The following is a 136,378-nucleotide window of genomic DNA, read 5'->3' on the forward strand; positions in this document are numbered from 1 at the left end:
CAAAACAAAACAAAACAAAACAACTGCTTGGAGTAATAGTACAGTGGTATGCCTTAAACTTAGGGGATTTGAGTTTTCCAGCATCCCACAGGGTCCCCTGAACACCGCTAGGTGTTATTCCTGACTGCAGAGCCAGGAGTAAGCCGGGTACATTACCAGGTGTGACCAAATAACAAAAAGCAAACAAAAAAAAAACCCTGTTTGCTTGGGCCTTGCTCTTTTCCTCTCTGAGGTGAAACAAAGCTACCCCCACTTTTCTCATTGGTGCTTAGAGAATGCTCGGTAGACTCTGTCAACCGTCCCTGCGACTCCCATAAATATTACCCAGAATACAGTCCAGCCTCTGCCCTTCCTTTAAGCACATACCTTAAGTCTCTGAAATTAGTCTGGTAAATTCTATAGCCCTCATTGTTTATCTTCTCCTTTGCTTTGGGCTGTTTCCAAACAAGATCTGGAGCCAAGAGTCCCAGTATCCTGGGTAAACACCTTTCTTCCTTCCTTTTCTTAGGTTTCTCAAACCCTCTTGAACCTAACTAAAGCCCTGGGGATTTCCCACCAACTGCCTTCTATCTCCTTTCTTAATAAACTCTGTAGCCAAATTAACCAGGCCACAGCCACCTTCCTGAGGAATAAGAAGGCTAGTTTTTTGGCCACAGGGGCAGTGTTTTATGCAAAAGAGAACAGTTGCTCTTTCATTCTCTCTGCCTCCTAACTTATGGGGCCACAAAATTATGGGAAACTGTTAACAGAGTGAGGACAGAACAACTTCCCAAAGAACACTACTATTCCAAGGAACACACTATCACTGCTGATATTGTACCAAGGGGAAAGAGACCAGATCATTCCATCTCTGCCCACCCTTAGAACTCACTTTCCAACTAGACAGCAAGACAGAAAGCATAACTGAAAAAGTAAATCCAAATAAGAATAAAAACTCTTAAGAAATCAAAACACAGGGACTAGAATGATAGTACAGTGGGTAGACTGCTGGCCTTGCACAGGGCAAACCCGGTTCAATCCCTGGTACCCTATATGGTCCTGAGCCCGACAAGGAGTGATCCCCTGAGCACAGAACCATAAGTAAGCCCTGAGTACCAGCAAATGTGGCCCAAAATCCAAGGGAAAAAATGAAATCAGAGTCCAGAGGGATAGTACAAGCAGGTAGAGCATTTGCCTTGCATGTAGCCAACGTGAGTTCAATCCCTGACATCCCATATGGTCCCTTGAGCACCACCAGGAGTTATTCCTGAGTGCAGTCAGGAGTAACCCCTGAGCATCACCGGGTGTAGCACAAAACAGAGAGAGCGAGAGCGAGAGCGAGAGAGAGAGAGAGAGAGTGAGAGAGAGTGAGAGAGAGTGAGAGAGAGTGAGAGAGAAGGGAAGGAGGGAGGGAAGGAGGTGGGGAAAGGAGGGAGGGAGGGAGGGAGCAGAGGGGAAGCAAAGTACAAAAATACATTGGGAGGTAGGGAGGCAGAAAGGAGGGGAGGCCCAAGTGCCGGAGAACAGACCTACCACTGGATAAAGAAACTATGGTACACCTACATAATGGAAGACATGCAGCTGTTAGGAAAAATGAAATTTGCTTATAAATGGATGGACATGGAGAGTATCATAATGAGTGAAATGAGCCAGAAGGAGAGGGACAGATAAAGAATAACTGCATTTATTTGTGGGATATAAAAAATAGTTTGAGACTAATATTCAAGGCTAGAAAAAAAAACAGAGGCCAGGAGGGGACTGGTCAATGGTTGTAAGCTTGCCACAAGTGTATAGAGGTTTAGTAAAGGGCACTTAGGATTGAGAAAGAATCAGTATAACAGTAAGTGTTAGAAATTATCACCCTGGACAAGAACTGATAATTGAAAGTAGGTAAAGGGATATACCTTTTAGAATCTGTAGTTCAAACCATAACGCCCAAAAGGAAACAGAGAGAGGGAGAGAGGGAAAGGAGGAGAGAGAGAGAGAGAGAGAGAGAGAGAGAGAGAGAAAGAGAGAGAAGTGCCTGCCACAGAGGCAGGGGTCAGGAGGGAAACTGGGGACACTGTAAGTGAGAAATGTACACTGGCGAAGGGACAGGTGTTAGAACATTATACAACCAAAATCCAATCATGACCAAACTTGTAACTGTGTATCTCACTGTGACTCAATTTTAAAAAAAATTTTTTTAGTTCGCATCACAAGGAAAAAGAAAAAAGGAGGGGAGGAAACAAGTATTCCTGCCAAGTTATCAGTCACCTTCTTATGTTCTTAAGATTGCTTTTTTTCTTTTGTTTGACCATATTTACTTCCCAGATTCCAGTAAAACACGTGACTCAACCTGCTCCCTCACTAGGCCAGCGTCACTTAGCTCGTCTTGCCCTCTAAGAGGAACACTGGCCTGAGATTAAAGCACAGCCTCCAAGCACCACAACCAGAGCCCTCTCAGGCAGGAGGGAGTCTCCACACGATCTTCAAGGGGCTGATAGGAGCACCACCAGTCACAATGAAAGTTCTCATCACTTCCTTTCTTCTGCTGCTGCCACTAATGCTGACGTCCATAGTCTCCGGCCGCCCAAATTCAGGTAAAAAAAAAAAAAATATATATATATATACATTTATTTTCTATGAAGAAGGGGAAGAGAGAAGAAAATGTGGCCCCAAAGAGCATTAAAGCATAGCTTCCTTCAGCTACATGAATTTGGAGCATTGGCTATCTCAGTGCCCATTTCTTAACTTATAAAAAGAAGAGTTATATGAAAATATTCAAAACTATAAGGTAAAAAGGTAAAGGCCCTCCCGTTGATCGTCGATTTGCTCGAGCGGGCCCAGTAACGTCTCCATTGGAGACTTTGTTGTTACTGTGTTTGGCATATCGAATACTCTCGGTAGCTTGCCGGGCTCTCGAGAGGGGCAGAGGAATCGAACTCGGGTCGGCCATGTTGGCCGCTTGTAAGGCGAACGCCCATTAAAAACTGGCTCAATCAAGATTTGCTGATATATTTTCTCCCCAATCTTTTTTTCTGACTAGAATTTCTCTATCTTGGTGGCAGTGGAAGGAATGTATTACAGACAACTATAGATCTGTAGACAAGGAAGTATTGCTTCTTTATAATAATGCAACAATTTTTACTGCTATTTAATAATGAATAAAACAGAAAATTCTTATCACCAGATAGTATCCAAACTTGAAGCTTTAGCCATACTCAGTTCTATTTTAAAAGTTTATCTTTTACCAGCCTAATCAATGGCTGAATAAACAGCAATACTCCTACATTAAAAAAAATATATTTTACAAGCAGTCCTTTTTCTTTTTTCCATTTTTAATTTTTGGGCCACACCCAGAGGTGCTCAATTTATTCCTGTCTCTTTGCTCAAGGATCAATTCTGGAGGGCTTGGGGGACCACATGGAGTGCCAGATATTGAGCCCCAGTCCACGGCATGCAAAGAAAGTGCCCTACCTGCTATACTATCACTCTGGCCCTAGAAAACAGATCTTTACTAGGGGTTCTGAATCTGCTCCAGTTTTCTTTATAGCTGAAGTAATCTAGTCCTTACCAAAACCATGCAGAAAAGAATTCATCTCCACCTTTATTTCTACCCAGAAAATCAATCATCTCTCCATAAGGACTATTTTAAAGTATTGCCAGAGCAAGAGTACAGTGGTTAGGACATTTGCCTTGTATAAATTTTATTATAGGATGGACACATTATAGAATATTTAATATTCTCAAAAGTCCAATATCAATAAGTGGTATTTTCTTCCTAAGACAATAAAACAGTCTATAAAAGTCTACAACTTATTTATTGTTGGAAAGTGGTGGTAGCTTCAGGATCTGAATCTAGGTTTTCCTGAATTCAAGACTGGGTCTAAAAGTTCAGCTGAATCTAAATGTTGGTCAGGAGAGATAGTACAGTGGTAAGGCACTTGCTTTGCACCACTGACCCAGGTTCGATTCCTGGCATCCCAAACGGTTCCCTGAGCCCCACCAGGAATAATTCCTGAGTGCAGAGCCAGGAGGAAACCCTGAGTATAACCAAGTATGACACCAAAAGCAAAGAAAAAAAAAAAAAAGGTAAGACAACTTTGTTATCTACTTGGTCCTAACATCAGCATTTCACTCTACTCCACCCCAATTCCAAACTTTCCCTCCTTATACAAAGAACTCTCTGGAAGCTGCGGGGTCTCACAGCCCTAGGGCCTAGATTACCATCCTACCATGGAAGGCTTTTTCACTTCTAGACAGCCATCAAGACTAGAGTCTTCAGTTTGGATTCAAAGTTCTAGCCTCAACCTGCCTTTCCAGTCCAACCACCTCCACTCACTTCATGCTTTATGATCCACTTTAGACATTGGCTGGTCCCTCAATTGCTTTTATGCGCCCCCACCAGCTCTACTTTGCTCATACACCCAGCTTAAAACCCATCTCTTCACAGGATCCTTCAATTACTACCACCACCAGATATGAGCACTCCCTCCAGTGAAATGCTGAGTCCCTGAGGCACTTTTTACATGAAGCCCTCTGTAGAAGGTGTTGGTATACTTGTCCTACTTCCACCCATGCCTTTCTACACTGTAACTTCCTTGCTAGCACAATTTTATATAGTTTCCAAATCCCTTATATTTTCCAACAGTCTTCTTAGTAAGTGAAAGAATAATCCCTCAAGCTTCTAAGTTCAAACTGTTGCCCTTTGGGGGCCGGAGTGATAGTACGGCGGGAAGGGTGTTTGCCTTACACGTGGCCGACCCAGGTTCAATTCCCCAGCATTCCATATGGTTCCCTGAGCACCACCAGGAGTAATTCCTGAGTGCAGAGCCAGGAGTAACCCCTGAGCATTGCTCAGGTGTGAACCAAAAAGCCAAAAACAAACAAACAAACAAAAAAACCAAATTGCTGCCCTTTGCAAACTCCAAGGTGATACGGTTTAACAGCAGTCCTGTTGGCTTTCAAGACTATAATTAGCTAACTCTGTTGTAGGAGAGCTATCCTGGGTGTTTTTGGACCACAGCCATCAATGCTCAGGGGCCATATGCAATGCCAGGGATGGAATCCAAGTCCAGCTGCATACAAGGCAAGTGCCTTACCTGCTGCATTATCTCTCTAGTCCCTGGTTACACTTTTTTTGATTGGGGAGAGTTAGGGTCACCCCCCCAGTGGTGCTTAGGGCTTACTCCTGGCTCTGTGTTCGGGGATCACTCTGGCAAGGCTCTAGGGACCTTATGAGGTGCCGGGGATCAAACCCAGGTCAGTCACGTGCAAAGCAAGTGCCTTACCATTGTACTGTCTCTCCGGACTAAAATTTAGATTCAGTTGAACTTTTAGACCCAGTCTTGAATTCAGGAAAACCAAGATTCAGATCCTGAAGCCACCACCACTTTCCAACAATAAACAAGTTGTAGATTTTTATAGACTGTTTTATTGTCTTAGGTTAAAAATTATCTACCACTGTTACTGTGTTTGGCATATCGAATACATCATGGGGAGCTTGACAGGCTCTGCCATGAGGGCGAGATACTCTCGGTAGCTTGCCGGGCTCTCTGAGAGGGGCGGAGGAATCGAACTCGGGTTGGCCATATTGGCTGCGTGCAGGGCAAATGCCCTACCCGCTGTGCTATCGTTCCAGCCCACGCAGCCAATATGGCCGACCCAAGTTCGATTCCTCCGCCCCTCTTCGAGAGCCCGGCAAGCTACCGAGAGTATCTCGCCCGCACGGCAGAGCCTGGCAAGCTACCCGTGATGTATTTAATATGCCAACCATAGTAACAACAAAGTCTCCAATGGAGATGTTACTGGGCCCGCTCGAGCAAATCGATGAACAACGGGAGGACAGTGACCCAGTGACCCAGATTAAAAATACAACTTATTATATGGGACTTTTGAGAATATTAAATATTCTATAATGTGTCCCTCCTAAGGCTCAATAAATAATAAAATTTCTGAAGTAGCTCTTAAAGCACAGATGATAAACTGCAGAAAGTGCACTGTGCCACCAGGTGGCGCTATAAAAACCATCTCCACGGTGGCTGCCACTAGTTTTAATTCCCTGCCAGATTTAGTTTTGAAATCTTAGAAGTACAGCTAGAGAAAATACACCCCCAACCCTGCTCCCAATCTCAAAATTTTCTAAATAAAACATGATCTTAATTTCTTAAAATCTCTCTTAAAAATAATGCATTACCACATACTATGCTCAATGTTTCATGGGGGAAAATAGATGAGAAAATCAGGAAATTATATATATATGATTAATTATAAGAGTACATATAATACTCATATGTATGTATAAAGTACCCCTATGTGCAGTTTTAAGCAATACACATATTCTCTCGTATCCTTTTAGAATTCTAATTTTTTTAATTTTTCAAACTTTAAAAAATGCTATAAAAATATCAGTGTAAAATTATCAGTGTTCCATTATCTCCTTCATCCAGGTATTTTCAAATACCATCTTGTATAACCACAATGTAATTATTAAAAACATAAAATTAGGGGGCCAGAGCAATAGGACAGCAGGTAAGGTACTTGCCTTGATCCAGATTCCATCCCTGGCACCCCAGATGGCCCCCCAGGCACCACCAGGAGTGATCCCTGAGCATCACCAGATGTGTCTCAAAATCCAAAGCAAAGATAGGCTCTCTAAGCTACTCCTCTATTTCTTCAGGTCGTTTAGCTCTGCTTTACAAATTAAGTAACTAAGGTGAAGAAAAGTTAAATAATTTGTCCTAAAATTCATAAGAAACATGTAGTGGAAATAGGGGATCAAAATCATGATTCTAACAATGTTTAACAAATAGAAATAACTTCTTTACACACACAAGTCTGCATAAAATAATAACCTTCATATTCCAGTATGGATTTTCTCTGGGAAACTAGTAGAAGTCTGTAGTAGCAGCCTCAATAGCAACCAGCATGTACTTACCAACTGCTCAGGCACCAAGCGCCCACTCTAGATCGTTTATTGAGGCTAATCAGTCTCCTAGTGGGACTGCAAAATGGATGTTATTGTCCTCATCTTATAAATCAAAGAACCAAGAAGTAAAAAGTCAACAGACTTTCCAATACTTCATATATGTAAGAACAGGTAGTTTACTCCAGGACTAACTGCTCTTAACCAATTGTTTGCAAGTTTGTTACATCATGTTAGAAAAAACACATACATTGATGGAACCCATAATCTTAGAGTTGAGGTTGCATAGGGTGAGGTGACTTTGTGAATTAAATTTATTTTTAAAAAGGCTTCAAGTAAATCATAGTACAAGCTATAACAAAAGTCAAAGGCGGTACCTTGATCTTTTTTGTGATGCATCATAAATAAATATACACATATACATATATCATGACATAGAAAACTGCCTCACTTTCAGTTTCTTTCTTTTTTCACTCCACATTTTATTTATTTTTTTTTATTTACTGAATCACCATGAGAGCAGTTACAAAGCTTTCGGGTTTAAGACTCTGTCATACAATAATGAAACATCCGTCCCTTCACCAGTACACATTTCCCACCAACAACAACCCCAGTATACCTCCCATTCCACACCCTCCCCCTACCTGTATGGCAGATGATGTCCACATTACTCTCTCTCTTCTTTGATTACATTCTCTATTTCGACACCAGCCCCACCATTGTTATTTGAGATTTTTTCCCAACACTCAAGACTGATGAAAAGGCAACATAAGATATTTTGTTTCCTATTGCGAATTATGAATAGAATACGATTTTGGAATTCTGGAATTTTAATAATTAAATCTGAAGGGGTTTCTGCCAAAAGCCACTGGGTTTCGAGATTTGTTTCTGAGTCTCTGGGATCATAGCCGTTCAGCAACTCAATCAGAAGGCAGAGAGGCTCACTTTCAGTTTCAACACAAGTAAGGACATGGTAAAGAAAGAACAGACTAAGAATCCTGAACCTGGAGGCCAGAGCAATAGTACAGTTGGTAGGACGTTTGTTTTGCATACGGTCAACCCAGGTTCAATCCCTGGCATCTCTTATGGTCTCCTGAGTATCACCAGAAGTAATTACTGAGTACACAGCCAGGCATAACCCCGAGCATTCCCTGATGTGACCAAAAGAGGCTTAAAAAAAAAAAAAGGAAAAAAGAAATCCTGAACCTGGATTCTAGCTCTAGATGTGTCACCATGTCACCATTAACATTGTGAATTTGGCCATTTCACTCACTCACTCTGGATCCTCACTCTGGATCTCAGTGTATCATCAGAAGAAAAAAAAAATAGTGGTTAAGTTCATTAGTACAACCCTTTGTAAAAACAATTTGGTAAGAACAGAAGAGATAGCTCAAAGGACTAAAGGAAGAGATAGCTCAAAGGACTAAAGGTATGCTCAGGGCCCCAAATTCAATCCCTAGCACTTCATGGCCACGTGTAGCCCTGCTAGCCCTCAAGAGGGGCTGGAGAGATACTATAATGGATAAGACACTTGTCTTGCACCCAGGCTCAACCCCTGGCACACTATCTGATTCCCCCCAAGCCCACCAGGAGTCATCCCTGAACACAGAGCCAGCAGTGAGCCTTGAGAACTGTTGGGTGAGGCTTAAAAACAAACAAAAAAATAAAAAACTGGTGCCTCCAGCACCACTGCGTGTAAGCATTAAACTGCCTGACTAAGATGGTCAAGTGTTACTGGGGAGTGACCCTGAACATTGTTTGGGAATCCCTCAAAAAACAATTTGGTAATAATATCAAAAAACAAAAACTGTTCTCAACTTTTGACCCAGTATTTCCACTTTGAGAAATCTTGTCTAAGAATAGTTAAAATATAAAAAAAAAAGTTGCAAGCACAAGGAAACTTGCCAATATCCGAAAATAAAACAATCTAAATATTCAAAGTTAATTTTGAGCTTACATACTTTTTAAAAGTTATACAATTATTAAAAATATCTCACTTCAAAGATGACATAGCAATATGTTTATAAAGTGGAAGAACCGGTATTCATATATATAGTTATCACTCTAAAGAAAATTATATGCAGAAAATACACCAACATGTCAAAATTGGTAGTAGTAGATAGTATTTCTATCATCCAATTTTTCTATGTTTCTTTTACATTTAGGAGAGGGGAAAAACCTCCAATAAAGAGTTTTGACTAATAATCACCAAGGAGTCTCCTGACTCTAATATTTTGTGGCTTTTCTTTAGAACTAGGAGAAGAGGTCAGATGAGAGTAAAACATTTAAAAAGTTCAGAGGGCAGGAGATATGCCTTTAAAATTATTTTAACAGCACCCAAAACAGCACATGAGAACATTTGGAAACCAGTTCTTGGGAAAATGATGCAACACCTTCCATCATGTGGCAGAAAGGGCAGGAATCGGGAAGGAGGAGATATGAACTAAATCATATGATTTGTAGAGGGTCTCAATAAATAACTTGCCCATCCACTTATTATTTCTGTGTGTGTGTAAGGATCAAAACTCTAAGCCTCTTAACTGTGAAGCATGTAGCTTATCACCAGCCACATCTTCAGCCCAAACTACTTATTGGACTGTGTCTGCCACGTGTCAGTAACAATCTAGTTGAATGACCATTGAGCCATTGGTTCAGAGTCTAGTGAAGGAGAAAGGTGTTTTGTTTCCTAGGGCTACTATAAATAAATACCATAAGATTCTGTGGCTTAAACATCAGGAATGTATTTTCTCCCAGTTCAAGAAACTAGAAGTCCAAAATCAAGATGGCCACAAATGTAGTTTCTTCTGAGGTCTCTCTCCCTAGTTGCAAATGGTCTCGTTCTCATTCAAACATCATGCCTCCATGCATGTACAGTCCTGGTATGTTCAAATTTCTTATAAGTATTCCTGAGGGATTGAATTAGAGCCTACCATAATGACCCAATTTTATCTCGATTTCTTCTTTAGAGACCCTAACTTGGGGCCAGAGCAATAGTACACTGGGTAGGATGCTTGCCTTGTATGTGGCCAACCCAGGTTCCATCCCCGGCATCCCATAAGGTCCCCAGAGCCCTGTCAGGCATGATCCCTGAGTGCAGAGCCAGGAGTAAGCCCTGAACACCACTGGGTGTGACCCCAAAACAAAACAAAAACCAAAAGACCCTATCTCTAAATATAGCCATTCTGAGGTACTTGAAGTTAGAACTTTAACATATATTTGTGGGAACACACAGTTCAGTTCCCAACAGATATTAAGCCACTATGAATTTAGCCATGTGGTAACAGAGGTGCATTCAAACATAATAAGGGATCATGTGAAGGCAAAGTAATTCTGACAAGAAGCATCAGAGACATTCCTTCCCTGGAAATATTATTCCTCTCAAATAAAACTTCCTCTAGCAACTACAGTTAAAACTCTAGACTCAGTGGGCTAGAGATATAGTATACCAGGTTGGGCATTTGCCCTGCATGCATCAATCTGAGTTTTGTTTTGTTTTGTTTTTTTACCAATCTGATTTTGAACCCCGGTACCACATATGGTCCCCTGAGCCCCACCAGGAAGATCTCTGAACACAGAACCCAAAGGAAGTCCTGAGCACCCCCAGTTATGATCCCCAAAACAAAACAAAACTCTAAACTCAAGTCTTTAAGCTACCATCGTTGATTGTTTTACAATACATATTATCATAAAATGAGAATGAAAAATCATCAGAGGATGAAACAGACTTGTATAGAGGGGAAAGAATAATTAATTTTTCTCCAGGGTAAATATCCTCATAGTTGAACTGGGGTTACGGAATTAAATACAGCAAACTTGAAGGTCAAGTTAATATCCTGACTGCTTTATGGATAATCTGTTTCTGTCCCTCATTCTTAAGTCAGGAGGATTTTAAAGTGTGTGGGGGGGGGGGGGAGGATAAGGCCTTGATTAACATCCACATTGTATTCTCACTTACATCCAAGAATCCATTTTTTTCTTCACCTGCTTCTAGCTAAGGACTCCCCAAGACTGGACTTTAACTCTCAATTCCTTATTCATCTAAATATTCCCCTCTTGAGGGGAGAATGAAAAATAAATTAACTAAATAAATGTTAACTCTCTTAAAGCTCCCTAGATCCCTAGACAAAAACAGAAGAGTAACAAAATTACACTGATCTATGTAGCACAATGCCAGGGACCATTTTTGTTGGCCCCTTGCATTTCCAGCAGTTGGAAGTAATGTTTCCTTCCAACAGGGGTCGCCAGAGGTTATAAGGACCAACGCCAGCGATCTGGGAGGTGGCTCCAGGAAGGTGGCCAAGAATGTGAGTGCAAAGGTCAGTAATTCAATATCAACAACAGTAATGTACCATCACAACCCCACTTCTTCCCCTTGGAGTCCCTATGAGACCAGTGCAGATGTTATCTGAGCTGACCTCACCCATTTCCCTTTCCACCAACACACCACATAAGCACCAACATTTGCTTGCTTTCTGGGTGGGACTCTTCGAGTTCCAGAGGAGAACTGGCTAAATCTCTGTCTGTGCCACACACACTGGCCTTTACTATTGATGCCCAAGAACCAAAGGCTGCCTGTAAAATGCTTCCTGAAAGGCCAGAGTGATAGTTCAAACAGCTGGAGTACTTACTCTGCATGCAGAAGTCCCAAGTTTGATCCCTGACACTCCATCCCGGATCCAATCTCCAGGCACCCAGCTGGAAATAAGCCCCCAGTACCATTGATTGTGGCCCCTAAAAATAAAATATGCTAGGGGCTGGGGATATAGTTCAGTAGTAAAGTGCATGTCTTGCACTCAGAAGACCTGGGTTCAATCCCCAGCACCTATAAAAGGAAAAAGGAAAAAGTTTCCTGATTCTTACACTCAATCTTAGTTTACTCTCAAGAAATATTTTTTAAAAGGTAAACTGATTTGCATGAGGTAAATCACACTAAAAAACAGACACCCAGAGTCTAGTCCTCATTTTTAGTCTTCCTTAAGATATTCTGATGATCCCTCCTGCCACCAAAGGCTTCCCTGTACACATGGGACAAAACTCAAAAGTCCGGGTGTTTGTATAACTAGATGCCCGTCGTTCTATGTCAACCCTTTCTCCCACTCTTACTGAAGTGTGAAAAAAAGAACTGAGAGTCAGAAAGATGGTAAGTAAGCCCTGTCCTGCTCCCTACTTTCAAATATACTGCATCTCAGAAGCAATCTCATTTTCAGATTGGTTCGAGAGAGCTTCCAAAAGGAAACTCATGGCAGTGACTGCGCTGCCAAAGAAGCAATGTCCCTGTGATCATTTCAAGAGCAACATGAAGAAAACCCGTAAGTTTCTAAAGAATGACCTTCCTTAAGCCAGATCACTCTGTAGAATCAACTTGGTGCAATCAAAGATTGAGAACAGATGAAAAATGTAAAATGAGGACCCGGATAAACATATATCTCAGCTCTTTCTAGCCAAGTTCAACTTGTGGGGAAAAGGGAAAGAAGGATGTGGTGCTCCTGATACTAGAACAGTATAACCAAACTGTTAGATTTTAGAACCCCACTGCTTATCAAAGTGGAAGGAGATAGGGCTGCTGGGGGGACCTGATTATTGAACTGACACCAGTGTCAACCAAAGGTTGATTCCTGATTCCTAGTCCGCAGTTTTTAAGTGTCACTGAAAAAGTAAATCGGCAAATGTCAAGCTAATGTTTTCAAAAATGAGATAAAGGAGACAGTATAGCAGGTAAGGCACATGCCTTGTACACAATCAACACAGGTTCAATCCTCAGCTCCCCATGTGGTCCCCTAAGCAACACTAGGAATAAACCTAAGCACAGGACCAGGAGTAAGCCCTGAGCACTATAGGGTATGGCTTAAAAGCAAAACAAAAAAGAATGAGATAAAGCAGGATTTTCATCCTTGTTGACAGACATAAAATATGATTTGCCAATAACTATCAAAAGTCTATATGTGAGAAATTTTTAACTCAATTTCAATAAATTTCAATAAATTTCTAAGTGGGCAAGGGGATTAACTCAGAGCTCTGGGTTTAGTCCCTTATGCCAGGGACTAAACCCTCTAGCACCTCCTGGAGTGGCCCCTGAGCACCACCAGGTATGAACCCCACACCAAAACAAGTGTCTAGATACTCAAAGATATACAAGAGTATCAATTATTTGTATTTGTATTGACAAAATGGATATTTAAATATTCACGTTAACTAGAGATTATTTTTCAATAAATACAAGTGGCAAATCATTATGGTCTAGTTAATGTTATATGTCAATTACACCTCAGTTACAATACTTTATCAAAAGCAAATTGGGCAGTTGTCAAAAATACTGAGGTAGAAAAAATTGGAGCAATAGTACAGTGTGCAGGGTGCTTGTCTCGCAAGCAGCCATCCTAGGACTGATCTCTGGAGCCCTTTATGGTCCCCTGAATCTACCAAAAGTGATTCCCGAGTGCAGAGCCAGGAGTAAGTCCTGAGCACAGCAGTGCCCACCAACCCACCCCTCAAAAAAAGAAAAAACTAAGTAAATGTTTTCTATCTTCTCTACCTCAATCTCAGAAGTCTTTTGGGAGGCCAAAGCAGTACAGCGGGTAGAGTGTTTGCCTTGCACACAGATGACCTGAGTTCTATTCCTGGCATCCCATATAGTCCCCCAAGCACCACCAGGAGTAATTCCTGAGTGCAGAGCTAGGAGTAACCCCTGAGAATTTCCACGTGTGACTCAAAAAGAAAAAAAAAGTCTTTTTTTAACTCAGTTTTCTTGCTGCTTTTCTGTCAGCTTATATTCCCTCACAGGACAGCATGCTGACTTTATATTAAAGTTCTCTCAAATGTGAACTCCCTGGCTGCTGAACTCTTTTACTTTGTGGGTTGCTTTTTTTGTTTGTTCAATGTAACTAAATCCTATATGTCATCCAAATATTTATCGCCAATGAATTTTATTCAGTCCCTGAAGAGTTCTTTCCAAGTTGCTAAAATTATTAAAATGATGGGACCAGAGTAATAGTACAGCAGGTAGGATACTTGCCTTGCACACAGCCGACCAAGGTTCTCTCCCTGTTATCCCACAGGGTCCACTGAGCCTGCCAGGAGTAATTTCTGAGCACAGAGCCAGGTGTAACCCCTAAGCATTGTTGGGCATGGCCTCAAAACCAAAATATATATATTAAAATTATTTATGTTTATAACTTATTATATTTAGAGTGACTTAGAACTCTAATGCTATTTTTAAATTTTATTATAGTTTAGATTGTGTGTTTATAATACTTCTTAGAGATAACTACTATTGTTTGCTATGTAATTGTCATGTCTGTACGTATATAAACACAATGGTTATTTTTTAAAAATGAAATTATAGGGTTCTGAAGAGGTAGTACAGCAGGTAAGGCACTTGCCATGCATGCAGCCAACCTGGGTTTGATTCCTGGTACCCCATATGGTTTCCCCCAAGCACTGCCAGGAGTAATTTCTGAGTGCAGAGGCAGGAATCACCCCTGAGCATCACCAGGTGTGACCCAAAAACTAAAAAGAAAAAAATCATACTGGATCTAGAATGAGAGTGGAGCAAACAGTGTGCTTGCCTTGCATGTAGCTGACCCAGGTTTAATCCCTGGCTCCCTATACAGTCCCCTGAACCCTGCCAGGAGTAAGCTCTGAGCACAGTCAAGAGTAAGCCCTGGGCATCACTAGATGTGCGCCCCCCGCAAAAAAAGAAAAATAGAAAAGAAAAATGCTATTATACTACATGTATTGCTTTTCTCTTTTCTCTTTTCTCCTTTTAACAAGTCTTGTATTAATGAAAAATATTACATATTTATAGATATTCATTAAAATTTACATGTGCACCTCAATATTTATAATTTAGATATATATATGACTACTACCAATACCTAGCAATACCATATTGTCAACAACCCCCCTTTCTGATTACCATCCCTCTCTCCCAACCCCCAGAGATAAACTAACTTTCTTCTTTTGCTTTTTGTTGTTGATTTGTTTTCGGGTCTCAAGCAACTGTGCTCAGGGCTTTTTCTAGCTCTGCACTTACACTCCTGGTGAGGCTTCGGGAACACCAATTGGTGCCAGGGATTGAACCCAAGTGAGCTTCATGCAAGCCAAGCTTCATGCACGGCCCACTGCTGTGTCTCTAAAACTCTAGCATTAAACCGTGGCCCAGATGGTTGAGTATTGCTGAAGTAGGTCTCAGACCTTTAGGAGACCCCTTCAAATATTCCATTTTGACAGGCCAGGGAGATAATTCAAAAGGCTGGAGCACTGAAAGCCAGGATTCAGTTCCTGGCCCTCCCAACAATGGCCAGGAGTGATCCCCAAACACCAACCTGAGAGTAGCCCCTAAGCACCACCAGATATGACCTAAAAACAAACAAAAATCAATTCTGAAATTATTTTTAACACTAATCTCTCTCCTTTATTTCCACTCTAGGACACCAAAGGCACCACAGGAAGTCAAACAAGCGCTCCAGGGACTGTCAGCAATTTCTCAAAAAATGTCAGCTAGCAAGCCTCTCTTTGCCTTTATAAGAGTTCTGAGACTTCACTCTCCCAATTATATATTCTCATTCAAGAAGGCCATGGGGGCACCTAGCAAATGTTCTCCCCTCTAAAGCTCCCGTTCCGTCTCTACTCCCAAAATCATTTCAATCTGCTCAAAGCATTTTCCCACAAATCACTGCTCCTTCAATCACCTCCTGTGAGTCTTCTGCGGAGCTCCCCCTTTTACCGGTTTAAGCTTAATGACCAGAAAACAGTGAGGAAATTCCCCTTGACCTTACATATAAACCAAATAAGTAGCAAATAGAATAATCGTTTTCAAGTGTAGTAAGTTAAAATCATTCTTTCAAGTGGGGTGTAGCAACTTACATTGGATCCAGATGATCTCCTTTACTTTACCCCCTTCAAACTAAAGCCAGACTTCACACTTACATTTCTCACAGCCATCTCTCATGTGAACCCACAGCCCCTCACACCTTCTCTCTTCCTCTCCTTCTCTCTCCCATGACCAAATTTTTATTCTTTTTCTCATTCAACCAGCTAAAAGCAAGATGGGGAAAAAGAAAGCAGTTACAGGAATCAGGAAATGACTCAAAAAGCTGAAGTGCAAGTTTTGTGCACAGGGGCCACAGGTTTTGTTGTTGTTGTTTTATCTTTGGGGGCCACATCCGGCTGTGCTCAGGGCTTAACTTGCAGTGCTCAGGGGACCATTTAGTTGCTGTACTATCTCTTCCGCCCCAGGAGCCACAGCTTTGGTTCTGGTACTGCATGTTTTCCCCAGGCACCACCAGAAGAGACCCCAAGCACTGCTGGGTGTGGTCCCTCCCCTGCAAAAAAGCAATTGCAGGGGTTAAGGATATATCTCACAGGACTGGAGTGCATGTCTTGCATGCAGAAAATCCCAATAAGAGTCCTCTTACTTCATGCCCTTCCCCAGGTACTACTAGTTGTGGCCCTGGTGTGCACCCACACAACCAGGGCCCAGCACAGCACCAAAATTGGGATGAGCACTAAGGTATCCAATTCATTTGACTGAGTGCCACCAGGAGTGGCCCTGGACCATTAAACATTAGTTGGTAACTCTCCCCACTATGCCCCTTCAAAAAATAGAGAAGGTGACAGCTGGAGTGATAGTAAAGCAGGGAGGGCATTTGTCTTGCATGTGGCTGTCTGGGGTTCGATCCCCAGCACCCCATATTGTCTCAAGCCCTACTAGGAGTAATCCCTGAGTGCAATACCAGAAATAAGCTTTGAGCACATCCCAGTGTGGCAAAAAGAAAGAGAACGAAAGAGAAAGAAAGAAAGAAAGAAAGAAAGAAAGAAAGAAAGAGAGAGAGAGAGAGAGAGGAAGGAAGGAAGGAAGGAAGGAAGGAAGGAAGGAAGGAAGGAAGGAAGGAAGGAAGGAAGGAAGGGAGGGAGGGAGGAAGAAAGGAGGGAAGGAAGGAAGGAAGGAAGGAAGAGGAGGGAGGGAGAGGAAGGAGGAGGAGGGAGGAAGGGAAAGAAAGAAGGCAGTTACAATAATTAATCGGCATGATCTTATTAAAGACAACTTTTTAAAAAAAAATCTGGCACCTGGGAGCCAAGGAGAAAGCTCAAAGAGTGGAGCAGATGCCTAGCGTGTATGAGGCCTGAGTTTGATCTCTGGTACTACATGCCCCAACCCCCTACACCATGAGGGTGGCCCTGGTGTCTCCTGAGCATCACTAACCTAAGTACCAAGCTGCCAGGCCTGCACTACAAGACAAGTTATCACCAGGGGTGGTCCCCTAAGCGGACACATACAAAAAAGAAAGAAAATCTGGCACATAACATACTTTAAATATTTTATTGTTATTGTTATCATTTACAATCTACTCCAGAAGACATCTATGTAGAACCATAGTGAAGGGTTAGAAAGATGCAAAAAATATCAAACACCACAGAAAATTACTTCCAGAAAAAATGGGAGGATATATTTTTCTTTTAAAATGGGCATGAGAGGGGTTGGAGCGATAGCACAGCAGGTAGGGTGTTTGCCTTGCAAGCGGCCAACCCGGGTTCGATTCCCAGCATCCCATATGGTCCCCCGAGCACTGCCAGGAGTAGTTCCTGAGTGCATGAGCCAGGAGTAACCCCTGTGCATCGCCGGGTGTGGCCCAAAAAGCCAAAAAATAAATAAATAAAAATAAATAAAATGGGCATGAGAGAGATGTTTCCAGACCCTGAGCCAGGCTAAGTCTCTGGGGGCTCCCTGGAGGGGGAAGGGTGAGCCTACCACCTGCTGAAATAGAGTCCTAAGCACAGGATCAGGAGCAAGTCCTGAGCACTGTAGGGTATGGCTCAAAAACAAAACAAAAAAGAATGAGATAAAGTAGGATATTCATCACTGTTGATAGACATAAAATATAATTTGCCAATAACTATCAAAAGTCTAATTTAACTCCAGCTGTATCACCCCATTCAAAATTTTTAATTCCTGGAGCAAATGAGGCCATGCAATGGTACTGATGAACCAGGAGTAGTACACCACATTCAAATGGGATGTAAAGTAGAATACAACCAGTTTTGATTAAAAAAATTTAAACACACAAGACTTAACTGGTAACAGCATGTCAGTAAGCTCTTCTATAAGGACTTAATGGCTCCATGGTGAGATAGAACCATATTCACACACCTTCTTCTAAGGAAATATTTGATGATCATTTTTAGTGAATTATAACAAGCAATATAAAATAAATGATTCAGGGCCTGCTATAAGGGTAGGCTTGAAGGATGATTGGTAAAATTGGAAATAATGGTGGTGGTATTGGTGTTGGAACACTGAATGTAATGAAATGTGAACAACTAATAAAAATAAATAAACAAGTAATAATTTTTAAAAGTTTAAAATGGGATGAAATGATCTGAGAGATATGACAAAATTAAGCTGACAATCATTTGAAAGAATAAAGAGGAAACACGTTTCCAAATCTAAAATACAGATCCTACCTGCCTCTCAGATCCTTTCCTTAAATATAAGAAGGGAAAGGAAAAGAAACACTCCGGTGTGTCTTCCCAGGTGAAACAAGAAGCTGGGTTGCTTGATTCTTGAGAAGAAACAGTTAAACTGAGTAGTGACTGGGTAGCACCTATTTATGACACAAGAGGCCAAGCCCCTCCCCTCAGAGACAGAGTGTTGGGCACTCAGCTCCCAGCTGGTCCTAATCCTTGCTCCCCAGCAGGAAGCCGAGAAGTGCATCACGTGCACAGGAGTGGGGGCCAGCAGTGGAGGATCCACTTGTCAACTGCTGTTAAAGGGGGAAGACCAGGTATGCCAGGACCAAAGACTGAAACCAAAGTGAGGTGCCATCATGAGGAATCTGTGACAAAGGACACCTGGGGCAGGGTGAGCCCAGAAGAATGAAACCTGGGAGATCACCGTCTCTTGGGAGGGAAAAAACAGAGGAGACAGAGACTAAGTCAATACCTAGCGCAACCTGGGAACCTGAGTCGCATCAGACACCTATCACGCAGCCTCAGCTTGAGCCAAAAAAGATACCTGAAACCAGCCTAGCATGTGAGACTCAGCAGGGACCTGAAATCAAACAGGAGCCTGCATCTCTGCAAAGAGCCCTCCCTCCCCAGGAATATGAATCTCAACAGGAACCCAGTACCCAATCAAATTCAGTTGGGCACCAGAAGTGTCTTGCCCCAGAAGAGCCTGTGCTGCAGCAATCACCTTCCGTGGGAAGGGCGGCCCCCGCCCAACAGGATGCTGCCTCCCAGCAGGTACCCAGGCCGGAAAAGGAATCTCAGAGTCAGCCAGAATCAGGATTAAGAGAAGATTCTGTCTCCCAGCCAGGATCCTTCCCAGGAGGGCTGCCTGCAAATCAACAAGAACCTTCATCCACATCTCCAGCCTCGTCTGGCCCCCAAATAGGACCACCTGACTCAACCAAATCGACATCCCCAGAGATGCCAGGACCCTCAAACTCTCTGGGTCAGGAAGCCCCAGCCCAGGAGCAATCTGAACTTGGGGGGAGTTTTACATCCACACAGCAGGAATTGCCCCTCCTTCAGTCAGCTCAGGAGTGGAAGACTTTATTTGAGTGGGTCAAGACCTCTGAGTCAGAACCAGATTTGGAGTCCCAGTTGGAAACCACTTTGCCAGGCAAGTGGCACTTGGGGGCCCAGGGGCAGAAGGGGAAAGCTAGTTATGAAGTGAGGTCGGGATTTGGTGGGTCACCAGACCTCAGGAAGAAATTCAGAGGCCTAAATCACAGACTCTACCAGGATACAGGTGAGTGTAAACCTGGAGTGAGGCCTGAAAGGGAGTCACTGATCCCATCAAGGACAAGGAATCGCCCTGAGCGATAGTACAGCAGGTAGCGTGTTTGCCTGCATGTGACCCACGTAGGTTCAATCCCCAGCATCCTATATGTTCCGCCCTAAGACCCGCTGAGTGATCTCTGAGTGCACAGTCAGGAGTAATCCCTGAGCACAGGCCGGTGTGACCCTAAAACAAACCCCAAAAGACGACAAGGGGACTTAGAGGAGGGCAGGCAGAGCAGGGGATCTCTCCACAATCCCGCCAAAGCTCCCGTCAGCCCCTATTACTGGGGAGGGAAACTGAGGCAAAGAGGGAAAGGACCTGGCAGCCGCTGGGGAGGCCAGGCCCTGGCCTGGAAAACCAACAGTTTGGTTTTCTCCATTTGAAGAAAATCAAACAGAAGGGGGGAGGAGGATAGGGGACAGTGTGCGGGGCTGCTGCCCAAGCCAGGGTCCATTCATCCACCGCCAGCCCCAAACTCCTGGCAGCCACTGCCTGTGCCCCAGCAACATAATACTTTACCCGCTAGTCTAGCCGAGGGAGCAGCCCATGAGGCAGGGGACCTGGCTAGTGTCATTCTGGGGCTCCCCGGGCCCCTTGGCAGGCATGAGGCGCAGGGCAAAGGGTCGTTGGTGCCTTGGTGCTGTGGCTGGTGGTCTGTTGTGAGCAGGGCCAGGATGGAAAGCAGCACTTTGGGAAGAAGCGCTGGTTCTCGAAGTCTCCACACCCTCTCAGGGATGCGCTCCACTAATCCGGGTGGCCGACCGCGAAGCCTCAAGCGCGAGGCAGCTGACTGTGTGCGCGTGCGCGGGGAGGCCCCCCGCGCCGAGGCGGTTGCGTGTGTGCGCATGCCTGAGCCTCGCGCCGCTACTGCGGCTTCCCGCCTTCTCCCAAGCACGTGCCCCTGCCTCCGCAGCTGCTCCTCCCTGAGGGCAACCCCGCGCCAGCGACTTAGTGCGCAGCACTGAGCGTTCCCCGCTCGCCTCTTCGCAGGCGCGGGCGGGAGAAGGCAGAGAAACGAAATCGAGAAGGAAAAACAAAAACCTAGAGACCGAGGATGGGGCGAGCGGGGGCGGGCCAGGAGCGGGGCTTGTTGGCAGAGCCACGCCCTCGGCGCTGGCGTCCCGCCCCTACCTTGAATTGCCCCTGAACCTAACCTGCCCCCTCTCCCCACGCCGCCGCACCGGACGGAAGCCAAGCGGTTGGCTGGTTCTCCCCGTGTTGCCGCGGGCGGGACGGCTCGCGTTCTAGGGGATTCCTTCGTGGGAAGGTGAGTGGAAAGGCCTGACTGAGCGCCAGTGCTTGAAAAGTTCGCGGTTTCTTCGCTGAGGTGACCCATTCCTCCAACCCCGGGGCACTCGCTACTCGCCCAGCCCCAAGGACGCTTTCCGCCGCCTCTGGGGCTGCATTTCTGTGGGTCACGGGCCCTTTAACGCGCGCAACGGGGCGGGGCCAGGCCTGGCCCGGGGGCCTAGGGGCGGAGTCCAGCCCTGGAGTCCGGCTTGGATTGTTAGGGGGCGGGACCCGAACCGAAGCGGGCCCGTGATTGGACCGGATGGGGGCCCGGAGGCGGTGTGTTGGCTGGCCGGCCGCCTGTTGCCTGGAATTGGCTCCCGCCCCGGGATCGCGGAGAATTGATGGAGTTCCCTGGGGAAATGGGGCCCGGCGAGGCCGCCCGGGTCCCAGCCGTGAAGAGGGCCAAAAAAGGCTCCAAGAGCCACAGCCCCCGGCAGTGGCGTAAAGGCAAGGTCAAAGGTGAGCTCATGGGGTTAGGGGGGGCTGGGGGGGGGGGGGAGCATTGGAGCCCGAAGGGGACTAAGGGGACTGCAGACCCACAGGCAGGTTTCGACAGCCTCAGAGCCCAGTCGGGGACCCAAGATCATTGTCACCAGACAGCTGACAGGCACCCCCTCTCTGGAGGAAGGTTGAGGGCGGGGGTGCCTGACCCATGGCCCCTACAAGGGGTGGAGCCTTGGAGCCCTTTGCCTCATTTGGGGAGCAGAGAGGGGGAATGCTGGGATGAGCCACAGTGAGATGGGGGTGATGTGAGAGCAGAATATTCCCCGCCAGGCATAGAGACTGCTGGAGGAATGCGAGTCTCCTGAACCAGGGTGTCAGCTCAGGCACGAATTCTGGCTCCGGTGTGACCCAGGGCTCGGCACTTGCTGAGTGACCATGGAACTCTGCTGCCCTTGGTATGTCCCACATGGGAAAATGACTCAAGTGTCACTTTTCTGACCTTCCCACAATCTTGGGAGGACAATGAAGAGCATTAGAAGCTGTTGCCCAAAAAAGAGGAGTTGAGGGATAAGTCAGGGCAAAGTAGGAAGAAGTGGAAGCCGATGGGCGGGGGGGGGGGGGGGGGGGGGGGGGGGGGGGGGGGGGGGGGGGGGGGGGTACGCACCAGGCTCTTCACTCCTCACAGCAGCCCCAACCGCCTCTCCTGGTTGCCTCGTGAGTTCATCCTCTTATTTCAGCCCAGCTTCACCAAGGCAGACCCTTAAGGAAGACCCCTATGGTTGCAATGAAGAGCCATACCCCCTCTCTGGAGAAGGTTGAGGGCGGGGGTGCCTGTCAGTTAGGTTCCACAGGATGTCACACTACTTACTGATCTCTGCAGGCTGGAGACAGACAAAGCCTGTGCTAGCTTTGCACTCCAATTGCATTTGTCAGTTTACTAACAGCAGAAATTCCTGTGTTGGAAAGAAACTGACAGAGCCCCCCCCCCCCCCCCCAGCAATCCCAGGATAAAACTGGAATTGTAAGTGGCTGCAGACCCACAGGCAGGTTTCGACAGCCTCAGAGCCCAGTCGGGGACCCAAGATCATTGTCACCAGACAGCTGCACTGCAGAGCAGACCAGAGTTTAGGATGTGGGTGTGGAAGACCTGTCCCTCAGGCAATGGGCTGTGGGCATTGGGCAGCAGGCTTTCTCTTGCTGTCCTTGGCTGCACTTTAGCTCTAGAGGGTAATGATGGGTGACCTGACTTGTTAGGGCTACTGTGAGCATGGAGTGAGTGTAGTGTTTGGCACTAGCACACAGTAAGCCCTCAGAAAAGGTGGAGGTTATTATTATAGTCCTCCTTAAGAGACAGTGGTTTGGGGCCATGACTGTCTTGTTTACCCTGCATTTCCGGAGCCTGGCATGCCAAGCACATTGGCACTCAAATATTTGTTGGGTTCATTTGTCAAGGAATGTATCAGCTGTCACACAGAGATGCTGCCCTTAGGGTTCTCTTGAGGAGTCCAAATCTCTTCCAACCCAGGGCTGAGCCAGGCCGACTCACAAGCCAATGGGCCCACCTACTCACAAAGTCTCATTCCCCCAAGCTCCAAGATCTGCCTGTCATTTCCTGAGGTCCTGCCCTGGTGCCAGGCCTCAACTGAGTGAATCAGCCAGTGCCGTGCTGCCCCAAGGGCATGCAGGCTGTGTGGAGCAATCCAAGGCATCGGTTTGATCTTGCCAGTAACTGGATGACGTTAGCCTCATTATGCTTACCCCATTTTCCAGATGACAACAACTGGGCCTTTGAGGAAACAATGCGTCATCTCAGTCTCCTTAACCTCACCAGAGAGGGCAGAGACAGCCACACAGCCTCCCGGGGAGCAGGGAGTAGACGATCTGCAAACTGCTATTCCCCTCCTTGGTTCTGGACCCTAAAGGCCCAGTCTCACTCATTCATTCCTGAGACACCCAGTCTGGGGATGGGCCTGCTCATAGTTGAGCTCAGTACACAGGCATAACATAAATAATCCCACAAGTCAGACATGAGTATAAACTGAGAAATTCAAGAAGGGAATCCTGAGAAAGTATCTGAGGGAGACTTCCCAACCAGGTGACATTGGGTCCAAGGATGAGCATGTGCTGATGTCTGGGCAAGGGGGAAGGGACAGATGGGAGACAGAATGAGCAGAGACCTCGAGGCCCATGGGAGAAAACCACTGCAGGGCAGAGAGAGATCAACAGGGGACAGGAGGAGAGAGGTGGCTGAGAGGCCAAGGGACCACTGCCAGGGTTTGTGGCTTTATCCTGGCAAGATGAGGGAGACAGGAATGTGGAAGGGTTAGGAGTGTGTAACCAGATTTAAGTCTGCAGAAGATCCCCTGGGGGTCAGAGAGGTAGTACAGGGATTATGGCGCTTGCCTTACATGTGACTCACCTGAGTTTTATCTCTGGCCCCACATAAAGTCCACCAAGCCCCACCAAGACTGAGCCCTGAGCACCTCCAGGTATGACCCAAACCACCTACCTCCAAAAAATTAAATAAATAAATAGACCCTAGGCTGCTCTGGGGTTAGGGAAGAGGCTGAGGGGACATAACCAGTCACAGTGTTATAATCATCTGAGTGAAGCAATGAAGGTGGGAAGGAGAGCCCAGTTCCAAAGATTTCTAGAGGTTGGAAGAGACAGGACGGAAGATAGGTTGGAGGGGGGCAGATGTCACCAGGGTGCTGCTCTGGATCCTGGCAGATGGAAAAACACACCACACACATACCCATGCACACAGACTGGGACCAGACACATACACACCCAGTCTCCCAGGCTGGACAGAACAGACACTCAGACTCAGCAGACATATGGATATTGGCAGCACCCACCAGCCTGCCTGCAGACACGCAAAGAGACAATCCCAAGGCGTGGCTGGAGACAGTCCAGCAGTTAAAACACAAGCCAAGCATCCATCAGACACAAGGTTCGATTCCCAGCACATTGTCCCCAGAACATCACCAGGAGCAGACCTGGAGGCCCCTGAGCACTGGTGGCTATGGCCTTGGAAGTCCCCAGAACTATCTGTGACCCGTGTATCTCTGGCACCACATGGTACATGTGTGAATCACTGGCCCAGTTGGCGAAGATTTGCTAGAAGGGCCCCTGGGCCTCCTGAGAACTGCTTGGAAGACCCCTCTCCCGCCACCCCTGCGCGTGCACACACACACACACTCACACAAAACAACATAAATGAAGAAAAGTGCTGAAATACCCACCCACAAAGAGGAAACAGCTGGCGTCATCCACAGGAGCCCTGTGGACACGGCCTCAGTGACCAGCCTACAGCTCACACAAGACAGGTAGACATGTAGCTACGCAGACACCTCAAGGAGATAAGCAGCACCCCCTTTGCTGCCCAGTCATCCTAGGTGGTCCCTTCACCTCTCTTAGTTGCAGTTTTCTCATCTTCCAGAAGGGATGAGAATGGTCCCCACAATGTGGGTGGATGAACTGAGTTATTTCACAAAAGGCACCTAAATAGAACAGTGCCCGGCCCTCAGCCAACCCATTTCCTCCAGCCACCCCCTGCTTCCTTCCTCATGGACTTTCCCACCCTGCCCCCTCTCCAGAGACCTAAGTCCAGGCTGGGTCTGACTGACCAGTGGCTCTTTAGGACATAGGGCCCAGGCAGCAGGACCCTGCTGCCCTACCTCTGCCCCAGTCCTTGTCTTGGCTGCAGCGGTCCTGCCCCTGCCCCAGTGCCCTCTGCATAGGATTTTTGGGATACTCCTGGCAGTCTCGACGCCTCTTCCCAGTATAGCCCCTGGGGAACTGCCTGGAACAGGGCAAAGGGCAAGGCCCTAAAGGCAGGAGGCTGTGCCCCATGGCTTTGGGCAAACACCATCCTGGCCTTTCTCTAGCTCGCTAGCCTACAGGTGGGGGTGGATAAGAGTAGCTTAGGAAATAGGAAACCGCAGAATTGCGGTCCAACGTGCAGTGACTAGCAAACACTGGCCACGTGCCAGGCAATGTGGCAGGGCTGGGATATCACAGGTCATAAAGAAAGGTTCTGACCCTCGGGGAGCTGCCGTCTACTGCAGGAACAGAGGAAACGGCGCACGTGGTCACCTGGACCAGATGCTAGTGAAGTGCCACCAAGAAAGGGGCTCCCACACCCTTGGCAGCAAGGCCATCTGTGGATGTGGCCCCAGACCGCACCAGGCACCTTTTTGCTTGGGCACATGTGCTCAGCGAGTGCCCAGGCACCAATTCACAGCTGCCCCAGCCTCTGCATATCCATCACACTGCTGAGGTTCTTCCTCTCCCAGGCTCCTGTCCATCCCCCGATAAACTCTTAGGCCATGTCTGTCCCCTCTGCAGGGGACATTTTCTAAGAATATTACCCCAAGCTGTCTCTGGAGCAGAGAGGTCTCACCTGCAGACCAGACAGCCGCCACTGAGGCCTCGTGCCTAACCTGTATTTGTGATTCTCCATTCTGGTTCCTCCACACCAGGAAGCAAGGCAGCTCCAGGAAGCCTGGGTCTGCTGCTGGGGAGCAAGAAGCGATTCTGTAATAGCGCATGGGGGGCATTCCTAGGAAGGACAGCTCCGCCTGACAGCCGAGAGCCTGGAGAGGCTCGCTCTCCACTGAGCTGCCCCTCAGTTAGGGATAAAGTAACAGAAGAGCAGGCCAACAGACTGTGGAGAAGCAGGTGCTCTTGAAGCCCCCTTGAAGTTTCCCCTACTTTCAAGGCACCTACCCTGCACGGGAGCACCACACAGTAGGGCCTCTGGCTCAGGGCCCTGCTGATCTTGGCCCATCCTTAATTGACTTTTGTTCTCCCAGAAGAGATAAGCGGGGCTGGCTCCAGTCTTCCCCCCAATAGCTGGGGCTGACTGTTGCCAGGGCTGCCAGCAGGTGGATGCTGAGGAAAAGAAGGGCAGCCTGGGTGGGGAAGCACAGCTTGTTTGTGATGGGTGGGGGCAGGACTCAAGACTCAGGAGAACGCTGGGGCCAAGACTCCCAAGTGAAAGAGGAGGGGCTGGGGGCTTCACATTCTGGATAGTTGAGGGAGCTGGGTCTGGGAGCTTATGCTCCTGGGTCTGAGAAAGGAGGGGCCTAGGGGCTTTTGCTTCTGGGTCTGAGGGAGGAAGGTGCTGGGGGTTTACACTGCTGGGTCTGAGGGAGGAGGTGCTGCAGGCCTAGGCTCCTAGTTTCCAGGAACCAGGGCTGGGATCTGCCAGTGAACTGGGCTGAGTGGGGGCAGGGAGCTGGACTCCGAGCTGTTTACAGCACGTGGTGCTCAGTGTCCTTTCTGGGTGGGAGGTGGAGCGTGGCCACACCCTGGGCAGGCCTGGCCCCTCCCCTGGTTTATCGCCCCAGGCAGCTGCTGACACTAGCCATAGTCCAGCTGTCCAGCCTTCCAGGCAGACCCGGCCGGGAGCTCAGAAGAGGCCTGGAAGGGGTGAGTGCACGGTCCACCACACACTGGGACAGGAATGGCCGCTGCTGGACCCCAGGGCATGTCAGGGACAGGAAACTCCTAAGGATCAGGGGGCCATATCCCCCCAAGCCAGGCAAGGGCTGGGTGAATGTCAGGAGTCACAGTCTTTGCAGCAGAGGGCTGCGACCCCATCAAGTGGGACTAGCTGGGTGACAGGCCGAGGATGCAGGAGTGGTATCACCAGGGACCTAAAGCGCAGGAGGTCAGGCACAGTCCAAGGTAGGGCAGGAGGCCCCAACTCCAGAGCCCTGAGACTGGGGTTTGGATTTTGCAGTGCCAGTTGCAGTGCTGCATTTGACTCCCAAGTTACACCTCTGAGCCTCAGTCTTCTCAACTATAAAATAGGGATGATGCTGTTATAATAGCCGAAACTTGAACCAAGACAGTCAAGGTCTCGAGGTTACCCAGGGCCACGTGAGCAAATCCAGAAGGCTCTTAACACAGGCCTGGCACTGAGTAAGCGCATGGTCACGGGCAGCAATGAGGACTGTGGTTCAGACAGAGGACAGGGCAACATAGGCTGCTAGAAGATCAGGACCCTGAGTGGAACTAGTTTTGGGGTCCCATAGTGGAACCTGGAGCTGAAATTTGCAGAGAGTTCAAAGGCACCTTAGAGGGGCCAGAAGGGTGGGGGTGGGGGGCAAGCAGGAGAGCCTTGTCTAGTTTCCGACCTAGAATTAGGATTTCGTACTTCGACACCAAGCAGGTGGGAAAAGGGTGGGAAGGGCTGAGCTCTCCCAACTTCTGGCGACACCTGCAGCCTGCAGGCTGCGATCATCTCAGGGATGCAGACTCCTCAAGCCTCAGAGGGGGCTGGATCCTGGGAGGCTCGGTGGGGAGAGAAGCCTCAACTCTCAGGGTCTCGGCAGGACGAAGGGGCAGGGATAGAAGTGCTGGAGCTACTAAGATCTTGGTCAATCAACCACATGATTGACCAAGATCTCAGACCCCTGGATCCAAAAAGGAGGAGAGGGAGGGGAGGTATGGGTCTGAGGAAGAGGGGTGTGAAGCAGGACTCCTGAGTCCAAAGAAGGTAGGGGCTGAGGGTCGGAAGTCCAGCTCCTGAGAGAGACCTGCATCCCTAGACTCGTGTGTCCCTGGACTTGTGGCTCCCTGGGGGCAGGGATGGGACCATAGACTAGGAAGCTGGCGATAAGATGATTCCTGATAATGAGGAGAAGCTCAAGGTCTTGAACCTCCTAGGTCTTGAAAGAGGAGACTGGGTCCTGGACCAGTGAGTCTGAGGGAGGAGAGGCTGGGGGCCTGAGCAGCTGGAACAGAGGGAGGAAGTTGGGGAAGCCCCTATTCCTGGTCCTGTCCGAACAGGAGGCGCTCCAGCCCTGCCTAACAGACCTCCCTACCTGCCTGCAGCCTCGCGGGTCGCACGCAGCATGGACCTCCACACCATGACACAGTCGCTGGTGACTCTGGCAGAGGACAACATGGCCTTCTTCTCGAGCCAGGGCCCTGGGGAGACAGCCCGCCGGTTATCGGCTGTGTTTGCAGGTATTCGGGAGCAGGCGCTGGGGCTGCAGACCCCACTGGCCAGCCTGCTGGGCACAGCGCACCTCTTTGACCTGGACGCTGAGACCCCAGCCAACGGGTACCGCAGCCTGGTGCACACGGCCCGCTGCTGCCTGGCCCACCTGCTGCACAAGTCGCGCTATGTGGCCTCCAACCGCCGCAGCATCTTCTTCCGCACCCACCACAACCTGGCCGAGCTCGAGGCCTACCTGGCCGCCGCCATCCAGCTCCGCGCCCTGGCCTACTACGCACAGCAGTTGCTGACCACCAACCAGACTGGGGGGCTCTTCTTCGAGGGTGAAGAGGAGGTCCTGTCCACGTTCCTGCGCGAGTATGTCAGGCTCTACAAGGGTTGCTTCTACGGCCGCTGCCTGGGCTTCCAGGTGAGCCCCCAGGGCTGCGGGGGCCCCACACGACCACTGCCTGCCTGTGCTTTGAGATCAGGACACAGACAGGTATCCAGAAGAGAGGTCATCTGGCACCCAGACAGGGCGGTCCCAAAGGTCTCAAACCCACCCCTGGAGGCCCTTGGCATTGGAGCCCGAAGCAGGTCCTTAGCATTGCACTCTAAGGTCACATAGAAATCCTTACCTCCTATAGTCAGGCCCCTAACGGGCAGAGGGGTGTGAGCCCACTTTACAGAGATTCCAGGGGAGGGCTGCAGCCGCTGCTGATGGGAGGTGTAGAGTACAGGGGTAGAGACTTTGGACTTTGAGGGACCCACACCTGGCAGGGCTACCCCTGGCTTTGTATTCAGGGGTCACTTCTGGCTTGGGGGAACCGTAGGTCGTACTGGGAATCATACCAGGGTTGGCTGTGTGCAAGACAAGCTCCTTGCTCTCTGTACTTTCTCTCCAGGCATAGAATCACAGGCTTATTTCATTTTGTTTTGGGGCCACAACCAGCAATGCTCAGGGGGTACACCAGTCTCTGCACTCAGAAAACGAGGATCATATGGGGTGCGAGGGATCGAACCCAGGTTGGCTGTATGCATGGCAGATGCCCTGTCCACCATATTGTCTGCCTTGCCCCAGAATCTCAGGCTCTAAGCCCTCAGAGGCTCCCCCAGCCCTGACCTGGAAGCAGACCTGGTCCTCTCTGTCCATCCCAAACCACCCACTACCATGACTCAGCCCTAAGGTCCTTGGAGTCAAAGGAAAAGTAATTTGGAAGGCCAGAGAGATACTACAAGGGTTAAGGCACTTGCTTCGTATGCTGTTCACCCCTCTTCCATCCCCCGTACCCCGTATGTTCCCATGAACACCAGGAGTGAGCCCTGAACACCACTGAGTGGGAGCCCAATTCCCCACACCCAAAAAGAAGCTGGGGGACTCAGCAAATTGGCTGTCCTTGGGTCCCCAAGGTCATCCCTGGTCCCCCAGGCCCCAGCAGCATCGGGGAACCCCAGCAGCAGGCGTGTGTAGCTATTCAGGCTCTCTGAGCCTCCCCCAGCCCCAGAAATAGCCGGGCTTGGCAGTCCCAACCCCCATGCTACCTGCCCTTTCCGCGCTTCCCTTCAATCTAGTCATCCTCCTAGACCCAGCCCAGTGCCCTTCCTCTAACCCTTGAGGATCAATCAGCCCAGCTGGGCCTGTGGCACCTCCTCCATGTCCATGTCACGACCTTGGAGTGTGGCGAGAGACCCTGGGGCTGCCTGAGCCAGTCTCCCGGCCACAATGCCAGACACCCCTGCGATCTCTGGCCTTCTGGGCCCCCAGCCAAGGACAAGGCCGTGCCAGACAGCTGCAGCTCCAGCAGAACAGGCAGCTGCCGTGCAGGCCCCACTCAGACCCTGCTCCGCTCCTTGTCCCCCACCCCTCAGCACTGGTTAAATGAACAGGAGCTGGCTGGCTCGTGGCCTTCCCATCCTGTGACCTGTGTCCCATCTGACCCCTCTGGCAGCTCTGGCCTCTCTAAGCCTCAGGCAGGCTCCCTGTGTGGCTGGATTGGGAGGGGTGGGGGAGGGGACACTCCCAGAAGTGCTGGGTGCCCATGTGGTGCCAGGGCTAGAACCCAAGGCTCCTGCTTGCAGAGCCTGCCCTGTCTCTGAAGTCTGGCCCATAACCAGGTCCCTCATCTGCCCGTCATTGTCAGTGTCCTCTCTGATTGTCAGGAAATCCCTGCTTACTCCCAGCCCACAGCCCTTCCCCTAGAGCCCAAACCTCGACCCCAAATCTGCAGTAAACTCCAACAGCTGGAGCCACACCCCTGTACCTGACTTGCCTTTTCCAGGCAGGGCACAGTCTCACTCTCCCCAGGCCGTCCCTCCCTCGCCAGTCCTGACAGCTGGTTAGCTCTCACCATCACTCTGTCTCCTGCCTCGGGCCTGCTGGGATTCCAGTGTCTTTATTCGTTTCATCTTTTGGACCATGTAGGGGCCTGGAGCAGGGCCTGGCATATAGTAAGGCCTCACTAAATGGCTATGGGCCACCCCGTCCTACCCAGGTCCCCTAGACCCTGTCCTTGCTCCTGCTGCCCTCATCCTGGGCAGCGGGTGACGCGGCCATCTCTCTCGGCAGTTCACGCCGGCCATCCGGCCCTTCCTGCAGACCATCTCCATCGGGCTGGTGTCTTTTGGGGAGCACTACAGACGCAATGAGACGGGCCTCGGTGAGTCCCTGCAGCCCCTCACGGCCCCCTTCCAGCCCTCCCAGCCCACCAGGCTCCCTGACATGCCTCATGACCTCCAGGTGTGACAGCCAGCTCCCTTTTCACCAGCGGCCGCTTCGTCATTGACCCAGAGCTGCGGGGGGCGGAATTCGAGCGGATCACACAGAACCTGGACGTGCACTTCTGGAAAGCCTTCTGGAACATCACTGAAATCGAGGTGCTGTCGGTGAGCAGCCGCCTACAAGGGCCCCAGCCTCGGACCTGGGGCCATCGAGGCCCAAGACCATTCAGAGCCACATCTGGCCTCTGCAGACTACTGGCGCAGGGAGGACACTGAAAGGGCTGGGGGTCAGAGGGAAGATCTGGGGTAACCCCCAAATGCAACCTCTCCCCAGCACCTTTTCTCCCCCGCCACCCCCCAGTCTCTGGCAAACATGGCCTCGGTCACCGTGAAGGTAAGCCGCCTCATCAGCTTGCCGCCCGAAGCCTTTGAAATGCCGATGACCGCTGACCCCAAGCGCATGGTGACCATCTCACCCCCCTTGGCCCACACAGGCCCGGGGCCTGTTCTTGTTAGGCTCATCTCCTACGAACTGCGAGAAGGACAGGTAGGGCCCCAGCTCGGCCAGCCCCAGGATGCCTGGGCAACCTCCCCTGCTCCCTGCCCCTCACCCTCCTCCCCCATTGCTCATTCCCGCCCTCTCCTGGGTCCCCAAGCTTGTCGCCTTGGCAGGGTAAGGCCCAGGCTGGCCAGCCCAGCCTCCCCCCATCCCCACCACAACCTCCTTCCTCCCACCCCCCCCCCCCCCAGGACAGCAAAGAGCTCAACGACCTGGTGAAGCCCGAGGGGCCCTGGATCCTGGACCGGTGGCCCCGCCCCATGAAGGTGGCCCGCTCCAGGGCCCTGGTCGTGCACATCCATGGGGGAGGCTTCGTGGCGCAAACCTCCAAATCGCATGAGCCCTACCTCAAGAGCTGGGCGCAGGAGCTGGGCGCCCCCATCGTGTCCATTGACTACTCACTGGCCCCTGAGGCACCCTTCCCCCGCGCGCTGGAGGAGTGCTTCTACGCCTACTGCTGGGCCGTGAAGAACTGCACCCTGCTGGGTCAGCCTACCCCACGCAGCCCCCCCACAGTCTCCCATCTCCCCCGCTGGCTGCCTACTCGGACCTGCATGAACCCTGACCTCCGCTGGGGATAGAGGCCCCGAGGCCACCATTCCCTACCCTCTTACCTCTCAGTTTCCCTGGAGGGGCCTGCTATCAGGGTGTCTCCACGCCCCAACATGTGCCAGTCCCCCAACCACTGCCCCCCCCGGGAGATAAAGCCTGCCTCAGTCTCCCCATCTCTCCACTAGTTAACTAGAGCTTGGGGTGGGAGCCCCCTCGAGAGGCCAGAGCTCACGTGCCTCCCCCTGACCATCCTCTCTCCAAACCAGGCTCCACAGGTGAGCGGATATGCCTGGCAGGGGACAGCGCTGGCGGAAATCTCTGCCTTACCGTGTCCCTCCGGGCAGCATCCTACGGGGTGCGGGTACCCGATGGCATCATGGCCGCCTACCCAGCCACAATGCTACAGACCACTGCCTCCCCCTCCCGCCTGCTGAGCCTCATAGACCCGCTACTGCCCATCAGCGTACTCTCCAAGTGTGCCAGTGCCTACGCTGGTAAGGGCCACATGCCCCGGGGACATGGGGCAGGGAGACAGAGGAGCTGGTAGGGAAGAGGGACTCCTGGCATGGTCAATCCTTAGAGGCACCCGGGCCTGGTGTTCCAGAGGGTGGAGCGGACCCCAGAGAGCAACTCGGTCCCACTCCGGTTGCTCGGCAGGTGGGGAGGCTGAGAAGCAGTCCACCTCCGAGGAGGCGCTGGACATGCTGGGGCTGGTGCGCCGGGACACAGCCCTGTTCATCCGAGACCTCCGCCTGAGTGCCTCCTCATGGCTCAACTCCTTCCTGGAACTCAGTGGACAGAAGGTCCCAAAGACTGAGGACAGCAAAGCAGGCAAGTGGTACCCTCCCCACAGACCCAGGGATGGGAAACTGGCACCCCAGAAGTACTGGGGAGAGGAAGCAGAGATCATCTACCCAAAAGCCTAATCCCATCCTGGCCCCTACACAAAGCCTGGAGTTTTCCACCACTGGTCACATCCTAGAAATTCCCAGATTCCTGGCCCCTCAGCCTTCAGGGTCTCGGCAACAGCCTGTGCTCCCAGACAGCCCGTCTCAGACAGACAGCCTGGGCGCTCCCACTGCATTGGTCCCCAAACGTACAAATCCCCCTGGGTCCTTCTCAGTTCTCCCAGAAGCCACAAGGGACTTCGGAGTGTGGTGTGCGCCCCCTCTCTTTGCCCCCCTCTCCCGCTCCCCCTTGCAGGCCTTGGGAAGGGGAAGCCTGAGATTCCCAGCCTTGGGCAATGAATGGCAGGGCCATTTTGGATCACTTTGCTCCCACCTTTTCAGCTCAGGCAAATGAATGGGTGCTCTTCTGAGTAATGGGAATTGCCTGTGGAAAAGCAGATGCAATTCCTATTTAGAAAAACTTTCCTGGGGCAAAAGTAATAGGGTGTTTGCCTTGCACACAGCCAGCCTGGGTTCAACCCCTGGCATCCCATATGATCCCCCAAGCACCGCCAGGAGTAATCCCTGAGCATTGCTGGGTGTGACCAAAAAAGAAAAAAAAAGAAAAGCTTTCCTATTGACTATGATTCACTTTGAGTTTTAAACTTTAGGATATTCTAATGGCAACAAACAGGCGTAAAACCAATTCAAAGGGAATTGAATTTTAGCACATAAACCACTGGCATTAGGTTTTTCCTTGAAGGATAAAAGTGAGAGGGGTCAGGCCAGAGTGATAGTACAGCAGGTAGAGTGCTCGCCTTCCACATAGGCAACCTGGGTTTGATCCCATATAGGGTCCCCTGAGCACTGCCAGGAGTAAGTCCTGAGTGCAGAGCCAGGAGTAAACCCTGAGCATCACTGGGTGTAGCCCAAAAAACAAACCCAAGAAAAAGGGATAAGGTTTTCCCTAAAGACAGACACACACTGCAGTCTACCTCCATACTATATCTGGCTCTGGTCCTGGGCATTCCTGAGCCCCAGGTGTCTGGCTTGCCACCTTGGTGAAATGACAGTAACAGCACCTGCTTCAGGAAGTTGTGGCCAGGGCTACTCATTCCTGCTGGTGTCTGTGCCCTGGAGAGTTCTGGGAGGTGACCCTCTGGGTCACAGAGTATTATGCAGCCTTCCTTCCCACAGTGCAAGCAGAAATACACACACACACACACAATCACCACCAGTCTGGACACCTGAGTGCTTGGTCTGGAGAAGATCAGAACATGGGCCCCAGGACTCTCAAGCCACCCCCCCCACCAACAAGCCTTGCATGCCTGGCAGGCATGAACATGTTCACTAGCCCCCTTTGCTTTGTGCATCCAGGGGTGCAGCCCAGAACCTCCCATGTGGTAAATAGGCTGTCCCTCAGCACAGTCCCCAGCCCCGCCTGTTCCACCTGTACCCCATCACAACCCCTGAGTCGGGTGACCGTCTACTGAGGCCAGGGGGCAGCTGGACAGGCTATCAGACCCAAATAAAACCTCAGTGCCTCCCAGGCCACAGCACCCAATTCTCCGTTTTTGCTGCCTCCCAGGAGAGCAGGGCTTGAGGGGAGAGGGTCCCCCCAGGGTGGTGCTCAGGTTTCCTGGGGCCCCTCTTGGCAGTGGTTCTGTGTCAGAGCCTGAAGATGAGGTGCTGCTCCAGCCCTGTGGTACTGAGGGTACCTGAGCCACCGGTGGGGCTCGGGATCACCTGGTGCTGGGGATCAGACTAGGGTTATCTGAATGCCTCACCCCTATCTGAGTTCTCTGGCCCCAAGTCACAAATGTCTATCCCCATTGTACAGAGGAGGAAACTGAGGTATCCAGAGGCAAACCAGCCTGCCATGGCTAGGCACCACCTCCAAGATGACATGATTCCCAGCCTTTCCCTTGGCCATTAAAGCTTGGGACTCTTTCCCCAAGGAGAGTGTTGGGAGTGAGAGGGGACGCTATCACCCTAAGATATAGCTCGAGAGGCACTGCCCTGGGGCTGGAGCAATAGCACAGAGGGTAAGGCATTTGTCTTGCACGTGGCTGACCCAGGGTACAATTCCCAGCATCCCATATGGTCCCCTAGCACCGCCAGGAGTAATTCCTGAATGCAGAGCCAGGAGTAACCCCTGTACATCGCTGGGTGTGACCCAAAAAGTAAAAAAAAAAAAAATGCACTGCCCTGCGGTGACCCCGCACCCAGAGGCCAGAACCCAGCCTGCGCGCAGGATGCAACACTGACCACTAATGGCACGCGTATCCCATACTGTCCACAGAGCCCATGCGCCGCAGCGTGTCTGAAGCGGCGCTGGCACAGCAGCACGACCCGCTGGGCACCGACTCTCTCAAGAATCTGACGCTGCACGACTTGAGCCACAAGGGCAGCTCTGAAACATCGGACACCTCGGAGTTGTCGCTGTCGGCGGAGACTCTCGGCCCCTCCAAGCCCTCAGAGGTCAACTTCCTGCTTGGCTCTGAGGATGCGTCCCTGGATGCCAAAGACGCCAAAGAAGGGCCGCAGCTGATGGATAGACCCAAGGGCGTGAACTCCGCCTTCCCCCCGGGGTTCCAGCCCAGGTTCTCCAGCCAGGGCACCCCGCAGATGCCCCTCGACTCGTCCCCCATCGCCAAGAACCCCTTCATGTCCCCGCTGCTGGCGCCCGACAGCATGCTGCAGATGCTGCCTCCCGTGCACATCGTGGTGAGTGGCTGGGGGGGGGCGGTGCTGGTGGAGGCATGGGGCAGGGAGGGGGCGCTCACCGCCTGGCCCCCTTCCCCCCACCCCGTGCAGGCGTGTGCGCTCGACCCCATCCTGGATGACTCGGTGATGCTGGCACGGCGGCTGCGGGGTCTGAACCGGCCGGTGACGCTGCGCGTGGTGGAGGACCTGCCACATGGCTTCCTGAGCCTGGGCGCGCTGTGCAAGGAGACGCGGCAGGCGGCGGCGCTGTGCGTGGAGCGCATCCGTCGCATCATCACACCGCCCGCGTCCTCTGCGCCCCTCTGCAGGTCCGAGGGCCCGGCCACGCCGGCCGTGTGAGGCGAACATCGGGGAGGGGGACGCGGCACTAAAGTCTCTGGCTCCTATCCGCACCGGCCTCCATAGTGAATGCGCTCCCGGAGGGGCTGACGGTCCCCCAGGAAGGGGGCTCATGGTGAGGGTCCCACCCCATGACCCGCCTTCCGGCCCGTACTGGAGGTGAGCGGTGCCTTAAACTGGGGAGGGGAGGGAGGCGGTGCCCAAAAGCTCAGACCCTGGCCTTGGGGTGGTGACACCCAGAAACCCAGGCTTGAGACCCCCGGACCTGCACTCACTGTCTGCTGCTGCTGCTGCGACCGCCCGCCTAGCAGGGCGGTTCTTTTGTTTGTAAATAAAAGTATTTCATTAGTTGGGCCTCGCGCCAGTCGTCTGGGATGCGCCCACCAGGGGGCAGCACCGCGCAGGTTGTGAGAACCCTGGAACTGGACGTCCCGAGGTAGGAACCAGACCGGGATTCAGACCTAGCCCTGGGGAGGGAGCCCTGGGCTATTCGCACCTCCCAGTTTAGTTCCGGCCCCAGGGCCCTCTGGCGGAAGGGACCACCGCAGGTCCCAGGGACTCAGCAACAGAAACTCCGTGAACAGGTGCAAAACAGACAAACCAGCAACAAAACCGGACGCCTAGAAACGGCGAGCCGATTCTAGGCTCAGGCATGTGCTTTTCAGGCAAGAGGCCCAAAGCCACTAATGGGGAAATTCACCCTTGAACACTGCAGTCCCGGCCCAAAACTTCAAGCTAATCATATTAGATAACCAAACTTCACCCTGAGGCTCAGAAGGCCAAGTTCTACCCAACTGGGGCAGCCAGGTACCTTAACAGGCCTGGCCTGGGGCCAGCCCAATAGTACAGTGGGTAGTATGTTTGCCTTTCACGCCCTGTATCGATCCCCAGCATCCCATATGGTCCTGGGAGCACCGCCAGGAGTAATTTCCTGTTTGCAGAGCCAGGAATAACCCCCTGCAGGGTGCAACACCCTTCCCCCCCCCCCAAAAAAAAAGGCCTGTCCTTGGAATGCCCTGGGTTTGGGCAAAGCTTACTTTTTTTTTTCTTTGGTTTTTGGGTCACACTCGGCGATGCACAGGGGTTACTCCTGGCTCTGTACTCAGGAATTACTCCTGGAGGTGCTCGAGGGACCGTATGGATGCTGGGAATCGAACCAGGGTTGACTGCATGCAAAGCAAATGCCCTACCCGCTGTACTATCACTCCAGCCCCCAGAGCTTACTTCTGTGGTGCATCACTTCCCTTATCCTGGACTCAGTGTGTGGGGGTGAAGCCCAGGCCTCTCAGGTTTCAACTAGAAGGACTTCATAGAGATGGTGCTCTGAGCACAAAAGCAGAAGACATGCAGAGTCATGCATGTGCTCAGATCCAGGTCTGTGCCCCGCACAGCTGAGGCGCATTTGTACACTAAGTGGAAATGGAGGCAGCAGGAGCCTCTAAGGGCTGGATGGGGGTGGAAGGGGGGGGCGGGGAGGGATACACTAGGGCCAGAGATGAACAAAGGGACAAGACTGACACCTGGCAGCTGAAGGAAGCTGGTGACAAAAAGGGCCTGGTGGCACAGAGGAGCATGGAGGGAGGGGTAAAGGAGCCCCAGAGACCTACGGGGGGGAGTAAGCAGGACTGAGCATGGGGTGACAGTTATCACCCCATTCTCAGAAGGAAGAGTCTGGCCAGGGGAGGTAGACAACGAGGCCTCTTACTGGGAGAGGCTCAGGGTTGGACAAAGAGAGGGGGGAGGGTACTATTGGCCAAAGGTCAAAAGGCTTGGGGAGACAAGAGTGGGGAACAAGTGAACTACAAGACCGAGGGGGAGTAGCACTCACTCCTGGAGTTGAGGGACACAAAGCTTCCTAAGAGTGGTTGCATGACATGGGCGGGCAGCTGGGACAGACGGTTCTGCACCCCTAATCCCGGTGGCCAATGAGCAAAGGACCAGGACGCTGAAAGAAGGCCCTGCAGCGGAGAGCTGACAGCAAAGGCTGTGAAGCTATGGGAATGTCCTGGCAGGAGTGGTCTCCAGCAGCCCCTGTCGTCTGGGGCGCAAACATACCCCACCTCCACTCTCTCCACCTTTGCTCCGTACCTCCAGCTCTTCCGAAGTCCAGCTCTAATAATGCCCCTGCCCTGAAAACCCCTTACTGGTCACGCCAACCTCCCCCCGACCCATCCCGCACAAAGGCTAAACCTGTAAAAGGGTAAACCCTGCCAGTCACTGTAAGGGTCGTCCTCTCTCTGACCCCGCTCCATGAGGGCGGGTCCCTGGACTGACTCAGCGCGGTCAGCACCAGGGCCAGCGCAAAGCCTGGCGGACCGGAAACCTCCAGAAACTTTCAGGTTCCGGGTGGGTGAGTGTGTGTGAGCCATGCGGGAGAGGGCGAGGAAGTCGGTGGGTGAGGTAATTCATGAGTCAGGAAGGACGGAAAGGACGGGTGTGCGGGACAGGTCGGAGCAGACAGGAGTCAGGGCTGGGGCGGGAGGAATGGATGCAGGGATGAGTCTCGCAAGACGGGGCATCCCGGACTATTTCTCTAACCAAATGAACGGGCGCCCGGGCTAGGCTCCCACATCCGCCCTCCAGCTCACCAGGCTTCCTCCCCATTCCCATCCGGGCTACGTCCTTCCGAGCTAGACCGGGCACGGAAAGGGCTTACCGTCCACACCCGCAGAACCTGTTCCCGCACCGGCCGGTTCTAGCCTCCTAGGTGCGGGTGCCCAGCTTATTGGTCAACTGGAGGGACTTCCAAAGATTGGCGTCTTTGAGGACCTATCGCCGCCCGAGTTGGGCCGTGAGCCCCGCCTACTCGGGAAATGCGCCCCGAATGGCCCAAAGGGAAGAAAGCCGAGTGCCTATTGGCTGGAGTATAGTGATTGACATCCTGGGAGCTTATCACGAACCGGATAAGCTCCAAGGGGCGGGCTGAGAACTAAGTGGCCAGCCGGCCCTTGAATGGGGAATTCTGGCGCCTGGCAACGGCTCTTCTTCGCCTGCCTTAACCTGGTCTGAAGGAGGAAGTCCTTGGTCCTGAAAAAGGAAGGGGCTGGGTGACCAGGGGACAGTAGAGCTTAGAGAAGAGGAGCGGGGATCTTGACTTCAGGGTCTGAAGGAGGAGGCCGAGGTCCTGGCTGCGTGACCCTGAGGGTTAGGGTTCTGAATCTTATGTGACTATGGGGTAGGAGTCAGGACTTGGTCCCAGATTTGCCTGAGTGGGGCTTGGACAAGAGAGGAAGGAAGAGGCTAAGGCGAGCTCTGACCAGGAATTGCCCTTCCTCATCCTGGAAGGGAAGCCGAAGGTGGGGCGCTCCCTTCTACTGGAACCCAGGGCGGGAGGAGCCTTGAGACTCTGGAGGAGACAAAGAGGAAAACTCAGAAACCAAAAGCACATTAGAATATTGAAAAATGAGCCAGAAGGCTTGATGGGCTGGGGAGCAGGCTTTGCACATAGGAGACCCGAATTTCCCCGCAACTCACAGCCCCCCCCAAAAAAAAACTACTAGGAGTAGCCCCTAAGCACTGCCAGATATGATCCATTTAAAAAAAATTAAATTAGGGGCCAAAGCAATAATATAGCAGGTAGGCCACCTGACTTATCTGTGTCTGATCTGGGTTCAATCCCTGGCATCCCATATGGTCCCCCAAGCCCGCCAGGAGTGATCCTTGAGTGCAGAGCCAGGAGAAACCCCTGAGCATTGCTGGGTGTGGCCAAAAAAAACAAAATTCATTAATCTATTGAGGAGCCATAAGAATAGTACAGAGGCAGTAAGGTGCTTGCTTTGCACGTGGCAGACCCAAGCTTAATCATCCACCACCACATATGGACATGGAGCCTCAGTAGGAGTGATCCCTGAACAGAGCCAAAAGTAAGCCCTGAGCATCACTGGATATGGCCCAAACACCCCTCCCCAAATAAAATATTAAAATCAATATAGTAATTACAGTTTTCTTGTGTGGAGTTTGCTGTGGCCAGCTACTGTGCAAAGCATTTGCATGTATAACAATCTCTGGTTTACTTGTAGCACCTCTAAGAGATCATATTATTAGTATTATCGTCTCCATTTTACAAGTGAGATGATGGAGGTCCAGCAAGGGAGGCTAAGGGAGGCTGGAGTTCCCAACAGGAGAGATATGACCCAGAGATGGAGACAGATAAGGGAGACGGGTCAGATAAATGAAAATTTTTAAATGAACAAAGGAGGATAGGGGAACTGAAGACAACAGGGGTTCAGGGAGTTAGGTGTTTGCCCACGCAACTGTCCCTGAACTGCACCCTCAGGAGTGATACCTGAGCACAGAGCCAGGAGTAAGTCCTAGGGGTGATTCAAAAAACAAAAAAAACAAAAAAAAGAGAGAAAGAGAGAGGCTAAGAGGGCAGGAGCTATGGTACAGTGGCAGGGCATTTGCCTTGCACACGGTCAACTCGGGTTCAATCTCTGGCACCTCATAGGGTCCCCTAAGCACCGCCAGGAGTAATTCCTGATCCTGAGTGCAGAGTCAGGAGTAACCCCTGAGCATTGCCAGGTGTGTGTGACCCAAAGAGAGAGAGAGAAAGAGAAGAGAGAGAGGCTGAGAATGGGGGCTCCTGAGGGTAGGAGTTCGAGGTTCTGGCCCAGGACTCCTGCCCCCCAGGGGAGGTGCCTCCCCAGTATTTCCAGCCCTGACCTCCAGGCTTCTCCAACCCTCTCTGCTGTGGGCCTGGAGCCTGCCTGGTTAAAACCAAAAACAGTGATTAGGAGGGGACGGATATGTCATTATTTGATGAAGAGATGACAAAACATGATTCACGGGGTGCCCATGGCCTGGGAGGGCCTTGCCCCACTGCCCGTCAGGTCTGTCCCTCCCCTGCTCGGCCTCTCCGACCCTGGGCACCATCCCTGAGGTCCTGTGCAGTATACGGGCCTTTCTCGCTCTAGGTCAGTTTCCTGTGTCCACCAAACACCCCAGCACAGTTCTGGGTCTTAGGCAGTGGAGGAACCACATCCTCCTCCCACACCCAGCCCGACCCATCTCCCTTTCACCCTCAACTGCTCCCAATGCCCCTGAACCCATCAAGGAGAAACTGAGGCTCACTGGAGTTGGAGCAATAGTACAGCGGGTAGGGCATTTGCCCTGCACGCGGCTGACCTGGGTCCAATCCCTGGCATCCCATATGGTCCCCCAAGCACTGCCAGAAGTGATTTCTGGGTGCAGAGACCCGAGTATCGCTGGGTATGACCCCAAAAAGCCAAAATAATAAGAAAAAGAAACTGAGGCTCATTTGGGTAGAGTCACCCTCCCCCGGGACACCTGTGGGATATGGAAAGGGGGAGCTGAGGAAGGGGGTCTCAAGACACCCCCCCACACACATACCAAATGCTCCCCTGGAGCCCCAGGCCCATTCTTCCTCCACCCTGGCGTGATATCGCACCCACACAAGCAGAGAATCCCACGCACAGCACTGTCACTCGTGAGCCCAAACAGAAGCAGAAGCAGAGTCATAGGATGGCCTGTGGTGACCAGGCACAGAAAGGACCCACCACACCCTTCAAACCCACTCAACAGTGATGTGGGTTCGCGAGCAAGACCATGAGCAAGACCTGGTCATGCCCACAGCTACATGCCCACATTCACTGCACCTGTCGCCCAGTCAGGCACCATCTAGATCCTTTACCCCATCAACTCCAGTCAGCTCGGAGATGCCCCTTCGCGAGTCTATTCACAACGCCCCATTCTGCTGATGCAAAAATAGAGGTTCAGGGCTGGAGCCATAGTACAGCGGGTAGGGCACTTGCCTTGCACACGGCAGACCTAGCTTTGATCCCCAGCATCCCATAGGGTCACCCGAGCACCACCAGGAGTAATTCCTGAGTACAGAGTCAGAAGTAACACCTGAGTATTACTGGGTGTGACCCAAAAAGAACAAGCCCAGGAGAAGCTTCCAGGACTTCTTGGCTTACAGCCCTTGTTCCTACTTTATTTCATTTTATTTTATTAGGGGGGGGAAGGATATGAAGCAATAGAACAGACAGTGGGTAGTGCGTTGCATGCAGCAGACCTGTCTTCGATTCTTAGCATGCCAAATGGTCCCCTGAGCACTGCCAGAAGTAATTCCTGAGTGTAGAGTCAGGAATTACTTGACTTTGTTTTTGGTTGGGGGGCACACCAAACAGCGCTCAGGGCTTAGTCATGGCTCTGGGCTCAGGAATCTCTCCTGGAGGCACTTAGGGAACCATGTGCTGTGCTGGGGAACAAACCAGGGTCAGCTGCATGCAAGGCCAGTGCCACACCCCTGTGCTATGTCTCCAGCCCCGCTGTGTTCCCACTTGAACCATCCAGAACCCCCTAGAAAGGTCACTGAAGACACACACACACACACACACACACACACACACACACAAAAGGCCCCACCTGTGTCACACCCACCGCCCAGGAGCACGCAGAGCCATGCATGGTGACAGTCCCACATATGACACACAAGACACATGACATGATGACACCCAAACCAGGCTTGGAGAGTCCTCCATAGGACTGGCCCTGGCGGAAGCAGCAGTCTAGGATGGGAAGGGGGTGCCGCTTCACTGGTCCACTTAGCCCAACTGGTTTCACCGGGACTGTGGACGGCACCACCCGCCTTATGAATGCCACGTTGTGCAACTGGACCCAAACCCGCCTGGCTGCCAGCCTGGAGGAATGGGCCCGGCCAGTCACCTGACTCCTCCCCTTGTTAGTTTTTGTTGATGTTCTTTGTTTTGGGTTTGGGGGCCACACCCAGTGGTGCTTCTGGCTCTGTGTCAGGGATCACTCCTGGAGATGTTGGGGAAAGGGGCCCTATGGGGCGCTGGGGATTGGCAAGGACCAGTCCATAAGCACCTTCCCCTCTATACTCTCTCTCCTGGGGCTCCCAGAGGTGTCCTGGGTGCAGGGGTCATTGCTGCAGAAGGAGCCTTCCAGACCAGTGTTAGGACACTAAGGGGCTCAAGGACCACCAGGACTACCTCCAGCGGTCTGGGGCTGTGCAGTACCAGCAGTCAAATGCACCCACAGAGGATTCACTGCTCCCCTGCAAGGCACTGGACCCCTGTGCTTTTTTCCTTTTCTTTTTATTTTTTTTATTTGTTGGGGGCCACACCCAGCGGTTTTCAGGGATTTCTTCTGGCTCTACACTCAGGGATCACTCTTGGCAGGGCTCCGTGGAACCCATATAGGATGCCAGGTCAGCTGTGTACAAGGCAAGCACCCCACCTGCTGCACTATAAATTCTGGCCCTGGAGTCCTCTTTGAGCCAATGTTAAATAGGATGCTCAAATAAATCTGGATCTCAGAGAAACGAATCCTTTTTTGGAAAAGGATATCCCAACTATTGCTTGCAACATAAGTTTTGGGGGCAGGAGTGATAGTAGAGAGCAGTCAGGGCACTTGGCCCGCACACGGCTGACCCAGGTGCAATCCCCAGCACCCCATAGTCCCCTGTGAACCTCCAGGAATGATCCCAGAGCACAGAGCCAGGAGTAACAAGAAGAAGAAAGAAGAAGAAGAAGAAGAAGAAGAAGAAGAAGAAGAAGAAGAAGAAGAAGAAGAAGAAGAAGGAGAAGAAGGAGGAGGTGGAGGAGGAGGAGGAGGAGGAGGTGGAGGAGGAGGAGGAGGAGGAGGAGGAGGAGGAGGAGGAGGAATATGTCATGGGTAGCTTGCCAGGCTTTGCCGTGAATAAATAAGTACATAAATAAAAATATGTTTCAGTCTGGGAGGTAGCACAAAACACTGAGTGCAGGCTTTGTATGCAGGTGTCCCGGGATTCCATCCCTGGTTCCCTGAGACCTCCAGCAGAGACCCCTGGTACTGAGCTGGGAGTAGTCCCTGATCACCACCAGATTTGACCTCAAAATAATAATAATAATAATAATAATAATAATAATAATAATAAAAGGTAGGAAGGATAGTATAGTGGGTAGGGCATTTATCTTGCACATGGTTGACCCAGGTTTTATTCTAGCATCCCATATGATCCCCTGAGCACTGCCAGGAGTAATTCCTGAGTGCACAGCCAGGAGTAAGAGATCATATTATTATATTTTCATTTAGTTTTACAAGCAAGATGATCGAGGTCCAGCAAGAGAGGCTGAAGTTTGCAACAGAAAAACTACAGCTCAGAGAGCACCACTGGATATGACCCAAAACCAAAAACAAATAATTAATTTGAAACACAATAAAATGCTAAATAACAATATTTTAATAAATAATACTATTATTTATTATATTTAAATAACAATATTTGCCAGGTTTGTCTGTTTGTATCATTTAAGCAGATGCCTTGTATTTTAGCTAACACCCTGTTTGAGGGGGGAGCTGTCAGATGCATGGAGGCAGATGGTCACCCCTCAGCCCCTCACTTTCCTCTTCCTGCGAGCTGCCTCCTCTCCCCACAGCTGGCCACCTCACAGCGTCCACAGTCTCGATTTCCTCATCTCCCTGAGACTCGCTGTATCTAATTGGGGGCCCCAGGATGTGTCAGTGAGAGGAGCGGAGACTCAGGGCAGAGCTGACCAGCACCTGGAAATCCTCCTCCTCCTCCTGCTCCTGCTCCTGCTCCTCCTCCTCCTCCTCCTCTTCTTCCTCCTCCTCATCCTAGGCCATGACTGGCACTGACTCCCTGCAGTATGGGGTTGGGAAACTAGGGGGTGGGAACAGAGGCAGAGACCCCAGGACAAGGAGGAGAGATGCAGAGTTTGGGAGGAGGTTGGGAGGTGGGGAGAGAGAGTACAGGGGAATTTTGGAGAGAGATTTACAGAAGAGCCCCTCAGAGTGAGGAAGGGGCATGGCTGGGGGGGCAGGGGCCCCAGGACAGAAATGGAAAGGGGTCCCCAGATATTCAGACTCCACCCAGCAATGGCCCCACGGGGATAGACATTGATGCTATCAGATGACCTAGGGACAGGGACAGGGAGCCATGGGATGGTGCAGAGAGGCCACGAGGTGAAGAACAGGTCTTGGGGTTGGGAGGCAAAGGGTGTGGAGGTGGGGGGGCCTGGGATCCCAGGCCAGCAGGGTGAACCACCTGCCTCCGCCATGCCCATACTCACCCCACTCAGTAAAGTGACGGCACCACCTTCTTTGTAGGTGACACCCCAATTTTCCGGTGCCTCCTACATTTTTGGGGTAACACCCATGCCAGGATCCCCACCCGGCTCTAACGCTGCTTCCCTCACTGAGTCACTTCCAAGCCTGCCAGGCCTGTTGGGGGGAGACTCGGTGACTCAGGCCCCCAACTCTCTCCCTCAGGAGCCCTGGACCCCCAGCCCCTTCCTTCCTCTGAGCAGCCAGTGGGCCAAGCCCTGCTCCTGCAGCACCTGGAGCCCCCTCCTGCTGTGTCAGACCCCATGAGTCCTGGGGGGAGTCTGCCCTCCCCCACCCTCAGCCGCCTCCTCCTCAATCTGGTGGTGGTTTCCTGCCTTAGGTGCCAATATGAGTGCCCCAAGCACAGTAAGCCCCACACCTCCCGGATGGGAGCGCAGAGCCTCTCCCCAGGGAAGTGAGGGCCTCCCAGAGGCAGATGGGAGAAGACACCAGCACTCACTGTTGCCTTTCTTCGCTGCAGACTTGAACCCCCACTTTTTGATGTTGTTGTTGTTGTTATTTTGGGCTTTTTGGGTCACACCCGGTGATGCTCAGGGGTAACTTCTGGCTTTCCACTCAGGAATCACTCCTGGCGGTGCTTGGAGGACCATATGGGATGCTGGGAATCGAACCCAGGTCGGCTGTGTGCAAGGCAAACGCCCTCCCCACTGTGCTATCGCTCCAACCTCACGAGCCCCCACTTTCCATGACTTCTGGACCCCTCCTTCCCTTCCTTAACTTCTCCCCAGATCTCGACTCCACTGGCTCTCCCCATCTCTTCCACCTCTGGTCTCTGCCCACTTGCCTCTCCTCATGCCTGGCCCCTGCCCCCCACCCATTGTGCCCCAGGCAAGCCAGGAGGCCACTGTAGGGGGGCTGGGGAAGGAGGAAGAGGGGGAGGCCCAGTAGGGCCAGAGGGTCAGCCAGACCGGCTTGGCTCCACATGCTCCATCAGAGCCCCGCCCAGGCCCATGGGGCGGCCCCAATATAAACTGGTCCTGTCCCGAGCCTGAGAACTCAGAGTGCCGTGTCGCCTGTGTGTCTGCCCTGTCATCTCCGTGGTTGTCACCATCCAAACCTGCAGGTAGGAGCCCCACTTCTGCTCCCTGCTTCCCTGCATGGCTGACCCCAGCTCTGGGTGCCCCCCACAACTGCCTCCTCCACCAGGACAGAACTGGGTAGTGGAGTTTGGAAGCTCTGGGGCCAGCACCCCTCGTCTGGGCCATCCCAAAGGGGCTTCTCTTGGGCTCTGGGGCCTCAATGATCTGTCTGGGAAATGGGCTGGCAGTGCCATCCCCGTGCCGGGAGATGGGAGGCACCTGCTCTTCTGACTCACTCTCTCGGCTCTGCCTCTGGTCTGAGGGGGTCCGCTGGGGTCTGTGGGACAGCTGGACAGAGATCCGCGAGTTTCTCCCGGCACCCCTCCCCCTCTCCTAGCTGGCAGGCTCACCTGGCCTCTTTCTCCTCCCCCTCAACCTGTCCCCCAGTCCCGCCCCCGGTGCCCCTTGCCCAAGCCCCCATCTCCAGCGCCCCTGGCACAGATCCAGCCGGCTGTCACTATCACCGCTGCGGTCCCCCGCGCCGCCTCCACAGGGCCAGCAAGATGCAGTTCGAGATGCAGGAGTGCCGCGTGAAAGGCAAAGGTGGGCCTGCGGGCGCCCTCGGATGACAGCCGGCTCCTGCTGGCACCCCAGACCCCCGACATCCCCGGCTGGAGGCAGCAGCGACGCTTCTCCCTCGTCCCGCCCACTATGCCCCCAGTGCAGGACCCCACCCACCTGATGAGCGGGAGCCGTAGGGAAGGGGGAGGCATAGTGGGGTCCCCTCTGGGACCCCGCCCGGCAGAGGGAGAGGCAGCCGGAGGGAAAGTGTGAGGCTGCCCCATGACCCGTGTCCCCTCCACAGCCATGTCCTACCCAGTGACCAGCCAGCCCCAGTGTGCCAACACTTGCTACCAGACACAGGCCAGTGACTGGCACACGGGGCTCACGGACTGCTGCAACGACATGCCCGTCTGTGAGTGTAACCCTACCTCCAGCGCCCCCTCCCTGGGCCCTGAACCCCTTTCGCCTTCACCCCATCCTCGGACTCCCCACCCTCCCCCACCCTCCCGGATCTCAGCCCTTCCCAACCCCCAACCCCGCCCAGTGCATCCTCCACGTTCCTCCTGGTGGCCCCAACTCCCGCTTCAAACGCTGGTTCCCCACCTCTGAGCACCCCATCCTGGACCACCAGCTCCCCGCCCCCCGTCCCCCCTCTCCCGGGGAGCCTGGTCTCGGCCCCTGACCACGCCCACACCCGGCCCAGGTCTTTGCGGCACGTTTGCGCCCATGTGCCTGGCCTGTCGCATCTCCGACGACTTCGGCGAGTGCTGCTGCGCGCCCTACCTGCCCGGCGGCCTGCACTCGCTCCGCACCGGCATGCGCGAGCGCTACTGCATCCAGGTGAGCGCAGGCCCGGGGGCGCGCGCGGGGACGGGGGCGCGCGCGGAGACGGGGCCGCGCTGGCGCTCACCCACGCGCTCTGACCTCTTTCCCCCACCCACCAGGGATCCATCGGGCACGATTGGGCGGCGCTCACGTTTTGTCTTCCCTGCGCGCTGTGTCAGATGGCGCGGGAACTGAAGATCCGAGAATAAAGGGGCTCCCCCTTCCCCACTTTTCTTTTGGTCCTCTGGCCTCCGCTGCGCCCTCCCGGGAGGGCCCGCCCTTCCAGCTCTCTCCCAGCTGTCCCATGTACACCCACAATAAAAAAAAAAAAAAAACCTGAAAACCAACCCCGCCCACGTTTTTGTCCCTTGGGAGGAATCTGGGCGGGGAAGGGCCAGCCAGGAGATGGGGACTCAGGGATGGGCCTGCCGGGGTGCAAAGGGGAATTGCCTCATTGTGAAATCTTTCCATTTCCATTTTGGTGGGTGTTTTGTTTTGTGGGAACCAAGGAACCACACTGGCGGTGGGTGCTCTGTGGGTGCTCAGGGACTGTGGGGCACCCTGCTGGAATTGGAGCCTCCCACATGCACTCCTTGAACTATCCCCCTGACAGGATCTTTTGGGAGTGTGTTTGTGTGTGTGTGTGTGTGTATTTCGGGGGGGTGGAGGGGGTGGGAAACAGCAGGAGGCACTCAGGACCCCAAAAATCCCCAGGTCTCAGCAAGATGTTTGTGACATTGGCAAGTGCTCCCCACTCTCCCCCAGGGTCCCCTCTAATGAAGACCCCCTAAGGCTCTGCCCAGATCCTGAAAATCAAAAAATCTATCTTGGTAGAGAAGCCAAGTTACACAAATTCTTATATTGCAGGGGTGGGCGGTGGTGCACCACCTGTAATGCTCAGGGGCTATATCTGGCTCTGTGCTCTTCCAGCAGTGCTCAGGGGACCATGTCGTGCTGGGGATTGAACTCAGGTGGGCTGCATGCCAGACAAGAGCCTTAACTCTGGCTGCCTCGAGATCTAAGGACAAACTAGGGAGCGCTGCATGGTTCACCAGAAGCTGAGCCTTGAACACCGTTCACAGGCCGAGCACTGCTCCCTGAAGCCAAAGCAACCGTTAAGGAGCCCGAGTTCAATCCACTCTCTGTGGCAAAAATCATCTATTCAGTCCCCAGATCTAACAGGCCTGGGGTCCACCTTGACTTTTGCTGAATTCACAGCTTCCCGCCCTGAGTCTAACCCCAAACAGATTCAACGGCAGACATGGGAGGCTCAGCTGGGATGTGAAGACCCGAAAGTGAATCCAATCAGCAGTCATTGCTGCTAATGGCATAATTAATATATAATTAAGTAATTTTACCATCATGGCTCCTCTCACCGGTGCTTTTCTCTTCTCTTCCACTCTCTGATCCGTACAGCCAACCATCAGTGACACCTTCACTTGCAATAGCAAACTGGCATCTCAAATTTCACCTGCAATGCCAAATCCCCCCCCAAGCCCCCCATATCTGCTCTTCACCTTCACCCACCTCCACTCTGTCATCAAAGCTTCATCCTGCCCCAGCTCCTGCATCTCCTGCTCTGCAGAGTTGAATCCTTACCAAACCCAACACCTTCCCTTCTCCGACCTTGTCTCCTATTCTTACCCTTCCAACTACGTTTTAAAAATCCCCTCCTTGGGGCTGGAGCGATAGCACAGTGGGTAGGGCGTTTGCTTTGCACGCAGCCAACATGGCCGACACAGGTTCGATTCCCAGCACCCCATATGGTCCCCTGAGCACCGCCAGGAGCAATTCCTGAGTGCATGAGCCAGGAGTAAGCCCTGAGCAGCGCCGGGTGTGACCCAAAAAGAAAAAAAAAATCCCCTCCTTCCGTCTTCCCTTTCAATGCTGTTTTGGGGCTCAGGGTCATGCCTGGTGGTGCTCCAGGAAGCATGCCATGCTGGGTTCAAACTTGGGGCTTTCACATACCAAGTGTGGCTCCCAGACCTTGTAATTGTCACTCACACTGTGGAAACCAGTGATTGCTCACAACAGCCAGTGGCCAGGAATGTGACTTATGGGTAAAGTTCCTGCCGTGTGTGTGTGTGTGTGTGTGTGTGTGTGTGTGTGTGTGTGTGTCCCTGGGTCCTATCCCCTGTGGCATCAGAAACAAAATCCCAAACCAGTCCCCAGCACAGTACCAGGCGCCCAAAGCCCTTGGTGGCACCTATCCTCTTTACTTGAAGATTCTGGGGTCTTGGGGGCCACACAAGGGCAGGGCAGCTGCCCACAAGGCTGCTGGGAAGTCAATGGAACTGCAGCAATGACATGCAGGCGAAGTGCCCACACGCGGCTCCTAGGTCTCGCCGGCCATGGGCACTGGGAGGAAACAGGGCCGATGGCAAACATGCACGTGGTGGGCTGACCCCCAGGAAGCCCTTTAACTGCCCAGGGTATGGAAAGGCTGTGAGATTCGTGGACCCTGGGAGAGAGGCCGCCCTGCACCCCTCACGTCTACTTCCTGCTGTGCCCCTCAGCAATACTGCATATGTGGGGTCTGGGGTGGTGATGCCCAGAGGCCCACAGAGGTCCATCACATGCCTTGTGTGTGCTGGCGTTAGCCTGGGCCATGCCAGAACCTGTGAGCACAGCCTGGCCATCTCCCCTCCTGAGAAACAGGGTTCCCCGAGATGGGGTCAGGGGTCAAAGACCCCGCTGCCCTATTCTCTCTTAGGATACCACCTGGACACCACCTAGCAGGTCACCCCACCTTCCATACACAGATAGCCCCAGACACAGAGTCTCCCACACTCCACTCTTTATTGTTGACCCAAGTACACCCCTCTCCACTTTCAAGACTGAGGCCCCCTGCCAAGGGTAAGGTGCAGGTAGGACCAGCTCCCCAGGGGTCCCAAAAGGCAACTGGGGTTCAAGTCTTGGGAAAGGAGAATACCAAGTTCAAAAGGGGAGAAGGGCTTAGAAGTCAAAGGTGGGACTGGCTGGGGACAGCCCCTGCAGGGACCCCGATTTCATCTCCAGGTGAGCTGAAGGCTGAGGATTTCACCCTTCTCCTGACCTCTCCTGCCTGGGCGGGTGGCTCTGCCACCTCCAGTGGCAGGGTCCTGTCCTGGCCCTGTGCTTCTGTGGGCCAGCCTCTGCTCAGGAACCCCACACACACCCAGAGCACAGGCAGCATGGCTCCTGAGGAACCTCGTCTCTGGGGGTACCCCAGGGCCGAGACTGGGCTCATCTTCCACTGGGCCCCCATCTCCATCTCAACCAACCAGCTGCCACTGACACACAGAGGGTGCCACAGGTGCGGATGATGCTGGACTCCTCTCCCCTGCCACCAGGGCACCCAATCCCATCCCACTCTCTGTCCCACTCTCATCTCCCGAGTCCCTGCGGGTGCCCCCACCCCAGTTCACAGACCCCGTCCAACCGCTCCAAGTCCCATCCTTCCTCCAGAAACTGCCCAGTGGCTTCCCACTGCCCTGAGAATAAGACCCCAAACCCACTTGGGGCCCACTGGCCCCTCTGGCCGCTGGTGCTTCCCACAAAACCAGCCCGGGGCTTTGCCATGAAGGCCTCAACCTTGACCTTGAGTGACCGTAAGTGCCCTCTGCCTGGAACCTCCTCCGGCTGTGCTTCCTTCTCCCAGACTGAGCAAGATGCTGCCCCAAAGGCCTTGTCCCGCCAGCATGTGCGGGATCAGTGTCCACGCTGACTGTCCCCCTTCACTAGAACAAAGTCCCAGGCATCAGGGAACACCGCCTGGCTTGGTCGCCCGCCTGGGGCCTCAGCAGTGCCTGGCACACAGCAGGTTTCAATAAATAATGGTTGAAAGTAGGGCAGAGTCGGCCCTGCCAGGGGACGGGGAGGGGACCAGAGGCCCCTGGAGACACTAGCATTGGACATGCGGTGGGTCAGAGTGACATGCTGGTGAGATTGTCCTGGCTCAGCAGTCCCTTGCGGCCGGCGCCCGGCCCATGCCCACCACCCCCAGCGCCCCCACCACCCCCGCAGTAGTCGTGGAGCCTGTGCCTCAGGGTGACCAGGGCCGAGCCCAGGCAGGCGCCGTTGGGTGCGTGGGGCCCTCCGGGCAGCCGCAGTAGCAGCGTGGCCACCCCTGCCATGCCATCCTCGGTGGGCTCCAGCGTGATGGGCCCTGCGCGCAGGCCGGCCGGGCTGGCGGGGAGGGCGGGCGAGCAGCAGCCCCCTCCCCCGGGGCCCCAGGGCCCGCCGGCCCCTGTCAGCAGCAGGGGGGCCAGGAAGGGCTCAGAGCGACGAAAGGCGGGTGGTGGGAGGCCCGTGGGTTTCCAGGTGGGTGCCGGGGCGGCAGGGTCGGGTGGGAAGCAGACGGTGACCTTGGCAAAGGGGCGGCTGGCCATCTTGGTCATCTCCTGCAGGTGGCGGCGCTGCTCCTGCCGCTGGTCCAGGGCCTGCTTGGCCTTCCAGAGGAGCACGCAGAGCGAGAGGAAGAGGAAGAAGCAGGAGAAGAAGACTGAGAAGAAGACGAACAGGTCGATGTGGGCCTGGTCCTGCCGGAAGAAGAGCAGGCCCTGCGAGTCGGCTGAGCCGTTGGCACCCGGCCCGCTCGGGTCCCCCACGCCCAGCAGCAGCAGGTACACGCGGCTGGACTTGAGGGCGTGGTGCTCGTGCGGGTATGTGATGACCAGCCGGTCCCGCACCCCTCGCACCACCAGAACCGTCGAAGGCTCCGTCACTGTCACGTAGGTGATCAGGCCCCGGGGCCACACCTCCCGCACCCTGGGCTCTGCCGGGGCCCCTGGCCCACTCCCGGCCCCAGCCCCCCCAGGATCCCCCGCTGCCCGGGGACCCCCCTCGGCCGGGGGTGGTGGGGGTGGCGGCGGTGGCGGTGGCTGGATGTGCACGGTGTGGACACCCGTGTCGGGAGCCACGCGGACCACGAAAGTGTCATAGGAGGTGGAGACATAGAGGTCCACGGCGCCAAAGGTGACGTCCAGGGTCAGGCGGATGTCCACGTTTGTGAACTTGGGCTGCACACCGAAGAGGACGGTGCGGCCGGGGCCCAGGGCGCGGCGCTTGGGCTCGTGGAAGCAGTTGGTCTGAGAGAGCGGGTCGAGGCAGCACTCCTGCTCCACCGAGATGAGCCGGTAGCACTGCTGCCCACCCAGTGGGCTCCCGTGGAATGACTCCCGGCACTTGGCGCACTGCAGGCAGAGTGGGGACAGCTTCTGGAGCTGTGGCACTTCTGTGGCACTTCTGGCACCCCCCACCTCCCTCCTGGCGCAGAGGCCCCCAGTCCACCCTTGACCCTGGCATGGGGGCACCCAGGCTCAGAGCAAGCCAGTCACCACTTCTCCACAGCCTTGACGGTGGCAATGGGGCTGCCAGAGCTGTGCCCACCAGGTGGCCCCCACTCGCTGAGGCACGTGCCCCACTCATCTCCACCATGTCAAAATCCAGGGCAGCTTCGCACGAAGTCCCCCATGTCCCAGGTCTTCCATCCCCACCTCTCTGTCCTTCCCCCTTGTCCTGGTCCTTCTAGCCGGGACCCACACTCAGGATGTGTCCCTCAGATGCCTGCTCCTCTCAACCCTCCACCTCCTGCGGGACAGTGCATCTGACCCATCTGGTCCCCTCCGGCACCCCAACACCCTAGCAAGACAGGTACTCTGCCCCCTGGTGCTCACATGCTCCATGCCACTCAAGGCCGAAGCTGCCTGTGGCACCCGGAGGTAGGAGGGGCTCAGAATCAGGCCAGCTGCGTGGATGGGCTGGGGGAGACCACTCAGGCTCTGGGTGCCAAGCAGGGCTAATCGCAACTCCAGACCCAGCCCAGGCAGGCAAGATACTGGGGCGACGCCTCACTTTCCTACGATGTCCACAGCCGGATAAAGCACCGGCAGCATGACCCTGAGGGGTCTCCCAATCTGTCCTGGCCCTGGTGTCCCCGCTGTACCACCCATGGCAGGACACCCCTTCACTTTCACTCTGGACACTAGAGAAACTCAGTTCAGACTTGAACCCTCTCTGGGCACAGGCCAGCCCCTTTGGATGGTATCAGACACACAAGCACAGGGGCTGGGCCTGTTGCTCGAGGGGTTATACAGAGTGGAGCACTGGGTGCCCCCTCAGCACCACCCACCAGGGGCAGCCCAAACCCCTTCTCCTGAACTTTTTTTAGAATGAAAAACAAGAGAATAAAAACTCCGGTTGAGGGCAGAGCATCAGGGAGGCACGAAAGTTCCACCCCGCACACCTCGACAGAGAGGAGGCTTCCAGAGAGCAGAAGAGAGACTGAGGCGAGCAAAGGGAGGTGTGACCCGAGCTGTCCTCCCAGCAGGAAACGCTTGGCCCAGACCTGTGTTGCCGAGTCCCCACTTCCCTGTCCTATGGGCTGTGAGCCCCTGCCCCCTGCCCCCTCCGGGCTGTGCGCCCCTGCCCCCTACCCCCTCTGGGCTGTGAGTCGCTGCCCTCCATCCCCTCTGGGCTGTGAGTCGCTGCCCTCCCCCCCTCTGGCTGTTTGCCCCTGCCCGCCGCACCTGGTACTTGTAGCAGTCTCGGCGGTCACTCGGGGAGCCACCCTGGCATGTGCCCGTCTCCGTGTTGTTCTGACACGGGCAGCCCGTCCCGTCCTGCTCGTTGCACGTGTCTGCGTGGCCATTACACTGGCATCTGAGGGGCAGGAAGAAGACAGGATCACAGAGGCCCTGAGCAGATGCTGGCCCTGTGAGCCGAGCCCCAGCAGCAGCCAGAAGGAGACACCGGGTAGCAACCCGGAGGAAGGGGACACCTGGCCTCTGGCCCATCTCCAGCACCAGGAAACTGGTGGAGCCCAGGGGTCCATACCTCCCCAGCTCTCCCCCTGAGAGTTCATCCTCCCCGGGGTGAGAGCAGAGGGCGGGGGTGGGGGGTCCAGACTCGGGGGCCCTTCCTGGTGCTCATGGCCCTGCCACCCCCGCTGCTTACTTGGTGCATTTCCCATCCAGGAGGAAGTAGCCGTGCAGGCAGCTCTCGCATCTGTCCCCGTAGCTGTTGTTCTGACAGTTCACACACACAGCCTCATCCTCACTAGGACCTTCTGTAACCCAGTTCTCGATCTGGCCAAGGAAGAAGTAGGGATCACAGAAAGAACTGGGCCTGGCCCCTGCCTCTGACTAGAAATCCCAGTCCCTCCTCCCTCAGACCTGGGGTCCAGGCTTCCACTCCTCCTCCCTCAGACCCGGGCTCCAGACCCCCAACCTCTTCCCTCAGACCTGGGCTCCAGGCCCCCAAGCCTCCTCCCTCAGATCCAGGTTCTAGGACACCAGCCTCCTCCCTCAGACCCAGGTTCCAGGCTCCCAGCCTCCTCCCTCAGACCCAAGCTCCAGGCCTCAGCCTCTTTCACCTCCTCTGGGTCCAGGGAGTACTTCTCCGGCTCCCTCCTGGCCATCTCGAGCTCCTTCCTGGAGACGCAGACGTGGCTGTTGCCGCGACAGAAGGCATGGCAGGGCCGGCATGTGCCACCCCCCACGGCCGAGCCCACAAAGAGCGGGAGGCACTGCTCACAGTGGCTGCCCTGGGAATGGCGGTGACGGGGCAGTGAGCAGAGCTGGAGAGTGACAGGGGTGGACACTCTCCCACCTGTGCCCCAAGGTGCCACAGCCCTCGCTAGGTGGGCTTCCCCCTGGCCCAGCTGCCCAGTCTCCAAGAGCACGTGCCCGCCCGCCCTCCATGCCCTCCTGTCCCCTTCCGTGTCACCGCCCAGCTGCACTCTGGTTCTGCCCACGGAAGGGTAGGGGGCAGGAGGTGGCGCACCTTGGTGTGGTTGCGGCACAGCAGGCAGTGGTCGCGCGCCCCCACGCCGGCACACTCGCTGTGGCGGTTACAGCGACACTCCGTGGAGCAGTTGCGGCCAACAAAACCGAAGTGACAGCGGCAGTAGTCGGGCTCCACGCATGATCCGTTGACGCAGCCCTGGGCACACACGGGGCGGCACAGCCCCGTCACGCTGCAGGATGAGGAGGGTGAGAGTCGAGCTGGGGCTGCAGCCCACCACCCCCGCCCTGCCTGCCTCACCCCTGTGCTGCTCCCTCCCACTGCCGGGCGAGGGAGCAGCCCCCCTGACTGCCCCTTCAGTTGCAACCCACAAACTTTCCCCTCCCAGGGTGCCCCTGCCACACTCGCCCACCAGACCCGCTTTGACACTTCTTAGAGGAACACCACCTGTACCCTTCAACCATGCCCCCACTGTTGCCCACCCCAACCCACCCCCACCAGTCCATGAGCTGCCCACTTCCCGCCTGGCCGCCAGGGGGCGCAGACTCACTTGTCCATGGTGTAGCCCGTTTTGCAGCTGCACTCATAGCCGTGGGGCCGGTCGTGGCAGTTTTGCGTCTCGTTGCAGTCGTGGTGCCCGTTAGCACATTCATCCTCAGGGGGGCAGGACAGGAAGGCCCACGAAGCCTCATCACGCTCACACGTCAGCCCTGGCACACAGATGGAGGGTTTCACCTGGGGGAGCTTCTGTGCCACCCAGACACCATTCCCCAGGGCACCCCCCTTCCCCTCATCCCCAAATCCACCTCACCTTCGCGGGGGCCGCTGAGGCCACCCTCCAGGCAGCGGCCTCCCCCATCCTGGCCACCCCAGGCGCACCAGCCACAGTGCGGGCGCCGCAGGCACACAGCACACTGGGTTGCCTGGGCACAGCCCAGGGAGCAGCTCTCGGGGCCCCGGAGCAGCCGCCCGCAGCCCCCCGCCATGCAGCGGAGGGGCAGGTAGGATGGGCTAAGGCACTGTGGGTGAGAGAGGAGCACAGGTCACTTGGGGGCTCTTCCCTCATCCCACCCTCTTCTCAGGGAGCAGCAGACTGGGGCACTCCCCGCAGGCTCTGCAGAACCATCTGGCCTCTCCCTCCCGCATCCATAACTTAGCCATTACGCCAGCCTGGGGCAATGGGAGGAGGGAATGACAGTAAATGACAGAAGAAAGGGACAAGAGGGCCAGGTAATACAGCAGGGAGGGCGTTCCATGTGGTCCCTGAGCACTGCCAAGACTAATTCCTGCGTGCAGAACTGGGAGATAAGCCCTGAGTATCAAGTACCAAGAACCACAAAAAAGAGAAGAAGGAAGAAGAAAGGGAGGAGGAGGACACGGGCATAGGAAGGGAGGAAAGGGAGATGGAAAGGGAGGAGGAGGAGGAAGAGGAGGAGGAAGAATCTACCCCGGGCTGCACATGCCTGGTGTGGGGGTCAGGAGTCCCCTTCACACACTGGCATGGGGCACAGTGGCTGCAGCAGGGGCCCCCAGTGGAGAAACAAGACGGACAGATTACAAGTCAGACACTGGGCAAAAACGGAGACTTGGCAGCCAGAGTATAAGGATCTGCCTCTGTAGGCTGGGAAGCTGAGGGGCTGCTCAAGGGACCCAGAGACAGGGTGCAACACGGTCTGGAGGCTCAGTTGCACCCCTTGGACCACATCTCAGACACAGGGGAACCAGGTGAGGCCGGCCGTGCGGGCAGGGCAGGGCAACCCGTGATCTGGATTAGAAGGGGCTGCCCAAGCCCCAAGTCGCTGGCTCAAGGTCCCACCCCACTCAACAGCCCCGCCAGCCTGGGCTCGAATCAAAGTATAACATCATGCTGGGGAACCCTGGCACCACACAATCCTGTGTCCAAGCACTGCTGAGAGTGACCCCTGATCACAGAGTGAGAATATCCTCTGAGTACCACTGGGCATGACTCAAACATCCCTCTTCACCTCATAAAAAAAATCAAAAAACAACAACAGAACCCGTGGACACAATGGGGCTTGGTCACATGCAAGGCCAGCCCGCACCCCGTTCTCTCAGCTCCAAGGTGCTACTTGTGTTTTGGGGGGAGGGGGGAATCCCAATAGGTGCTCCCCCAGTGATACTCAGCCAGGCCTGGGTCTGGCAGTTCTGGGGGCCTCTTGGCAATCTCAGGAGACATGCGGTGCCAGGACTTGAACCAGTTCGGGGCCACAGTTTGGCTGTAACATCTCCCGGTTGTGTTTTATAGAAATCCAGGCATGGGGCTGGGGAGAGAGCTCTGAGGTCCGTGGTGCAAACAAGTCACGCACAGTGACCCAAGTATGATCCTGGCACCTCATGACTGCCCCCGCCTCCACAGTGCTGCCAGGCTGGCCCTGGTGGGCACACACGTGGATGCATGTGTGTGCGAAGGCATGTGTGCGTCCACTCGTGGGTGACAGAGCCGAACGATGCCAGAGGATGAAGTGGAATGGGGAGGAGCGGAGCTGAGCTCACCAGGGCTGGGGACGCCCGAGCAGCCCTGCTCCCCACGGCCCCGCAGTGACCCAGGTGGCCCTTCACCCCCAAAGCTCCCAGAACAGCACGACCAGGGATGAGAGGCCAGTGGGGAATGGGGGGGGGGGGGGGGGATGGAGAGAGGGAGCTGGGGGAGCCTTAGCAAGAGCTGCAGGCTCAGGGGTCCCGGGAAGAGGCAAGGAGGGTCGGAGGCATGTGGGGGCAGGGGAGGGGTGGGCAGGGTCTGGGTACCTGCTGGAGGCTGCTGCTCCACACACAGTGCTGCCAGCCGCCGTCAGCACCCTTGGAGTCCAGGCAGGCAGAGCAGTTGGGCAGCAGGTGGCAGGGGGTGGGGCAGGGCAGGGGGGGCGATGACTCCACTGGCATGGGGGACACGTTCAGCAACGAGTGGCTGAAGCATGTCCAGTCGTAGGTGGGCTGCACCGAGAGGATGCGGCGGGTCTCCCCTGGGGGATTGGGAGGCGCCAGGGTGAGCGAGGGTGTCGGGGGTCCTGTGGTGCAAACAAGGACCGTCCCCCCAGGGCAGGACCCTCTCTAGGCCCACCTGTGCGCTTGAACTGTCGCGTCCACATGCATTTGCCCTCCCGAGTGCAGTGACCACAGTCGGCCGCACCGCACGCTGCCTCTGAGCAATTCCCGGCCCAGAAGACCTCGCGCTGGTTGATGCGACAGTCATTCTCCGACGTGCAGGAGCCATTGCGGCCGATGCAAGCACCCTCGGGGCAGTTGGTGCACCACTTGCAGCGGGGGGCGGACGCCTGGGGAGGGGTGATGTGTGGTGGGCTCAGCAGGACCCTACCTGTCTCTTCCAGGACCCGAGGCCAGGCTTCCCCCACTCACCTCTCCATCTCCAGGCTGCAGGGTGCGGGGGTGGCGGGCCAGGCACTCACTGCAGGTCCGCAAGCGGCGGCACTCCTCTGGGGAGCGAGGCATCGGGGAGCAAGGGGGACCCCCGCAGCCCAGCCTGGGGAGGTAGGAGGTGCGGCTCACACACATGCATACCCTGCCGCTTCACAGGGGCTTCCCCAAATGACCCCAAACTAGATTACAACAAGCATCCCCAGCACGCTTCTCCTGCATCCACCCACGCCCCCACACACCCATCTCCTGAGCTGGAGACACAGCATCCTGCCTTCTGCTACCCCTTGCCCCCAGGGCTCCTGAAGATCCAGCCTGCCCCCAGCCAGGCATCCTCCCTCCCCACCACCCCAGGCATTTCCTGCGCAGTGGCCTCTGTCCCCACTGTTCCTGTCAGTTGAAACCTTGGGAGGTACCCCAACACCAGGGTTTGGGGTAACTGCCAATCCTGGCCCCCAAATCCTGAAGTGCGTGCTTCACGACTTCCCAGGCCACTGTTGCTATATACTCCCCCCGGAACTGGGGGAGCACCCCCCAACCAGATCCATTTAAGTGTCTGTGGACACTGGGGGGAACACTGATACACTGACTGAGCACAAGAGCCTGACTTGCAGCACCCCAAGAGTCCCAAGCCATGGTACCAGGGGACCAGTGCCCAGCCGGGGAGGGCTGTGCAGTGGACGCACCCCCCCACGGCCCTTTCTGAGTTCAGGCCCCATTTCCCGTCTCAACTCCCCACCTGCATGGACTGGGGCAGCCCCACGGCTGAACCCCTGTTCCCCACATCCTGTGATGAGGGCCCAGCACAAAGCCCCCACATCACCCAGAGCACATGAGGACACGGTCCCAGTCCCAAGCAGGGGTGTATGCTTGGAGTTCCCCCACCCCAGCCGAAGCTGATCCCTCATTTTCCCAGCACCACTCCCCTGTGAAGGACCCCATGTGGTCAGTCACCAGCGTTACCTGTGGGCCTGGTCTCCGGACAAGCAGGCCCCGTGGCACCAGGTACAGGCCCCAGACTGGTTACAAGCCTCAGGGGAGGGCAGCAGGCGGCAAGGGTCAGGGGGTAGGGTAAGGGCCAGCAGGCGGCCCAGGGCCACTCCCCCGAAGCCCCCTGAGATGTACAGGCGGCCTCCCACTGCTGCCACGGCATGGGCCACAGACTCCTCCATCGGGGGTCCCACGGAGGCTGGGCCTGGGGAAAGATGGGGTCTTCAGAGACTCAGAGAGACAGTGAGGGACGGACCAGGGCAGACGCAGATACTGGAGAGACAGAGCAGGGACAGAGGCACAGGAGAGGAGACACAGGAACTGAACCCACAAGACACCATGAGGAGGTTTGGGCGCCTGGGGCACTGAGTCCAGTGAGTCCCATCACATTTCTTTCCCCACTATTCAACAACCGAAACAGACAATGCGGTCGAGCAAAACCCCCCAAAGGATGCTGAGTGTGGGGCCAGAGCCATAGCAGAGGATAAGGCATTTACCTGGAACACGGTCAACCTGGATTCCATCCCTGGCACCACATGGTACCCCGAGCCCCTCCAGGAGTGATTCCTGAGCACAGAGCCAGGAGCCAGCCCTGACCATCGCCAAGTGCCCAAACACACACACACACACACACACACACACACACACGCACGCACGCACCACACACGCACACATAGACACTGAGTTTAATTCCCGCAGCTGCGCCAGGAGATCTGCAAGGCCCTGCCACCGCTCAGTTTCCAGGACTGGCCCAGCTCGCTGTCCCAGGACAGGTTCACTCATTCTATATAGAGGATGGAATCTGGGCACCTCACCCAACCTCCTGACTAGCTCTCAACACAGGAGTTCACTCCCATCCTGTCCCACATCTCCTGCTCACCCACCTTCCAGAACCAGTCAGTCTCCAAGAGCAGAAACTTGCCAATGAAACAGTCCAGAGACATACAAAGACTCCCAAGACTGTGTGAAGCGGGTCTCTGACAAGTGAACATTTCTTTATAAACTCTTTGCTCTGACCCTACCAACCCACTCTGGGTAAATTCTTTCTATTATTATTTTGCTTTATGAGTCACACCTGGCGATATTCAGGGGTTACAGTTACTCTTGGCTCTATTCCTCCTGGCATTGCTTGGGGGACCATATGGGATCCCAGAAATTGAACCCTTATCGGATACATGCAAAGCAAAAGCCTACTACTGTACCATTGCTCTGGCTCCCAGGTAAATTCTTTTACCACCCCACGGTTTGGACCCCGCGGGCCTAGGTACAAGTTCCTCCTTCAATACGTCATGGCAGAAAAGGAGAAAGGACAGACAGAAACAGACAAGATTGAGACCGGAGCTGGGTGACAGATGGGAAAAGCAAGGGGAAAAGAGAAGGCATAACAGATGCACAAGGCAACTCCCAGACCCATCCGTGCCCATTGACAGGGTGGGGAGGAAGCACCGTGACAAGTATTCACAGCTTTCGTAAGATGAGTGACTTTGTTGCTTTTATTTTGCTTGTTTTTATTTCAAATCTCGGTTCTACACTCAGGAATCACTCCTGATGGGCTCAGGGGACCCTACAGGGTGCCAGGGACTGAACCCTGGTCAGCCACATGCAAATGTCCTACGCACTGTACTATATTGCTCAGGCTCAGTGATTTTTTTTTTTAATTTTGAACCATATCTGGTGGTGCTCAGGGATATTTGATTTTTGTTGTTGTTTTGCTTGTTTGGGGGTTGACACCTGGCAATGCTTAGGGGCTACTCCTGACTCTACACTCAGGAATCATTCCTGGCAATGTCCAAGGGACCCTATGGGATGCTGGGGATTGAACCTGGGTCAGACAGGCACAAAACAAATGTCCTCCCCACTGTACTATTGCTCTGGCACACAATGAAAAAGAAAATTTCCTAAGAGAAAGTCTCTTAGGAAATGGCTGAGACAGTGGGGTAGGAACAGCTATTGCCAGGGTTGTGATGGGAGCCCAGTGACTGGATCGCAGGGGTTCTGGGTAGTAAGGGACAAGGAGGGACTCACGTGTGAGGTCAGGCAGGAGCCAGGAGTTGCAGTTGACCTGATAGAGCAGGACGTCACTGCTGAACTCGTCCGGGTCCGAGCGCCCCCCAAGGATCACCATGGTGTCCCCTAGCAGAGCTGCCGCATGGAAAAGCCGGGGCCGGGGCTGGGGGACAGGGATGACCAGTAAGAGCTCACAGACCCTGCGCCTCACACACAGTCCTGACCTGCCCTTCTGCCACCCTCATTCCTCAGAGCAGCACGAGCCCTCTCCTGCTCCCAACTCCCAGGCATCACCACACCCCATACGGCTGGAGAGGGACCCCTGTTTCTCCATAATCTTGTGTCCTGGGCAGAGGTTGGACCCCAGGAGGGGCCAGGAAAGGGAGGAGGGGTGCCAGATGGCAACTGTCTCAAGGTCTCTAGCCAGCACTTTCAGGGGTCACATCCCCATGTGCTGGCTTCTGGGGCCTTGGAGGCAGGAAGCACAAGGCACCCCAGTCCCCATTTGATGCTTGGGGAGATCCAGAAGGGGTCTCCCAGGGCTATATCCAGAGAGCACAGAACTGAGGCAGAACCAGCCTCTAAACTCCCAATCCAGGGCCCTTTTCTCCAATTTAAGGATTCAAAACAGGGTTCCCTGGGGGAGCCTCAGGTCGGTTTAGGGGGGCTGGTAGCAGAGGGAGCAGAAACAAGAAGTGAATTCATCCCTGGGACAGTGGGAAAGGGGAGGGGCCCACCGTCCAGCCACTCCACCCATCTTGCCTGGGCCACTGGTCCTGACCTTTGCCCCCTGAGAAGGGGCCAGCAGGCTCCAGGTGCGGTCCGGGCAGTGCAGAGAGTAGAGCTCCGGGGACGGGGCCGCCAGCTCCACGTGGAAGCGGAAACCCCCAAACACATAGAGCGAGTCCGTGGCCTCATGGTAGACTGCAGAATGGCCATAGAGACCTGGGGGGGAGGGGTAGAGGCGTGGTCAGGAACACCCCGCACTTTCCCAGGTTCCTCTTCTCAGGACTGCACCTCTAGTTGGCACTAAAGGACACACAAGTGACTGGGGTGCAGTGGGGTGAGGGGGAGAGGTGTGGCAAGAGCAACAGGTGCAGTGAATGGGGTCTGGGGCAGGGAGACAAGACCCCCGACACTGACTGGGGGTGGGCAGCTTATCTGGGAGGGGTAATGGAGACATGGTACACTAAGAACCAGAATGGGGTGGAGGAAAATAGGCCTCAGCAGGATCCCCGAGGGTGGCAGCTGCCCAGAGGTCCGCCTCTAGCCCCACCTGTCGGGGGTGTCCCACTCTGGGCTCCCAACACCCAGGTGCCGCTGGCCAGCTGGTACTCGAGCAGCTGCTGGTTGAAGCCATTTTCGGGAGAATAGCCTCCCACCAGGATCAGGGACAGGCCTCGACGGGCAGTCAGGGTGTGGCCGGCCACTGCAGGCAGCTCCACAGTCTGAGGGGCCTGCGGGATGAGGGGTATTAACCAGCATGAGGTCAGGTCTGCCCAACGGATAGGAAGGAGACTCAGTGCCCCCAACTCTCCCCTTAAAACACAAAGGTCAGCCCTGGGCCTCCCGTCCTGCCAGGTCCCCGCATGGGCGGGCTCGTGCTGCAGCTCAATGTACAGAGTGGCAGGTGCCAGGGACCGAACCTGGGGCCTCCTACAAGCCAGGCGTGAGCCACTAGAGCCTCAGCGTCCTGTATCCTCCCTGTCTGTGGCAAAGGAGCTGACTGTACCCACAGGGGGCGTGGCCCAGCCTGACCAACCAGAGTGGCTCATCAACAGGGACACATGACCCTGGTGGGCCACTGAGTGTCACCCCATTCTGGGTGGGGGCGGAGTTAGCGGGCCTGGTTCACTGGGTCACTCACCTTCTCCTGCCGCCACTGCAGGGTGGTGAGGTTGAGGACCCAGAAGTCCCGGGCAACGCCCACCGCTGTGAGCCCTCCCAGCAGGTACATGGCACCACGGCCGGCGGGCACATAGGCAGCTGCGTGGAAGGAGCGGGGTGAGGGGCCTGGGCTCCCGTCCTCAGCGCCAGCCAGCATCTGTGTCCACCGCCGCTCGCTCACAGAGTACCTGGGGCCAACATGTACAGCAACTTCGTTGTCTAGTCCCCCAGGGACCCCCTGGGGTGATCCCCAGGGGTATGCCAGCATCACCTGGGGTCACACTACCTGGGGAACCTCAGGATCCCCTGGAAGAACTCCCATAATATCCCAGTCACCCCTGGAGTGACCCCCTACAGTATCCCACAGCCCCCCAGGGTGACTCATCTGTAACAGTCATTCTATCAACCCCAGATAGTCCCATCCAAACAAGTGTCCCAGGCCCTGAGCTAGCCTCTGTGACAAGTATCCACATCCTTTGGGGTATTCACCTGTAGAGGCTTGCATAACACCCAACAGTGAGAAAATGCTTTTTTGTGTTTTTGTTTATTTTCACTTTTGGGCCACACCTGGTTCTGTACTTAGTGGTCACTCCTGAAGGGGCTCAGGGGATTGGGTGCCAGGGAATCAAACCGAGGCCACTTGCTCGCAAGCTAAGAGTCGTACCCACTGTACTATCTCCCTGGCCCAACAACCAACTGTACAACCAACACCTAAGGGTCACCTAAGAGGGCCTTCCCTCTATGGGGGATCCCAGCTCTCATGGCTCCTCACCTGTACAGGTTTCCCAGCAGCCCCTGGGGCAGGCCGAGACCCCCGAACATCCACAGAGTGGCCTCAGGTCCCTCCACCATGGTGTGTCCCAGGCGGTGCAGGAAGCGGCTGGCCGTGTCCTGGGGTAGGCGGGGAGTGGGGGGGGGGGGGTTGGCAAGAGAAGCTGCGCTAAGGCTATGACCCAGCGGCCGGTGAGGTGTGGAGGGGGTCCAGGAGGGGAGGGGTCCCACTCACGGCTGACAGGCGGCTGTCCATGAGGGTCTCCCAGACCAGCTGCCCGCCGTCCAACTTCGTGGCACAGTCAGGACCCCCGAAGCCCTCTGCGCAGATGCACACGCCCAGGCTCTGGGAGGCAGGAGGCAGCTGAGGAAGGGGCCCAGGCCACCCAAACCCCGCCCCCTGGATGGACCCGCCCTTTTACCTGGTTACAAGTGCCCGCCCCATCGTGAGCATGGCAGTTCTCAGGGCACAGAGGCATGCGGCAGTGGGGGCCAGCCCAGCCCTGGGGACAGCGGCACAGTCCAGCGCCCTCAGCCCCGTCCTGGGGTACGCACTCCTGTGGGACAGGGCAGCTTCCGGGGCCCCCGGAGCCGCAGCGAGCGGAGCCCACTGAGGCGTTGAAGCCCCAGGATGAGGAGCCATTGGCCTCCCAGTGCAGCACGAGGAGCCCTGTGGGGAGACGTGGGGCCTGTAGCGATGCGATGTGGCATCAGAGACAGCACCAGGCTGCACCCCAACCTTAAAGACGGTTGCACAGAAGTGGGCGGGGAAGCAAGGCACCTGGACTGTGCCCACCCATCACCTCTCTTCCTCCTCCAGCCCCCACATCCTCCTGGCTGGATAGCCAAAGCTCTCTCCTGGGCCCCACTGCTGGGCAGCTCTGCAGCTGGCTGGACACACCAGAACTGCTCTCCCCACTGGTCTTCCTGGCAGCCCTACCTGCAACCCCCAAACGAGCCTTTATAAATATATCTCCTGGGGCCAGAGAGACAGGACAGGGGTTAAGTCACTTGCCACATACACTGCTGACCCAGGTTCAATTACAGGAGATGCTCAGAGGGCTAAGGCACATGCTTTGCACACGGAAGGTATGGGTTCACCGCCCCCCTGAGGGTCACCTATGCACCACTGAGACCTATTCCTGAGCAATGTGCTGGGCCTACCCTTGAGCAAAAGCAAATAAGAAACAAAACATGGGCCGGAGGGACAGTACAGTGGGTAGGGAGCTTGCCTGACACATGGCCAACACAGGTTCAATCTTTGGCATTCCATATGGTCCTATGGACCCACCAGGAGTGATCCCTGAGTACAGAGTCAGAAGTAACCCTAAGCACCACTGGGTGTGGCCCCAAAACAAAAACAACCCAAAAATCACCAAAATGTGACTCCTGGGCCAGGGAAAGGGCTCAGGGGGATAGAACACATGCCTGGCATGCACACAGTTCCAAGTTCCATCCCTGAGGATGCATGAGGCCCCAAGCATCCCAGGGCATAACCAGATCCAAGTAGCACTGCATCACTGAACCTGTACATCTTGGCAAGGCCAGGCCAAAAATCACCTGAGTGGCTCCCCAGTCCCTCCTGTTCCCCGTCCCTCCCCCTGCCAGCACTGCAAAAACAACAGACCTCAAATGGAATTCCACCTCTGCAAAGAAATCACCACACAGTTCCTCTTAGAAGTTAAGCTCCCTTTCAACTGCTGCTTGTCCCCAGAAGGTGAGAGGTGAGATGGTCTTATCTTGGTTTGGTGGGAGACGGGGCACACCGGCAGTGCTCAGGGCTTACTCTTGGCTCTGCACTCAGGGGCCATTCCTGACAGAGCTCAGGGGACCATGTGTGGTGCCAAGGATCTAACTTGGGTTGACTGCCTGCGAGGCAAATGTCCTACCCACTGCGCTACCTCTCATCTTTTTGTTTTCGGTGCCTTATTTTCAGTTTTGGGCTTATGGGCCATACCCAGCAATACTCAGGGGTTGCTACTGGCAATGCTGAGAGACCATGAGGCACTGGGGATAGAAGCCATGCTCTTGCATGCAAAAATACATTGAGCTCTCTCCCTAGCCCTATTTTTTGTTTTGGCTTATTTGGGACCACATCTGGCAGGGCTCAAGGATTACTTTGGATGCTGTGTTGGCGACTAGGAGGCACTCCTGGGGTGACGCAGAGCCTGGGGCTTCTGCAGACAAAGCTTTAGCTCTAACCCTTTGGGCCTAGCCCATGCCTCCAAATGCAAGTCGGTTCTGGGCCTCGTGGCAATGCTGCACCCCAGCACCTATCTCAGGCATATGATCAATTCTTAGGGTGAGGAACTCACCAGGAGGGTGGCAGCAAGTGAACCCTCTACCCTCTGGGAGTCCAAACACATTTCCTCCTCCTTCTCCTCCAGGTCCTCACCCTCATCTTCCTCCTCGTCTACCTCCTCTTCATCTTCTTCCTCCCCTTCCTCCCCTATCCTCTTCCTCCACCTCCTCGTTCTGACCTACAATACAGAATCTGTGCCCAACTCTGGCCCATAAATAGCCATGGATGACCATGACTTTAGCCCATCTAAAGTCACCAGGCTGGGTTTCTCCACTTCCAACACTGCTGACATGGGGGACCACTGTCTTGTGCACTCAAGAATGCAGATCGTGGGGCTGGAGCAATAGTACAGCGGATAGGGTGTTTGCCTTGCATGCGGCCAACCTGGGTTCGATTCCTATCATCCCATACGGACCCCTGAGCACCACAGGGGTAATTCCTGAGTAAATAGCCAGGAGTAACCCCTGTGCATCACCAGGTGTGACACCAAAAAGGAAAAAAAAATGCGGATTGGTCTCTATGGTTCCACCGGGAAACATGACTGCCACCACCACCTGAAAGTGTCTCCTGATATTTGTCATAACAACCCCCAACAGAGATGCTTGGGCAGGAGTTCCCAGCCCAGCTGCCAGGCCACTAGGCCTTCTCTCCAGAAAGGCAGCCTGTGGAGTGCATCTGTCTCTTGGCGGCAGAAACTGAGGCCCAGGGATGGCACAGGCCACAGTTCCCGGCGAGGCTGCTGCAGAGGGGCTGAAACCAATCAGGCCATGAGTGGAACCCAGCTCAGGCAGCCAGGAACAAGGGCGGGGATGCAGAGGTGCCCTTCCCCAGCCCCCGTACCAGACAGGGCCTGTACAGTGAGTGGCCTGTCCCGCCGCTGGCCACAGAAGGCAGCAATGAGGCTCCGATCTGACTGGACGACCCCGGTGTCCAGGAAGCGCGGGAATCCATCGAAGGCCAGCACGTAGCTCAGCTGCAGTGGTGCAGGGTAGAGGATGAGAATGAGAAAGGAGGCGACTGTGGTTCTCAGGGAGGAGGAGCTTGAGAAGACAGGTCAGCTAAGGCTGGGGACGGGGCCACCGAGTACCCTAGCAGCCAATGGGCCAAGGCCAGGGAGGCTGCACTTCCCTCCCACACTCACGGCAGCCATACTTCACTAGCAGCCTTGTTCACACGCGGTGCCCAACCCACCCTCGAGAGCCTTCAGAGCTCACACCGAGGATGGGGGAAGGGGTGTTTGAGGGCCTGGAGAAGAGGGAATCAGAGTCGAGCAAGAGATGATGTCAAAAATGAGGAGTAGTAGGGGGTGGGCCCTGTCACCTTAGGAACCAAGAGCTGGGAGAGTCTAAAGGACTAAAACACAAGACTGACAGGAGTCAGGTTCAGACTGGGTGGGGCACCCTGGCCCGGTCCCTGGGCTTCCATGCTCACCGTACAGGGGGTGCTGCTGTCTGGCGAGAAGGTGAGGGTGAGTGGGGGGCAGAGGGTCCCGGGTGTGCAAGGCTGCAGCTCCTCAGTGGCTGAGACGACCCACACACAGTAGGAAAGGCCTGGCCCGGCTCTGGCTGCCCCACTCCCTGGGGGCAGCAGCCCCCCAACCCGGCGGGAGCCCAAGGCCACCGAGGACACGTTGGTGAGAAGGGCGCGACCCCCACACTCCCGGAAGCAGGAGCCACCAGCCCTGGAGGAGAGAGGTGTGTCAGAGCAGCCACCGAATCACTGTTCCCCACCTCACCCCACCTGCTGGCCCCCCGGGCTCACCGGGGGTCCCCATAGTAGCCAGGAGAGCAGAGCTGGCAGTGGGCGCCCTCGGTGTGGTCCTGGCAGAAGCAGCGCCCGCTGAGGTTGTCACAGTGGCCGCGTCTCGGGTCCCCGTGCCCGTTGCACTGGCAGGGCCGGCAGCCGCCTGAGCCCGTGGCATTGCCAAAGCTGCCAGGCCGGCACCGCTCGCAATGGTCCCCCCATGTCCAGTCTGCGGAGGCCCCAGTAGACAGGACACAGGGTAAGGGCAAAAAGAGGCCCCCCCAAGCCTGCCACTCACTCACCCTGGCCCCTCCCAGCTGCCCCGCAGGAGGCCCAGGTCAGGGGTGGGTCCCCAAAGCCTGGGGTCGGGAGAAGGGAGACACCCAGCCAGGGCAAAGGAATTGGAGCCCTGACAGTACCCCGAGGCCCATGGGGGCACTCACCCTGGCACTCGTCGCAGAAGCCAGGCCCCCGCTGGCGGCAGTGGCTGTGCAGGTTGCAGCCACAGTCCCGGGAGCAGCGGGGGGCTGGGGGCCCCGGTGCTGGTGTGGGCGGGGGCAGGTCAGATGTCCACCCCAGGTCACACACGCAGACGAAATCAGGGGGGCCGCTACACACCCCATGACCACAGTCATCCAGGCATCTGGAGGAGGGTCAGGGTGGGGACGGGGTCAGCAACCTCTCCCCCAGTGCCCCATCAGCAGCTCAGGCCCATCTGGAAAGGTGTGAGGGTGGCTGGGCTCCTGTCTCCATGGCAACCCCATCCCACTGGTGACCCCTTCTCTGTGGAAACGCCCTTTCAGCTGCTGTCTCCATGGCAACACCAGTGTCCATGGCTCAGTCCCAAAGCAGCCCACGGTGCTATGCAGGGACCCCATCCGGCCAGTCAGGCACAGCCTGTGGGGTCAAGCCCCAAGTCCACTAAGAAAGCCCCGCTGCAGTAAGACCCCCCCCCCAGCACAGGTCAGCCCACCCTGGGTGACCCTCAGGAAAGCAGGGCCGCGCTCACGTGCGGTTGCAGTAGGTGACACCATCACCCTGGTACCCTCGCTGGCAGTGGCACTCGTAGCTCAGGGGTGTGTTGAGGCAGGTCGCCCGCGCATGACACCGTGCCAGGCCCAGGCGACACTCATCCACGTCGGGACAGCGGGCATACGCCCAGCGGGCAGGGAGGGCCACCGACAGCCCCAGGCCCTCCCCCACCCACAGCGAGCAGTTGCCCCCACCAAGGGGTCCGGAGAAGTCCCCCTGCAGGCACCTGGGGTCAGAAGACAGACACACAAGAGACGCGAGAGGAGCAGAGAACAAAGGAGGAAAAGAGGAAAAACCAAAGGAGACGAGAAAGGGTGACAGTGAAGAGTGGAAGGACACAAGAAGCGGGACATGGGAGTGGAGGACAGGGGGAACAGACGTGAGGGGTGAGATGCGGGGAGTGGGACACGGGAGCGGGAGGGAACCAGGCAGTCAGAGGTGAGGAAGGGGAAGCACAGGGCGGAGAGAGGCTGTTAGTTGGGGCTGTGAGAGGCAACCCTGTGCCCTCAGCACCTCTGCCCCTGCCCCCGCGTGCCTCACTGCCCACCACCCCGTCCCCCTCACAGGACCCCTCCCCCTCCCCCTCCTCCATCCCCGCCCTCACCGGCCCAGGGTAGGGTTGTCCTCGTTGCCACACCAGCCGCACTCATGGCTCTCCAGACACTCGTGGCAGGTGAGGAAACGTTCACAGCTGCGGCACCGGGGCTCTGAATGCACACTGCAGGGTGCCAGACGAGGGGCAGGTCAGGATCGGGCAGGGTCAGGTAAGTGCCCCCCACACACACACTCCCCCGCGGTCCCGCACCTATCGTCCCAGCCTCGGCAGCCGCCATGTGGGTAGCGTGCCAGGTAGGCAGCGAACAGGAAGCAGGTGTGCGTGGACTGGCACCAGGCGCACTGGCTGGAGTTGGCCAGGCAGTCATCGCAGCTCCGACGTCTGTGGTGGAAAGGCAGGGTCACCCCCACCAGCCCCCTGCACCCTCCCTCGGTCCCCCCCAACCCCACCCTCGGCCTCCTGGCCCGGCCCAGCTCACTGGCTGCAAAGTGGGGGGCATTCCTCCGGGCTCTTCAGGGCCCCCCGACCCCGGCCACGCCGGCTGCACGCAGCATCCCCTTTGCGGCTGGTGCTCTGATGCCATTCACAGTAGGGGTCCTGGCGGGGCGGAGGGGGTAGCATCCGGCACCAGGGTGAGCACACCATGCACCCACCAACCCCATGCATCATCCCTCCAAGCCCACCCTCATGCCCCTCTGGATTGCCTGCTTAGGTTCATGACAACCAGGGGCTCCACCTGCACAGTTCCCATCCAATTCTCTGGGTAGGGGGCCCCTGGGCGGAGTCGGAGGCAGCTCCAAATTACTCAATCCAGGAACCAGAGGTGGGAGGGGCCCTCCCCCAAGCCTCACTGGTTGGTCCTGGAGGGTGGGTGGGCACAGAAAGGGATTCTGTCCTGGGAGTGTGAAATTCTGGAGCCCTCTCCAAGGAATGAACTTCTGGGGGAAAGAAGACGTCCAATGCCAGAGGATAGAGCTGACCATGCTGACCACAGCTGGAATGCTCTTGAATTGGGTAACAGCTCAGAGGAGCAAGATACCTGCCTTGCATGCTTAAGCATACAAATGCCCCCTGGCTAAGTGCGGAGTGGGATTTTCTGGTCCCCAAACAGGGACAGTGCTGACTGCTGGGGACACACTGCCCAGCCCTGTCCCCTGTGCCCCACCTGGCTCTCTCCTGCAGTTCCAGGGCTGGGGGAGGATGAAGTTCAGGGGCTGGTGTACACACACTGCATGTGATGGCCCTGTGGCGCTCCTGGTTTAATCCAACCCCAGCCCAGGCACCACTCTGGTTCCCCAAGTACTGCCGGGAGCCACCCCAAAACCTCTGAGTATGGCCCCCAAACAAAACAATTCAAGAAAGACCAACAGACCCTGGCTCTCCCCCTCATGATCAATCTCCCACTGCATTCCCACAGGTGAGCTCTGGGACCACTCCGCCTCCAGCCTCCCCACACCCCCAGGGTCTAGTGGGTACCTGGGTACAGGCGTGGCAGTCACGATGCTCTTCGCAGAGTGGGCAGAGGGTGGGCACCAGCACCAGCAGGGCCCCGCCGGCCCCAGCGGCAGCCCCGCAGTGTGCCCCGCTCTGGCGCAAGTGGCAGGTGGAGCTGCTCAGGCACCAGCCGCAGCCCTGGTCGGCCAGGCAGCCGAGGCAGGAGGAGTAGGAGGCACAGGCTGACGAGCGGTAGGGCTCCAGAAAGAAGAAGGAGATCTCCTGGGGGTGAGGCGAGGGGCAGAGTGCAGATAAGCCCCAGGTTTGGGCGCCACCGTGGACACGGCAGGCACAAAACAAGCCAGGACCGAGAACACGGGCAGTCAAAGGGGACTGGGGAAGATCCAGAAAAGCAGAGGTCAAAGGTAAGGGATGGTTTGGGAGGGAGCATGAACAACAGTGGAGGGGGATGACACGCCAACGTAGGGTGTGGGGGTGTTGGGAGTGCTGTGTGCATGGAACCGGCCATAAGCAATTTTATAAAGCACGGTGCCTCAAATACAAATTTTTTTCAAAAAGCAAGAATGGCAAGGCCAGATAGATTGCTTGAAGGACTACTGTGCATGTCCCAGAACAAGAAACAAAATAGCACTGTAGCACTGTCCTCCCATCGTTCATCAATTTGCTCGAGCAGGCACCAGTAATGTCTCCATTGTGAGACTTGTTGTTACTGTTTTTGGCATATCGAATATGCCATGGGGAGCTTGCCAGGCTTTGCCGTGCAGGCGAGATAATCTCAGTAGCTTGCCAGGCTCTCCGAGAGGCGCGGAGGAATCGAACCTGGGTCGGCTGCATGCAAGGCAAACACCCTACCCACTGTGCTCTAAGGGCTGGGTCAAAGAAACAAAATAAAGAGCAGATTTTGAGGCAGGGCAGGGGCGGACAAGGGTGAGAACGGGGGCTCAGGGGCCTGAGAGACAGTGCAGAAAGCAGAGAGGCAGGACTGCAGGCGCAAAGCCCGGAGTTTGAACCATGGCACTGCATGACCCAGCACCCTTGGGTACAGCACTGGGGTTCTTTCTCCCACATCCCTGGGCCTGAACACCAAGCCCTCAGGCCCTGTCAGGCCCAGAGCTGCCACGAGCGGCCCCGGGCTCCCTCGGAGGAGGAGCAGGTCAGCCCTGGGGGTCTCAGAGGCAGAGGCTGAGTTCAGTTACCCAGAGCGCAGGGGCACGAGGTCGGGGTGAGGGAGCCAAGTGCGGGGGCCTGGGGACTTACGCTGCCACCTGGCACGCCGGTGCGGTCCCAGAGCAGGGTGAGCTCGCTGTGCCCAGGGCCTGCAGAGCCATTGAGCTGCCCCCGGATCTCTACTGCGTACTTATGGCCGCGGCCGGGCAGTGGGAAGAGGCGTGCGGAGCCGGGTCGCTGCAGCCGCCTCGTCTCCTTCTCCTGCTGCGCCACCCAGCGCCCCACCTCCTCCTGGGCACGAGGTACAGGCAGGGCTTCAGTACAGGGCACCCAATGCACCCTCTGCACCCCTGCTGAAGCTTCCAAGAAGCTTCAAGCCTCTGAGCACCCACCTCCGGGGTATGAGAGGGCCAAAGGGGAGCTTAGACTCCAAGTGCCCCCTGAAGCCTCCCAGGGGACTGTCATTCGACAGCGAGTACTTTTCTCAGAATCACTCCCAAATCTTTTCACACTGGAAGACCTCGGGTCTTTCTCCAGGTAGGAGGCATCCCTCTAGCATTCCACCCATGCACCAAACACCCCCCCCCCCATGCTGATCACATGACAGACCCCCTCACCATGTTCTCTGTGTCGGGGCCACGGGCCATGCGGGCCAGGACATGTAGGCGCTGGGCCCGGGCCCACACGGCCACGTCGTCCGCCCCCGGCCCGCCAGGCCCCCCGGGCAGCAGCGGGTGGATGAAGCCATGGTACACCAGCGACACGTCTGTCTCAGGGCTGGGTGTCAGGGTGATAGTCGTACTGCGGACGATCAAGACCTGCACCAGTCAGGAAAAGGGGGCTTGTGGGAGGGCTTCTCTGCCCCATGGGCTGGAGATGGTGAGGTGACTCAGTCGGGCGGAAAGAAGCGGTCCCGCCTCCCTTTCAGACAACAGGGGACCAGCCCCAGGTCTGCACCGTTTCTCAGCATCAGGGCCTCCCCACTGGGCCCCACGCCTTCAACCTAACCCTTAAGAGTCCAGATTCAACTCACACACGGTCAGGGACTAGGGATTTGCTGACATGGGTCTTTGTCACTGCAAAAGAACAGAGTCACCCACATATTCACCAGAGACAGACTAAAGTATCATCCCGTGGAGTTCAAACTTGAAAGGAGTATTACACAGCTTTGAACAGAAAAAGAGGGCCAGAGAACTAGTGCAGCAGGTAAGATGCTTGCTTTGCACACAGCTGACCTGGGTTTGAGTCCCTGCAACCACATATGGTCCCCCAAGACCTATAAGGAGTGATCTCTGAGCACAGAGCCAGGAGTAAGCCCTGGATACTACAGAGTGTAACCCAAAAAAGGAAGGGAGAAAGAAAAGGAAGAAGGGATGATGAGAGGGGAAAAGGGAGAAAAAAAATATAAATGAGGGCTCTCTTGCCAGGATGTGTTAAGAAAAAGATAGCATCAACACACGGGGCCTCACAGGATGGAGGTGGAGCTGGCCCTTTCCTCCCCATCCCAACAAGACCCTGAGTCGCCGTTCACGAACGGCCTCTCTGGCTCCTGATCAAGTCGTTTAATGGCCATAATTCCAGAGACTCAGAAACAAATCTCGAAACCCAGCAGCTTTTGGCAGAAATGTGTCCCGTCCCTGCAATAGGATACCGGTGCTGGGCCAACCCAGGTGGGAATAGGTTTCGTGCCTTGGCCTGTTCCCCCTGGTGGCCTGGTGGCCTCCATCCTCCAGACACCACTAGACAATCAGGTTTGGGCCCACAGTGACGAGACACGCGGGGCTTCACGGGATGGGGGTGGAGCCGGTCCTTTCCTCCACACCCCAATGAGACCCCAAGTCGCTGCCCACGAACAGCCTCTCTGGCTCCTGATCAAGCTGCTTAATGGCCATGATCCCAGACTCAGAAACAAATCTTGGAACCCAGTGGCTTTTGGCAGAAATGCATCTGGACCCTGCAGTAGGTTATTGGCAGCGGGCCACCCCAGGGGGGAAAGAGTGCTGTCCCTCCACCCGCTCCCCCTAGGTGGCTTGGTGGCCACCATCTGCCAGAGGTCACTGGACAGTCAGGTTTGGGCCTGCAGTGATGAGACACGCGGGGCCTCACCAGATGGGGGAGTCCTTTCCTCCCCACCCCAACCAGACACTGAGTCGCTGCCCACGAATGGCCTCTCTGGCACCTGATCAAGCTGCTTAACGGCCATGATCCCAGAGACTCAAAAACAAATCTCAAAACCCAGCAACTTTTGCAGAAACACATCCGGATCCCGCAGTAGGTTACTGGCACCGAGCCACCCCGGGGGGGAAGGGATTTTTCCCTCCGCCTGCTCCCCCTAGGCAGCTGAGAGGCCACTGGACAGTCAGGGTTGGGCCCTCAGTGACGAGACATGCAGGGCCTCACAGGATGCGGGTGGCACCAGCCCTTTCCTCCCTATCCCAACGAGAGCTCAAGTCGCCACCCATAAATGGCCTTTCTGTCTCCTGATCAAGCTGCTTAACGGCCATGATCCCAGAGACTCAGGAACAAATCTCAGAACCCAGCAGGTTTTGGTAGAAATCCCTCCAGATTTAATTGTTAAAATTTTGGAATTTCAAACTCGCGTGGCCACTACTGCAGCCACGCAACATCATATGTTATTCTTAACCAGCAATAGAAAACAAATGGTCTATCTACTGTTGCCTTTTCAGCAGATGTGAGTGTGGGGGTAAAATCCCAAATAATAATGGTGGGTTTGTTGTCAAATTATTGAATGTGATCAAAGTAGAGAGAGTAATGTAGAAATCATCTGCCCCATAGGTAGGGGGAGGTGTGGGATGGGGTATACTGGGGTTTTGGTGGTGAAAAATGGGCACTGGTGAAGGTACAGGTGTTTCATTGTATGACCGAGACTTAAACCCGAAAGCTTTGTAACTGCTCTCACGGTGATTCAATAAGTAAAATTATAAAAAATGAAAAAAAAAAATAAAGAAAAAGATACCATCAGGCCAGACCAAGGGTATAGCAGGTAGGACATTTGTCTTGCACACTGCTGATCCGGGTTCAATCCCAGCACCCCACAGGGTCCCCCGAGCCCCACCAGGAGTGATCCCTGAGCTCAGAGTCAGGAGTAACCTCTACGCATCGTCAGGTATGGCCCTCCCCCAACACCACCCAAAAAAGAAGTCAACAACAGGGAAAACCTGACCCTGGAAAATGATGATTTCAAGGTCAACCCCCAAGTGACCCATTTGGCATGTCAACCCCCTCCCCACTGTGGGCCCTTCCCGTGCCCCACCTTGTCGGGCTGTGAGGCGTTGGGCGGCTGCTGGAAGGTGAGCAGGTGCAGGCCAGGCAGGAAGCTCTGGGTGACACACGCCTCCAGGGCTGTGACGAAGACTGGCATGGGCCCCCACCAGCCCACGGTGCCAGAGATCTGCTCCCCGCGGCAGCGAGCTTGCTCTGCAAGGCCAGGGTGGGGTCAGAGGGGGTACAGCCCGCCCCTGCCCACACCACCACTGCCAGAAGCCACTCACCAGGCCGCGGGAGGCAGCTCTCATTGTGCACACACCAGCCCAGGGCACCAGGGCCCCGAGGCGGAGCAGCGGCACTGCTAAAGGCCAGGCAGGCCTGACAGTCCCCCAGCAGGCGGCCCAGGCCCAGACAGCTGGCTGCTGGACACTGCGGGGAGATGGGGGACAGGGGCTCAAGGGATCATGGCAGGGCTGGGGGTGAGGAAGGCTTGGCCAAAGGAGTTTGGACACAGGAGAACTGAAAGCGGGTTTGGGACAAGGACGCTGACAAGGCTTGGGGGCACTGGAGCATCCTAGGATAGGATGAGAATATCAAGGGGATCCCCAAGGTGCCCAAGCAGCAGGGTATGGTGTCAGGAGTGAGGACTACCTCCCCAGTGCGCCATGACAGACAAATATGCCGTGGGTGGTACTTCACCCCCACCCTCCACCCTGGGCCTGGACGGTCACTCACAGCGCCCGACGGGGTCCCAGGAGGTGGGGCGGCTTGGCAAGACCCCTCACACCAGCTACATTCTGGGTCTCGTGAGCATACGCTGTGGTCCGTGTACATGGAGCAATAGTCCAGGTGGTACTGAGGGGAGACAGGGCACACAGAGGCCCCTCAGACCTGGTGCCTGCTCCTGTGCCCACTCCTGCAAGTCATGTCAGGGGACCCCAACTCCTCCTCCAGACCCCAGGGGCTTCCCAACTCCTCCAGAGACCTGAGGACCAGCTGCTCTCACAGCCAGAGGAACCACCCCCTGCCAGCCCCCCTCTCTCAGACTTCCCCATGCTCACATCTGGGGCAGGTGCCTGGAACACGAAGGGGGGCACCTTGTAGGCCATCAAGTCCCCCCGGGGTCGGCCACTGTATCCACCAGCCACCAACAGGACACTGCCGCCAAGCACAGCCGCTACGTGTGAGTACCGGCCACTGGGGGGCGCTGCTCGGCCTAGGAGAGTGCAGACCCCCCCCCCCCCCACCAACTCAGACTGCGGCACCTTGTCACCCGGCCCCCCAAGAGGCTCCCCAACTGAGAGACCTGCCAAGATTCCTATGCCTCATCTCGGTCTCCTGGTTCTCTCTTCAATCCATCCCCAGCCTGCCTGCTGCCAGCACCCTCTCCAACTCTCACTTCTCAGTGCTCACACACCCCAGGTCCACTCATCTTGTGGACAGAGCAGATCTTTTCTTTTTTGAAGGGTCACCCCAGAAGCACTCAGGAGTTACTCCTGGCTCTGTGTTCAGGGATCACAACTGGTAGGACCACACGGGATGCCAGGGATTGAACCCAGGTTGGCTGCGTGCAAGTCAAGTGTCCAACCCACTGTACTATCACTCCAGCTCCGGAGCAGATCCTTGGGGTCAGAAATACAAATTAAAATCCTGGGTCTACCACTCACCTGGTCCAATCACACACTAACTGGTTGTATAGCCCTGGGCCAAAGGCTCGACTTCTCTGAGTCTTAGTTTCCTCCTGCCCTGGGCAAGTTCCAGGCAGGCTGCCTGGCTCTTCCCTTCGCTTGCCTCCCAGCTGGTAACAGCCTCTCATTTCTGAGACCCCATTTTCTCCATGACCAGTCGCCCCTACAATGCTGCACTGTCCCTTCAAGTGGCAACCTGGCTTCTCAGGGTTGGTGACTAGCTCAGGGATGGCACCCCAATTCTAACAAGTCATGGGGAATAGACAATCTTTCCTTTGGGAAATCTAAAAAAATAAAAGACATGCTCCATGGGTTGCTGAGGACCACCGAGAAAATGCAACACTGGGGCTGAAGCGATAGCACAGGGGGTAGGGTGTTTTCCTTGCATGCAGCTGACCCGGGTTTGATTCCCAGCATCCCATATGGTCCCCTGAGCACTACCAGGAGTGATTCCTGAGTGCAAAGTCAGGATAACCCCTGAATATCATTAAGTGTGACCCCCCCCCAAAAAAAGAAAGAAAAAGAAGGAAAACGCAATCCTGCTAGAAGCTGAAGAGCAAGTCAAGCTGGAGAAAAAAATGGCTGATGCCATCCTGTGAGCACCTGGATCCAGCCAGACCTGAAGCCCAAAAACATTCACTCAAGTGAGCCAAGAAATTTTCCTTTCCACTGCAGCTGGATTAGTTGGACTCCTACCTCACTCAAACAGGAGATCTGAGTGGTCTATGGCCAGTGGCTTGTGACTCCCACACCCTCTTTCTGACCATCTGCTCTGTCAGCATAGGCCCCTGGCCCGAGGACTCAAACTGCAAAGGAGGCTCTGGTCTGCCCAATGGAGGAAACTAAAGGAGGGAGAAAAGGGAAAGGGGGCCCTGGCACCACACCTGGGCTTCAATCTTGAGAGCTGCAGATTTCCTGGGGGCCCTCTTCTCCTCCCACCCTTAGACGCTGACCCTTCCTTCCTCCTGTCCACTCTCCTTAATCTATCTGAGCTCAGGTTCCCTGTGACCCTCAGGAGCCCCTCCAGGAAGCGAAGGGGTCTCTCACCCTCAGGAGTCCCGGGGGGCGCCAGCTCGGCCCCCGACACCCACTGGTGGCAGCCAAGGTGGTAGAAGAAGATGCCGTCCTCATAGCACTTCTCCTCCTGGTAATGCGTGTGCACGTTGCCACCTGGGGAAGAAGAGGGGCACGGCTGGCAGGTTCAGGGGAGGCCCGAGCACAGGGCTGGCATGGGGGCATGGGCAGCCTCCTCACCGTACACCACCATGTAGTTGCCCAGCACGCTGGCCGTGTGGAAGGCACGCTCCCGGGGGCCCTGCAGCCCATCCCTGCCCTTCAAGGTGGTCCACACCCGCCGGTCCACGTGGAAGAGCTCAGTGGCGTTCACCCTCACGGAAAAGCTGTGGTGGGGGCGGGGGGGAGGCAGAGGAGGGCTCAGGGCAGGAGGGGGAAGGGGCTCTGGGTCCACTCAATGCCCTGGGCTGGTGGGGACTAGGTGTCTGTCCCCTTACAAGTGGAAGCACCCCAGGTCTGACTGAGCTCTGTGATCCCAGGGGGTGGTACATGCAGGGGATGGGGTGCCTGTCCTTCCTGGGCACCAGGAAGCTGTCTCCTGGGCTCCTCCCAAGTGTCTCTCTGAGGAAGGCTGGGAGGGCACGGGGCTAAGCAGTGGGCAGACTGGAGAAGAAACGAATGGCTAAGTGGGTGAATGCATGGACGCTTGGACAGGGTCACAGGAACCCAGATTAAAGGCTGAAGTCCAGGGAGGGCACCCCAGAATAAGCACAGGCATTGTGTGCAAGAGCATCTCATGGTCCCCCCAAGGACCTCCAGGACTGACCCTGGCACACAAAGCTACGGGCAGTCACCAGCCCCTCTAGCTGTGGCCCCCCCAAAAAAAAAAAAAAAACAGAAAACAAAGACTACATGTATGGGGGGTGGCAAATCACTCACCGAGCAGTGGAGGGCCTGTGTCCTCCATGAACCAGCAGGGCCCGGGAGGGTGCATGAAACACCATGGAGTGGCCGGTGGCGGCGGGAGGCCGCCCGCCCGCTGGAATCACCTGCTCCCAGTAGCCCCTGTGGGGACTGCTGAGGCGGAAACGGAAGAGGCCAGAAGAGAAGAGGTCGTGCTGGGTGCGGCCCCCTGACACGTAGAGCCAGACGTCATCCACCAGGGCCGCCGCGTGCCCTGCCAGGCCTGGCGGCCCGGAGGAGCCAGAAGTGGGAGGTGCCAAGAGTTCCCAGTGGCCCCCAGCAAGCGGGCTGAAGGCCCAGACGTCGCTGGTGAGGGAGCCGTCAGCCAGCTCACCCCCCATCAGCACCAGGGAGCCATCCCAGGCCACAGCCACATGGGAGTGACGGGCAGCCTGTGAGGAAGAGACCAGGAGACGGGGGACAGAAAGAGAAGTGGACAGGGTGAGACAGAGGCAAAGGGAAGGGGCAGCGGAGACAGTAACACCGAGAGAGGAGCCGAGAGATGGAGCCCGGAGCAGGGAAGTACAGGAAGAGAGAGACAGACAGACAGGGGGAGGGAGGGAGGGAGAAGGTGAGGGGAGGAAGGGAGAGATGGAGGGGGAGAGAGAGAGGGAGGGAAAGGGTTGCTCGGAGGTAGAGAGAACCCAGAGAGGCAAGCATCATGGAAGGAGATACAGAAAGGGGGAGAGAGAAATAAAAACAATCAGTGCTGGGAAAACTGAACAGGTCTGGAGGTCACAGGGGCAGGGAGGCAGCTGGTAGGTCCTGTGGTTCTGCATACCCGGGGTCACCCATGCAACTCCGCATCTAACAGAAAGTGAGGGGCTGGAGAGGAAGCTCAAAGGGCTGATGCGGGGACTGGAGCAATAGTACAGCAGCTAGGGCATTTGCCTTGCATGCAGCCAACCCGGGTTTGATTCCCAGCATCCCATATGATCCCCCGAGCACTGCCAGGAGTAATTCCTGAGTGCAAAGCCAGGAGTAACCCCTGTGCATCCCTGGGTGTGACCCAAAAAGCAAAAAAAAAAAAAAAAAAAACCAAAGGGCTGATGCAGTGTGATTGCATGCACAGTGCTGAGTCTGATTCCCCAGCACTGTGTGGCCCCAAGAACAGTGATCTGGGAGTATCCCCCAAGCACCATGGGGTGCTCCCCGAAAAAATTAAGAAAACAAAAAATGTGACCAGAGTGATAGTGAGTGATAGTGGGGAGGGTGTTTGCCTTGCCCAAGGCCAACCCAGGTTTGACCTCTGGCTTCCCATAGGGTCCCCTGAGCACCACCAGGAGTGTTTCCTGAGTGCAGAGCCAGGAGTAACCCCAGAGCATTGCCAGGTTGGCCCAAAGATCAAAAAAGAAAAATATCAAGGAGAAGAGTCAGACAGATAGCACAGAGGTTAAGACCCTTGTCCTGCACACGACTGACCTGGGTTCAGTCGCTGGCTATTATAGGTTCCCCATAGAACCACCAGGAGCGATCCCTGAGCACAAAGCCAGGAGTGAGCCCTGAGAACAGCCTGGTGTGGCCCCCAAGAAATAAAACAAAAAGAGGGGAAGAAAGTGCAAGTAGGAAGAGTATGCTCCGTGCCATGCAGGGGGCCTAACAGAACAGTGTGTCAGACAGAGTCTGGGGTCTGCTGGGGGCGATGGGAGCAAGGACACATACCGGGGCGGGACTCAGGTGCCAACGTTCCCAGGTGTTGGCAGAGAAGTTGTAAAGGACGAGGTCCCCCAGGGCGCGGTTGAGGTCCTGACCTGCAGAAGGAGGACAGTCAGCCCTGGCACCACGGCCAGGCTCCCAGACCCTGGACAAACACTCACCTCCAAAGATGGCCAGTAACCCAGGTGGGGACAGGAAAGCACCAGCCGCCCCGACACGGGCCGAGAAGGCAGGGTCCCCGGCGCTCACGTTGTGCCACCAGCCAGCCCCCTGGTTCTCCCACAGGTGCAGATCACAGGCGCGTCCCAGGAAGCCAGGCTCACAGTGGCATGGCCCCAGGGGCTGGGGACAGGACACAGGTGACGGGAGCCAGAGTGAGACATCACGGCAGAAAGCGGAGAGGGGACAAAGCAAGAGACAGAGGGGGCAGCGGAGAAGGTGCCGGGCAGGAGACAGACACAGGGACCCAACCCAGAGGAAGCAAGGAGGAGAGAAGAGAAAAAGAAAGACCCGGGGCAGGAGAGGGCACCAGAGGCCTGGGTCTGATCCCCGGCACTGGAGCACCACCAGGATGACCCCCAAAACACAGACAGACACACACACACAGACACACACACACACACACACACACACACACACACACACATACACAGAAAGATCTAGAGAGAAAAAAATCAAGGAAAGGCAGCGAGAAGGCAGTGGGGAAGTGATGGGTAGCGGTCAGTGTCGGCCTGGGGGTGGGGAGGTCAAGGTGAGCAGGGACAAATTGTGACCAAGACACCAAGCTAATAGACCTGGCTAAAACCATGCGGCCAAGGCTGGGCAGGAGACGGCCCTGGGAGTGGGACTGGCACGAGAAGAAAGGATGTGCCAAATCAGAGGTGGGGCACAGACCTGGGTCAAAGGGGAGAGGTCCCAGGAAAGGGGTGCAGAGGGAGCAGAGGGAGCAGCAGGTCGGGGTGTGATCAACAAGGAGAGGGGTACAGTGAGTGGTCAGAGTGAGGCCCTGAGACAGGGTAGAGCAGGGCAGGGGAGAGTCAGGCCCGGGAGGTCAGAGTAGGGGCAGTGTTCAGAGACGAGGTCCCAGGGGACCAGCTCACCGAGGCGCAGGTGCCATGGCTGCCGCAGTAGGCCTGGCACTCCTGCTGGTCACAGGCAGGGCCCCCCCAGCCCGGCTCGCATACACACATGCCCGTGGGCTGGCAGTGCCCATGGCCGTGGCAGCCGCCGGGGCACAGGGAGAAGCGGAAGGAGGCGTTGAAGCCCAGCAGGTTGTAGTTGGCATCGCTGAAGAGGTGCAGCAGCATCTGGGGGCACAGGATGGGCAGCTCTGGGGACCAGGGAGTGAGGTGAGGCTGTTTCTGCCCCATCTCTCAAGGGGGTCCCACCTCTTCCTCTGTCCCTGTGCCCACCTGACCTTTGTTTGGGGTTTTTGTTTTGTTTCGCTTTTGGGGGGGTCACACCTACCAATGCTCAGGGGCTACTACTGCCTCTGCACTCAGGAATTACTAGTGGCAGTGCTCGGGAGACCGTATGGGATGCCAGGGTTTGGACCCAAGTTGGCTGCTTGCAAGGCAAACGCCCTCCCCACTGTGCTATCGTTCCAGCCCATGCCCGCCTGTCTGATGCCAGGTCCCTCTCGCTGTATCTCTCCTGTGTCCCCCAGGCCATCCACCCTGGTTCTCCCGCCTAGCCATAGCCCCAACCCTAGCCTGAAGCACTGACCTTGCCTGAGGCAGCCTCGATGGGCGGTGGTCGTGTACTCCCACTCAGGCTGGCCAGCAGGGGCCCCCGGGGGGAGTCGCCGTCATACACGAACAGGTAGTCATATGTGCACTCCGTGTCCAGGAAGAGAAACTCCAGCAGGATCCGGTGCTTTGAGCTGGGGGCTGGGCATGAGGACAAAGGTGGGTAGTCAGCTGGGGCCATCTCGCCTCCTCCAGGAAACCCTCTCACTGTCAGCACACCCCACTGCTTACTCTGGGAGCAGCTGAGAGAGGGCAAGAGGGCAGCCCTGGGAAAGAGGGCTCAACACCCGGCATGGTTCAGGCAGAGACAGGAACCCCAGTCCAGGGGTGACCTGGAGAAGTGCCTATGAGGATAGTAGGGGGTATGTAGGGAAGGGGTGAGAGTCTCAGGCCTGCCCAAATCCCCAGGTCAGACAGGGCATCAATGATACTAGAATCCCAAAGGAAGAGGCCCCCAGGACAAAGACCAAACAAGGGGCTCCCCTCCTTGGGGCCAGAGGGACAGCACAACGGGAAGGGCATTGGCTTTACACACAGTCAACCCCAATTCCATCCCAGCAACCCTATGACCCCCCCCCCAACTCCGAGCCCATTGGGAGTGATCCCTGAACACAGCACCAGGAGTCAGTGGTAAGCACCACCAAGAATGACCCCCAAACAAATAAGAGGGCTCCCCTTCAGCCCCACATGGACTCCCCTCTCTGTTCACCATGTGGCTGAGCGCACAGCCCTGCAGTCCTGCACACAAATGCCTCTTTCCAGCCACTGGCTGTGTGACCGCGGGCCCGCATTCTGGCCTCTCTCAGTCTGTTGCTTCTGCCAGAGCCCGGATAGAAATGCTCCCACTGGATCCAAACTTCACCTACTTGGGGACAGCCTCAAAAGTGCCAGCACCCATGGTCAGACCCGAAGGCTCTAACAGCTGCCAGGCTGGGAAGGTCAGCACTGCAGGCAGTCAGCGCTAACTCGCAGCTTAGAGAAGGTGCCTATGGGTCACAGGTCATGAGAGGTGCCAATGCGTGCAGAGCGTGTCTGGCAGCGACTGGTCCCCACGCTCTTCTGCTGCCAGGTTTCTGCCTAGTTCCAGGGGGGTCTCTCTCATGTTACAGCTGACCCTGGGAGCTCAGACCAGCCTGTGCACCCACCCTGAGGACACTCTGCCGGACACAACCACTTGAGGGTTGTGTGACACTGGACTTGCCAAGCCTCAGTTTCCAGCATGTCAACCAGGGCAAATTCTTCCCATCCCTTCAGCTACCATTCCATGAGACGATTCTAATCGGCCAGTCCAGGCCCCTCACCCAGCCCCCTTCCAGGCACTATCCCCGGACAGTGGCGGTGGGTGGAGGGAAGGGAAGCAAGGAGGGTGTCCTCCAAATCAAGCTCTGCTCCTTTCTTGCTCAAGAACTTTCTGGAGCGCCCCCCATCCCCACCCCCAAACAAAGGCCAGCTCCCTACCCTAGGGTTTGATGTCGGAGCTTCCAAGCAGCCTAGTGGACCGACAAACGTGGAGCCTCCGCTCAAACTTCTGCTGCCTGGAGCAGTATTCCTCCCCATCAGCACCTCAGTGTTCTCTCCTGCAGATCAGCATGCCAGGCGCCAGCCTGCCCTGCCCTACCCTGCGTGGGAGTCGTGCCAGCTCCCACACTAGAGCCTCCCATCAACCCCACGGAAAAGCAGCTAAGGGGGCTGGAGCGATAGTACAGCGGTTAGGGCATTTGCCTTGCACACAGCAGACCCGGGTTCGATTCCTAGCATCCCATATGATCCCCCAAGTACTGCCAGGAGTAATTCCTGAGTGCAGAGCCAGGAGTAACCCCTGTGTATAGCCAGATGTGACCCAGAAAGGAAAAAAAAATGCTGCTAAGCGGGGGCTGGCGCACTAGTACAGGAGGGAGGGCGCTTCCTTTACAACCTTCCTGGGTTCAAGCTCTGGCATCCCATATGGTCCTCAGCACAGCCAGGAGCAATTTCTGAGTGCAGAGCCTGGAGTAACCCCTAAACATTGCCAAGTATGACCTATGACCCAAAAGTCAAAAGAAAGAAAGAAAAAAAAAAAGGCAGCTAAACTAAACTGCATGGGGTAGCATTCGAGCATGCCTACCCCTGCTCCCCTCCCAGTCAACAGACCTGCCAGACCAGACAAACCTCAACAAAGCTCCTGAAATACAGTAGCCTCTCTTGTGTTCACAGAGGCTGTTCCATTGTCTCACCAAGCAAACTCCTATATATACCACAGAACACTACTCCTGCGCCAAGAGCTATGGTACAGCAGGGAGGGCACTTAGCTTGCATGTGGCCAACTCAGATTTGATCCCCAGCACCCCATATGGTCTCCCAAGCACACCAGGAGTGATCCCTGAGCCCACCAGGAGTAAGCCCTGAGCACAGCTGGGTGTGGCCCAAAAACATACAAAAAAGTAAAAAAGAACCCTATTCCTATGTATGCCGCAGAACCCTACCCTGGTAGAGCCCTCTCACTCACTTCCTAGATCTGTCTACCCAACCCCTGATGCCTCTTCCATCTCAGCACATGGAAGGTTGGATGGGGTCTGGGTTTGTTTCCCCCACTGGCCTCAAAGACCTTAAGGGCAGTTCCTTCTCCCACGCACAATTGTTCCTTTAAGTTGCAGCTCAGAGGTCCTCTTCCAGGAAGCCCTCCCTGCTCTCCCCTACCATCCAGGTCAGAAACCTCCTCTGGGTATGGAGTTCCGTCATCACAATCCTGACCCCCCTGGATGTCACCACCTATCATTCCTTTGCCTCCCCCTCTGGATTCCAAGTCCCAAGTCACCAGGAATGGCTGTGAATGGCTGGGTTCTATACTATGTCCCAGAGATAAATATAACGTCTGGCACATGAAAGACTGGGGAAGAGGGGGAACCAAAGCACTCTTATTCAATTAATTAAAAAAAAAAAAAAACAGGACCAGAACAATAGAACAGAGGGTATACCTACCCCAGACAGGTAGGGCATTTGCACACCTTGCAAGTGGCTGACCTGGGTTTGAGCTCAGGCATCCCATACAGTCCCCCGAGCAATGCCAGGAGTGTTCCTCAGTCTGAGGCAGGAATAACCCCCGGGCATCGCCAAGTGTGACCAAACAGAAAAGTAAAAAAAGAACAAGTAAAAAAAAAAAAAAAAACAAGGGGACTGGAGAGACAGCCCAGCAGGCTAGGTGCTGGTCTTGCCTGTGACCCACGCAGGTTCAATCTCTGGCCCCTGAACCCCACCAGGAGTGATCCCAGAGCTCAGAGTCAGGAGTAAATCTCTGAGCACCACTGGGTGTGGCCCCCAAAACAGAATAAAAGCAACAGTCAGGGGGGCCAGAGAGAGGTCTAGCAGGCACCATGCTTGCCTTGTATGAGGCCAACCTGCACTGGATTCCTAGCGCCTCATATAGTCCTTAGAACTGTGCCAGGAGTTATCCTGAGGGGCCAGAGAGACAGTACAGTGGGCAAGGCACTTGCCTTGCATGTGGCAGATCCTAGTTCGATCACTGGCACCCATAAAGTTCACTGAGTACAGCCAGGAGTGACTTCTGAACACAGAGCAAGTAATAAGCCCTGAACACAGCAAAGTGCCTCCCCCACAAAAAACAAAAAAGGAAAGAAAAAGAAAAAAACTAACAGAATAGTGACGATACAGGTGTTAAGGAACTTGCCTTGCACACAGCTGAACCTGGTTCCACTCTTGGCACCGCAAATGGACCCAGAACATCACCAGGATCCCTAAGATAGCGCCAGGAATAAGCCCTGAGCATCACCAAGTGTGGGCCCCAAAAAAAACAACAACAAAACTAAGCAAAAATCCTAGTATCTTTTATTGAGTACTATGGGCAGGCAGGCTAAATACGTGTTCTCATTGAATCCCCATCACCTACTAAGCTGGGTCTTGCCATTATCCCCTGCTGAGGGCAAGCAAGTCGGACCTTAGAGAAAGTAAGGGAGCCACCTGTCCAGAGTACCAACGTGGATAAGAAATTGCCAAATTCAGCGCCGGGTCGGGCTTGGAGCCTCCAACAACTGCACAGCGCATCCCTCTTGCTCTCGGGGTCCGGGTGCCACTTCCCTACCAGGCTTAATCGTCTTTCAGGGCAGCACCCATACTGGCTGCATTTTAGAGCAAAAAGCGGAGACCAGAAAGGGCTCTGAGGACGCGGCGAGCGGGAAGAAGCGGGGCGCAAGAGAAATGAATTAGCGGGCGCGCCCCCACACTGCCCCACTCACCCTCGATGAGCCACTCGCAATTGCCATTGACGCTGTAGTTGCCCGCGCCATCCGTCACGAAGCCCGGCGCCTCCCGCAGCACTTGCCGCTGTCCCTTGCAGTCCCCCGCCTGGACCCCCGGGGCGAGCGGCCCCAGCACGGCCCAAGAGAGAGTCAGGGCGGCGGCCAGAGCCCGGCGCAGGGCCATCTCGCCTCCTCCCGCGCCGCCTCTGATGGACGGGACAGGCCTTCCAGGCGGGATGGCTGCAATGCGACCCCTACGGACGCGACATGGCCTCGGAGACCCGGAGATGCAGGGATCACGGTGCCCACCCGGGGAAACGCCGCGGCGGATGGACTCTGGAAGGCGAGGGGTGGGCCCTAGAGCTCCATGGAAGCTTCTGTAAATGGGGTCGCAGCGCACGGGCCGACCCTAGGGACCGTAGGAGGCCCCCACAGACACGGGCCCCCCTAGGCTGGCCGGCCCTACAGGCGGTATGCAGCAGTTACGAAGGCGGGCGCCGCAGGCCGCAGCGGACCTTATAGACGGCTGGGTCACCAGGGGCGACGGCTCTACCGCCCCGCACCCGCCTCCACAGCGGTGCCGGCCGGGCCAGGCCAGCCCTGGAAGGTCCCGGGGAGACCCTTCCAGTCGGGGGCGGGGTGAGACCGGCTGCTGGGGGCGGAGCCCGTCGTCGGGAGCTCGGGCCTGAGCCCCATAGACGCGCTCCCTGGTTCCCCCACCCGCGCCTCCCTCCAGAGCCGGATGGGACAGACAAGAGAGACGAGGGGATGCTCGGGCCAGAGCGGCCCCGGGAAGACCCGCTGGGAGGGCAAAATGGGCGGGGACCGAAAGGGCGCTGTGGGAGGGAAGGCGAGGAGGAGGCGAGAAGTCGCCGAGCCGCAGGTCAGAGCGGCCTTAGGAGGACCGCGGAACCTCCAGGCCCACCCCTCCGCCACAGGAGACTTCCGGAAACCTCTCCGCCTATTCGTTTGCCAGCCGCATGCGCGGCAATGACCGCCTTGGCCGCGAAGAGACAAATACGCACGCGCACTGTTAAAAAGTAGTCTGGGAGCCCGTGGCTAGGCCCAACCAGTGCCACTGGAGGGCGCCTCTGCCTTTGAATGGAAAAGAGAGGGAAAAGTAAAAGGAACGGTGCAAAAGGAGGATGGGGCGGTCTAAGTCCAGCCCTCAGGGCCCGCAGATTCTGGATCCATTAAAGGTAGGTTATGCAGGTCCCTCCCCAGATGCCATTTCACAGGTGAACTATGTCACACTGAGATCCGGGGCCTGGGTCGACCCTCTATCAGTCCCACTCTGAACACCACCAAGGTGTACAAAAAGGCTGTCTTAAAGTGAAAAACTCAACGAGTCCTCTTTATTTTGGCCAGAGTGGGAATAAAAGTCTTTCTGCCGGGAACCCAAGGGCGGGCCCAGGCCTGGAGATAGGGGTGGACAGCACGGGTCCGAGATCACAGCGATCCCAGGGAAGTGAGGGTTCAGAGCAGAGACCAGCTCCCCGATACGTCAGTCCCAGGCGCAGTGGCTCGGGTTCGTGGCGTCCTGGAGGGTCGCGGGCAAGATCCGGACGATCGTCACTGGTGTTCCGGGGTCCCGCGGGGTCAGAGGTCTCGGAGGGGGCCAGGGGGCCGGAGGTCACGGAACAGCGGGAGACCAGATTCCGGCGCCGTTCGGGGCAGGGGCTGAGGGAGGGGACGGGGATAGCGGCTCCCGCTGGACCGTTTGGCACAGAGACGGGGGTGGGTTTGGGGGAGGGGGAGGGGGACACTACGCACCCCGACCTGGGCGCACACGGGATGGGGAGGGTCGGGCGGGCCTGGGGTGGCCGAGCCCTGGGGCCGGGATAGAGCGGGGATCCGGAGCCCCGCCGGGGCCCGGCGCGCGGCCCTTGGGCCAGGGGTGGACAGGGGTGCTCAGACCGGGGGTGCGGTGCCCCCGGCCGTGTGCATGCTGAAGTATTCGGTGAAGCCGGTGTGCGGCGCCGCCGTCTGGGGTACGAGCGGCTGGTAGGGTGGCGTCGAGCCGTCCCAGCCCCGGTCGGCCGCCTTGGGGAGCCGAGCGGGAAGGGGCGGGGAGGCTGCGCCCGGCTCGGCCGTGGTCACCACGCGGCCCCTCGGGGCCACCGCCGCCGCCACCGCCGTCTCCTCCACCTGCTTCCCGGCCTGGGATGGGGGGTCAGGGTCAGAGGCTGTCCAGGACCCACGGGACGGGGGTGGGGGGAGCAGATGCTACCCCGAAAGCCCTTCCCCCTCCCCCAGGACACTCCCCCCCCCAAAAAAAAACACACCCGGACCGGTGGGCACCCGCGGGGTCAGTCGGGGAAGGAGCGGGTGAGCGGGCGCCTGGGCAGCGGCGCCAGGTACTCTAGGGGCGGTGTTGGGTCGCGCCGGGCGAACTCGGGCGGCGGCGGCGGCTGGGGAGGAGGGGGCGAGCCGCGAAAGGCTGGCGGCGGGGGCACCGCGCGGGGCGTCGGCGGGGGCGTGCGCAGCAGCGCCAGGACCCAGTCGGGCAGGGTGGGCGCGGGCGCCGGGGGACGGTCGGGGCGCGGCGTGGGAACGCGGGGCGTGCGGAAGGCTGGGGGTGGGCTCGGGCGCCTGGGAGCGGTGGGGGGCGGCGGCGGGGCCGGGAGCGGGGTCAGGTACTCCAAGGGCGGCGCCAGCAGCTCCTCGGGCGCCGGGGGCGCGGGGCTTACGGAGGCGGGCGGGGGGATGGAGAAGAGCTCCGTGAAGTTGGGCACCGAGTCGCTGATGAACGTCACGTTCCCGTAGACGTGCTGCGGGAAGGCCTTGTCCGCCGACTGGCTCCCCCCGGGGCCCGGGGCCCCGGCCGAGGCGATCTGAGACGTGCGCACGTGGTACGGGAAGTTCTTGTTGGCCGCCGACGGACGCGTCATGATCTGGGGCGGAGGGGTGAGGGGCCAGGTGCAGTTGTCTCCACCTGAGGCGCGCCTTCACGTGACACCCCCATGCGTCCTTCTACTGGGTTGCATCCCTTCAACTGGGTTTGGCATCTACCCTGGGCTCTGCCCTTCACCACCGCCGCTCCTGGCTCTGCCATGCGCCCTCCGGGGATTTGCCCTGGCATCACTCGCTGTTTTAGGCTTCAGTGCCCGAGTTAGCGGGTCTGATAGCTGTAGGGCATATGAAGCGATCTAAATTCATCATAAACTATATGTTTTGTGTCCTTAGTTCTGCTAGCCACCTTTAAGGGCTCACCAGCCCGATGTGGCTAGGGATTGTCTAACCTGACCAGCGCACATTAAAGCAACTATTCATTAAACCAGGATGCTCCATCGCACAGTGAGACTAGAATGTCAGCTCCTCCAGGCACCATCTGACTGGGGATACAATAATTGTTTTTCTTTCCTGCATAGAATTGTATCCCCTTGTTTCTTCAGAAGAGTTCTCAGTCTCTCCTAGAAGACCATAAATACTGGAGGAAGATGCGAATCGCCCCCTAACTACTTGATGGGTCATGAGTGCAGGGATGGAATGATTCTAGTAGGGCACCCCATGTGCCCATCTGATGAGATGCTGGATAAATGAACAAGGACCAGTGAGTGATGCCAGCGAGGGGGGGCTGTGCTGAGCTAAAGGGAGCACTTTTAAGATAAAAACTGATGGAGGGATGCTGGAGCAATAGCACAGCGTGTAGGGCCTTTGCCTTGCATGTGACCGACCTGGATTCAATTCCCAGCATCCCATATGGTCCCCTGAGCACCGCCAGGGGGGTAATTCCTGAGTGCAGAGCCAGGAGTGACCCCGTCCCTGTGCATCGCCGGGTGTGACCCAAAGAGAAAAAAAAAAAGTGGTGGGGGGAAATGGAGCAGAAATGGCCCTTGCATCAGGCTTCCAGGAGCCAGCACCCTGAGTGTGGGACCTGGAGCATGTTGATCCCACCACCCTCACCACAGAAGGCGGGTGTGGAACTCTATGTGGAGAAGAAGGGGTAGAAATGAAAACAGCTGGTGCAGAGCCTGGCCCCCAGCTGGGCTCTGGGCGCCTCTCCCCTTCCCACTTCCTGGAGCTTCAGAACACACTGTCCTGAGAACAGGAGTCTGTGCCTGAGTCAGACTCTCTGGTAGCAGAAGATGGGGACCTCCCCCTGCTTTCCTACACATGGTAGGTGTCTGAACTCAGGAGTGGGCCTTCAGGGATCCCCTTTTCCCACTGTGCCGGCCTTGTGGTGTGCTGGGGGGCTGGACTCAAAGAGCCTGTTCTGCCACTGCAGACTATGGAATCCTGGCAAGTCCTCCTCTACTGTGACCATTATCCACCCTGTCCCTATACCAGAGGGCAGCAATAAACGCTTACGGGTGCTGGCCCTGAGCACAAAATGTAGATTACACCTACCCAATGATGTGTGTATGGGTGGATGAATGAATACATAAATGGAAATATAAGAACTGTCATCTGGGGCAAGGGAGATGGCTCAGAAGAAAAGGCTGAAACACGTGTGGGAGACCCAGGTTCAATGCCCAGCACTACATGGTCCACCGAGTGCCTCCAGGTGTGGTCCATCCCCACCAAGAAAGAACTGTCACCCACAGGCCAAATAAAATCAAAAACAGGGAAAAGAACAGGTTTTGGTGCTGCTACTCCACAGGCCACTCGTTTGTGGGTCCCCAGGAAGCCCAGCTTGTCCCACCCCTCCCCTTCTTCCCCAAAGGTAGCCTGTGGGGGGGTGGCAGAGAAGGAAGAATTGGGGTGAGGGTGGGGTAGAGAGAACAAGGGGCCTGGGGAAGGTAGTGAGAATACAGAAGGGAAATGTGAGCATCTGGGGACACGGGAATGGGAAAGAAAGAGGACCAGGTTGGGAAGAGGCTGGGACACAGGTGAGAGGGAGAAGAGAGCAGTGAAGTGGCCAATGGGGAGCCAGCGGGCTTGCCAAGGTTTCCAGTGAGTGTCTGCTGAACCGATGACAGAGGAATGGAATGAAGGATGGGGTTGGTGGCTCCAGATGAACGAGGGGCCCAGCAGATCAGTCTGGCAGCCTCAGCCATCTCCACGCACCAGTATCCCACCCCTAGCCGATGCCCAGCCTCACCAGGAACACGCCGTGGGCATACAGGTGGATTCCCAGCTGGATGCCGTTGACAATCTTCTCCCGGGCCCACTTGGGGATCCCGAAGTTCGCGATCAGGGCCATGATGGGAACCGCAAAGAACCTGAAGGGAATGTCCCGGGTCAGCTGACTCACTGAGAGACATAATCCCCACCCCCATCCAGGATGGCTGGACATCTCTGCCAGGAGGGTGGGCCAGTGGGAGGAAGCTGGTGTGGCCTTCAGAAGCCAGTGTTTCAAGGGGGGGCAGGAGTCCCACTCGACTGGAAAGTTCTCAGGCCCCAAAGGAGGCTGAACTCCGTTTCATCCCACCCCACAAATCTTGGCACCAACTGCCAGGGTGTCTGATGAGTGAATTAACATTGGAATTACAGCTAAGGGCTTAGGTCAACCTAGCCCCATCTCTAGGTTCTTTGCACTGGGGAACTCACTCCTTTCTCGAAGTGACAGTGAGGCATGAACCACTTCCAGTCCCATTACATAGGGGAGGACACTGAGGCAGAGATGCTTCCTAACATAGTGAGGTCACACAGTTTCCAAGCTTAGAAGTGCGATTTACACCCATTATATAGCCTGGCTTAAATGCATGTGGGCACAGTGGGGCTTTCCCCACGAAAAACAGTGGTCACTGTTAACAGTCACGTTTACTTAACAAATACCAGGGCGAGACATGAACCTTCACATGCTGCCCTTGGCAGGCTCCCTCTGCAGGAAATACTCTTGCCAGTCTTTCTTTCTGAGAACACAACCACACACACACACTCTTTTATTTTGGATTTTTCCATCACTAGCAGAGTCTGGAACCAGCTGTGTGACTGGAAAGCCCATCTACCTCCTGAGGGTCTGCCCCCTACCCAGAGGCAGGGAAAGGTGTGTGTGTGTGTGTGTGTGTGTGTGTGTGTGTGTGTGTGTGTATGCATGCCCAGTACATCTCACCAGAGCGTGTAGGCAGCAAAGAAGGGCACGTAAAAGGGTTGCTTCTCCGGGAAGTGGCGCAAGGAGACAAGCACTGCGTAGCAGAACCACACATACGCTGCCACCTGCAGCCCAATAAGTCCGTAGCCTGCTGGCGACTCGTACGTGTACAGCACTTGACCCGGGTCGAAGAACTGAACGGAGAGGGGCAGAGGGGAGAAAGAGACTGCATCTCCTTCCCTTTCTCAGAGCCACTGGCCTCCACCCCACCCGGGGCCCTGCCTCCAGCCACAGGCACTTTGTCAGAACAGATGCAGGGATGGAGACAGAAGTGAACAAGAAGAGAGAGAGTGAGAGACAGGATGGGGATGGGCTGGAACAACAGTGCAGCTGTTAGGGTGCTTGCCTTGCACATGGCCAACCAGGTTTTGATCTCTGGCATCCCATATGATTCCCAAGCTGACTAGGAGTGATCCCTGAGCTCAGAGCTAGAAGTCAGCCCTGAGCACCACAGGATGTGACCCAAAATATAATAAATAAACAAAGACAGGATGGAGACAGAGAGTGCCCCCACTACCCTCAGTCCCGATGAGGTGGGGACAGGGCTCTAAATCCAGCCTTGGGTGTTTCCATCTGCATCTACAAAATGCGATGGGTTTTATCTCCCCACTCCCATGAGGGGAAACTGAGGCTATGCTCAGCTTTTGGATGAAGTCACAAATTGAAACCTCAGGAAAGCCTCCTGGGGTAAGCAAGACCCTCCTAAGGCCTCAGCAGAGACAGGTCCAGATGGAGGGCAGTCAGCTGGGAGTGCTGGGGCTGCAACTCTTGAACCCCCCCCCCATCATGATGACAGGAGCTCATATGTGACAGACAGTGAGAGACAGAGAGAGGAGATGGGGGAGAGAGGGGAGGAAGATACTTGGACAGATGGGGAGGCAGAAAGGCTGGGTGGGAGAGCCTGCAGGATCACTAGGTGGAGGAGGCCCCCAGCTTGAGAACAGGAGGCCAGTGGGCAGGGCCCCCCAGCAGCACCCAGACTCACCTCCGCTTCATAGATGAGCAGAACCACATGGGTGAGGGTGTACAAGGTCATGTAGACGGAGAGCTTCACTGAGCCCGAGTGGCTTATGCGGCCCCTGGCGCCGGCCATGGGGGGGGGCGGGGAGACAGCAGGGTTGGGGGCCATCAGGGGGGAGGGAAGCCACCACAAACCCGCCCTCAGCCCCCCTCCCAGCCCAGCCCGGGCACCGTGTCACCGTGAATCCCTTCCCCAGAAGGATGAGCATCAGCAGGAAGATGAGGAAGCTGGAGGAGAAGAGCAGCTTGGCTGCAGGGTGGGGAGATACCGCTCAGACCAGCTCGGCGCCCCCCCCCCCCCGCTCAGTGTCCCCCACACCCACCTTGTGCCCCTTCTCACCCAGGATCTGCAGGCTCTTGTTGCCAATGCCGTCGGTGGCATACTGCCCCCAGTAGATGCAGAAAAATAGGAGGCTCAGAACTGAGGGTAAGGTGGAGAGGGAAGAACTCAGCTTTGGGTTATCTCTGTTCTTCAACTAAGATCCAGCAGCCAGCCCCCTCCTCTCGCTGTCAGGATCTATACCCTTCTTCTCCCCGCCCTGCTTCTTCAGGGTTCTGGGGTCCAATTCCATCCAGCCTCCTCCCTCAGACCCAGGAGTCCAGCCCCAGCCTCTTTCCACAGACCCAGAAGGTCTCTGGTATCCTATGAGAATAAACTGAGCCCCTCTCCTCACCTTCCACTCCAGCCGCGGCCATGAACATTTTATAAGTGGTATGAAGCAGCTGCCGGCCTTTGAGCAAATCTAGAAGGGAAGCAGGATGGATAGCCAGGGACCAGGAAAAGCAGCTCCCCGCGCCCCACCTCCCACCCCTGCCATCCCCTACCCGACCAGGTGCTGGACTCACATCCAAAGTAGCAGGAGAGGATGAAGATGAGGATGAAGATGAGAAGGAAAGTTACATCAGTCTCCAGGATTCCTGCCAATTTGGGGAAAGATGGGGGGGCACAACAGTGAATTCAGGCTGAGTGCCCCTCAGCAGGCCCGTGGCTCTCAGCACCCACAAAAGCCCTGCCCCTGGCTCCTGCAGACTCACCAAACTCATCAGCCGAGAAGTGCCGCGTCCAGAAGGATTTGCCGTTGGTGAGCACCATCTCATACTCCAGCTGCAGTCCATCACCCTGTGGGCAGTGCGGAGACCTCAGGAGGGGGGGCGGGCAGGTAGGGAGTGGGGAAAGCTGGGCAGAACAGGCCCAGCTCCTTACCCCACACTTGCTGAGTGCGATGTACCACCACCGCTCCCGCACAGAGCGGAAGCTGCGGCCACTGGAGCAGCTCAGGTAGCGGGTTCCCTCCTTTGACACCACCTGGAGGGAAGCGAGAAAGCTGAGCCTATGTACCCCTACAGGGCCCGGCCTGCACCCTTCTGTGCTGCCTACACCCTCCCCACACACACACATACACACCCCATACCTGACAGCCGGACCATGCGTACTGGGTGGTGAGGTTGATGACCTGGTTGTTTTCGGGCCTGATGACGGACTCCTTGGCCAGGCAGTCCTGGGGAGGGCAGGCCATGGCACACATGTCATCCTGTCCCTCGGCCTGCCCACCACCCGCCTTCCTCACCACCCTTACCTTGTCCCCCGCCTTGTACACAGCAGGCCACTGGGATGGGTCATCGAAATACAGGAGAATGTTCTGGCAACACTTGGCCTGCAGGCCCAGAGATTGTGGGATTTGGGGGAGTGCTGGGCACTGGGGAGGGCTGCCAGCCGCAGCCTCAGGTAGGGGAGCTCACCTCAGGGTACTGGAAGCGGAAGTCCAGCCGGCCATAGTCGGAGAGGAAGCAGAACCTTGTCAGGAACACCCAGTCCTGGAAGTGGCCCAGGGCCCCTGCGTCTAAGTCTTTCCTTGGAGGAAGCTCCCCACGCCAGGGCCCCCCCAACTTTTCGTCCTCGCCCTGGGGCACACGGTTTCCCAAGAAGCTCAGGTGGCCCTAGTCACCTTCCCCATCCCTTCACCTTGGGGCCATGAATCCTGACAGGGAGCCCCTCCCCAGACTCCCCGGTCCCCGTCCTTCCTTGACTGCCCAGGGGTCCTGACAAGGCCCTGGGGGGTGGGGGGAAGATTCCCATTCAGGCCCCCCTCGGTGCTGGGAACTCGGGCTTGCTGCAGAGGTGCTGTCCCTTCAGCACCACGTCGGCGTCCCCACCCCCACCGCAACTCCATTCTCTCTGCCGGCCCCCCTCCGCCCCTCTGACCTCAACGTCCCCCCCACCCCACCCCCGGCTCTCCCGCACCCCACCGCCCCCCTCACCACAACCCCCACCCAGAGCCCCTCGCCCCCAGCCCCATCCCTCGGGGCTCCTGGGGTCCGGCGGGGGAGGGGCGCCAGGGGGCGGGGCGGCACCCCCCACCCCCCCGCTCGCCCTCGTCCCGCGGGGGCTCGACGGGCGGCTGCGGAGGGCCCGGCGCGCTCACCTCCTTGGAGCTGAGGTTGCCGCGCACGTACTTGGCCCGGGCGCTGGGGGGCAGTGGCAGCAGCAGGAGCAGCAAAGGCGGCAGCAGGCGGCGCAGAGCGGGCGCGCGCGGGGGCTCCATTGGGCCCGCTCCGGCCCCGGCTGCGCTCGGGCTCCCGCTCCGGCCCGGCGACGGCGGCGAGAGCGCGCGGGCCAGCCGGCGCGCGCCCCCGATTAAAGGGGCCGCCGGGCGCCGCGCACCCCGCCCCCTCCGCAGGGAAGGCCCCCACCTGGCCCCTTCCCAGCCCCGCGGGCGGGGATGCCCGGCTCCGGTCCTCGCCGCCCCGCCCCAATCCTCCCCTCTGGGAGTCTCACCGATACCTCCGGCTCCCCGTGTCCTAAACTGAACTCCTCCAAGGCGGGCCTCGAGACGGCCCGGCAGCCCACAACTCTCGGACCCGCGGCCCCTCTCGGGTCTGACGCTCGCAACAGAGTCCTCGCACTGCTCTCTGTCCGTGCCCCACTCTCACCTCATACCTCGCCAGATCCTGGGCCCTCTGTCTGGGTTCAGAATACCCCACGGCCACTCCCAGTAAGACCCCTCCAAGGCTGCCTGCCTCCCACCACCCAGACTCCAGCCACGGTGGTACAAACCTTACGGTTTTCCCATTCAGGCAATGGGAAACGCTTACCCCTACTTCCTTTTGTTTTGGTTTAGTTTGGGGGCCACACCTAGCTGTGCTCAGTCCTCACTCCTGGCTCCATACTCAGGGATCACTCCTGGCAATGTTCTGGGGATCATACGTGGTGCTGGGGATCAAACCTGGGATGGCTGTGGACAAGCCAATGTCCTACCCTCTGTCCTCTCGAGCCCTAAACTTGACCTAGTCCGGTCCATCTGGTGCCCAGCCATTCCACGTACTGCTAGGAGCAACCAAAGCTTTACCCTGAAGTGCTCGGTGGTGTTCTAGGTCATGTGATGCCAGGCAGGACCTATGGTGCAAAGCATACATCCCACCTTTTTGAGCTCTCTCCCTCTCTGATTCCAACAAGCATTTCTACCTTCATTATTCTTTCCCATCTGCTGCAGAGTACTTAGTACTCCTCAAAACAGATTCCCCCCCCCTTTTTTTTCAGTGCTAGGTGCTTAGGCGTTGGTACCAGTGGCATTCCAGGGACCAAGCCCTGGGCTCCCATGCACAAAGCCCACCTTCAGCCCTTTGCGTTATCTCCCTGACCTTTCAGAATAGCTTTTTTAATTACTTTTTTCTTTTCTTTTTGGGTCACACCTGGTGATGCACAGGGATTACTCCTTGCTCATGCACTCAGGAATTACCCCTGCCCGGGGGACCATATGGGATGCTAGGAATCAAACCTGGGTCAGCCGCGTGTAAGGCAAACGCCCTTCCCGCTGTACTATCACTCCGGCCCCTTTTTAATAACTTTTGAGGCCACATCCTGTGGTACTCAGAGCCTACTCCTCACTCATTGCCTCAGGAGTTATCCCTGTGGGGCTGGGGGACCAGGGCTCCTCCAAGCCAAGTATGGGCTCCAGTCATTTGAACTATCTCCTAGGCCTCAAAATAGATTTTTTAAAAAAAACCTCTCTAAGCCAAAGGACCCAGCAGGAAAGATAAGTGGTTGAAACACTTTCAGCAACGCATAGGCTCATGCATGCAAAGGGGGCTGCTACTGGGCACGAGCCATTGTTGCCAGGAGCGATAGTAGGTCGGCTGCCAGATCTCCCACTTTTTTTTTAAAAAAAAAAAGAGATGCCAGAAAAGCATTTAAAAAAAAAAAAGAAGGCAAAGTAATCTGTAACAGTAGGCAATTGATTCAAACATTTCAACTATCTAGTAGGCCAAAGAAAAAAAAAGCCTCAGTGCCAGATTTCAGCCTGATCTGCTCTCCCTCTTGTGTTCCTACATACACTTTGCCCAAGCACCCTCCAGATCAGGAGGCCCCCAGACAAAGACTTCACTCTAGATAAAAGTAGAGCCTAGGAGTATGGGCCAAATACCCCACCTACTTATCCTTTTCAGGCCTGGCCCATGCTGTCCCACGGAACAGTCCTTCCTAGCATGGCCCAAATGTTCCTTTCCACTCCTGGCAAGTATCTGGCAGCTCCTGGTTAATGCAGCCCCCACACTCTCCTCAGCCTCCCTGAGCCCTGCAACTCTCTCCTCACTACAACTTCTGCATCTGGGACTGCCTGTGTTGGCCCAGCACCAGGTGTCTCCTGGGGATGAAGCCTCAGTCCAATGCTACTCACCCACACACACACACCTCTGCCCCTACCCCAGGCAACAGGCGAGCTCAGGGTGGGTAGATTCAGTGTATCTGTTCTTGGAAATCCAAGGTTTCTGCAGCCTGCTGGCCCCATCTTGGGCCGAGCGAAAGCTGTTCTGGGTTTCTTTTGATTTTTAGGTCACACCTGGCAAAGCTTAAGGTTTATTCCTGGCTCTGCACTCAGGGATCACTCCTGGCAGGCTCAGGGGACCATATGGGGTACTGGGGTATTAAACCCAGGTCAGCCATGTGCAAGGAAAGCAGCCTAGCCACTGTCCTATCTCTCTGCCTGCTAAAGCTATTCTGGCCCTGCTGGCCACGTACTGAGTCAAGAAGACCATGAAAAAGGTACTTTATTGAGGTGATGAGAACATGAGATCCCTGCCTCTAGCCCAGCCTCGGCCCCTCAGTAGAGTCTCATGGGTGGAAAGGACCAGGCCTCTGGGCTGCTCTGGGACACCACCCAGGAGAGGCTGGGCAGCCGGGCCGGAGGGCTAGGGCTCCAGTCCAGAGCAGAGGTGCGGGGCAACAACGGTGATGATGGCTGAGGCAAGGACTGTGGACCGATTCCCCATGGGCGAGGAGCAGGTGGTGAGGTGACAAGCCAGATGCTTTTCAGCAGATCAAATGCTGTTGGGGGACCCCAGGCTGCTCCCGATGGTGAAGGCAAGGAGGTCAAGGGCTGTGACCAGGGACCTTTGGGCGGTGCCAGGGACACCCTCTGTGCAGGGGGAGTGCTGGAGGTGTGAGGCATGGCAAAGGTAAGTTTCTTTGTCCCCTGTCTCCTCGGGTGCCTCCCCTCCTCCGCTGTGGGGTGCTCCGGGCTGTTGATCCAGGAGGGTGTCATCCTTCGGCTCTCCATGGCCCCCGGCTTGGTCCCTGACACAGAGAAAAGACACCTAGGAGATAGCTGGGGTAAAGCACCCAGGAAGCTGGAACAAGGAAGCAGGAGGATGCTTACCTGGCGAGGGTGGCTGGCCGCTCCGAAGTACCAGGGTCAGGTCAGGCAGACTTCCATGGCATGCTTGCAATGTGCCCACAATGATATCCCTGGCCTCCTGCACCACGTTTCGCCGGGGAAAGGCTGGAGGCAGATTCAACTGACACCGCAACTCCTCCAGTAGCTGTCCCACACCTGGGAGATTTGGGGAACTGGGCGGGCCTGGGCCTGAGCCCCCAGGTGCCTGATTCTCCTTGCCCCGTGACAATGGGGTTGTTTCCTGAGCCCTGTCTGGGCTTGGAGAGGGTTTGCTGGGGAGTGTGGGGGTGCCTGGTTCCAGGGAGCCACTGCTAAGCAGCCGGGCCACGTCCAGGGATTTCACCTCATGGTTAAAGAGACCCCGGTGCTCCCGACTCAGCCGGCCCTGGGTGATGACTACGAGCCTGGAGGCAGCAGAGGCCCCTGGGTCCCAGAGGGCCCTAGGCAGATCCTGACTAGTCCCAGGAGGATCCTGACGGGCCACTGATCGACGACTCCCCACTAGGGCCTCATTCCGCTCTCGCCGGGTCTTCCGACGGCGAACACGACCAGGCTTCTCAGGTCGCTGGAGGGGCTGGGGGGCTGGTCCCCGCGGGTCCATGGGGTCCTGGAAGATACAGATCATAGGGTAATTGGCATGCAGAGAAATGTGAGTCCCTAAAAGTGAACAGATGGTTCCAGGTGAGGTGAGGCACAAGTCAAGAGAAATAGGAGTGTGCAGAGAGTCCACGGGAGTCATGGTGAATGGGGAGATATGCCAGAGGATAATGGGTTCCAGGAAAAAGGCACTTCAGTAATAGTTAAAATCTTGATGGTTGTGGTGGTGGTGGTGAGGCGTTGGGAAGGGCAGGGAAGGAATCACAATCGCGGAGCTGATCCAGAGAAACAGATGAGCATTTTGCACAGAGGCAGAGCAGGTATGGGTGAGAGCACGCAGAAAACAGAGTCAGGGGAGAGCAAGGAAGGCCGGAAGAGTGATGGGGAATGCCTGAGGAGCGTGTGAGGCCTGGTTATGGGGGAGGGGCCGAGGGGACGGCAGGAGAGGGCGCGGTTGAGGTATGGTTGAAATCGGGCGGATATGGTTGGTGGGGGCAGGGCGGGGGGAAGGCACCTCACCTTCTCCGGTCCCAATGAACCCCGTCTCAACACGTGGCTATGGGGTGCAGGGGCTTCTCTGCGGTGACCCCGGCTCACGACGCGCCAAAAGGTACTTCTGGGCTTCGCAAGGCCACACCCGCGGCACCGCGCATGTGCCTGGCGCTGCCATGCGCGCTGGCCTCTCCCTTCCTGGAGGCACGAGGCTCGCGGCGCCGGTTATAGCCCCGCCCCCTAACGACGTGCTTTCAGGAACCTCTCTCATTCGTCCGTAGGCTCTTCCCGGCCACCAATTGACTGGCTAGTTCTCTAAGGCCCACCTCCTTCCCGACAGCCCATTGGATTAGGTCGCTTTGGGCGCACTTTGTCTCGCCCTCAGATGAGGCGAGGCGCCTGAGAGAGGCGTCTTCAGTCCAGGTCCCTAGGCAGTCAGAGACGCCCTCTCTGGAGAATTTGTCCAGTGTCATTCTGAGTGCTAGGCTCTGGAGCAAATGATACTTTTGAACTGTGTGATCTTGCAAAACGGGGTTACTGTTCAAGGTGTCAATTTCTTAGCGGTAAAAAGGATTTGGTTGGCTGGCGGGAAAGAGTGTATTGAGGAAGGTGCTTGTCTTGCACGTGGCTGACGTGCTGAGTGTGGCCTAAATACACAGACACACGATAACGGTACTACCTTCTTCACACACTTACTGTCTGAGCCGGTGCATCTAACTTGAAACAGCATCTGGTGAGAGAATAGCTCCAAGCTTTTTCACCAAGTAATGCTTCAGGAATTGCTTCTCTACCTTTGTGTATGTCTGTATATATGCAGGGTATTGAAACCCAGAACCAGAGTCTGGGTGTTTTGTTTTCATTCTTTTTTGCCACATCTGGCGGCGCTCAGGACTTTCTTCTGGCTCTGCGTTCAGAGATCACTCCTGGCAGTTCTTCAGAGACCATCTGGGGTGTCAGGGATCGAGTCCAGATCAGCGGTCTGCAAGGAAAGCGTCCTACACACCTCTTTAGTCCCCAGAGACAGAGTCTGATATTTTTGTCCTGGACCACTGAACTGCATTCCCAGCAATCCTTCAGACTTTAGAATCAAGCTCTAAAAGGATATTTCCTATGTCCTAAAAAGCTATATTGTCTATATAATAGTTCATGCCCAATCCTTGGGCTGGAGCGATAGCACAGCGGGTAGGGTGTCTGCCTTGCACGCAGCCAACATGGCCGACCCGAGTTCGATTCCTCCGCCCCTCTCGGAGAGCCCAGCAAGCTACCGAGAGTATTCGATATGCCAGACACAGTAACAACAAAGTCTCCAAAGGAGACGTTACTGGGCCCGCTCGAGCAAATCGACGATCGAGCCCAATCCTTATGATCCTTTCAAGTCTAGCTCAGCTACTCCATCTAGAAAACCCCTCAAGAGTTCTACTCCCCACCCCAGCTACATCCCCAGCCCTTAAAGTTCCTGAAATTTCTTCTGTCCTTCCCTCCTTCATTTCTATCTCTTTTTCTTTTTTGGGGGAGGGTGCATACCCAGCAGTGCTCAGGGTTTGCTCTTGGCTCTGTGTTCACAGATCACTCCTGGCAGGCTTAGGGAGCCATGTGGGGTGCCAGTGATCAAACCCAGGTCAGGCACAGGCAAAGCAAACACTGTACCTGCTGTACTATCTCTCTGGCTCCTCTAATCACAACCTTGACCCCCACCACCAGCTCTCTGTATCAGTGTACCCCAACACTCTGAGACAAGGCCAGAGTCTGACCCATCCATTTCACATTTGTTCAGCAAGTATTTATGAGCTGCCAGAGTACTTGATTCTGTGAGGCAGACCCTGTTCCAGACAAACAGCTTGAGGCAGAACTTAAACATAAAAAAGACTCTTGGCTCTACAGGTTCCCCACTATCTGAAAATAGAATTCCAGCGAAACCTTTCATAAGCCGAAGCGGTGTAAAGCAAAGAAACAATTACCACTAACTCAGAAGGGCAAAAACATTTTTTTATAGGGGGTCACAGTTGGCAGTGGTGGGGGCGGGGGGTGGTGGTGGCATTTGGTACCAGGATCAGACTCAACCTAACATATGCAAGGCATGTGCTCCACCACTTGTGTTATCTCCTGGGCTCCTGGAAAGATTTTGAGTGTGCCCAGACCCCCAAAAAATAACCTACTAAATCATGCCAAATAACACATAAAACCTAAAATAACACTAGCATAAGGTAAAAGCAGACATGCTATGCTAAATGCACAGCCTGTGTAAAGCCATTCCCTGGGCAGGAACTTGGCAGTGCCACTCTTCTGCAGCTCAGAGTGCAGACTGCCTTTGTAAAAGCTCTTTCAAAAACAAAACCCAAATGCTATTTTTGCTTTCTTTTCCTCTTTGAGTTTCCTTCCACCCCATCCCTCCTTTCTTCTGGGGGAGAGGAGAGCTACTCCTAATGAGGCGCAGCACTATTTCCAGCTCTGTGCTCTGGGGTCCACTCCAGAGACCATTCTGTGCGGGGGGCCTGAACTGGGATGGGGGTTTCCTGCACGCAAAGCATGCACTTGGTCTACTCAACTCGCTTCTCTTTGGCCCTTCTAGATTTCTTCTGGTTTAGAAAAAAACAAGACACCATTGTCGGTCTTTTGTAAAAGCCAGTAGGTGTAACCCAAACTTCCGGAAAACATTAGATACCTGCATCTCAGTATCAACCTTCCTAGAAGGAATGGATAGTCCTATCTGGAACGAAGGTCTAGGAATAGAGCAGGCCTTCGGTGGCTGTGGAGGTGGGACCTGTCCCTCAGGAACAGGGATATCTGGGAAGGCATGAAGTCAGAAATTAATTTGTGTCGGGGAGAGGCGACCTTAAAAAGCCTTGGCTGTGGGTCTGGATTTCAGGGTCCAGACACGCCCAACTGAAGTTGCAGGTAGCCACCGCAGACGCCTCAGGGAGGGGAGCAGAGGCCACAAAGCTGCAAGATGAGCTGCCCTGGAGGGGAGCCAGGCTGGACCTGCACCTCACTTCGCAGCGTCTCTAATTTCCTTTCTCTTTCTGCATTTCCCGACCTCCTCGCCGGCAGGGCCCTGGAGGTTTGAAAGGCAAAGCTAGGCTGTTTCCATTGTGTAGTATTCCTTACTGGCGAGGCCCGCGTGCACATGGGCTCGCGACAATCCGGGGGGCGTCGGGGGGGCCCCGCCTGCCCGCTGTGCCCGACCTAGCCCCCCTCTTTTTCTCCTCCCCGCCACGCGGGAGAAGGTGGGGACGTCCCCTTCCAACCAGGTGTGTACGAGTCACCCCCTCCGGGATCCCGAAATGGACTCGTCCACTCTCCCCGCTCCCCCGCCACGTGAATGGGACGCCCCGTGGTGTGGGGCGCCCCGCGGCCAATGGTTTCTTCCCCCAGGAAGAGCGCGCGGCCGGCCCTGCCCACTGCCCGCCGCGCAGGTAGCGCTCCCCGCCCCGTGACGCCGGTGGGCGGTTCCGCTCCCGCTCCCCACCCCCCCGCACGGGTGCGGTTGGTCTCGCCTCCCCGCACCCCAGGGCCCCGGGTGCGTTCGCCGCCGCCGCCCCCCGAGTGAGTGGCCCGGGAAGACGCGCCGGACGAGGCCACAGCGCGGTTAGCGTGGGGAAAGCCAAGGTTGCCCGTTCCACCTCCCCTCCTAAGGGAAGGGTTGGGTGGGGGTGCGGTCGGCTCCCGCATCGGCGCGCGGCCCGGGCTGGAGTGCGGGCGCCGGGACGGTCCATTGTTGCCGGGAGGGGGAGGGGCGGGCGTGGCGGAGCCTCCCCTTGGGGGACTGTCGCGGCTGAATTGCTCGCTCAGCCTTGCAGGAGCGGCGCCGCCGAGATGAGCGGGGACGAGAACCCGGCCAGCAAGCCCACGCCGGTGCAGGACGTGCAAGGCGATGGGCGCTGGATGTCCCTGGTGAGCGACCCCGCCCGCGGAGCCCGGGAACCTGGGGGTTGGGGCTCAGGGGCTCCGTAGAGCCGCTGGTTTGCGCCGCTCTCGGGGACCAGCAACTGAGGGCCATTGGGGTGGTGGTGCTGGCCCAGGACACGGGGCGGGCGGGCCCTGGAGCGCGCGTGGCCCCTGACGCCCTCTTCTCCACGTCTCCCAAGCACCATCGCTTCGTGGCCGACAGCAAAGATAAGGAACCTGAAGTCGTCTTCATCGGGGATTCCTTGGTCCAGCTAATGCATCAGTGCGAGGTGAGGTCAGGCCTCTCCCGGCCCCACCCAGGCAGGACAGGGCTTCCACTGACCACTGGACAGAGCTGAGGCAGACAAGCCCTGGGGAGCCGGAAATAACCTCAAAAAGCCCCAGACTTTCAGGGTAAAGGACTGGAAGGAAATGTGTGTGCTCTGATTCATCAGATTAGGGTTTTGTATAGTGAGACTAAAAAGAGGCTTTCCTGCTAGTTTTCCTAAGGTGAGGCTCAGTATTGTGTACTTAAAGCAAGCCCCGAGGAATTTCTACCAAGCTGCTGTAGCGGTTCCAGCTAACGTCAGCTATTCTTTCCACCAAGGCCTGTAGGACTTTTCCACTAAAGAGGGGTTATCCTGGGGGTTGGAGTGAGAGTACAGCTTGAAGGACGTTTGCCTTGCACATCCAAGTGGCTGACCCGGGTTCGGTCCCTAGCATCCCACAGCACCCCCAAGCACCGAGGGTTCCCCAAGCACCAAGTTACTCCAAGCATCACCAGGAGTGATCTCTGAGCATCACCAGGTGTGGCCTAAAAAGAAAGAAAAAGGTGATTCCATGCCAGCACCCTTCAAAGAGGTTTTACCCGGTCGGGCCCACACAGAATGGGTTTCCACAAGGGGAGTCTTGCTTCTGTGGGTTTTCGAGACAGTGAGACTCAATTATATTGCTATTTGTTGGAGGTGAAACCTCCCCAGTTTTTTGGAAACTGGGCTCTTCCTGAGTGACATTTGGTCCATGCCGGTCATGTCCCTGTTCCCATGCCACTTCTTGCCCACAGATCTGGCGGGAGCTCTTCTCTCCTCTGCACGCACTGAACTTTGGCATTGGCGGTGACAGCACACAGCATGTGCTGTGGCGACTGGAGAATGGAGAGCTGGAACACATCCGGCCCAAGGTGAACAGGGCTTGGGGTCGGGGGTGGAGAACAGGCCCTTTAGCCTGTGCTCTGACCCCTGCCTCTCTCTGCAGATTGTGGTAGTCTGGGTGGGCACCAACAACCATGGACACACGGCAGAGCAGGTGACTGGCGGCATCAAAGCCATCGTGCACCTGGTGAACCAGCGGCAGCCCCAGGCCCGAGTCGTGGTGCTGGTGAGGCGGGGATGGAGGGCAGGAAAAATGGACTCTGGCAGGTGTTGCTTCCAGGGTAGCCATATTGCACAACTTGGAACTGAGTTTATTGTACCCATCCAAGTAGCTATGGTTCAGGACTGGTCCAAGTTAGCCCAAGGAACTGCTAAAGATTCTGCGGATGTTTAACAAAGCACGGGAAGGGGGGGGGGTTGGGATGGAATGTGGAGATTGTGGTGAGGGACTTACTTGCATACAGCAGATTCTAGTTCCATCCCCAGTACCACATATAGTCCCCCAAGTACTGCCAGGAGTGATCCCTAAGTAGAGCCAGGCATAGCCCTTGAGCACCACTGGGTGCAGTCCAACAACCGAAACCAAACAAAAAATCATAGGCCAGGGGCCAGGAGAGTACAGTGGGAGGGGGTTTGCCTTGTACGCGGCCAATCCTGGTTCGGTCCCTGACATCCTGTATGGTCCCCCAAGCCCACCAGGGGTGATTCCTAAGTACAGAGCCAGGAATAACTCCTGAGCATCATGAGGTGCGGCCCAAAATCAAACAAAAACCATGGGCCAGAGAGGAGGCGGAAAGGGCTGCAGAGCATGCTTTGCATGCAGGAGACCCTACTTTGGTACCCAGTACCGCATGGTCCTAAGAGCATCACCAGGAACAACTCCTAAGCAAAGAGCCAGTAGTCATCCCTGAGCACTGCAGGGTGTGGCCACCTAACACAAAACAAAATCCCTCAAAACATGGGACTGAAGCAATAGTACAATGGGTAGTGCATTTGCCTTGCATGTGGCCAACCCAGGTTCAATTAAAGCCAAGAGGAGCACTCCCTGAGCACCACCGGCTGAGGCCCTAAAGCAAAATCCTCTCAACACACTTTAATCGCCAAAAGTTCCCAGGGTAAACCTGGGCCCCATCACTTCCTCCTGGCCAAGGTCATTGAACCCTGCCTTGGTGTTGACATCATTGTGATAGAGGCTAATACCCAGGAGGTTCTTCTTGAATGGAACCTCAGACATGGCATTGGGAACCACCCTTCCTGTTCCTGATATATTTTGTAGTGGGGGTCCTGCAGGTAGGGACAGAGGTGGAGATGGAGAATGGGCCTTCACTCAACTCTCGCTTGCCCTTCCCCAGGGCCTGCTTCCACGGGGCCAGCACCCCAACCCGCTCAGGGAGAAAAACCAACGGGTAAACGAGCTGGTCCGGGCAGCACTGTCTGGCTACCCCAGGGCTCACTTCCTGGATGCTGACCCTGGCTTCGTGCACTCGGACGGCACCATCAGCCACCACGACATGTACGATTACTTACATCTGAGCCGCCTGGGTTACACGCCTGTCTGCAGAACCCTCCACTCCTTGCTGCTGCGACTGCTGGCTCAGGACCAGGGGGCCCCCTTGGCAGGGCCTACACCCTAAGCATTACTCCATTAAATTCTCAATCTTTGGTCTCATTTCCTTTGTGACCCTCTGGAGGTCCTTACCTCAGCGCCTGTCTCTGTGGGGCTGCAGCTGCTTGTTGTCCGTGTCCTGCAAGCACAGCAGCTCTAAGCCCAGAGCTCACCTTTTGCAGGATCAGGCAGATTTCTATCACTATCACTGCAATGCTTTGGGCAAGCACTACCCCAAGGGATTGAGGTCAAGAATTCTGGGAATGGGAGCTGGAGATAACAGCCCAGGGGTATGAGGCGCTTGCCTTGCACGTGGCCAAACCCAAATTGGACCATGATAGCTGTAAATTGGGGTGTTCAATTCTTAGTTCAGTGTCACTGTCTTCATCTCTTCACAGGCATCTTTATGCCTGAAAGGCCAATTGAGGGCTTCGGACTGGTTGACTCCATTGTACTGCTGGCTCTTGCCACATGGCGGCAGTAGGAGTCATGGGCAATGTTGGTGCTCAGGTGACTTGGTCTTCCTGAAACCTGGGGTTCCCCCGCTGCACCTACCTCAGGCCTTCTTGGCCTGAATCCCCCTAGTGTCTTACAAGCGCCACCAGAAGACATTCATGAGCGCAGAGCAGGGCCAAGGATAATGTGGGGTGTTGGGCTACTGAGAAAGGTGGCAAGGACAGGCTGGTGAGGGGCCCTGGTTTGTGGCTACCACTGCGCAGGGTCCCCTCTTGGGAGGGGTTGGCCTGGAATTGTTCCCCACTCACCTCACCCTCTAGAGTGGATGCCACACGGGTTGTGTTAAACAGCTTTAATCTCGGTCATTGCGGCTTCTCGGCACAGTAAGAAATATTGCACATGATCAACATGTCTTGTTCGGGGGACGGGACAAGGGTAGGGAATCACCTTCTTAGAAAGTACAACCCAAGTCAGAAGGGCAGGGGCGGGGTGGGGAGTTGGCCCTCCCCATGCCTGTGGCAAAGTGCAGGAGTCCCCACCCCCCAAAACTAACCTGAGTCCAGCCCCTCTGGGGAAAAGGGGGTACGTGAACTCCCCCCTCCTCCACAGGTGCCTCCCTGTGGCTCACGGCCTGCACTGCCCTCCAGCTTGCAGCCCTCACACGAGCCATTTTGCATAAAGTACAAGTGAAAAGGTCTGAAGGTCACACACTCCAGGTTATGTAAGGGGCTCGGTACAGGGAGCCGGCACCCTGCTTCTCAGTGGGTCCCCCCGGACCCCCCTCCCTATCACAGAGGGAGCCGGGGGAGAGAAGAGGAGCAGGGCTCATTCCGCCCCAAACAGGGAAGGACGAAATGGCTTTATCGGGAGGAGGGAACCGTCCTGCCCCCCACTCCTGCCACCTTCATACTGTCCGTGTCCTGAGGGGGGCTGCTGCGGGTCCTGGGGTCTTCAAGGGCCCCTCACCTGCCTGTGGCAGCTGTAGAGGAGCCAGGTGGTGGCGGGGATGCCTGGGAGGGGCCCTCCCAGCCGGGCTGCCCAGGTCCTGGCTCAGGCGGGGGAGGCAGCGGTGGGGCGGCCGGGGCTGTGCCAGAGTCCGAGCCAGGCGAGGTGGGGTCAGGGCCTCCTGCGGGGCTGGGAGTGGGGCCAGGGGCTGCGGTGGCACCCGCGGGGGGTGGTCCAGGCAGGGAGGCCTCAGCGCCAGGAGGCTGCTCCGTGGGCGTGGCAGCCTGCATGATCTTCTGGCGCACCTCGCGGATCTTCAGCTGCAGACACACCTTGGAGGGGAAGATGTCTGCGTAGCGGGCCTGGAAGGCGGCCGTGGCCTGGGCTGGGGACGATAGGTGGGGCAGTGAGAGGGGGGCCATATGAGCCCTCTCCCCGAATGCCCCCCCACCCCCCGACCTGCAAACATGCTCACCAGAGGGGAAGAAGCCGTGGTCCTGGAAGAGCTGCATGACCAGGGCGCGGCGCTGGTCTAGGGTGCGCCGCAGGGAGGAGTAGGGCACCTTCTCGTATTCCAGCTCCCCCAGGACATCCTCGGCTTCTGTTCCTGAGGGGGTGGGGTGGGGGGCACCACTGTTCAGGTGGAATCCACCAAAGATCATATGGCGACTCTGGGTTTATTCCCGAGTGCCCCCTGCCCCGCACCTGTGCGGTCGAAGGTGAAGATGTCCCCTTCGCACTTGGCGCTCTTGGGGGTGTTGGGCTCCGAGCTGCAGCTGGAGCGTCTCCGGATCTTGCGTTTGGGTGAAGTGGGGTCCTCGGGGGCTGAGTCCAGGTCTGGAAAACACAAGCTGGCTGAGTGGAGGCAGCTTCCAGCCAGCCCCCACTGCCCTCCGGCCAGCCCCCGTGCCCACCAGTGGAGTTCTTCCTCTTCTTGCGGTAGGAGCCCAGGATGGCGCGCGGGGAGGTGGCCAGAGACTGGAGGGTGGGCGAGGGAAGCACCTCCTCAGGCCGAAACTCGGGCAGCTCGGCGAAGCGCTCTTCAAAGTCCACCTCGGACAAGACCCTGCTGGAGAGCCGGCAGGGTCACCTCCTCCGCACCCCTCTGCTGGCCACTGCCCCTCCTGGCCAGCCCCCTGCTCCGTTCTGCCCCCAGCCCATGCTCACTTGTCCACAGAGTCAAAGGTCTTCTTCAGGGGCGGGGGCCGCACCTTCACCTTCTTGCCAGGACCCGTGGGCTCCTTGCGCTCAGGGGTGTCCCCAGCTGCCCTCCCGCTGCTGCCCTCACTGTTGCCGCTGCCACTGCTGCTGCTTCCCGCGGCCAGGGCTGGAGCTGGGGCGGGACTGGGAGGGGTGGGGGGCTCCCCACGGGTCTCGAGGCCCATCCCAGGGACGCGCCAGTCGGCAGATGAGCTGGGGAATTTGCTGGCCTGGGGGTGGACAGGAAGACAGGACGGATGCTACCTTCAGAACAGCTAGGGTCCAAGGAGGTCCCGTAGGGCAGGGCAGGGCAGGGATGGGGCAGCAGAGCCAGGAGCCAAGCGGCCAGCACTGGGCACTCACCATGCTCTCGGTGCCCTTGGTGCCACCCCGCTCTTCAGCAGCTGGGGGAGGTGGGGGACTGCTCCGAGTCGCAGGTGGCCAGGCCTCTGGGGGGTGTGGGGGACCTGGGGTCGTTGGCTGTCCCTCCAGCTCAGTTTCGGGGACTGGGGTGTCCCGAGCAGGGCCGGGCTCCAGGGGTTGCCGGGCTGCTGGGCCAGGCCGCCCAGGGGCACCTGCCTCGAAGGAGCCCACAGGAATGCTGGCGATGGCTGCCTTCACTTTCTGGGGGGCCTTGGGCACAGGTCGCTGGGCTTTGGGGGCCACTAAGCTGTATGTCATGGAGCCTGCTGTGGGCAGAAAAACCACATGGTGAGCCTGGCCCGACCGGAACCCACCCGTGTTCCCCAAACCTGCCCACGCCGCACGGTCTGGCACCCACCTGTGGCACTTGGGAAAGGGCTGGTGGGAGCTGGGGTGGCAGTGGCAGGGGCCGGCGGGCCCTTGGGCAGGATGGCGGCAGCAGGTGGGGTGGTGCTGGTGGCCACAGTGTAGACTAGACCAGGGGCGGCCTGGGACGGCTGGGCCAGGGGTGCTGAGGAGGTGGGAGCAGGACTGCCAGGGTAAAACGCTGTGATGACAGGACCCCCGGAGGCCGTGCAAGTGGGGGGCAGCTGGGGGTTGGGTACAGGTGACACGCCCACCTGGCCAGGTGCCAGCAGCGGGGCTTGGCCTGCAAGGTGAAAAACAGGAGGGGGTGTCAGAGCCTGGGGCTCCCAGGCCTTACCCCACATCCACCCTCCCGCTGCTTGGCCCGCCAGGCAGCCCCTCACCTGAAAGCAGGGGCTGCACGAAGGCAGGGCCACTGGGCCCCAGAGAGGTGAAACCGAGGGCAACGGAGCTCGTGGGCCCGTACGAGGTGACGGTGCCAGGCTGGCTGGATGTGGGGCTGGTGCCCAGGGGCAGCGTGTGCCCTCCCGCCGACTGCACATAGGTGATCCTGAGCCAGCGAGAGGCAATAGGGCAAGGAGGTGAGCCAGCCCTGCTGGCCCCGCTGACCCCAGCCCGGCCTCTGGAGCCAGCCCAACAGCTCTTACCTGGTGGAGGAAGGCAGCAGGACTTTCTGGGGCTGCGAGGTGGGTCCGGGGAGCGTGGCTGGGCTGAGGGGCGGCACCAGGCCGCTGGGGGTGCTCACGGGCACTGGAGTCAGTTGGATGATCTGTGGCAAGGATCCCCACGGAGCGGGGTGAGCTGAGGCCCCAGACATGGAAGGCAAGTCTCAGCAAAGACAGGGCTAGCAGGGAGACACAAAAGGCACAAAGGGAAAGAGGAGGACAGGCGGGGAGCGAGGAGACAGAAGGCCGGGCAGCGCTGCAGGAGGCGAGAGGCAGAGACAGAGGAGGCAGAGTGAGGCAGGTGCAGGTCAACGCTGCAGAGGGCCTCACCTTGCTGGGGGGCTGTGCGCCGTTCTGCACAGGAACCGAGAAGGGTGGGCTCACCAGGGGCAGGGGCTGGCCGGCCCCGCTGCCCCGCACTGACACGCTGGGAGTGGCCAGGGGCACCAAGACCTTCCCAGGTAGCAGCTGGGCAGAACCACCGGGGGACTGGGCTGTGGGCAGGGAGAAGAGCAGGTGAAGGACAGACACCCACAAGCCAGAGGCCCCTGGCCCCACCCTGCCAATCCTCACCTTTGGGGGGTGGAGCAGACGGGACAGACTGCAGGATGGGGATGCCGGGCGTAGGTGCGGTGGCGGCCAGGACTTTGCCGTTGGTGGAGGTACCCGGTGGGAGGGTGAAACGGATGCTGGTGGTGGGCACGGGGCCACCAGAAGCTGCTGCCTTGGTCCCAGGGGCTGGTGCAGGGGTGGGAGCCACCTGCAACTGCTGGGGCAGTGTAGGCAGGATGTACTGCACCTGGGTGATGCCCCCAGCCTTGCCCAGAGCACCTGGCTGCAGAATGCCCAAAGGCACTGGCCCATTGGGGCCACTCCCAGCAACTGCTCCTGAACCAGTACTGGCCCCACTGCCAGGAGCTCCCTGGGCAATGAACTGGACAGCAGGGGGCGCTGGGGCCCCATAGCCTGGGGTGCCCACCAGTAGGTTGGTGACAGTGGCAGGTGCCTTCCCCACAGTGCCCAGCAGGGGTCCAGCAACCAGATGCGGGGCTGGTGAGGTGGCGGCTGCTGACTTCTTGTCTGAGTACACCAAGCTGACGCCCAGTGGGGAGCCTCCGGGAGCCCGGGACCCAGAGGTCTCAGTCCTAGCACCTGCCGAGTCACTTGGAGCCGCCTCTGCCCGGCCGGAGGGGGGAAAGGGCTTGGAGGCGATGGGCACAGGAGTGCTGCTGACGGGCCGCACCACATTGGTGACCATGGTGGCAGCCGGGCGGGACAGGGGGGCTGCGGGAGCCCCATAGGCCAGCGATGGGGCTGGAGCTGAGGGCATGCGGGCACCACTGCCCTCCCGCTCCTCCTTGCTCGGGGGCAGGACCAGGCTCTGCAGGATGCTGCCACCTCCACCGGGAGGTGCCGCAATGACTGAGGGACCTGGTGGTTCCAAGGCCCCCACACTCTCAGGTCTCTTGCGCCGGAAAGGGGCGGTATCAGCTGGGAGGAAGCGGGTGGCCTTGGAAGGGGCGGGTGGGCCCCCAGGCCCGGCGGGTGGCGGCCGGAGAGGGCCACCAGTGCTGCCCTGTCCGGACTCCTGGGTCTTGAAGGATCCTGAGCCCAGTGGGAAGGAAGAGGCAGCAGAGGCGGAGGCAGCGGCAGGTGAGGAGGAAGATGGGGCGGAACCGTAGCCTTTGCCAAAGGCTGCAGGAGGATCTGGGGGTCCTGGGGGTTCGGGGTCCATCGGAGGACGGCAGTGGGTAAAGGAGGAACGGATCACGGGTGAGAACACCTTCCGGCCAAAGCCCTGGGTGGAGAGAGGGTGACAGAGCCTGTCAGGTCCGGGCCCAGCAAGCCCACAGTTCTGCCAGCTGAAGGCCCAGTCACCCTCTTGGGACTGGGCCCTCTCCAGGCCTGGATCTGCCCAGCACTAGGATGGTGGGGAGCAACCCCCCCCCCCCCCCGCCCAGCATATCCTATGGGCTGAGTCCTGAGCCCACACCCACCTTGTTGCCCTCTGGGTCCTCCCCAGAGCTGTCTCCACTCTCACTGTCAGTCACCCGCTCCTTGCACTTGAGGTCAATGTCGGTGGCACTGAAGCCATCGTCAGCTGAGAGAGAAGCAGAGAGCATCAACCAAGGGCGCGGAGCTAGGCTCCCTGGACACACAGGCCCTGGCTGTGCACTATTCGGCTGACCAAAAGGTTGATCCTCAGCCCCAAATGTGGCCCCTGCCCAGGGGGAAGTCAAGAGCCTTAACTTCTGTGCCTAAAGCTGCAGCCAGCCCTCATCCTGCTGGGCTGCTACATAACCAGTGCATTTACTTGCAACGCTCAGGTCTGGATCCACCCTCGACCCTCAGCCTGCGGTCCCCAGGGAGAAGGTCTGCTCACCAATTACATCGTCATCCCCTTCCTCCTCACAGATGACCATCCGTTCCTCATCGCTGGTCATATCTTCACTGGCCACACGCTGCGAACGAGAAGCTCGGGTGGGTAGCAGCGGGGGTCGCCCACTGGCTGCCAGGGCCCCTCCCTCACCAGGAGCGGCGAAGGGGCCTGACGCCCCATACTGGGCAGAAGGCTTTGGGCCGGAGTAGGACGCAGGGCCGGACACCATCTGCAAGGCAGGTGCAGCGTGAATTCAGCGGGGCTGTCCCTGGACACAGCCCTCCCGGCACACCCCCACAGACCCGTGGCCCACAACCCCCAGACCTGAGTCAGCTCCTGGAGTGCTTGGCTGTCTACTTCCCCACCGTCCAGGCTGTGCACCCCACTGTGGGAGAAGGCCCGTGGCCGGGCTGAGCCAGGCCCCCCAACTGTGTGCAGACGGTCAGTCCCGCAGGAGCCGCTCCCCGGGGCCTTGGTGTCTGAGCTCAAGAGCGTCTGGGCGGCGACGGACAGGAGCTCAGAGGACACTGCAGGGCAGAATGGGGCACGCTGGTGTCCGGAAGCCACTTACTAGCACCCAAACACATGGACCCTCCTGGAGCTCTCTGTGCTGGTGGGATGCCTGGGCCACTTATCAGTCACCAGGCCCAGCGGGCAGTCCACAGCCCCTTCCCATAGTGCTTGTGCTCCAGGTAAGAGGCAAGCCCTGGCAACAGTAAGAAAACCTGGAGGGAGACTGGGATCAGGCCTGTAGTCCATGACCACTAGCCTGTCTGAGCATCTGAGAGAAGAAACAGCCTGACTGACCCCAGAGTTTAGGGGCCGAAGGACGCCCATGAGTCCCTCGGAATGGTGCCAGACACCCCCCAGGCCAGAACACCGGCCCACCTGAGGATCATGGTTCTGGTTTTGCCCCTCACTTGTCTCCAGTGCCTGCAGCCCCCAGTGGCCCCTGCCTTAGTGCTGTGTCCTCATCTGCAAGAGGGAGGAGGCTCTGAGCGCTCCAGACTGCGCCCGCAGCTGAGGACAAGGGTGTCGCTGGGAAGCTATACCAGGGCCTGCTGGTGCCTTTCTGGGAAAAGGTCTGAAAACCAAAATCGCGGGGCAGAGGGGCCTTTCCCTGGTGTGAATGTGCAGGAAAGAGAGGGGCCGACTCACTTCCAGGGGCAGCAGCAGTGCCCGTCTCCGACATGCTCCGCTCCCGTGCCTCCTTGTGCCCTCCTGCCAGCCCCAGGCTCGGGGGCTTGGCCTCGGAGCTGGACTTCTTGCGGTCCTTATTGCACCACTTCCAGTCTGGGTGGGCCTTAAAGTGGGCTTCCTTGACCTGTGGGTGAGGCAGGCGGGCACTGCTCAGACACCTGCCCAGCCCTCTGCCGCAGGAGGACAGGGGGTGGTGGGCCCTACCTGAAAGGCCAGGTCATGGTACTTCTGCTTCTCCTTGGGCCCCAGGGCATACCACCACTCGCCCAGGATCTTGCTGACGGTCCGGTTGTCCTGGTTGGGGTGACGCTGGTGCACCAGGGCCCGGTGCCGCTTGCTGAAGATCATGAAGGCATTCATGGGCCTCCGGATGTGATCCTTCTCGCGCTGCAACACAGGCCCCCAAGGCATGGTTAGGGCAGAGGGGATGGGTGAGAAAGGCCACAGGGTGAGCTGGGGAAGCAGCAGCCGGGGGAGACAGGCACCTTGTTGGGGCTGCGTCCATCCTTCTCGGAGGAGGAGTCCCTTTCCTTGGGCAGGGCACTGAGGGACTGGGTCCGCCGCTTCCCCGGAGGCAGAGGCAGCTGGATCTCCGGAGACATGATGGAGAGGAAACTGCAGGAGAGGCAGGGACAGTGGGGGCCCAGTCTCAGGCCCCCAGGCCCCACACCCACCGCCCCCCAGCCCAAGCCTCAGGGCACTCACGCATCATCATGGTCACTTTCTGTCTCACTGTCCAGCCGCGACTCTCCCGGGGGCCCAGGGGTCTCTTCTTCTGTGGTAGGAGGAGGGCCCTTTCCAGGGTCCACCCCTCCCAAAGTGTGCGGGGGCCCTGGGCTCTCAGGGCAGGTTGCTCCGGGAGGCCGCCCGGGATCAGCATTGCCGGGCCCACCTGGAGGCTGCTCATGGGCAACGGCTGCAGACTCAGCAGGTTCTGGGGGCAGAGAGGCATGTCAGAGGGTTCTGGGGACCCCAGAGCCCATCCCCAGGTTCTCCTCAGTGTCCCCACCCCTCACCTTTGCTCTGGTTGGAGGCCACGGGGTGGCTGGCAGGTTGCTGGGCCTCACTTGGCTGCACAGAGGGGTCGGGCTGGCTGGGGGCCAGGAAGGGGACGAGGGAGTGCCAGGGGAACACGGCCACAGAGCGAGGCTCCACGTTCGTCCACACTGTAGGAAAGAGCCAGCTGAGTCGTGCGACAAGGACTTGGCCTGCACCCCAAATGCCAGCTCTTTTTCACCCCAGCTGAAGTCCCTCCACCCTGCCATTCACCCCTCCCCCATCCCAAGGCCTCTGGACCCGTCCACAGACCAGGCTCCACAGAATCCCAGCTCCCTGGGAAGGTTTCTAGGTTTGCGAGAGGAAGACGCGACACTCACGGCCCGCTCCCTCCCCCCTGCCTGCCACCAGGGAGCAGGCCAGGGAGCTGACTGGCTCCTGTCACAAACCAGGCCATGTCCTGTTGTCATCCTGTTCTCCCAAGGCCCCACAACCTCCGCAGGGCTGGAGACACCCCCTGCCCCCCACGTCACCTTCCCAGCTGCCATCTCTCACAGCCCCTCATCTGGGTCTCACACTCCCACTTTCCTGAGGCAGATGCCTAGCCCCCCCCAAACTCCCCAGGTAGGGGAGCAGGGGCGTCTCAGGTCATGGGGCTCACTGTTCCTTCCCATGGGCCCCAGGGAGCCACATTTGCACTCCTGGGCCCCTGGCACAGAAAGCCCCACATGTCTCCCCATTCCCTGCAAGGAGAACCTAGCGCCCCTTAAGGGGCCTCCCTACTGCCACCCACCCCAGCTTGTCAATCCTGAGTCCAGCCTCCTGCCCAAAGAGAGCATGGGCGGTGGGGAACTCCTTGGAAAAGGCACAGACAATGGGACAGCCAGTCACGGTGAGCATCCACAAGGGCATTCGTGCCAGGTGTTTCCCTGAGGAGCTGCAAGGGGTGGCACTGCCCTGGCCAGGGTCCTCCAGGGCCCCGAGTAGGCTGCCCAGTCTGCTAGCTCCCTGGGGGAAGTGGAAGCCCTTGACGGGGAAGACGAGGAGGCAGGAGGGAACCGCCCAACGCTGGTCGCCATCCTTCTAGGAGGCCTGACCCAGACCCATCTGACAAGGGGTAACACCCCCACCCCCGCCCAGGGGGCGGGGTGGAGGAATATCTCTGGGAAGCACCAGCCTGGAGGCCTGACTGGGGTGATGGGGGGGAATGACTGAAAGAAGAAAAGTAGCTGTCAAGTGGAGGGAGAGAGTAAGGGGGGCGCTCCACCCCGCAGCAGCCCCGGGGAACCCCCCAAAGTCCCTCTCTCCACTAAGGTCCTCCTCACCAGGGCGGCCCCCTGGGGGCGGCCGGGGAAAGGGGGCCGGCAAACAATGGAGAACAGCCCTTCGGTTCTGCCCCTCCTGAGCTCCTCCCCGGTGCACTCCCCTCGCGCGGGTCTCCCCGATGTTCCGCTCATCACTCTCCAGCACGTAGGGACTGCGCTGTCGCTGCACCCACGGGTCGGACTGCTCCCATCCCACTCCGTGTCCCCGGGCCAGTTGCGGGCACTCCGCAGCTGGATGCCATCGGACCAGTCCCAGCCCATCACCCAGGCCCCGCGGCTGTCCCCAGGTGCTCCCCACTCGCGTCACTCCCGCACTCCCACCTGCCGCTAGGCGCTCGGCCGGCCGGGCGCAGCTCAGCAACTTTCCCCGTCACCCCTGCACTCTGCCTCTGTGCGGCTTACTAGACGCCCCCCGCCCTCACGGCACGGCTACTCCGTTCTCGGCACCCCCGACACCGTGACCCCTGCAGCCCCGGGGCCCAGGCGCTACTGACCGAACATGCCGAGGCCACGGGAGGCCGCGCCGGACGCGGGAACCAGGGGCCTGTGGGCTGAGTACATGGTCCGGCGCGGGGGTGCTCGGCCGGGGCTCGCGCCTCCTCAGCGCCCGCTGCTCCTCCCGCCGCCGGCTCCTCGGCCGCCGCCGCTCGGGCCCGGGGGGAGCTGGAGGCCGCCGCCGCATGCCCCCCCCCCGCCGCCGCCCCCTCCGGCTGCCCCACGCGGGGGTCTCGGCCGGGCGCGCCTGCGCACAGCGCCGCCCGCCTCCCGCCGCCCGGGGGGCGGGGGAGGTCAGAGCGCGCCGGCCCCGCCCCGCCCCCCGGCGCGCGCGGGGGCCGTCACGGGGCGCGCGGCGCGGGGGCCATCGGCGCCGCCCCCTCCTTCTCCCTCCTCCCGCGCGCGGCCCGGCGGGCGGGGCGCGGCGCGCGTGCGCGGGGGCGGCCCCCTCCCTCCCGGCCCCGCTCGCGGGCTCGCTCGCTCCCTCCCTCGCAGCGGCTCCGGCGGGTAACGGCTCTGGCCCCGCGCACCCCGGCTGCCGGCGCCGCTGCCCCGCCTTTCCGGGCCCCGGGCCCGCGCGGCTCGGCTCCGGGTCGACCTCGGGCCCCGGGTGGGCAGGCGGACCAGCGTGCGTGCGTCCGTGCGCTCCGAGCGAGCCCCGCGCCGAACCACCGCCGCGTCCCCGCCCCGCCACTACTACGCGCTCCCCTCCCCCCGCCGCGCCTCCCCCCGCCCCTTCCCCGCTTCCCCCGCGGCCTTCCGCGCAAGCCCGGCCCCCCGCGCGCCAGTCCATTGGCTGCGGCCGCCGCGCGCGGGTCAGGCCCCGCCGCGCCCGCCCCCATTGGCCGCCCCGGGGGAACGTCAGTCATATGCAAATCAGGGCGGGGCGGGGCGGGCTCCGGTTGGCCCCCGGCCGGACGGGGGCGGGACCGCAGTGGGAGGGTGGCAGGGAGGGCGCACTGCAGCAAAGGCAGCGCGCCAGGGGGGCGGTTCGGGGCGCCGCTGCGGAGGCCCCTGCCTGGTTGGTTGTGCTATACCGTGGGTCCAGTCGGCGCGACGAACATGCTCACGCGAGGCTCGACCCTCCTCCTTAGCGCCAAGGCAGACGTGGAGGGTTTGGCCAGCCTCACCAACTGCAGACACACATACACACAAACGCGCGCGCGCGCGCACACACACACACACACACAAGCACGCGCGCCCTACAAACCCTCCCAGACTTCCCTGCCACACCCATTAGCTCTTCCACACCCCTCATCTCACCTTGAGCACCTGCTCACGTAGGTGCTGCCTCCCACAGGTCAGTCCATTACTCACACCCACCCTCCACCTCTTGTACATGCTCTGTCATACATGCTTCCCCAACGCCCATCCTCACAGATCCTCCAGCCCATAAGAACCACCATACTAACAAAATATATCAAACAATTATCTCCTACGGCTCATGACAGCCACTGCGCATCTGTGGCACCCCTACACACATCCCTCCCACACGAGCGCACTTGGTTCTTTACACATCTGGCCTTCCTGCCACCCCTGGGCCTCACACAGGCTAGCTTGGGTAGTGGCCACTATACTGACACCCTGCCCTCCCCCTCCCCACACACACCACACAGATTCTCTCAGGAGCCTATTAACTATTTCAATACCCTGGCCGTTCAGACATAAGGAAGACACCAGGGAGATAGCTCGAAGGGGCATGCTGGGAGGCCTGGGTTTGAACCCCAGCACTGCAATGGGCCTCCAAGTACTACCAGAAGCAACACCCCCACCCCAGTACCAAGTCAGTAACCGTCCCTGAAAATGCCGCATGCAGCCTCCAAACAAAAAAGTAAAAAGATGTAAGGAATACCAGGGCCACTTGACCTCATTCAGCACCTGCCTGACACACTTGGTTGTCACCCTGGTCTTACAGTCCCATTACTCTAAGAAGAAGAAATTAATACAGGAACTGCTTGGTGTCCGTGCTTGCATGCATTACCCTGCTCATAGGGCCTTCCCAGTCACTAGAAAGGTATGCTTTGATTTGGGGGTCACTAGAAAGGTATGCTTTGATTTTGGGGTCACTAGAAAGGTATGCTTTGATTTGGGGGTCACTAGAAAGGTATGCTGTGATTTCAGGGGTGGGGGTAGAGGCACTCCTGGCAGTGCTTGGGGATCACTCCTGGCAATGCTTGGGGGACCATATGTGGTGCCTGGAATGAACCATAAGGGATGATTAGGTCAGCCCAAGTGCCTACCTAGTGTATTATCTCTCTGGTCCCAAGGTTACACTTTTTTATGGCCATGTCTCAGGAGAAAAAATGAGGCCCAGAGAAATTTAATTGTGCAAGATCATGAATGGCAAAGCCCAATGCTCCAATGTTGGAACGTATCCCACTCTTCAAAATCTCACTCTAGAGGGGCCGGAATGATAATACAATAAGGTGGGGCACTTGTCTTACACGAAGCTGACCCAGATTTGATCTCTGGCATCCCATAGGGTCTACCAAGTACTGCCAGTAATTCCTGAGTGCAAAGCCAGGAGTAACCCCTGGGCATCTCCGGGTGTGATCCAAAAACAAAACAAAAAATTTCACTCTGGAGCCACAGAGATATTACAGGAGATAAGATACTTGCCATGCATGAGGTCAATCCCAGTTCGATCCCCAGCACCATATTTGGTCTCCTAAGTGCGGCCATGAGTGATCCCTGAGTACTTCAGGGTGTACCCCCAAAGAGAAAAAAAAATATGTTCACCTCTGAGTGGACCTGGGCGGAGACTGAGAGGCGATGGTCAGTGACACAGAGAAACAATAGGTAAACTCAAATCTGCTGGCAAAATAGAGACATGGCTGGCATCTGGGGTCTGCCTTGCAGAGATGCGAGGCTGTGAATCACCCAAGGAGAAAGGGGGGACAAGAGGCACACTCAGTAGAGGCAGAGACTTGGGGTCCTACTGGGTGAGGTGGCAGAAGTGACATAGGTTCAGGAGGCCCCCAGGCTGTGCTCCCACCCAGGTGAGGCGGTGACAGGACCATCTCCAGACTGCCCCCTTCACAGGGTGAAGTGAAGGCAGAGATGTGGGTAGAAAGCCAGTAACCGGAGCTCAGAGGGGAAGGGGAGGTCTGCGGCCCTCTGACCTCCAGACTTGAAGGGTCAGACACTTGGCAGCGAGCCTGGAGGGGCCGCCAGAGGGACTATTAGGTGACGGCCCCCTCCTCCAGATGCAGCCCCAGACACAGCCCCTCCATTACCTCACTGCCCCAGGGACTGCAATGTGAGGCAGAAATCAAGGCTGAAATCAATGTGGCTGCTATCGTGCCCCACCACTGCCCCTCTCCCCACCGGTGAGTCACCTACTGGCAAGTTAACCCCTTCTCGGCTGCAGTGCAGTCCAGGGAGAAAGTGAAGAACTGAGCCTCACATAGCAGGGAGAAGCCCACCCCCCTCCCCCGGCCCAGCATAGCTGGCACAGGGCCCAAGTGCCCAGAGCACAGAGACTAGAGAGACAGGAGAGTCGGCACAGCCCGCTAGCCTTGCACACTGCTGAACTGGGTTGGATTCCCAGCACCCCAAACAGTCCCCAGAGACCTGAGGAGGGAGACCTGAGCTGTGCCTGGAGTGATCCTTGAGTACCCGCTGGGTGTGGCCCAAAAAGAAAAAAAAAAGGAGTGGGGGAAATGCTCGAATAGGAGGGGAGGGATGGGAAGAGGCCCTTTTCAGGGTAGGGTACACGCAGCCAAGTGGGGCCCCAGCCTGGTAGGGAGAGGCCGGAATCCGGGCAGGCGGGAAGGGCCCCCCTGCCCTGGGCACTGGGCCAGTCCTATACTTAGCTTCCATTGTTCCAATGGAAGAACCCAGGGTGGGGGTAACTGCAGTGGAGAAGAGGGTGCAGGTCCTAGCTTTGGTCAGCTCCCTCTCTCTGGCAGTCAACCCGAGAGGGGGCCTCCCAAGCTGGGAAGGCTGGAGGAGGTTCCCCAAAGCCAGGCCCCATCAGAAGGGGGAGGGTGCAAAGCCACCCTTAAATCGCCTGGGGCTGGTCCTGCCCCAGCTGGTAAACCAACTCCACAAGAGGTTTGATCCTGACAGGGGCTCTACATCACCACCCCGACCCAGCCTGGGGACACGGAGCCCAGACGAGACACCGGCAGCCACCCCAGGCAGCAGACACAGGCAGGGACCTGCCCGTAGGCCTGCGGCAGTGCGCCAGGGATGCCTGACAGACCGCGAACAGGGCAGACATGCTCTGAACTCGCTGAGCCCTCAGGCACTGCACCCCACCACCGCCCCAGGGGCTCCCCACCCTGCCCTGCAGGTCCCGGTCCCCACCTGGGCTCACCACCCGGGTGTCCCCAGCTCCCCTCACCCGCTCTCCACATACATACCCACCCACCCACCCACCCTGGGCGGCGCGGCGTCGGCCACCGCCAGCGTTGCCTGGGGAACGAGCCCGGGATTGGGCTGAGGAGGATCGGGAGGGATGGGGGCCTAAAAATAGCGTCGGGGTGAGTCAGTGTGAATGGGGCTGGGGGTGGCAGGGGGACCAGGAGGGGGAGAGGCAGGCGAGAGGTGTGGGGGAGGGTCCCCTGGGATTGGGTGAACAGCGGGATGCGGACGGAGGGCAGGATGCTGACGGAGGCCGGGATGTGGGTTGGGGATGGGAGGGGACGTGGGAGGGATCGGGGGTGGGGTGGGAGGGGTGGGGGACAAATGTAGAGGCGCCGGGGCTGGGAGGGCTGGTCGGCGCGGGTTGAGGGAGGCGCCTCGGCCGGGGCCGAGGAGGGGGCGCCGCCCTGCGTTTCCCTCCCCTCCCCTAGCTCACGAGATTTTCCACTCGCTGCCTGGCCCCCCGCCAGCCCCCGGCGGGCCCCACAAAGCCGCTTTGTGCCGGGAGGGCGGGCGAGCGCACGGCCAGCCTGACACCCACGCGGGCCGCGGCGGGGCGCGGGCCAGCTGGCACCCGAGCTGTCTGCTGGTGTATTGGTGGCGGTGGAGGGTGTTTCCCCCCCCCCGCCCGCCCCAGGGCGCGGCCGCGCAGGGGTTAAGGACTTGGGGGCGGGGGCACAAGCTACGGCCAATCAGCGCGGGCGGCGGTGCAGGCGGCCAATGGGAAGCGCGGGGGCCCGCCGCGGGGCCTACACCCTGGGGCGCGGGAACCCGCACCCTCGGCGCGGGCGGGGGCTGGGCGCGGCCCTCGTGGGGTGTGCGTGCGACGACGGCCCCAAGCCCCCGACGACTTCCCCCACCGCCGCCGGCTACATCTCAAGAAACAAGCTTTGGAGCTAGGGGTAGGGGTGGTAGGACCTGGCAGTCGAGAGGCGGCCCCACCGGGGCTTGAACCCAGGTCACGGTTTTTCAGCCCCAAGTGGGGAGACGGGGAGCTCAGGCCTCCTCCGTGGGGGACGGAAACTGGGGGACCGGGCGCGAGCAAAGGAGGCGGCGCGGCGGGCTACGGTCCAGCCGCCTGTGGTCCAGCCGCTGCCGCCGGCGGTAATGGGAGCCAGACGCCGTCGCCGCCGCTAATGCGCCTCCCTCCCGGCCACTAATGGAGCCATTAATGCCCGGGCGCCGGGGGCTCGGGCCGCGCAGGCGCGCGCGCACCGGGGCGCCCGGAGCCGCTGCGCAGGCGCGCAACCGCCGCCCCGCCGCCGCCAGGAGGCACCCTGAGCCCTCTCAGCGCCCGCACCTGGGGGCCGCCAAACTTAGGGGAGCTGGGGGCTCTTCCAGGAAGTCCCTAGGACTGCACCTTGATTCTCTCACATCTCACATGCACCCTCTGCTTCCCCAGTCCGTTTTCTTTCGCAGTCTACACTGTCACCAGACTCCTGGAAATCCAACCTTCAACGCCCAACATTTCCCTTCCCCTACCCTTTCTTCACTTGGCTGGTTGGTATTCCAGCCTCCCGTGGCTGGACCTGCCCGCCTCGGAGCCTGGGGGCCAGGCCCCAGTGTCACTTCCAGTCTCAACCAGCCACTCAGCTGGTCATGCACTTCCACCCATCCTGGCCTTTGCTCCATGGTCAGGCTTTGGCCTGGCTCACCCCTCCCCTTTCTGTCACTACGCGGAACTCTACTCATTCCTCATGCTTCAGCTAAGATGTCCTTCTGAAAAGAAGTTCACAGTTTGAGATAAAACAAATCCTGGTGAGCAGAACTGGGATCCTGATGTAGGGGAGTTGGGGACCCTCAGTCACTCTGGACCTCATTTACCCACCTGCCTAAGCAGAGGCCCTACCCATTGGGGTGAGATGACTGACATGTGGGTCTCAGTAAACCAGAGCTGGCACTAAGTTGGTCTGCTGAAAGGCAGTGTGGCCTGGGACGTGGGTTGATCTGGGTCATACCCTCCAGCAGGTGGGTGGGGAAAACAGGCCGCTTTCCTGCTGGCCCCCACAGCCGGATCTCCTGGCCTGGCCTACAGCCCCCGCCTTCCTCCTTGTCTGGAAACAGGTGCTTGGATGGAGATGGGGCTGCAGGATCGCTCCTGATCTGCAGCAGGCTCCAAGGACAGTAGTAGACAGTTTGTCAGACAGCAAGAAGGGGGCTCCCAGGCCTGGACTGCCTCCCAACTTTCCCCAGGACGGGAGGAGAGGACTTGGTACTTTGCAGCCATCCACCATTGTGAAGGGAAAGAGCACCGGGGTGGCTCAGTAGCAAAGTACTTGCCTTGCAGGTGTGAGGCCCTTGGTCCATTCCTGGCAGCTGCAAAAAACGGGGAGGGGAAGACGAAGAGGCAGAAGGGGATAGTTCAAAGGGCGGGCAGAAGCACGTGCCAGATGTACACAGTGCACCAGGTTTGATCTCTGGCATCACATGCCCCACTGTACCCCCTGCAGTACCATTGGGAACAAGAAGCACTGCCAAGCGTGACCCCCAAAACAAACACATGGGCCAGAGCATCGAATAGGCAGCAAGTAGCTAGGATAGGAGTACCGAGTCTTTCTTGAAGAGCGGGAGAGGGTGGGTCAAGGGCAAGGCCAGGATGCCTAGATGGGGGGACCCCAAAAGAAAAAATGGGAAGCAAGCTAAAACAAGGACTGATGTGTAGGGAGAGACAAACTGAAAAAGACAGACTTAGAGGCCACAGCAATAGAGATCTAGGGTGCTTGCCTTGCAAGCAGCTGACCCTTGTTCGATCCCCAGCACTGAATATGGTCCCCCAAGTCCTGCCAGGAATGATTCCTGAGCACAGATCCAGAACTAAGCCCTGAGCATCACTAGGTGTATATCTCCCTGCTCCCCCCCCACCACCACCAAATAAAAATTTTTAGAAAGCAGACTCAGAGAGTCAGGGAGCCAAAGGTCCAGGACAGACTCAGAGCCAGAAATAAACCTCACATGGACTGGAATGATAGTACGGCGGAGAGGGTGTTTGCCTTGCACACAGTCAAACCCAGGTTCAATCCTGGTATCGCATATGGTCCCCCAACCAATGCCAGGAGTAATTCCTGAGTGCAGAGCCAGAAGCCAGCCCTGAGCATCGCCGGATGTGACCCAGAAAGAAAAACAAAGAAAGAAACCTCACAGGGTTAGACATGGGAACCGGGGAGAGACCAAAGGGCACATAGAGGTTCAGAGCTGTGCAGACAGGTCCAGGAGCAGCGGCTGTCAGACCAGGGACACCAGAGCTGCAGAGCGGCCGTGCCAGGAGCAGTGCTGAGACATCTGGCCGCCTGGGCTAAGGCCGCAGGCCCCGGGGCAGCTTCCTCTCCCAGAGAAGCAGCGGGCGGGTGGGAAGAGTCAGGGAGGCGGCAGTGGCAGCTGGCTGGCCTGGCCATGCGCAGAATGTGGAGAATGCCGGCTGCCTGCCCCGGCATGTCCCCCAGCGGAAGCAAATGCTTGGTGGGGGGCAGGACAGGCAGGCTGCCCTGGGCCACCCCCTCACACCTGCTGCCCTCTGAGCAGGGGTCAGACCCTGGCATGGGCTTGCAGAAAGGGCTGCGACCATAGCACTTCACTGCACCCCTGGGTCCCGATGACCTACTGTGGGCCTCAGTGGAATAAGACCCCAAGGTGCCCACCTCCCCGGGACTTGGGGAGGCCACTGGGAGAACAAAAAAGCCTGCAGGCTGCTACGTGGAGGGCAGCAGGGAGAGCCCAGCCCGGGCGCTGTCAGGAGGCGCTGCTCAGAACCGCCGGGACAAGCACCGGACAAGTTCTGACGACCTGGCAGCCTCCAGCCTGGGGCATCCCTTTCCTGAATCTCAGCAAAACACACACTCAGACACAGACACAGAAACACACACACACACACACACACACGTTTGGCAATCCCTATTCTTCCCAGCATCGGTGCCTTGGAAGGTTGGAAGGTTTGGGGCCCAACACATGGGAAAGGCTTAGTGAAGGGGACTACCATGATGATGATCGTCATGGTTACTGGGTGGCCTGAAGAGACTGGGTTCGAATCCCAGCTGCCCTGCTTCCTGGCTGGATTTCCTCTGGGCCTATGCAGAGAACACGGGCAGCGCACCGGTCAGGGTGTGCAGCTATGCGGGAAGGGGCTTGGTAGTTGGTCTCCTGCCCCATCAGGGTGTGAGGGTTGTGGCTCCCTGGCTGGGGGCACCCTCACTCAAGCCTCATTCTTTTTTGCCTGGAAAATGGCCACCAACCCCGCAGCAGAGACGGTTGCAGGAGACCCAGCTTGGGGGCAGTGGGGGGGGGGGGGGGGGGTTGGGAGAGGGACAAAGGTACTGGAGGTGCTGCACGGGGGCTGGAGGCCTTAGGAGACAGTAACAAGCTCCTCTGTTTCTGTTTCTTCATCTACCTAAGTACAAAAATTCCTGCAGTGCGATTACTGTGGCATTTGCTCATATCAACAAGAAAAAAAAAAGGACCAATTGTTGGGGGTGGGGACTGGGCCAAGGAGGTGGCATAAGGAACAGCAGTTTTGCATTGCAGAGGCTATAGGTTCCATCCTCAGCACCGCACGCTCCCGGAGCAAGCCTCAAGTTGGGGTCACCCACGAGCAACGCAGGGCATGCTCTTGGCCCCAACAACGACAAAATGTTGAGGGTAGGGAAAGGAAAGCAGGGCTCAGGATTTGCACACAAGGGGCAAGCCTGCCTGGGATGCTGGTGGGCTCCTTCTGAGTTGGGACCCCAGGTAGACCCAGCTTCCTCCCTTCCCAGGCTCCTGCCTCTAATCTAGGGAAGGGTCCTCGCTCCAGCCCTGCTGTGTGGTCTTCCTAGGCTCCCTTCCTGCCCTCAGGTCAAAGTTCATGTGTCTCCTAAGGGCATCTCTAATCTGACACTCACTCATCTGCCCGGGGAGAGAGCCAGGCAGAAAGCCACATAGACCCACGCCTGCCCACTTCCTAGTGCCCTTGGCTTCGAGGACAACTTCCTTCACGCACTGGTTTGCTTTCAAGGCCTGGAAACAAACACTTCCCTCTGCCTCCAGGCCCTACCAGCTGCCTTGCCAGGCTCTCTCCTGCCCGGCTCCCTCTCAAGGCCCCTGGCCTCTTCCACCCTCCCTGACTCTCTATGACCACCTTCTCCCGCCCCAGCGGTGACAGCTCTGGACAATCACTGCCTGGGGACAGCTCCGGCCAGTCCAGGAAGTGAGTGCTGTGACTGGCAGGAGCGCTACCTTCTTGGCACCCACCAGCACAGGGCCAGGCTCTGACAGGGCTGAGGTCAGGAGTAGAAAAGAAAGAAAAAGCTGCCGGGAAAGGGCTGGTGGCAGGCCTGTCACCATTCCTGATAAGCCCCAGCCTGGCCTGGCCCCAGGCTGCCCCCAGCATGTACTCAGAAACAGTCACTGACCCCGTTCCTGCCTTGCCCCCAGCCATCATCCTGCCTCCTCTGCTCCTGGCCTCCTATGGACCTGTAGGAGGCGGGCCATCTGTACTGGGCCTCTACACCCTGTCCAGGGTGTTGACACCAGCCCCCTCAACTCCACCCTGCACCTGGAGGCACCTACACCCGGCTTGGCCCGGCTCCCCTCCCAGTGGCACTATGAGAATACAGAACTTGCTTCTGTGACTGTGCCATCTCCAAATGGAAGGCCCTGATAGCCATGCCGGCATGGGGACGAGCAGCTGCGAGCCAGCCTATCTGGGTTTGAATGTGGGCTCCAGACCTGACTGACTGGCCACACGTCCCTGGGCAAGTGAGCAGCCTGGGCTCATTGCACCCACCTCTTAGGGTGGGTGGTGAAGACAAAATGAGCTAATGTTTGAAGAAGGACTCAGAGCGGGGCTGAGTATGTTGGGGGTGCTACATCATGGGCTGGGTATGCGGGTTCGGCGAGATAAGCCTCTTGCAGTGCTTATCAGAGAGAGATTGCCCCCCCCCCCCCAGCCAGTCCTCCAGACACAGGAGCCGGCATTGTGATAATCATCTTTCTGCCCCATCAGCGCCGCAGGGGCCTGGCTCCAAGCATGCACGCAGGAAAGCTTTGCCGGTGGTGGGCCCTGAGAGCGCCCTTCATAGGAGGCCTGGGGAATAAGGCCTTGAGTCTTACATGTCCCAGGGCAGCAGCCAGCCTTCGCCGAAACCCTGACAAAGGGGGGGGGGGAGCGCTCATCTTTCCTGAAAGCCCGATGGTTCAAAGGGAGCCCCTATGTCATCCGAGAAGATGGCTCAAAGGATCAATGGCACAACATCTGTATGCAGGAGCCCCTGATTCCATCCCTGGGGCCACACAGTCCCCTGAGCACCACAGGGAGCGACCCCCAGCGCTTTACCAGGAGTAGCCCTCGAGCATGGCCAGGAATGGCCCCCAAATTAAACAAACAAAAGACCAAGTGAGCCACTCCACACACCCACCACACCTCTTACCTGTCCCAGGTCGGCCCATGATCACCTCCTTCTTGGGTGCAGGATGGCTGGTATAGCTGCTAGGCACCAAGACGGGCAACAGGGCAGCAGGGGAGGGGTGGAAGGCCACCGGCTGAAAGGGCGAGGATGCCAGGCCAAAGGTGGGCATCGGCTGGGCCACAGCGGTTGGCGCGGCGGGAGGCACGGTGATGGGCACCGGGGCTGGCAGAGGAGGGGGCAGTCCAGGCTTCCCACTGGCCACTCCGGGGGGCGCTGGGGTCTCTCGGCAGCCCCGTCCAGTGCCTCCAGCCCGCGACTCACTGGCAGCTCCCACCTCTCCTGGGAACTTGGAGGGCAGTGGCACGTCGGGGTTGCGGACGATGACAGGCGAGTCCCGCTGCACAGCGGGCACCCTCCGCACAGAGGGGCCCGGGTCAGAGGTCAGGCCGGCAGGGGGTGGCAACAGCAGCAACGGTGAGGGCTGTCGGGATCGGGAGAAGGGCACTGCGGGCGACACAGACCGGAAGCCAGCCGGAGTGGAGGGCGTCGGCGTGTGAGACACAGCTTCCGCGCCCGAGTCTAGGCTGTCACTCTTCGGGAAGTCAGGGGCAGCCCCTCCAGCTCCAGGGCCTGGAGCCCCCAAAGCTCCTGGGTGCGGCAGCAGCTCCGTCTTCCGCCGCCCGGGGCTGATGGGCACGGTGAACGTCAGGTTGGTCTGGAAGGTGGGCAGGATGCCGGAGGAATGGCGCTCTCGTGGGGCGGGCGGTGGTGGGTGGGGGCCCAGGTCAGGCGGTGTCAGCACGCCGGCCTTTGGGGTGCTGGCACTCAGGTGGCGGCTGCGTACGGCCGTGCGCTGGATCACAGGTGAAGCGTTGATGGGGCTGAAATTGGCAGGGCGAAAGCCGAAGAGTGGTGAGGGCGAGGGGGACGGGGCTGGCGAGAAGGGGGACTGCGTGGACACGGGGGAGAAGGACGGGGTGCCTGAGCGCGAGCTGCCCAGCGACACGAGCATCACTGCCGCCTCGCACTCATCAAACTCAAAGCGGGACAGGTCGGCGGGGGCCACGAGGCGCGGTCGCGAATCCCCCCGGGTGGCCACGCTGCTGGCCTCGCTGTCCCGCGATGTCTCGTCCCCCCAGTCAAACTCCGCGCTGCCTTCCCGGGCCGCCACACCAGCAGGCCGCCCAGCACCTCCAGGACCACTGTCCGCCAGGCCCTCCATCTCCTTCGTCCGCATGGACAGGTGCCGGGAGCAGTAGCCGCGCCTCTGCGACTCCTTCATGCAGCCATCCCGGGAGCACAGCCGGCGCCACTGTTTGCCGTTGAACTTCTTGCGGATGCCGTTGGGTGTGCAGACGACATCACCCTTCTTGTACTTCTGTTGTGCGGCTGTCAGCGGGGTGCGGGCCCGGGCAGCCGGTGCCGCGCCCTTCTCCAGGGAGGCCACACTGCTGCTCCGGCTGCCACCCTGGCTGCCCTCCTGGCAGGGCGATGGCTGCTCACCAGGGCGCCCGGGGCCTGCGAAGGCTGGCGACTTGGGGGGCGGTGACAGGAGCTGGGGCGGGGGCAGAGGCAGCAGGGCCGGGGTGCCCAGCGCTGGCGGATGCTTCTCCTCGCCCTCCTCGCAGGTTCCTAGGTTGCCTCCAAAACTGATCTTGGAGACCTCAGCATCCTCGGGCTGCTTGGGGTCCAGGGCTGCAGGGCAGGAAGGCAGGGGAGCTCCGGGCTCAGCTTGCTCCTCCTCTGGGCCTGTGGGGGGCTTTCTTGGCAGGGTCTCTGGCTCCCAGGGGGGCCGCAGCAGGCGCAGGCTAGAGCGGGCCACCCACACGGTCTCCTCGGCCTCGCGGTGAGAGGGCTGGGGGACCTGGGGCGGGCCAACAGGGGTGCCTGCTTGGGAGCTGGGCCCCGGGCTGAGGCGGACCTTGTAGGCAGCCGGCTTGGTGGCCACCTCTACCACCACGCCGGCACGGTAGGCCGCCACGCCGGGCTCCACGCAGGTACAGACGGCCGTGCCCACTGCCAGGGCGCCTGGGGGCGGCGTGGCATCTAAAACCACATCAACGCCACCGCCACCTCTAGGCGCCCCCTCGTAGAAAGTTAGGGCTCGGTCGCCAGGGAACTGTACCCCCAGGTCCTGGCTGCGGCGCACCTGGCGCACCACAGCGGGCAGGAAGAGGCCATCACCACGGCGGGCCAGCACACGCTGGGACCGCAGCTGCCGCAGGTCACAGCCACCCCCAGAGCCACCCTGGGGCCAGGGGCCTGGCCCCCCAGCTTCAGCCGGCTCGTCCTCCAGGTCTGCCGAGTGCTCACTGGCTGTGTCGGTGGACGAGGAGCGGGTGGAGGTGGGGGGCCGGGGAGGCACCCCCAGGGCACCGGCCTCCTCAGGAGTCCGTGTCTGCTCTTCAGGGCCCCCCGCTGTCCCGCCGCCAGTCCCGTGCTCCTCGACATACTTCTTCTTGGGCGCGCGTGATTTGAACGTGGCCGTCTTTCGGCTGAGTGACGGCTCCCAGCGGCCGGTCTCTCCCTCTACTTTAGGGTCCTCTGCTGGGCCTGAGGTCTGGTCATCGGGATGCAACTCGGAGGGCAGCCCCTCTGCCCTGGGGCCCCGCTCAGCCTCCTCCTCACCTTCTTCAGCCTCTTCTGGCCCTGGAGGCGGCGGCGGCGGCGGCTGCTGCTGCGTCTCATCCTCTTCTTCCTCTGGCTTGTCACTCTCTTCGGCCCCCCGCCTCCTCAGGGCCTTGGCTCGGGTGGCTGGGGGGGACCTGCCACCGCTGCCAGGACCTGCAAGTCCTGTGCACGTCTTCTTCATTGGCTTCATCTCTTTTCCACCTGGGGGTGGAAATGGACAGGGATCATTGGGGGTCCTTTATTGGGGATCAGTGAACAGAACCCAGTGCCTCCCTCACTTGCTGCTGGCTGAGACCACCACTTCAGCTCCATGATCCCTCAGGCCTCCTTTCTGACTGTCCTAATTTATGAGGACCCCAGGCCAGCACCCAAGCACAATCAAAAACCAGATCCTCAGAAGCGCCCACTTCCTAGGGACACCCCTTGGCTTCCTGGGGATACTCACATCCATCAAGAGAGGACAGAGCACTCACATGCGCCCTGACACACCCCAAGGGGACAGGGTACAGGAGCAGTTCACACCTATGGAACACCCCCTCATGCCAAGCCCTGGGCTCAGCCCCCCAGGGAATCCTAGTCATCCCCCCGCAGTCCACAGGCAGGTGCTACTATCAGCTTGGGTGGCACTTGAGAAAACTCAGACGCCCAGAGCACAAACAGCTCTGCCACGTTCAGAGCTGGGGATGGCACAGCAAGGGTCAGACCCAGGTGATCTGGCTCCCCAGCTGGGCTCCCACCCATGGCACTGTGCCGCCAGTCACATGATCCAAAAGGCATGGTTCCTTGCACTGCCACCATCCAGAGAGCACACGCAATCTCTCTCTCTCTTGCTCTCACGCACATACACACATGCATGCAAGCAAGGGAGCTGATGGGGCGGTGGCAGGAGTCTGTTCAGCGCCCCCAACCACCTCCCCGGCTGGGGCAGCCTGGCATGGCCAGCACTGTGCAAGTACAGAGAGACAGCTGCCCACTGCACGCTGCACCCTGGGCCTGCCAGGTAGAGCCATCTCACCAGATCCCGGCAGGAAGCAGGCAGGGGCACGTCTGGGGCAAGAGCTCAAACCCTGCCTTGCCTCAGGGCCCTGCATGAGCACACACACACACACACACACACACACACACTCACACTCAAACACACACACACATCATCCTATGGTGGGACTGCACATCATCCTATGGTGGGACTGCACAACTATACCCTAGGGTTTTGCTATCCTCTGGATGGGAGCCTGCCCCTCCCCCCAGAGCACCCAGCGTGATACCCGCAAGCCCAGCCCCGCTTCTGGCTTGCCAGCATCCCCGCCCTGGCTGGGCTGGCTCTGGCAGGATGGCTGAGCTGCCGGGTGGGGGGGTGAGGGGAACTTCTTGGGCCCCAAATATGCCCTCCAACTCCAGGTGGGGGTAAGTGGGAGAAGGTCAAAGAAAGCAGGACGAGCCCAGCAGGCCAACCTCACCCACTTCCTGAACAGTCATTACTGCCCGCCCTCTTTCAAGCTGCCCCGAGAAAAGAAAAGGGAAAAACTTTACTCTGAAGTGACGACCTGAGCTGAGAGGCCAAAACGGGACCTCTGAGAGGGTTGGGGGTGCCCAGGTCCCTAAGGCAAACTGTCAGAGGCACCACCTAGGATCCTGAGCCCAAAGCTCTCCCACGGGAAACAACTCTCCAGGGCAACCCTAGGGTCGCAGGCCTGCCCTGCTCTGGCCAATCCTGGGATGTTCATAGGCAGTGCCTGCTCATGCCGGGCCGGGCCACCAAGTGCCCAGCAGCTGAGCAGCGGCCACCACCTCCCTACTGACCCGCTGGGCCCCAGTCCTGAGGGCTGAGAACTGGCCTACTCCTGTCCAAACAAACCTTGGCACACCCCAACCCGGGTCCCCTGCACCCTGAAGCCGGACCCAGCCTCTTCACCCCAGAAGCCAGGCCTGTTTTTCTCTTCCCCCCACCCCCCACCAGCCTCCCCGGGGCCTACTCCCTTCCTGTCCACCCGGCTCGCAATAATTCCCACCAGGCTCCGTGGGCCCTCACCTCCCTCCAAACCTGCCAGCAACTCCCGATGCCAAAGCTCCAGCTCTCCGGTGCTCTACCCCCACCAGCACAACTGGGACCAGCCGCTTTGCCACTCTCGTCCATCCTGTCACCACCTCTAGCTCTGCCTCTCCTAGGTCCCCTCTTCACTCACCCCTCCTTGTCACCCTCATCTGTCACCTCTTCCTGCCAGTTACTCCCCTGTCAGTCATCTCCGGACCTGTCACCTTCGCTTTCCATCACCTCTCTAAGTCCCCCTCCTCCAACTCTGTCCCCTCCTTCTCCCTGTCACCCTGATCTAATCCTGTCACCCCTCCATTCCTGTTACCCATTCCCTGGCCACCACCCCTCCCCGTTACCCCTTTTCCTGCTGCCCTTTCCTCTTCACCACTTCCTCCACTCTGTCTCCCCTTTCCACCATCCCACCCATACCTTTACCCCTGTACCCCCAAGCGTTCCTGCCACCTGTCCCTTCTCGACCCCCGAGCACCCCAAATACCCCCAGCCCGTGTCAGCCCTGGCCCCGCCCCTCACCTCGGGCTCGGCGGGGTTTCGGGGCGGGGGGCTGTGGCCCCGGCTTGGTCCGGTCCGGTCCCTCCCCGCCCCCCCTCCGGCTCTCCCTCTCGATTCTCCCTTTTTTTTTACTCCAACACACAAAATGGTGAATGGACCTGCAACAGCTGGAGCAGTCAGCCAATCAACGGCCACAACCCCGCTGACCGGCGCCGTCCTAGACCAATAGATATTCGAAGCCTGGTGAGCTCCGCCCCTTAAAGACGAGCGACATTCTACAAGACCAATCGGGCACACGCGGCAGCGCAAGTGGGAGGGGCCAAAGTCCAAGACCGGCCTCCCTCTGGGACCGACACTAACCTGAGCCTACGACCGCCTGATCTACCTAGAGCCCTGCCTTACAACAAGTGATGGACAACATAGTCTACCAATTGCAGATTGCCTTAGTGCCAAATGACTAATACAGTATCCAGTCGCATTGTACCCCATGCCGGAACCCAGCCTCTGTGGGGGACAGTAACCAACGAAATGCAAGAAGGAGGGACTAAGCTGCAGGCTCTCCAATGAGCAGGCTTAGAAGGCGTGGCTTGTGCATTTGTTGACCGGCTAGTCGCAATGCCTGCTGGGAATGGTAGTCTTCTTGCGCCACCCGCCCATAGTTAACAGCACAAGACAGACTACAACTCCCATGTAACAGGGTGCCTGGAGCACCAAAGAATCCGGGAGAGGAGAAAAAGTCGGAAAGGGCAGTTCCTTGTGAGTCTCACTGGACACGAGGAGCATCTGAGACCCGGGGCCCCGACTCACCCCGATTCCCAGCTCTGGCGTCCCCGGTAGCTCCTCTCAGTGGCGGCGGTAGCTGCACGAGGGGGAGGTGCGAGGAGCAGCCAACCGCCACCCGCGAGCCTGGCAGCCAATCAGCAATGGCCAGGGCGGCGCAATGACCTCACCGAGTTCTACTCTCTTACCCCTCCCCCACGTGGTTGTTGCTGCCGGTAGCCGGGAGTAGGGAAGTTTGGGGTGGGGGGAGGGGAGGAGAACGAGTGATGTCACCTTCCCCCAGCTTGATTGGCTGTCGGGTGGCCCGGACTAGGACCAATCAACAGTGTCTGAAAGTCTGGCGCGGCCCCGCGGAAAGCCCTGTTGCCACCGGGAGGACAGAGAACGCGCGCTTGTGGGGTGGCGCGCGCTGCAATGTAGTTCACGCGCGCGACCTGGGGCCTTGGGAACCCAGGAGATAAGTCACCTCCTTTTTGACCCTTAGGATGGAGCACTTTTCCGACAGCGCCCCCCCTGCCCTGGCATGGGATGGGGTGCACGAGATGGAGACGCGCAACCGCTTCTTGGGCTCACAGCTGCTTTGCGCTCAGAGCTGCACTCGGTGGGACCCTGATTTTCTTTCAAGTTCAGCGAATGCAGAGTAGGGGTATATGCCCTGCCAGTAGTAAATGTCTGCTGACCAAACGCGGGATTTACGTCAGCTCTGCACCTCTCCGGTGCATTCACACTCTTCGCGTTGCATTTGCCCTGGATAGAGGATAGCGGGGAGTAATATACGGGATGGAGGGGAGACTGTTGCAGCGTTTGATGAGTTTCCAGTATCCACAAGGGATCACACAAGTGAGGAAGAAAATGGTCCCGGCCCACGGGTGGATATTGGACAGGTGACATTTGTATTACTCATGAGAGTCTGTGGCAATGGCATATGGGTGGTTCACCAAGGGCTCTGAGCAAAGTATTAGTTTCTCAGTGGGGTTCACTGAGTATGAGGGAGATTCACAGGGCTCTTGGGAAAGTCCCACAGAAGACTGGCCTTGAGATTGGGGGAAAAGGTCACTCTCTGCAAGGAATTTGCACTGGGAAAGCATATACCATTGCTTACACTTGCAGAGAGCAGATTGCGGCTGTCTTCATGCCTCCTGAGAGTTCACATGTCCCTGCTGAGTGGGTCCTGAGTGGAGGGCAAGTTACAGAGCAGCCTATGCTGCAGTACTGTGTAGACTGCTACATCTCAGTGGGGTTTACACTTCTCTAAGTCCTGCTGCCCAACTGAGACTTGGACAGGGGAATCATCCTGTGGCAAGAGGGATTCACAACAGCTACAGACAGTGCCCCTGCATGGAGATGCACCCCTGTCTTTGTCAACTTGCTCACAGATCAAGGAAGGGATTGAACTATCCTTGGGGAGGCTCCTCCTGGGCAGAAGTTCACATGGCCCTTGAAAGCCTGCACTGTGGCCCGTGGGAGATTTCCACTGATTACAGTTGCTGGGAGATTTCCACTGATTAAAACTGCGTTGTTTCTGGGCCAGAGAGATAGTACACTGGGTAGG

General features: G+C 57.3%; 8 protein-coding genes across 18 annotated transcripts; 4 read left to right on the forward strand and 4 right to left on the reverse strand.

The window, feature by feature from the left end:
- The first annotated feature begins 2,447 nt into the window (after positions 1–2,447).
- Positions 2,448–15,412, forward strand: CXCL17 (C-X-C motif chemokine ligand 17). The gene is made up of 4 exons (XM_056136610.1): positions 2,448–2,561; positions 11,122–11,202; positions 12,094–12,195; positions 15,315–15,412. Exons 1-4 carry the CDS (start codon positions 2,483–2,485, stop codon positions 15,410–15,412), a joined length of 360 nt encoding a protein of 119 aa, XP_055992585.1. The 5' UTR covers positions 2,448–2,482.
- Positions 15,413–20,802: 5,390 nt separating this feature from the next.
- Positions 20,803–36,497, forward strand: LIPE (lipase E, hormone sensitive type). Of its 3 annotated transcripts, none has more exons than XM_056136603.1 (10): positions 20,803–20,940; positions 28,257–28,792; positions 30,929–31,019; positions 31,100–31,245; positions 31,442–31,627; positions 31,831–32,125; positions 32,458–32,685; positions 32,849–33,022; positions 35,381–35,805; positions 35,896–36,497. In XM_056136603.1, the coding sequence occupies exons 2-10, from the start codon at positions 28,277–28,279 to the stop codon at positions 36,142–36,144; spliced, it is 2,310 nt and encodes a 769-aa protein (XP_055992578.1). In that variant the 5' UTR covers positions 20,803–20,940; positions 28,257–28,276; the 3' UTR covers positions 36,145–36,497. The 3 variants fall into 3 exon arrangements, with proteins under 3 accessions (XP_055992578.1, XP_055992576.1, XP_055992577.1); XM_056136601.1 differs by lacking the exon at positions 20,803–20,940 and adding an exon at positions 21,259–21,425; XM_056136602.1 differs by lacking the exon at positions 20,803–20,940 and adding an exon at positions 26,772–26,846.
- On the reverse strand, positions 30,089–88,163 carry MEGF8 (multiple EGF like domains 8). Its single transcript, XM_056136600.1, has 42 exons — positions 87,218–88,163; positions 82,966–83,129; positions 82,341–82,547; positions 81,402–81,582; positions 81,247–81,335; positions 79,561–79,976; positions 78,862–79,007; positions 78,655–78,777; positions 76,981–77,135; positions 76,655–76,774; positions 76,204–76,348; positions 75,966–76,129; positions 73,309–73,509; positions 72,782–72,982; positions 71,546–71,785; positions 70,548–70,666; positions 70,319–70,450; positions 70,118–70,231; positions 69,491–69,739; positions 68,925–69,124; positions 68,500–68,710; positions 68,170–68,419; positions 67,579–67,711; positions 64,859–65,106; positions 64,672–64,782; positions 64,438–64,556; positions 63,646–63,853; positions 63,055–63,235; positions 62,560–62,723; positions 61,797–61,941; positions 59,745–59,976; positions 58,764–58,887; positions 58,468–58,681; positions 58,155–58,369; positions 56,200–56,407; positions 55,939–56,098; positions 55,428–55,620; positions 55,018–55,188; positions 54,600–54,730; positions 54,173–54,305; positions 50,483–52,837; positions 30,089–30,098 (listed from the first exon to the last, which is right to left on the reverse strand). Exons 1-41 carry the CDS (start codon positions 87,402–87,404, stop codon positions 51,569–51,571), a joined length of 8,373 nt encoding a protein of 2,790 aa, XP_055992575.1. The 5' UTR covers positions 87,405–88,163; the 3' UTR covers positions 30,089–30,098; positions 50,483–51,568.
- On the forward strand, positions 46,773–47,916 carry CNFN (cornifelin). Its single transcript, XM_056136609.1, has 4 exons — positions 46,773–46,877; positions 47,140–47,250; positions 47,542–47,678; positions 47,783–47,916. The coding sequence occupies exons 1-4, from the start codon at positions 46,838–46,840 to the stop codon at positions 47,870–47,872; spliced, it is 378 nt and encodes a 125-aa protein (XP_055992584.1). The 5' UTR covers positions 46,773–46,837; the 3' UTR covers positions 47,873–47,916.
- A 388-nt stretch (positions 88,164–88,551) lies between the features above and the next one.
- TMEM145 (transmembrane protein 145) lies at positions 88,552–96,928 on the reverse strand. Of its 3 annotated transcripts, none has more exons than XM_056136607.1 (15): positions 96,701–96,922; positions 96,018–96,092; positions 95,855–95,932; positions 95,690–95,776; positions 95,482–95,583; positions 95,313–95,397; positions 95,124–95,195; positions 94,952–95,020; positions 94,618–94,698; positions 94,449–94,527; positions 94,243–94,336; positions 93,219–93,391; positions 92,265–92,385; positions 89,911–90,114; positions 88,552–88,900 (listed from the first exon to the last, which is right to left on the reverse strand). In XM_056136607.1, the coding sequence occupies exons 1-15, from the start codon at positions 96,818–96,820 to the stop codon at positions 88,820–88,822; spliced, it is 1,521 nt and encodes a 506-aa protein (XP_055992582.1). In that variant the 5' UTR covers positions 96,821–96,922; the 3' UTR covers positions 88,552–88,819. The 3 variants fall into 3 exon arrangements, with proteins under 3 accessions (XP_055992582.1, XP_055992581.1, XP_055992580.1); XM_056136606.1 differs by having other exon boundaries at positions 88,552–89,380; positions 96,701–96,917; XM_056136605.1 differs by lacking the exon at positions 88,552–88,900 and having other exon boundaries at positions 89,485–90,114; positions 96,701–96,928.
- Positions 96,929–99,373: 2,445 nt separating this feature from the next.
- PRR19 (proline rich 19) lies at positions 99,374–100,547 on the reverse strand. The gene is made up of 2 exons (XM_056136608.1): positions 99,929–100,547; positions 99,374–99,846 (listed from the first exon to the last, which is right to left on the reverse strand). The coding sequence occupies exons 1-2, from the start codon at positions 100,545–100,547 to the stop codon at positions 99,374–99,376; spliced, it is 1,092 nt and encodes a 363-aa protein (XP_055992583.1).
- A 3,967-nt stretch (positions 100,548–104,514) lies between these two features.
- On the forward strand, positions 104,515–107,740 carry PAFAH1B3 (platelet activating factor acetylhydrolase 1b catalytic subunit 3). Of its 3 annotated transcripts, none has more exons than XM_056136348.1 (6): positions 104,515–104,641; positions 104,825–104,926; positions 105,121–105,210; positions 105,984–106,100; positions 106,175–106,297; positions 107,424–107,740. In XM_056136348.1, exons 2-6 carry the CDS (start codon positions 104,849–104,851, stop codon positions 107,703–107,705), a joined length of 690 nt encoding a protein of 229 aa, XP_055992323.1. In that variant the 5' UTR covers positions 104,515–104,641; positions 104,825–104,848; the 3' UTR covers positions 107,706–107,740. The 3 variants fall into 3 exon arrangements, with proteins under 3 accessions (XP_055992323.1, XP_055992324.1, XP_055992325.1); XM_056136349.1 differs by having other exon boundaries at positions 104,576–104,679; XM_056136350.1 differs by having other exon boundaries at positions 104,623–104,641; positions 104,833–104,926.
- A 730-nt stretch (positions 107,741–108,470) lies between these two features.
- Positions 108,471–133,675, reverse strand: CIC (capicua transcriptional repressor). Of its 5 annotated transcripts, none has more exons than XM_056135914.1 (21): positions 133,534–133,675; positions 128,895–131,705; positions 116,329–116,478; positions 116,018–116,246; positions 115,798–115,927; positions 115,517–115,699; positions 115,271–115,436; positions 114,437–114,639; positions 114,116–114,341; positions 113,730–113,833; positions 112,306–113,530; positions 112,063–112,226; positions 111,715–111,836; positions 111,451–111,617; positions 111,060–111,350; positions 110,642–110,964; positions 110,246–110,508; positions 109,993–110,147; positions 109,784–109,915; positions 109,554–109,685; positions 108,471–109,463 (listed from the first exon to the last, which is right to left on the reverse strand). In XM_056135914.1, the coding sequence occupies exons 2-21, from the start codon at positions 131,692–131,694 to the stop codon at positions 109,096–109,098; spliced, it is 7,533 nt and encodes a 2,510-aa protein (XP_055991889.1). In that variant the 5' UTR covers positions 131,695–131,705; positions 133,534–133,675; the 3' UTR covers positions 108,471–109,095. The 5 variants fall into 5 exon arrangements, with proteins under 5 accessions (XP_055991889.1, XP_055991888.1, XP_055991887.1 ...); XM_056135913.1 differs by having other exon boundaries at positions 109,993–110,144; positions 110,642–110,967; positions 133,534–133,674; XM_056135912.1 differs by having other exon boundaries at positions 110,642–110,967; positions 133,534–133,674.
- Between the last annotated feature and the right edge of the window lie 2,703 nt (positions 133,676–136,378).

This window comes from Sorex fumeus, unplaced genomic scaffold (assembly GCF_029834395.1).
Source record: "Sorex fumeus unplaced genomic scaffold, SorFum_2.1 ptg000122l, whole genome shotgun sequence".
Lineage (NCBI taxonomy): Eukaryota > Metazoa > Chordata > Mammalia > Eulipotyphla > Soricidae > Sorex > Sorex fumeus.

Coding starts and splice junctions, on each gene's coding strand:
- CIC (XM_056135912.1), bottom strand. CDS start 131,694: ATGAAGCCAATGAAGAAGACGTGCACAGGACTTGCAGGTCCTGGCAGC. Junction 113,531..113,729: donor AGGACCCAGAGGGCAACAAG/GTGGGTGTGGGC, acceptor CTCTCCACCCAG/GGCTTTGGCCGGAAGGTGTT. Junction 110,148..110,245: donor ACCTTTGACTCTGTGGACAA/GTGAGCATGGGC, acceptor CCGGCTCTCCAG/CAGGGTCTTGTCCGAGGTGG.
- MEGF8 (XM_056136600.1), bottom strand. CDS start 87,404: ATGGCCCTGCGCCGGGCTCTGGCCGCCGCCCTGACTCTCTCTTGGGCC. Junction 70,451..70,547: donor TGCCCCCCACTTTGCAGCCA/GTGAGCTGGGCC, acceptor TTTCCACCACAG/ACGTCGGAGCTGCGATGACT. Junction 69,740..70,117: donor GACAACCCTACCCTGGGCCG/GTGAGGGCGGGG, acceptor TTCTGACCCCAG/GTGCCTGCAGGGGGACTTCT.
- PAFAH1B3 (XM_056136348.1), top strand. CDS start 104,849: ATGAGCGGGGACGAGAACCCGGCCAGCAAGCCCACGCCGGTGCAGGAC. Junction 104,927..105,120: donor ATGGGCGCTGGATGTCCCTG/GTGAGCGACCCC, acceptor ACGTCTCCCAAG/CACCATCGCTTCGTGGCCGA. Junction 106,298..107,423: donor AGGCCCGAGTCGTGGTGCTG/GTGAGGCGGGGA, acceptor GCCCTTCCCCAG/GGCCTGCTTCCACGGGGCCA.
- TMEM145 (XM_056136605.1), bottom strand. CDS start 96,820: ATGGAGCCCCCGCGCGCGCCCGCTCTGCGCCGCCTGCTGCCGCCTTTG. Junction 95,584..95,689: donor ACGCATGGTCCGGCTGTCAG/GTATGGGGTGTG, acceptor GCTTCCCTCCAG/GTGGTGTCAAAGGAGGGAAC. Junction 95,021..95,123: donor CCTCTCCTGCTACTTTGGAT/GTGAGTCCAGCA, acceptor CTTCCCTTCTAG/ATTTGCTCAAAGGCCGGCAG.
- LIPE (XM_056136601.1), top strand. CDS start 21,308: ATGGAGTTCCCTGGGGAAATGGGGCCCGGCGAGGCCGCCCGGGTCCCA. Junction 21,426..28,256: donor GCGTAAAGGCAAGGTCAAAG/GTGAGCTCATGG, acceptor ACCTGCCTGCAG/CCTCGCGGGTCGCACGCAGC. Junction 32,686..32,848: donor GTGTGCCAGTGCCTACGCTG/GTAAGGGCCACA, acceptor GTTGCTCGGCAG/GTGGGGAGGCTGAGAAGCAG.
- CXCL17 (XM_056136610.1), top strand. CDS start 2,483: ATGAAAGTTCTCATCACTTCCTTTCTTCTGCTGCTGCCACTAATGCTG. Junction 2,562..11,121: donor CTCCGGCCGCCCAAATTCAG/GTAAAAAAAAAA, acceptor TCCTTCCAACAG/GGGTCGCCAGAGGTTATAAG. Junction 11,203..12,093: donor CCAAGAATGTGAGTGCAAAG/GTCAGTAATTCA, acceptor TCTCATTTTCAG/ATTGGTTCGAGAGAGCTTCC.
- PRR19 (XM_056136608.1), bottom strand. CDS start 100,547: ATGGACCCGCGGGGACCAGCCCCCCAGCCCCTCCAGCGACCTGAGAAG. Junction 99,847..99,928: donor CGGCCAGCCACCCTCGCCAG/GTAAGCATCCTC, acceptor TCTCTGTGTCAG/GGACCAAGCCGGGGGCCATG.
- CNFN (XM_056136609.1), top strand. CDS start 46,838: ATGCAGTTCGAGATGCAGGAGTGCCGCGTGAAAGGCAAAG. Junction 46,878..47,139: donor GTGCCGCGTGAAAGGCAAAG/GTGGGCCTGCGG, acceptor TCCCCTCCACAG/CCATGTCCTACCCAGTGACC. Junction 47,679..47,782: donor GCGAGCGCTACTGCATCCAG/GTGAGCGCAGGC, acceptor CCCACCCACCAG/GGATCCATCGGGCACGATTG.